Source organism: Haemorhous mexicanus, chromosome 3, assembly GCF_027477595.1.
Source record: "Haemorhous mexicanus isolate bHaeMex1 chromosome 3, bHaeMex1.pri, whole genome shotgun sequence".
NCBI classification, from domain to species: domain Eukaryota; kingdom Metazoa; phylum Chordata; class Aves; order Passeriformes; family Fringillidae; genus Haemorhous; species Haemorhous mexicanus.
The window spans coordinates 36214076-36358254 of NC_082343.1; positions in this window are offsets into that span (position 1 = coordinate 36214076).

Consider the following 144179-nt stretch of genomic DNA (forward strand, 5'->3'; position numbering starts at 1 on the left):
ATGACATTCCCTTGGGCTTTCTCACTGGTCATCAGACAGGGGAGATCAATGTCTGCCTTTCCTCTTGCTATTGTGAGGAAGTTGCTGACTGCAGAGGTCTCCTCTCAGCCTCCTCTTCTCCAGGCTGAACGAGGCAAGTGATCTCAGCCTCTCCTCATATGGCTTCCCCTCAAGGCCCTTCACCCTCCTCATGGCCCTCCCTTTGTACACTCTCTAAGAGATTTATGTCTTTCTTGTAGTGTGTCACCCAAAACTGCCCCCACCACTCGAGGTGAGGCTGCCCCAGTGCAGTGCAGAGCAGAGCAGCACAATGCCCTCCCTTGCCTGGCTGGTGATGCTGTGCCTGATGCTCCCCAGGACAGGGTTGGCCCTCCTGGCTGCCAGGGCACTTCTGGCTCATTTAGATGTGTGGAACAAAGCAATATGTTTTGCAATGTGTTTTACAGGGGACTTCACTAAACAGATATCTACTGTCAGTAGATGCACACTTGTCTAACATCACCTTGCTGAGGCATTGCATTTGTTTCTCTCCATGCACACCTCTGTGGTTCATATCCACTACATTGGACAGAGAGAATTTGTAACCAAAATCCAGGATGTGGCTGGAGCACTGCAACATCAGGGGATCTAGCAGATCTACCAGCAGGTCTTGCCTGAGTTGTGAGGGAAACCCTGCTTGGAAGAAGACTCATCTACAAGAACTAGTGTAGATAGAGAGATGCTAAGACCTTGGTGCTGTGCTATCAAGGGTCTGCCGTTTTAGGTTTTGCATCTTTGCTTCTATTTAATCTTCTTGACCTTCTTTTCCTTGTTTCTTAAAGCACAGGCTGCCTGCAGGAATGTGCTGTTAGGAAAGTGCTTAGTGAATGTGAGGCATTAATGTGCTCTCTATTGCCTCAAACTGGGACAAAGCAAACCCTTTTATCTGCATATTCCTTTAATGAAATCTGGCATATATCCAGGAGCTGTACTAAAGCTTCCCAGTTCTTTTCTTTGCATTGCTACATCCATACCCCATATCAATGTCCCCTGCTCTCCCCTTGATTACTGCATTACTGCCCACACTTTTCCTTTTTTCTTCTATGTCCTTCCTCTACCTACAAAACCCCCAAATTATCCTCAGCCAAAATTGTGATGCTGTGGGGATTAAGTATTAAATTTAAAGGAAGCACCCTTTTCACTGTTGGAGTAGTTACAGAAGGGGGGGAAAAAGGGTTCTGATCTTTTAACCAATATGAAGCATGATATGGTAAACCAGTCATGTCACACAACACAGATGCTTCCAGCAGAGAAAGAAATTTCAGTTACTGCATAATTCTACCTATTTTGCAGCAGCCATTTTGTTGACCCACGAGTGTCTTAGTTTTAGGAAAAAAGTGCCCAAAGATGCTTGATGCATGGATTGCATGGCAAAGCACTTGGCACTAGCCATAGAGCCCATTATTCTTCTTCACCCTGTTCTGAGATCTGCAAACACCATTCTGGCAAATGAGGTCACTACATAATTTCTCAGCTGGACCAATGTGCAATATTTTCATTGATAGAGGACACACCTAATGAGCTTCAGTGTCCAGAGCAAGGACTATCTACTGGAGTGTCCCTGCAGTGATCAACTCCTTTCAGTAGCACTGCCTTGAGAACAAAATGCTATATGCAACCCAAGGGAGCAATAAGAAGGGAATGAAAAAAAGAGAGATGAAAAAAAAGAAAGATAAAACCATGGTAGAGTTGGCATAGGCACAGCTGAGGGAGATAATGAAAGTGTAAAGAGACTCTCTGGAAAGCATGGTGGATAACATGACAGAACATTCTAAAACAGCCTATATGAACCTCTTTTGTTTTATTTGAGTTTAAGGTTTTAACTGGCAAATTATCATCTCTGTTTAATAATATTTCTTACTAGTCACAGTCGTGTGCTTAATCCTTCTCTCTTCTACTGTTCATGGAATTTAATTTGGCATCCTCATTGTTATTTATTAAAAATTCATTGAAAAATATCTTTGCATTCATGGGTTCCAGTCTTGAGTGATTCATTAAAATGGCTGCCTTCACTAATTCATTAAACAATTCATTAAAATGCCTGCATTCACTGAACATTCAGATGCTTTATTTTAATCTCCAAATGTACAGAATTTAAAAATCTCCCAACAGAGTACACTAAAATCCCCACAAGAAGCATGATAAAAGTTTCATAACATTGCACCCAACCCTTAATGCATGTTAATCACAAATCTGATATGGAAAGTTGTCACATTGTTTACAGGTGGTCTGTGTGGAATACATTCCTTGTTTTATTCCTACCATTAAGTGTCGTATCTCGGAGTAAACTCTTCACTGAGTTAGGGAAACTTCCCTGTCCAACCACCCAGGAGCCACTCTGGCAGTCACTCTTGCACCAGCTGGGCTGGGACAGAATCCTTTCACAGCTTCACCCTCCACACTCACACAGCCAGAGCAGGTTTCCTTACTGGCTTGACCCCAGGTTTCTCATAGCAGAGCCTCAAATGTCCAGGAGCTTACAATAATTTAATCACAGTGCAAAAGCTAAATATCTAAATAACAAAATAACAACAGATCTGGGTTCCTCTGAGGAGGGACCCCTAACAGGAAAATGCCTGCACTTTTATCCTCTTGCACTCTAAGCATGGAAAAGTCTGGGAGTTATCAGCTCCTGCTGTGTCTCTCAGTGTCTGGTCACCTGCCACAGGTGCCTGAGCCCTTTGCTCTGTAAAGGGTTGGCAGTTCCTGCTCTCTTTCTTTGGGCTTGGGCTGGGGCTCCTGCCCTCCCCCAGAGCTCAACCTGCAGCTTGCACACCAAACTCCTGCACTGAATGTATTCCTTGACAGCTGGGCTACCAGTCCAGCCATCTGCACACTTCCATCTTTAATCTCAGAAAAGTAGAGCCAGCATCAGCAAAGACCTGCTGTAAGAGCCAGGGTCCTGTTCACAACCTTTTCCTTTCCACCTCATATGTCCTTACCTCCTATGGTCTGAAGTTAGTGCATCCCTTGTTTGCAGTGCACACTAGAAATTTGCTCACCTGGGGTTTTCATATGCTGCCTCTGAAGGGCCAGTAGAGCAGATGTGCTAAGACATGAGATTGGCACTGCTTGGCCTCTGAAATGCTTTGTCTTCCGGACAGCCTCCCAGGACGTGTAATATGCAAAATGCCAGATGTAAATTCAAGATGGGAACAGCACAGTGGCAGAGCAAGAGGGCTTTGAAGGCTTGACTGCATAAGGGAGGGCTGATTTCAAAATGCCCAGTGCTGTGTGGGTGCAAATGACTTCAAGTGGCAAAATGTGAACTCTGGGCAATGTGGCATGCACCATGCATGGAACTGTTCTTGTGACTCACTCAGAGGTTTGGAAAGCTGGACCATGGTTCAATTATAAACATGGGCTAAGAATGGAGATGTCTTCTCCAGTTGAGTGCCTGCATGATTTACAGTTGTGGTCTCAATGAGACTCCTCTGTAATATCTTGTATAAATATTAGTTTTTGCAAACATAGGGATTATTACGACCAGAAACCATCTGGTCAGCTCTAAATTTCTTTGCTTAGGAGTGGTAGTAATGGAACACATCATCTGAAGGGCTGTGGCTCTTACAGGAAGAAATACAGGTGTGAGGTGTGAAGACTTGGCTTTCAATGTCTGTCTCTTCCTTTGTCTGCATTTGTTATCTACTGGGATGCTATGGAGCCTTCAAAAGGTAAAGTCCTACAGTATGATGACCAAAATATTTGGGCTAGAAAGTTTGATTTGAAGGAATGTAAAAGGGTAGATTCACAGGAGAAACAAATAGACAGGATAAGAAAAGTCCATGTTCTGAGAAATGACCAGAGTTAACACAGGCCTGTGGTGTGTGAAGGAACATCTGATTGTATTTCATTCCTTAGTGAAATAAGAACAGTTCTAAATTTTGGAGGAAAGAATCTTCCATGATATCAAATAGACCTAAGTCACAGAAATAATGAATATCCTTTGATTCAGACCACAAGAGCACAAATCAAAGTGTAAAAAAATGTTTGTTTTGTTACTGTTTGGGGTTGGTTTTTTTTGCAAAAATATATATAAAATTTACCACTTACTTTGCATATTTATGTACTATGACTTTGCATGACAACTGCAGAAATCATTAGTTTAACTGGTTAATGGTCATTATTCTCATGTATCACTGAAAAATATGTGCAGTGAACTATAATTATTTTTCAAAAATATGAAGTCTATAACTGCTTAACAAACCTTTCAAGGTACTATTCCTGGTGTGTGTTTCCATGGAGAATAAAATTCTTCCCAGTTGTAGTCTTAAAAACACATCAGCCTCTCAGCATTGGAAGAAAAGTGTTATATTCTGACTTCTTCAAGCTTCTCCAAGTAAGTATGAAGCCGTGTCCTTTCTGGGAAGCCTGGTGACAAATTAATCCCACTGGATAGAATTGAGCAATGTTTTTGAATAGGCAGTTCATCAGAAATGTGATTTGGAGAATACTGAAATGATTTGTGACAAATCGAGCCATAATTTCAGAATAAAAAAAAAAAAAAAAGAAAAAAAGAGACAGGAGAGAGGAAAGAAGAGCTGGAAAAGTTGAAAAATAAACCACAAATTTTAGTTCTGAGACTGATCAACATGTCAGGGAAAAAAGAATATAAAAGAAACCTCACAAGCAAGAACTAAAGAAGCCTAAATGATGCAGTTCAGCCTAATGAAATTTCTTGTTTTTTCTCAGTCAAAAACAGAAAATTCAGACATTCCTGTAGCCCTGCTCCCAAGGGGCCTGGAAGCAAGCAGAGTCTTGAGGTAGTCTGTTCCCCTGCACAGCCAGTCTGTCCCATGTGCTGGGTAAAAATTGCAGAGCTGTAGTAACACCTTCAAACACCACCTCCTTTTAGCTTCACCTCTCTCACCTAGGATTACACATGTGACTTTTCTTTGCAGCAGAACAAACAGCAGCATTCCCACTCCTGTCTTTCCCAAAAGCTGTTCCAGAGGTTGTCAAACCCTATGTGTTCAGAGGGGTTCTAACCCTATGTCTTCGGGGTCAGAAGGCTGATCTAATCAGTGCTACCACCTCTATGGAACTGGACCTATGGAAAATCACACACTGGACTCTCTGTAATCCAGACCCTGGAAATAGATTTTGTTACAGATTTAAAAAGGCTTTATGCCACAAAGCAACTGAAACAACTCATTGTGCAAACCTGCAAGTGAGTAGTTATTTTGGTAAATATGTGATTTTGTAGATTTCTCTACATAGTTAACTGTTGTCTATTCAGCAATCTGGCATGTGCTTGCATAATTGACTGTAGAAACTACTTTTAACATTTTGGTGGCTGCTCCCTTTGGTGTTTTGAAGCATGCAAATAGACTCATTCATCCAACCCTCTTCTGTGACAGATTTGGCAGAAACTAGTTCTCACTTCCCCCATCTTTTTACGGGCAGTATCTCCTTTATGCTAAAAAAAAGTCACATTTATAATATACTTTCATTTTTATAGGGTAGCCTATTTGCAGCATGAATAATTCCCTGTTCTGCAGATTGGCAGCATTTTATGGTTTCACATTCAGTTCCCCACAACTGCCCATGTTGAATGTGATGGTATGGGATGTCCTGGGTTCAGACTCCTCTCTCTCTGCAATTTGTCTATTTAATTTGACAGACCATTGTATATATTGTACTTGGCAGTACTATGAATAATTTCCTGGCGGCTGAATTCTCTTCTGACAACATTTTGCAATTCAACCAAAATTTATGCCCACCAGAAGGCTGATATAAAAAAATATCTTGCTGATGACCACATGCTATTAAGGGTTCCTGCTTTCACAGGTTGTCTACTTCAGGTTATTGTTTATTCTGTGTCTGCCTGGAAGCTTATTTGTGAAAAACAGCCCATTCAGTTTTTTTACATAAATATAAGGTTCAGGTTTACTTTAGAAAATAGTTGATTTCAGAACTAAACAGAGCTAATGAGAGCTAAAAAGCCCCCTAATAAATTACATTTTTACGAACATTTCAGATCCTGAATTTGAATGTGAGGCTGCTTGTGTATAGCGATATATTGCATACTAATTTCCTCCAGGTATGCCCTTAGAGGGATAATAAATCTAGTTTTTCAATCCATCCAGAACTTTACTTTAAGTGCCTGCAATTTTTCATCTTGATGGCAGTGGGTATAATCTAAAGCCCAGTGAAGTCAACAGGAGTCTTTTCATCAAGTGTTTGGAATATGGGCCAAGGATTCATCTTGCTATTTTTTTAAGGCAACGTATTCATGTGACAGCTAAGCAAGTCCACCATGAGCATTTTGGTCAAGGTCCTTACTGAAAACCAGATTGCTGTTATGACAGCATAATAGCTTGTTTTTGCTTGAGGAGGACAATACAATACATACAGCGTGCCTTTGGAGTGAAGTCAAGGTTGCTCTTCTGTAGACACAAATTTCTCCACGACCTCTTGAGTTTTTTGTGAGTGTATGAAATGGGTGTCAAGCAGTAGGTGAGAAATAACACCTCTAGCTGCCCTGCAGTCTCACAGGCTTTTTCTGCTGTGGAAATTGTTGGTCCTTATAAGGGACATCATACAGAAGACATGTTGAAAGGACAGGGAATATTTAGTGAAAATTTTCTTTAGGAAAATCTTCCTAACATCTTATTGAAATACAGTTATATATATAAATATATATATAATACTGGTTATGGAAACCAGTTTTTTGGATGCTGTATAAAAGGGTTGGCCTTAATATGGTTGTCATTTGACAGAAATTCTTTGTTTGTTAGTTGTCAGCTGCTCTGGGCAAAGAATATATGGTATTTCACAGACTTCCAAAGTGAAATGCTGGATGAACAGTGTCAAACTGAGACAGGACAATTACATAAAAACTGTGGCAGAACTCCACAGGGAAGAAAAAATAATTACTAATTCACCTAGACCATGTTCATATCCCTCTCTGTAGGGACTGCTAGACATCATGCAATCTTATTATAAGTGCCTAAAGCAACAGATTTAAACAGCTTCTGCAGCTTCACAATGTTCCTTCATTTATCAGTTTAATTTAATCCTGTAGTGTCTAGTTAATTCTTGCTGTAGCATCTAGCATCTTCTTGCTTCCCTGGCTACCTCTTTGTTCCAGCACATGCATTTGCCAGGTTTTGATCTGCAGCTGATATTTATTTAGCAAGGAAAACAACTTTGAGATTATGATCCTTTAGACTATCCACACTCTTGTTCTCTTAACAGCTGGATTTTATCACTTGATCCCATATTCTTTCCCTGTCTCTGCCCTTGACCTTGTCCTTTCTCTGCCTTCTCAAATGGCTTGTGGCTTGTGTTATAACTAAGCAAGAGAAAGCTGCTCTCCATGACTTGATGCCTTCAAATCAGGATCTACCTAAAATCAAGTGCTATCCAGGTAGCACTATATTATACAGCCTGATTTTTAGATTTGATGCAGAAATTTTTGTGGAAGTTTTTTCCTAATGTTATAAGAGAAAAGGCAGAACAATCATGGTTCCTTGGAAAAACAGCAAACTTTAGTACAAATATTAAAATTATCAACTGAGTACAGTAACTTGGGTTCTAGAAAGACCTTCAAGAGCCTGATGCTGTTACTACTCATGCTCTCCTAAAACAAAGAACCCTGTTGCTTTTTCAGACTTCATACTGAGCTTTATTCCCTCCACAAGAGCTCAGACTCTGTCATGTAACCATTTTCATTGTCCAAATTTATTTGTCATAAGCGATCACGAGATAGAAGAGACATTATCTAGGTTTGAAAATATTTTTCTTTGACATTGTAACCACTAGGAGTTCCAGACTGAATTTTCAAAAAGGGCTGATCGTATCTCAGCTTGCCTGGCTTCCTAGCTGCCATCAGAGGGGTTTTGTGCCAGTTGGCTTTGAGACTTGTTCTATCATAACTTAGCATGAGCACATTTATTTTTCCACTGAGACATGTTGATGTTTTGAAGTTTCATGAGGACAACAGCAACCACCTCTGCTTCCCTGGCAGACAACACATGCCCAGCAGGTGCCCAGATCCTGAAACATGTAGGATGGCTAGAGAGCAATTCAGGAACTTTCTACATGTCAGAGAAGAGTAGTACTGGGTGAGTTAGCCATTTCAGCCAGATGCTTTTTAGAGGGGTCTTTACATGTTTACTGGCTTGTGTGACTTTTCTTGCCACAAGAAAATGGATTCCACATTCTTTTGTTACCTCAAAACACTTTAATTCCTTTCATCCCAAAGTATACTCTGATATGCAGAGCACTTTACATATAATAATTTATCTATAATTACATATTACTCTGTGGTTTTATTGATTTGGATTTCTATCTGGCATCCTGCAGCACTTTTGGCTGCTGGTTTCCCCGACCTAACACTCACTGGTGCCCTTTATCAAGGACCATTGGGTTTCCCTGACTTTCAGGATATTTTACAGTAACTGTTAGCTTTGTTATCCTCAGGTCATCTATATTTTGTGGGACTTCCTCCTTTCACTGACTGTATGTTTTGCTAAAGCTTTTGTATTTCTTTAGCCTTTTGAAGTTCTTTCTGCACATTACTTCCTGTTGTTTCTCTAGCTTACTGCTGCAGGAATTGTAACATCATTGTAATCACTGAGCAGTTTTTATGTTTTATGTTTATTCTCTTTTCCTCTTTTCTATTAATTTTGGAGAGAAAGAGTTAAATATTCATTTCTCTTTCGCCTTTGGCAAGGGCCACATCTTTTCAGCATTGATTCTGCAGATGACATTTTGCATTTTGCATGTCCAATCATCCTCTTCATGAACTGAGCTTTGTCTTTGGGATGATAGAAGAGAAGCAACCATGTCAGTCTGCTAATTAAGTTAAGGGCAAGTGTCTGTAATAGCTGGCTTATGTACCATGTTGTTCTGCATCTTATTTTGCTCCAGGGATATTCCTTATTCAGACAGTCAGAGTATGTGAATCAATAAGGACTCTACCTTTTAAAATATATACTATACAAGAAAACATTTTGTGTAGTTGTAGGTAGATTAAAAAGCAGCATGATACAAATGGAGCAAAAGAGATTCTGTAGGATCTAATGTGATTTTGCAGCCACCTAACTAATCATATGAAATAAAAATGTGTCATGCACAGTTTGGGTATTTTGCCAAGTTTTCAGCCTGGTACAACATCTTTGAATCCAAGGAATGTGACATAGGATAGGGTGAGAGTTTCTAGAATGCCAGGGCCTTTTCATGGTAACAGCCAGTGTTTTTGTTTACACCTTGTGGTAGCTTGTTCCTAGACTGAGTTTTCTGAGATATTGCATGTACCCTGTGCATAGCAGCAGAGTAGCAGCTGACTAGCAGCTAAGAGGCAATGAGGTGCTCATTTCTAGGGTAAGATGCAGAATTCTAGCACAGAACTGTCCCCCCTTACTCCTTCTTTTACCAGTTTTCCTCCAGCTTTTACCACTCCTGTTTACTCAGAGAAGCTCTCTTGCTTTCCAACTGATTTGGAAAAAAGAAATACACAGAGAGGAATGTGATTACAGTAAGTATAGCTCATCAGGATTGATGGGGTGAGAACTGACCACCCAGTGAAAAGGCCACTGCCTTTTCTTAGTTATACAATATCCCATGATAACTAGAAGCGTTTTCTGAGTATCTCAAGGGTCTGAGGTATCCTGTCTTTTAGAATTCTTTTTTTCATTTGTTTTCAAATTTTCTTTTCCTCCACCTCTGTGGAGAAAAAAAAAACAAAGTTAGAGAGATCTTTGCTTTTCATGGGGTTGGAACTGGGACATATTAACATGCTTTTTACCCACTCCCAACATTTCTGTCATTCTTTCCACAAGTCCAGCACTTTCTTTGCTTTTCAGAATCATTCAAACTGAAGCTACTTGATGGTAGATGTTTTCATACTTAAGGGCTTAAAAATAGAAGCTATTTAATGAATCCAATATGCTCAAAGAGCAAGCATTATATTTTCTGATACCCTTAAGGGAAGTTTACTAACTCTGTGTTAGAACACCACTTGTAAATAACCACACCCTTTGCTTAGCTCAGAGTAGTTCACTTTTTCGTCAAAAAATTTTCATGTAGTCGTGAAGGGATTTCTATTTACTTTCAGAGGTCCTTTTGAAAGACTTATTGCCAGTTTATGCCCATATCCTATTCGCGTTGAAAACTTAGTCACATGAGTCACAGCAACCACATAACCAGATATAAAGAACTGCCTGATAGGGTGTTGTGTCTGACATGTGTCTGAGCCTGAAAAAGCAAGGTGACCCATAATGCTGAGAAAAGGAAACATGAAAAGGAGTCCAATGGGAGCTGTGTTTGCTGAGTTAAGGGCCTTGGAAATAAAGTGCTGCTGGACATCACCATGAGCTTGAGAGTCAGAGCTCAGAAGAAATAAGTGTAATTTAAACATTCAAGAGCTGATGTTAAACTAAATCCAGCTGTGTGTTGAAGTCAATTTGAAATTAAGGTGCGGAGATTTTCAGTTCCAAAAGTTCCAAGAGGGAAGTTGATGTAGTAAAAACATTGAAACTAGATGGAAACTTCTTTAAGACCTACTGTTCAAAATGAAAACTTTTGCTCAATGCAAGATGTATCGAACTGATTACTGTATTTTCAATTTAACAGCAAAGTGAGGTTGTATAAATCCTTTTCAGTGTTATCTGGGATGCTTTCAAAGCATAGCAAATAGCATATTTGCCTAAAGTAAAAATATATCCTTTCCAGCAGAATACACTGAAAATCAGTTGCTTATTGCTCTCATAATAAGATTTGTGTCCCTGGCCCAAACACCCTGCTCAGAGAAGTGTTGACAGCAATACCATCTGGTAAAAGTTCTTAAAAGTTAGCAGCACAGAGTCTGCTTTTGTCTGCAATTAACCCTGATGCAGAAGACTCAAGCAAAGTCCCAGTTATTTTCATATTTCCTCAAAAAGTTAGCTTTAAAATAAGAGAACCAATCATTTATTCAGCAAATTAATTTAACAAACTGCTGTATAAATCAGGGCATGTACAACAGGATATGAGGTCAGCCAGGCTTGAAGCCTACATGGAGATGTTCCTGTGTGTATAGGAGCCCCAAAGTGTCTTGTAAACATAAGCTATGTTTATAGGCTTACCCAGTGACTTAACACTCAGCTAGATTGAAACTTACTGGGAAGATAGTTAGTTGTCCATATAAAAATCAAAATAAACAAAACCAATAGCTGGCATTGACTAGATAATTGCAAAGCTAAGCTTATGTAATGTCCTATCTAATATCCTTATACCCATATCTTCCCTGTCATTTCTGAAATATGTAAGTCTGAGTAGGCAATAAAAACTCTTTTTTTTTTTCAAAATTTGGAAAAAAAGTCTGTTTATGGTAAATTGAGCCTATTACTGTGAAAAGCAAAAGATATTAACAATGTGAAAATTAAACAACCATACCATTTATAAAATAAGTATGTAATAAACCAAAACTCATAATAATTAATCCTGAACATATTTATCCCAATTAAATTTGATTATATGCTACATTCAGTATGCATGACTTTTTGAATTTGAAAGAGTATTTCTATAATAAACCAAAACATAACATTAGAATCTTTCATCCAGATATAAGATGCTGCTAACAATCAATCCAAACCTGCCCTACTTAGATGCTGTAAGTTTATTAAACAAAGTGTGTTCACCCATGGGAGTACTGGGAAAGAGGTTTTCTATTTAAAATATCTTTAGTTTTTAATTTTTCATCTCTATTTGTGCCTTAGATTAATAAGAATGTATACATAGTCAGCTGCAGAGTTTCAGCCAGTAATTTCTTTGTGTAGTGGACAGTTTTCCTGTAATTAAAAAAATCCTGTGATGATACCCCACATGTCTCACCCAGAGCTGAATGATGCTGGACTGCAGGCATGTGAAGAAGGAATTGGTGCTCAGCTCTTTAGTCTGCATTGATATAACCTCAGAGCAAGTATCTCCATGATCATGGGCACCACTGATCCTTAGAAAATATTAGTTTGATGATAAAATAATTATAGCCCAGAGACAGTTCCCCTGATGCACTTTTCTAACTGTGAATGAAGACCACTCCTAGACAAAGGTTGCATCCAGATATCATGTTTAATAGACAGCTGTTAACCAACCTATTTTCTGAGTACCCAGTGGCACTGAATTCTTGAAAATTTATCTTACTTGAAATGGCATTTTCTTTTGTTGGTTTTAAATTTTCTGCCTAAAAAATTTGTTGTGTAACCTCAGTCCTCAGAACTATTCTAAATTATTCCTGTTTCCTTTCCTATCACCCTACCATGTATAAATTGCAATGACTCTCTTTGTCAAGAATTTGTTTTTTGTGGGAAAATTTGCCCTATAGTCATCAATATTGTTATAATTGTTTACCTCTCTAGTTTTACTGTCTTACATAACTGCAATCAGTAAACAAGATATGAGTACATGACAGTGTTTTGCTGTGCAACACTGATGCTTTCTCTTTTATTTTTCCATTATTTTCTATAATTTCAGAAACAGCTTTTCTTATACCTTCTCCTTTAATTTCATGGTTTTCCTGCTTTTAATTTAAACATATTTCAAAATTAATATATTGGTCTCTTTCATCACGGAGCAGCCTGTTGTTGGAGTTACTGGCTAGGAGTGATTGTTGACCCAGGATGTGACACTGGGAATAAAACAAAGTATGTGGAGAAGGGAGTGGTTTGTAATCCTTACCAGAGGTGAAATACAGCTGGACCACCCCATTATTTGCAAACAACATGTGTTAGGAAAAAAGAAATAACAGCCAGGGAGTGGCTTTAGTTATGACAAACTTTAGTGCCTTATAGAAATGAAAGAAGCCAATTGAAACACTGAACTCTGGTGTGCTTCATAAATTAAGTAAGAATGACACATGTTCAAAGAGTCGACCAAAGATGAAGATTTGAAGAGGTATTGATGGATCTGAGGTGGAAAATCAGGTTTTTTCTTACCCAGCTAGAGGTCCCTGAAATAAAAGGTCAGATAATGTCTATGACTGTGGTCAAACCACAAAAAACATTTGTGGAAAATAAGGACTGTTAATTTCTTACAAAACAACTCAAAGATTCTGCAAAAAGGCAAATCACTATTCAGAGTGATTCATATGGAGTAGGGATGATAATCTTGCACAGAAGTTAAAATATTTCGGTGAAAGAGCCAGTAACAGGAAGTTGGCAGCCCCAATAGGCAGCACATGAACATGTGCATCCTGCAGCAAACAACACCCATCACTGTAATGGATGGTTTTTGGAAGAAGATGGAAGTGTCGTGGATTTTATCATGTTGCCAGGGGTTGCAAGTACCAGCAGAATATGAAGAGATACCAAGGACAAAGAGGATGACTAGAGAGCCATTAGCTCAGAGCTGTTCTTCATTGCAGTAATGGCCAAGGTAGCAGCAGAAGATGAATGAACTGTCAGCCTGAAAATAAATGGGACACTTTTTTATTTTAAGTTGGACACAGGTGCTCAAGCCAAGGTGGTACCCGGAACAGTGGTATTAGCTCTGCAAAAAAAAAACAAACCAAACCAAACCACAACAAAACACAAAACCTCTTGACATCCCAAAGACAAAATAAAAGTGGGTGAAGCTAGGGCTTATGGCACTAAATGGGTATTTGCTGAGGGCACTTGTGTATTTAACACTGAGAATGGTTGGAAAGGTGCATGGACCACAGTAGTACCTCAGAAAAAAATGCATATATTTAAATCTGTGACCTCCAGTGCTCTCAAAAGGGAGGGTGCAAATGTTTGGACAGTAAACAATGTCTTTGCAGGGGATGGTGGACTAGATGATCTTTAAAGGTTACTTCTGATCCACTCAGTGATTCTATGATTCTGTGATTGTATGTCAAAAGACCAATGCAACTGCATTCTATCCACCTTCCAGAAGTGAGAAAGACAGAGCTAGGTTGCAAAAGTCTTGTCACTCCATAGCCTTGGTGAAAGTTTGTGCCACCCCAAGTCAAATACTCAAAGATTGAAATTCACATTCTTGGAGTCCCCAGAGGCCAAAGGAAAAAAAAAAGAAAGGGGGAAAAAAAAAAAGAAAGGAGAAAAAAAAGGATGACTGCCTCCAAGATAAGATATTGAAGGGAAAATGTATTAAATATTTTTTCTACAACAGTTCTCATGTGGAGAAGATTACTATAGCATGGTGAGTTCATCATCAAAATAAAGCAGTACTAACAAAAATGGATAGACTCTATAAAATTTGCTAGATTATCAACATGGTAGCAGAATTGTGTTTATTTCTCTTTTACTTGTCTACATTAACATGTAGGAAGGGACTGCTGTTGTCACACTGGGAAACTGGAGACACAGCTACTGCTGCCCATTCATTTATAAAACATGTGGTCAAACAGGAAAGAAAGTTGATTAGTTAGTAAACAGGTCTGTGCTGCTTTTATGAAGATCAGTATCTTTGAACCCTCAACAACCAAACTGGCCCTGATGAAGTGCAGGAGGGGCAGGCTGCAGAGTGTAGCTCAAAGGAAGCAGGACATAGTCCAGGGATGCTATCAGTGTGGTGTTTACAAAAGACTCATACATGTTTACTAAATACATTAATTCAATAATCAGCAATAAGAGTGAGTAGCCTCTGGGCAAATATCAATTTCTTGAAGATGAATCCAACAGCAAAGATATACATAGAAAGATCTTACATATACAGAGTTTGTATTTGTTGCTTATCTTAACAAAATTATATATGCTTCCGAATTATAAATATACTTAAATGTACTTATTTAAATATCAATAACAAGATTATGTGAGCATGGTGGTGATAACACCAAAGTTGTGCATTTAATCTCTGCGTGGGCTATTCACTTAGAATGTGGACCTGATGATCCTTGTGGGTCCCTTTCAGATAGGAATATTCTGTGATTCTGAGTGTAATATATGTTTATCTGAATACCATTCATGATTTTATATTGCTTAACATTATTGCTAAATATTTATCTATATCTATATCTATACCTAGCTATATATCCATATATATATATATATATATATATATATATATATATATATATATATATGGAATTTAACTGTAGATATTTTTGTAGATTTATAAAGGAATTAAGAACCAAAGTGTGACAGTGTTTGCAGGGTCTTAGGATGAGGGAAGAGATGAGAATCTTGACTCCATGTTTCAGAAGGCTTGATTTATTATTTTATAATATATATTATATTAAAACTATACTAAAAGAATAGAATAAAGGATTTCATCAGAAGGCTAAGCTAAGACTAGAAAAGGAATGAATAACAAAGGCTTGTGTCTGACTGAGACAGTCTGGACAGCTGGACTGTGGTTGGCCATTAATTAGAAACAACCACATGAGACCAATCCCAGATCCACCTGTTGCATTCCACAGCAGCAGATAACCATTGTTTACATTTTGTTCCTGAGGCCTCTCAGCTTCTCAGGAGGAAAAAATCCTAAGGAAAGGATTTTTCATAAAACATGTCAGTGACACTAAAGAAATGAAAAAGTTTAGAATGGAGAAGAAAAGGGTTTTGGGAAAGAAAGGGGCATCAGTAAGATGTAAAAACTCAATTAATATGTTCTCTGAGAGCTTAAAACCAGGCTGCCCAATTTTTTGAATTAGAACCCAAGCCAGCAATCTCAGAGGTTTCCTGTTTTTGCAGCAATAAGAAAAGGGGACAAAAGGACACCATATTTAAATCTGCAAGTGATTTAGGAAAAACGGTGATTCTCCAAACCTGTCAATTACATATGCTAACAGACATGTATTAAGGCATTAATTGATCTCAATCACTGTTTAAATTGTGATAATGCCCACTTGCAAGTACTTCATACTTACTTTATACACTCTAGAATAAAAATTATACTTCATGTTTTCTGGTCAGATCTAGAGGTAAAGAAGCACCAGACCCTATTTCTAGTATCTACATAAGTATGGTTTCTGCCCTTCTGAAATTCGCTGCACTGCACATTGCATGCTGAGATCAGATGACTGAAGGTGATAATCAGATGAACCCAGGTGATAATGATGAATATATAAAGAAGCTCATGGTCCCCTGTTTAGTCACTTATTGAGACAGTGCTACACACTTCTTGATAGAGACAGAAAAATAAATCATGTTGACAGACAATTATTTCTGCACTTTTTTTCTTTGGCTGCTGTGCATATTAAGACACTGCTAATATGTAGGATTACAATTCAAGTTTGCAAATGAATTCATTACCAATCATTTAATCTTTAGAATTAGCTATATGATGATTACCTAACCAATGTTGCATAGTATAAATGGCTAGACTTTAAAGAAATATTTGATTATTTATTTATTTTATTTACCAGACTAATTGCTTAATAAAAACATAACCTGGATAAAAAGGTAGAAATTTGGGCTAAAGTTATGAAAGATATCAAATAATTTCAGATGTATAACTCCAGCTAGATTTGCAGAAGATAACTACATTTGCATAACTGACTGGCTTGAAAGTCACACTCTGGAACACATAAAGGGTCAATGTTCAGTATACAAATATGCATTATAATATATCTGGGTCGGTATGAAATTATGGAAAAGGAGTCAGAAAAGTTTATATTAATTATGGCTACTTTTTGTACTTATCAAAAAAAGATATGTGTCATCCAAAGAGTGGGAAATTTGAATAAATTTTAAATTTCTCTCTATATATTTCAGGATTCATGATGAGCAAATTATAGGTCAATATATTAAAAGTACCAGCAGTCACTGAGGATATGCAGGATTTTTTTTTCTGAAATAGCAGTGACAAATTAAGCAGGCAGACAAAAGAAGAAAGTGCAGCAATAAGCAGAAGCTTTACAGCAGAACAGAGCGAGTCAGTGATTGCAAGTATAACATTGTTTTCTTTATCATAATATGCTTTCTTTCATGTTATTATAATAAAATGACTCTTCACCATTGCCCTAATTAGGAGTACATGTTCATTCCCAGAATCATAAGCAAGTTTTTTCATTAGTCTTTTTAAAGCATATATGAGCAGTTTCAAACTCAAGGAAAATAAAAACTATAACATTTCTTCACATGAAACTAAAGTGTGAGCATGATTTAACTATTGGCATTGTTCCAAACATTTTTTCATTTCAGAGAAGGAAGACAACCCTTTCTGCCTATAACTCTGTAGATAGCTTATTTGTTATAAGATTTATGCATTAGTATTGAAATGTACTTGGTCCAGTCAGTGCTATAAATCATTCCCAGACAACTTTTAAGTACATTTTTAAATGCCCATGAAAAATAAGTTTTTCCATCAATAAGAGGGCTCAGTTCTGCAGCCCTTGCTGAGAAGGGTCATTTCAGCAAAGTCACAATAAAGTGCTGAAGGATCCAGTTCAATAGACTAATTGACACAGTCTCAATTCTCACCAGGTCTGTCAAGTAGGAGTAAATAAAATTTCTTGCAGCAGACTTGTCTGGAGACAGAAAGATAAACTCCTTTGACCTTAATGAGGAGTAACTCTGGGATCTGTGAAACTGTGTCTTCTTTGTCTTCTGCTGCTGCAAGGGACTGCGAGGCTGGGGCGCCTGGGAGCCAGCACTTGACTGCTGTTCTTCCTCACCTGCTGGCAGAACAAGGCACATCGACTACTTTTTAGGCTCCATGTCTGAAATTTTTTGCTTCATGAGTTTTGTAAACGAGTTCCCAGATAAGATGCTTACTGAGCCACACTTGCCAATTGTCGGGGCAGAAGATACCTGCAGGTATAGAAGAAAGAAGTACACACTCTGTACTGGTCTATTATTTTTCCAAGTCTCAGGAAAATGAGGGAAAGCCTTCATCATAAATTATTGTTTTTATTGAGCTTCTAATATCTCAAGGTGCTCTTCAAACACAGAGCCCACTCTGTGCAGGGCAGGTGTAGGCAAGTAAGATGGGGCAGATTCACTGTGAGGTGTCCTGTAAGCACACTCAAATGCTGAGGCAAAGCCTCTTACAGCAGGGTTGCTCTATCACCATCAGAGCATGCTCCATGCCTTCCTGGATATAGAGCATCCCAACAGAAGTCCCATAACACCAACAGCCTCAACTATGAGGGATATTTTGACTATGCAGTGTGAGGAAACTGTTGTAATTATTCAGTTACCATTATTCATAAAATAGGTAGCAGGTAATCCAGGAGGAATTGGAGAAGTTAAAAGTTTAATCTGTTTAGTGTCCCATTTTACCTCTAATGAAATAACTAATAACTAATAACTAATGAAACTGTAGTGAGACTACCTTTTAGCATTTAAAACTGGGTTTTCCAATGAAAGCAAAAAATAGAGAACAAGATATACTAAAAATGAAATCTCTTACCCCATTTCTGTCTTTTTGCATGTTTTCCAAAGCCTCCTAGTAATGACACTGAAAAAATGATCAAGACTGGTCAGAATAAAATGACTGCAGACCCATATTATATTGGTTTTTTTTCATTTAGGTCTGAAAAATGTAACATGTTTGTGAAACTAGATATTTTTAAAAAGTGGTCAGGAATAGAAGTAAAAACCCTGACAAACCATCTAACTGCAGTGTTTTCATGAGGAAAAAAAAAAAAAAAAACAAAACTGTGGAGCCTTTGATGAGATCCAGAGTTGTCAGTCCTGCTGCATACCCAGAGGGACAGATCATATGTCCACATCTTAAAGACCAAATTTCCATGTACCATTGTGCTGATGCAGTCCTCAAGACACAAATATATTGCTGTGATCTATTAACTCTGCTGAAGGTACCAAAGGAACAAATATTCCTGCTTGAAATGATGCTTTACAGGAGGCAAGGGAAAGAAAAAATAAAAGCCAGAAACTAAATGTAAAACAATGGAAGTAAAAATGCAACAGAATGTCTGAAAGCACTGCCATCAAAACACAAAAAATACATGAACAATGCAGATTTTTTAAATTGGGGATCTTTTAAAAACTTCTCAGGTAGGAGATGGAGATCAAATTACTTAATCAAACCACAGCCAAGAAACAGATTTTTGATTGAATTCCCCAGGACTTCCCAACAGTGTGAAAGTAAAGGAAGGATAGATCACAATGCAATTCTTAATTTCTCAGAACAAGTATCTTCTGGAGTATGAGCTCAAGCAAAATGTGCTTTCATGAACTAAACCAACCAATTGTTTTTTCATTATAAATGGAGGAATTCATCACATTGACTGTGTTAGAGACACCCTTTGTACAGTGTACAAATTCTGCAACTTGCTTTGGTCTGTTCACACAAAAGTGTTCTTTTCTTTTTTTTGGAAAACTTCAAGGGCATGGACTCTACAGGCTCCTCCAACGTAGACTACTATTGGTCTAAGGAAGATATTCCTTCTTTCCACAACTAGAAATTTCTTCTCATGTTTAATGTTCCCTCCAGCTTTCTGAACATGAGGTTTGTACCTCATTGCTCAGAAACTTCTGATACTTGAAGCCAGCAGATAGATCTCTTTTGTGTGAATTCCAAAAACCCTTCAGTCTAATGGAGCCAGGATAGGAACTGTGGAAGTCTATTCAAGATAACAAATGTCAGCACACATTTCTTCTCCTCTGCATCCTCAATTTCATTTGAAATTAACTCAGACACTTCCAAGAGGGTAAGAATTTTTCCAGGTGGCCTTTTCAATAAAGCACACCTTTTCTCTTTCCTTTCTCAGTGGATTCCTTCATTTCTCACTGGGGCCCCAATTAAGCCTCAGGAAGAAAAAAGTGTGTGCTTGCTGTTTTGACTCATCCAAGCTTCTCATGTTTCTGAAAGACCTTCCTGGTTCATACAGTATCTTATAAATGAGATATACAGTGTTTCTTAAACCCAGCACTAGTACTTGGTTTCTTGCTTTACACTTTCTCAGCTTTCTTCTACCTTCTTACTAGTCTGTTATAATACAAGTGAGCTAGCTGTCTGAAGGATAAATCTGAGGGATAAGGCATCTCAGATCTGAGGCAATAGCAATTCAATGTCATTCATCAAAGAGTTTTCCCACTGTACTAGGTTGGGGTTACAAAAACTAATGCTGACCCCACACTGACCATACCTACAGTGATGTAAATGTAGCTCTTTGGTATTCACAGAAAACAAGTGAAGATGCAAAGGTAACTGCTACCAGACTCACCCATCCCCTCTGCCTCAGTCATGTCATCATAGCAGACTGTCAGGCATGATTTGCCCTTTGTAAATCCATTCTAATCATGCCCAATCATTCTTGTCCTGAATATGTGTGGAAATATTTCTCGGAATCTTTTTTCTTTCACCTTCCATAGACCTGGATGAGGCTGACTAGCCTGTAATTCCCTCGTTCCTCCTTCTTTCTTGTTTTGAAGATACTAGTGATATTTGCTTCCTTCCAGTCCTAGGAAACATCTCCTGCCTGCTGGGATCTTTCAAAGATACTCATGAGTAGCCTTGCCTTGACATCCACCAACTCTGTATGTACTACCCCAGGTTCCATGGTCTGTCCAATCTCTTTAAGTGTTCTCTAATATGATCTTCCTCTGCCAAAAGTAAGTCCAGCTCCAAACTTTTCCACTGGAAAAGTGACCTGGAATTTTCAGGGACCTGGAATTCCTGATGATAGATCTTACCAGTACAGACTAAAACTTTCCAGAACCCATCCCTGCACTCTCAGACAATGCCTATATATTCCCCTTAGATGACCTGACCCTGCAGAACATCTTTTGTGTGCTTTCTTTCATGTGGCAGTTTAGCCAGGAGCTCCTTCCTCATTCATTCAGGCCTTTGATTTTTGCTCATCAGAATGGAGCATCCTTGAGCTTAGAGGAGGTGATCCTTGGTAAACAATCATCTCACCTATGCCCCTTCTCTTCCAGGACTGTCTCCCACAGGAGTCTTCCAAGCAGGTCCCTAAGTGGACTAGGTCTGCTTATCCTGTTAGTGTTGTTTTGCTATTTTCCTTGTTCTTTTCCCTCAGGATCCTGATTTCCTCCATCCCATGATCACTACGGCCACAGCGACCCCCAAGTCTTCATAGCAGCAAATGATTTTTCCTTGTTTATAGGCATTAGGTCCAGCAGGGCACCTGCACTCACTGACTTCTTGATCACCTCTGTTAAGATGCTGTTGCCAATGTGCTCAGAAACCTCCTAGCAGTTAATAAGGCAGCTGGAGCTCCCCATGAAGATGAAGGCCCAAGAACATGAAGCCTTCAGTTGTCTGTAAAAGGCTTCATCTATTTCTTCCTGATCAGGGTGTCTTTAAGAGAAACCCACAGCAATGTCACTCATGCTGTCTTCCTTCTAATTCCAACCCATGATCTACCACCAGGCTCACTGTCTGTTCTTAAGCAGAGCTCCAGACAGTTCTGCTGCTCTCTCCTACAAAGGGAAAATGTCCCTCCTGCCTTCCAATCATGTCCTTCCTAATTCTCTTTGATCAGTTCACACTGACATCAAATCTGATAGATAATGAGGTCACTTAGACTGCTTACACTGCTAGGAGAGGGCCAGGTATAATATAAAAATACATGTTTTGAACACAGATGTGCCTGTCTTTAGGGAAAATTGCTCACTTTTTACTGCTGAAGAAATCTTCTAATTGCTACTAGGGAACAATTCCAGAGACTTTTAGGAATGATGTTTAGTACTATATCAGGATTCAGATTATGTAGCATAAGGAGGCATTAAAAAGTCAAGCAAATTTCTAAACATATCTGGATGAGAAAGCTCATATTACACAAGTTAGAGAGGGCAACAATGCAAATTAAAGCAATCCCAAATCAATATTTCTTCACTGTGGAATTCATTACCAAGGTAAAACATATGGCTGGAATTTAAACGAAGACCTTCGAAATGTTATCAGTGATAGTAGAAGATGTTCTTGGCAAGTGTAACACTAATTATACACAGAAAGCTATTTAACTGATCTTTACAATGATAATGATTAGTATATAAGCCATTTTCAAATACAAACCATTTCCAAGATCAGATTGTTGGCCATGATCCTTGCCATTAGCTTAGGAGATTTAGCTTTGGATTTAGTTCCTTTCCCTGCTAATTAGCCATGTTTGTGGCACTGAGTAAATCACCTAATTTCTTTTCTGCTATGATGAAAAGTCCTCATTCTTCCTCTGCTTTGGTCACAGGCTATTGACAGTGGGGAAAATGTCTTATTAGGTGAAAAAACTCTTGCAGATCAGTGCAGTCATGATCAGGTCAGAGAACTCTCACTCTGCAGTAATCAAAATGCATCTGCTATTTTGATTGTCCATCAAAATAGGGAATCCCTACTGGGTCACTGAAACAATATTTTTTTCCAAACTGGGTAATATAAACATTTGTGATAAAATGGTGCCTTGGAAAAATAATTAATATTCCTAATAACAATCAGACACAAAACCTTAATGAGTCATTATATATATTATATAAAAGTTTTTATCAATAATTTAAATCATTTGGAGATATATGACTGTAGCAGGTTTTGTTCATCCTTCTCCTTTCAGTGAAGTGCTCCTCACTGCAAGCTCCTCACTGAATATCATATGTCTATCAGTTGTCTGATGCATGAGGAACCCTGGGCTCATACAAAATCATACTCTACAATTTATGTAGGCATTTATTTTTAGAAATAGACAATAATTACCTTTGCTGGATGACTCTCTAGGACTAAGTAAAAAGGGGGAAAATTACCCATGAAAAAGTAAAGCATTTATCTTTTGAAATGATGGCCCACTTTTGATCTCTTCGTTGTCCAACCAGTATAAAGAGAGATGGACCCAGTTACCTCCCAATAATAAAATTTTCTTCTCATTTTGTATACAAGAACTCTAAGGGAAAGCTAATCCGAATTCTGTATTACATATTTTAACTTAAAGTGTGTCTGCTCAGAGCTTTTAAGAGTTTAAACTTAAATTAGCTTTAAATTCAAAGAAAATTATCCAAATTAACTAAAGCTATGAAGTCAATCTATGTGAAAGAAAACCCCTAGGTAAATTGCCCTGCCAAATCCCAGCAGGCCACTTCTAAGTAGGCAATCTGAACACACAACAGCAAAGCCAAAGACCAAAAAAGTCTCTCGCATATAAACAATCAGTATGGTGTTTTGGAAGCTCAAAGAAGACTCTGTGTCAGAGGCGAGTCCTTGATGCACAATTTCCATTGGGAGAAACTGGATTTAAGCAGAGTTGACATACTACTTTTAGAAGGAAACAAAGGGCACTTTTCCAAGTCTATGATTATTCTGAATTAGATCTGTAAAGAGCCTAGGGAATAAAGAGGGCATTTCCATTCACATATACAGATGGGCTAATTCACATTTTAGATCATTAAAGCCATTAGAGTTTCAAGTCCAACATTCAGATCTCAGAAACTCAGCTGCTGTGTAACTTCAAAACACCTCAGGCACCTCTTGGGCTTTTTTTTTTTTTTTGCAAAGTTCATCTAGTTCTGGGAATTCTTGGAAGCTTCTTATCCTTACTAGTGCAGAGTGTCTCCATAGCTCCTCCATGTGACTTCTCTGTTTGGATCACCAATTTAATGGGTTATTTACCTGCCTTTGTCTGTTATAGTCCATTCTTGGAAGATATCTTATGGAGAGAGTCAACACAAAACGTTTGGTGATGGATTCCCTACCACTACCAGTCACAGAACACCATTCTCTCAAACATTAAAGTTCCACTTCTTGTCATATTCATATGAGATGAAAAATACCAACTGACAGTGTCTGAGCCTCAGATCCCCCCTTCATTCTGGTCAATATTGTTAATATTGGTCGATATTACTCAGCTTCCGTGTAAAGAGAGGTGTTCCCTCCCTCTCTTTCTTTTCACTTCCTTTCTGCTCTCTGAATAAGTAACTATATCAAGTGAACTGGAAGACGTGAGAGGCTGCAAGCATGCCCTACTCACTCCTTATACCCTGAGGCAGTCTGAAGGCTCTCCACACATTGTGATGAGAGAGCTGGAAATGAACCTGCATGTCCTGCAAGAGCTCCATGAGTGCCTTGCTGACAAGCTGTGTGTGAGGTCCCCAGGACTAGGTGAGAGATGATAATCTGACTCCATGTTCTCAGAAGGCTGATTTATTTTTTTATGATATATGATATGATATGATATGATATAACGCTATATTAAAACTATACTAAAGAAAAAGAAGGATATAGACAGAAGGCTTAACAAGAATGAATAATAAAAACTCATGACTGACTCCTCAGAGTCCGACACAGCGGATGGTGATTGGCCATTAAGTAAAAACAATTCACATGAAACCAATCATCATGCACCTGTTGGTAAACAAGCTCCAGACCACATTCCAAAGCAGCAAAACACAGGAGAAAAGAATCAGAAAATTATTGTTTTCATATCTCTCAGCTTCCCAGGAGAAGAAATCCTGGAGAAGGGATTTTTCAGAAAATATCATGGTGACAGCTGCGCAGAAGGAGAGAGGGAAATCCTACAGCTTGCTTTGTATTTTGGCATGGGCACCTTGCTCCAACAGAGATTTGGGGGCTGTGAATCCCAAGTAGAGTCATTCCTGAGGGGAGTGGTGTGGTTCTTCACCTTTGCTATTGTCCCTCTCTGTCACAGCTTTAGTGAGGGACCTGCTGCAGCAAATACCCTTTCTGCAATGCATGGGTACTGTAGGAGTGTTTTGCCAGATGCCAAAGCGCCGGAGAGCTAAGTGCCTAAGGGTGAGGGCTGCCAGTCTTATCTCAGAGGGGGGCCTAAAGCATTTCCTCTTTTGACCTACACAATGCCAGGGAAAGGGGCAGGCAGAGCAGTCCCCAGGGACGGGGTGAGCACTCCTTTACAAGGACAGCCTGCCTAATCATGTGTGAAATGGCTACATCCTGACCCCCGGCTCATTAACTCCTTTTACAGACGTGTTGACATGGAATCCCTCATTCCCAGAACATCACCAGCCACTTAATGCAGCGCATGCTAACCAGGCCCAGCCCTCAGCTTTTTCAGATCAGCACAGATGGGTGTTTTAATTTTCATTTGCAATCTGTTTCTCTAGTCTTATTTAAGGCAGGGAAGGAAGCAATCTGCAAACTGCCCCTTGACAGGCTTGCTGCATGTTTTGCTGAAGGTACAAGGCTAGCCTATAATTTGCTGCTGATTTTTGTACTAACACCCAGATTCCTTGGATTATTTTGGTGGATAAAATAAATCATCTACAAACACATACGTCAACAGAATGACATTCTAGGGGGAATTCAGGATGAGAACTGTAACTTATTCATTATACCTAGACTTGCACCATTTGGAACAACATGGATTAGATCTGTCTGTCTGTGGAACAAAATCAGGAACAAATGCAACGTAGAAACAAAATATTTTTTTCTCAGCTTTCCATTTTGAATGGGCAAGATAATATCATTAAAATGGAGGGGAGAAAAGGGGAAACGGAAGGGATGAAAACCAGAGCTCTTTAATTTTATGTTTTCCTTCCTTGATCTTTCTTTCGTCCTAATAGGATTAAAAACTGATCTGTTTTGCAAAGAAGAACCCATCACTTGTGGAAAACATGTGGCAGGCCTGTCTAGCATGACAGCAGGTTTTCAGTATTTTCAGCACCTGTGTAAAGGTATTAATGATTCATGGTTTAAATGATTCACTGTAAAAATATGGTACAGTCTGTCAGCTTATTTTGTGATGAGTTGATATCACAGCAGAGTTGGTTTTATGAATTGACAGTGAACTGACAACTCAATTTGAAAATAAATACCTCTGAAATTCATCTACTGCTTCATTTCAGAAAATCAGTTGGTTAGTAACTCTGTGCATATCTGAACTCTGACATCACTGAATTGGAGATTAGCATCAATTTCTTATTTTCTCTTCAAAGCTGCACATTTACTTTCCTAAAGAAGTCACCTGCTTGGTGCGTCTGTGGAAAGAAATGGTTAATTCCTACCATTACCAGCTATTTTTAGTTTTAAATAAGTTATGTGAACTTTCCAAATATCCCTTTACCTCATTCCAATGCTTCTGGCTACACAGATGGACCCTTTCAGAATTCAAGAAGCAACAGCTTGCATCAATCACTTTTTCTGCCTCTCCTTGTGGGATTTCTTGAATTCACTATTACTTTGCCCTTCTTACGCCTTTCTTCCATGTGACATGCTGCATGACAAACATACAGGTCACTTACTACATGACCTTCACCACATTTTGGTAGCTTAAAAAAAAAACCCAACAAAAAACCCCCACCTAAATAACTAAATAAAATAAATTTCAGACAATAAAAAAATCCCATAATATTACAATATTAGAAAGGCTGATAAAAATTATTGCAGAAAGATTTAAGTATTAACTTTTAAGGACCAAGAAATGAATAAGTTTAATTATCGATGTGTCTTGAAAACTTTAGATATGCACATCTCAGTTCTCTAAAAAAACAACAAAAATATTTAAATATACATGAGTACTTGCACAATGCAAGAAGCCCCACTAAAATTACAGGAACAAATTTCCTGCATCAACATTTGCCGTCCTGGGGCCCAGGTATGCCTGTGATCAGAAAACAGAGACAGTAGTTTGTGGCAGGGGAATCAGTGTGGCCAAATTCCAGGGCAAAAATGAAGAAAACCCTAAGTAATATATAAGAGAGTTTATAATAAAATCCTCTTTACTCAGTAGTCTTTGTTTTTAAAAATTAATCTCTTGGAATAATTGTTATTTTGTAAAAAAAATATAAGAGGTACTGTAATGAAGTGAATATGCAATGGTAAAAGTGGAGTGGTCTCAGTGCCCTTTCTTCTGGAGGCAGAGAGCTACACGTTGCATAAAAGAGTTCAGTCATCACAACAGAACATTTTCTTAACTCAGCTGATAATTGCACAAAAGAGGTGAATCCCATATTCCCTCCAAATCAACGGATGGTTTTTAATTGAACTCATTAAAGCTGAGATCTCATACCAAGAGTAAAAATCTGCTGGATAGTGTTTCTCCCAAAACTGAAGACTGTGATTTTGTTTTAAGTATGACTGCTCCTCTCGAGGACCCCAAACCAGCCAAACCACCTTCAAAAGTGGTGAATCAAACTGGGGAGACTTTCAGACAAATAATTTGGGGGCTAGAAGTGAGCTCAGGTTTTTAAAACTACTTCATAAATGGTATAAAAAAGGAACAAAAACCTGAAGAAAACACTTCCAAATATTTGTTAGGGAACAGTATTCCACTGACAGGCAAAGTCAGTAGAAAGAGTTTATTCTTTCTACTGTTTTTCCATATCCAGATTCTAAGGGTCATGCATAATTGTTTTCTGCATTGCACCACGATAATTTACTATAAATTTCAACTGCATCAAAAGGCACAATCAATGAAGACAAATTGTTACACATTACTGTAGTTTCTGGTAAAAAAACTAGAACATGAAATAATGCAATTGAAAACCTCTATCCTAAAAAGCCTGCATTACATGAAAAACAACTTCTATTAGGCTGTAGCTTGAATCAAAATTCTAGGCTCAATTTCCTTGTGCATTGCAAAATGCTCTATTTACATCTTTGGACTGTTGCAAAAATGTTGTTATAAAATTATTATTAAACTCCACTTTTAAAATGCTCATCACCCTGTTAAACTGAAACTAATTTTCCCTAAGAATCTATAAAGCATTTCTCATTTCCTAAATTCTATCTTCCTGCCAAACCTTAACTTTTTACCACAGTTTGCTAAGGATGAGCACAAATTGGGTCAGTGTTTCCTTGGTTTTGTTTATTTGTTTGCTTTTTAAATGAAGGGGGGAATAGATTTTCCCCTAAGAGTGGTCTTAAAAGTCAACAAGTTAAGGCATTCATCTTTGCATGGTAACTTTTTTGTCCTCTTTGGACAAATTGACTTTCATCTTGATAGATGAAATTTTTGGGAAGTTTAAAGTGCGAGGATGCAGACAATTTTATTTATAGCTGTTTAAAATATATTTCTCACTTTCAAATATTTTGCATGCAATGCAAGCTATCCAAGGTTTTCTGTAATTCAGGTGTATGTATTTTATATTTCACATTCTCTTGCCTATGCATCTTGCCAAGGCAATGTGAAAACTTTGCTCTCTGGTGTTTGATGTCATGTTTTCTGTGTGGTGATTCTTTGACATTTTGCAGCAAATAGCAGTGAGATGACAGCTGGGCTTTAAAGTGAACTAAAATCTCTGCTGCCAGAGTTTGAGAGGCATTGTTCTCTGTTGTGCCACCTTTTTGTTCTGACTTGGTGAACAAATGAACTCTGAGCTTCATGTAATTGTATTAGAAATGCTGAATATCTAAAATCAAATATAATTTTTTTTGTTCTTTTTGAAAAACAAAGCCTTGAATAGGTTCCATTATTTCTGAATTGGTGTGTTCTCTCAGCCTCATGCACAATGCCCTTAATTCATGCCGTTTCTGCCATGTTAGTCAGTAACTTTTAAGTATAATAAGGCAACTCTTACACCCTCTCCCCACCAATTAAAAAACAGGACAACTATTTTTTTCTCGTAAGACAATTATTCCCTCCATGTTTCACATAAAAATTGGGCCATAAATTGTTTTGAAAATGCACAGGCAGAAGGCATGACTTCGGAATCACTTTGAAATAAAATGGGCAGTAAGCATTTCCACTCTTTGGATATTCAAGTTTTACAAGAAGGTTAAAATAAAGTGGGTTTTTTAAATTAAAATTGCTTGAAGTCTAAGAAGAAGTGCCAGGAAATCATACTCTGCTGTCTATGTCTTTGGACACTGTGATCCGTAATCATCTACACTGCAGGATTGATTATTTACTTATCAAAGTCACAATTATACAGATTGAGTGGTGTTGGTAGTGTGAATTCATCAGTGCCCTAGTGTCCTCACCTATTTGTCCTCATATAAACCTGGCAGGTTGCTAGTGCGGCCTTCATGATTTCTCTCTCTTGCTCCCTCCCCTCCTTCAAATGGGAGCAGTCAGATATATGTATTTTATACCCATTTCCATTCTCTCTCCCATGAAGTTTCTCCCTGCTTAGCCTGCCTTGTGTTTGATGTCAGTGCTGAGGGGACTGCAGCAGGCAGTGGCTGGGCAGGGCTGCAGGGACTGGGCACTGCCCTGCTGTGACAGCACCGGGGCATGGACTGATGGGGGCTGGGAGAAGGGACAGTGGGACACGGCAGGCTGGGAAGGGGCTCTGCTGCTGGTCTCTTTGTGCTCTCAGGGCACTTCATCACACACTCACCATATTATACTGAGGTATGATATATATACACCTCATATAGACTCAGGTGTTACCAAAACAGCAGCTCAAAACATGCAAAGCTAGTCTGGTTTCCCCTTGCAAAGGTAGTCTGGTTTTCCCTCCAGTCCCATGACATTTGAGTCTTCTCCTTGGATCTCATGGAGAACTTGTTTGCACAAAGTAGCACTGGCCTGAAAATGGGATTTCTGTCCAACAGAATTTCTGTCCTCCACAATGAGGTTAGCAACACCTTAATATTTCCAGGGACAGTTAATAAACTGAGTGATTGGAAAGCACCAGTGTGCTTGCTGTTGTAAGGCATTGTCATATAGATGATGTTTAAAATAAGACTAAAAATGGAAATTTTAGTTTTATTTTTTTATTTAAAATTTTAAATTTTAAAACTAAAATTGTAAAGTTATTTATGAAAAGATCAAACTGAATCCCAAATTCAAAAGAAATAACATTTTTGTCATCTGAAATCAAGACAGCCGAAGCATTCTCAGAAGAGTTCTGGAGAACTCTTTACAGGGAAAAAATTCCAAGTGTTTAACATATTTTAGTTTTGATGAAGCTGCATTCTCTGATGCAAAAACACTGGTATCCTGATGATGGAGAGGTGAGTAATGTGACTGACACCTGGGTACAATCACAAGGTATAGGTGATGAAATTCAACCATCTCAAAGCAGGTGTTTAATGTCTGAAGAAAATCCTGGATCCACAGGAGTTTGGGAGAGTTTTGCCACTGTTTTGCCACCCTCCCAAAAGTGGGAGGGTTTCACCTCTTAAGCAAAGCTTCAGCTTTCTCTCCACACTTTATGGGCTGGAAATAAACAGAAAGTTTCCTAACTTATTTTTCTGGGCTTTGAACAAGACTCAGAATCACCTAATGATGACCGACAAGCATGATATCCCAAATGGGGGACACATACATTTGAGGCACAACGTTGTGAATAATAAATAACTGAGTCACAATTTGGAGCAAAAATTTCATGCCTGAGTCCTCGATTCTGTATTTAGAAATAGTCACAAACCTTCTACTTGCTGCTGAAATATCACAAATAATGATATTTTAGATGAAAGAGCAGCTCTGAAACTTTATTTTACCAAAGGAATAGAAAAGCTGTCTTCTCTAGCCTCAAGGGAAAAAAACAAGGAATAAAAAGAAAGTGCTCACAAAGACAGAAGTGAACAAGAGAAAGACAAGACCCTCTGGTTTTTTACAATTTTTTGACCATGGTTTGATGCAGTGGTAACAGAGGGTTCTTCCTCTCAGCAGTGCCAGAATCTCCTGGTACCTAAAGTTAATGAAAACACAATTCAAAAGACAGTCCTGAGGTCAAAATTTGTTATATGCCTTTTTTCTCTTTAGCACTGCCAGTAGCTGCACAAAGGTTTCCCAGAAGTCATTAGTATTTCAGCATTCAATTTTTATAAGACAAAATAGAGTAAAAGTTCACAGACAAATTCTGCCTGTAACTTATGATCAGTTGAAATACAGCTTTCATTAACATGAAATTGATTAAGTTGTGTTACTAATACCTAGGGCCAGGCAAAATACATTTAACAATTAATTTATTTAAAAAATGTGATTAAGTTATTCCAATTCTTTACAAATCCATTGTTTTCCTGAAAACACTGAAATATTAAAATAAAATCCCTAAATAATACTAGTAAACCTGATTGGCAAACAGGTGATAGAAGGACTTTTGATGAAAGGTGGATTGGATGGATTGGATTTTTTCATGTATCAAGAGGTGAAATGAAAAAATACTACCTGGGAGATCTTCACCATGCAAACATGGTCCTTTTTTTCTCTTTTAAATGCCTCATAAATTGTGCAAGCAAATTATTCAAAGACAATAAACTCTTTTTGTACCAGTGGAATTTAAGGGAAGATGATGTTAAAATCATATTTGTATTGAATATGTGATGAGCCTCCTCAAATCTTCCAACAGAAAAATTCAGAGCTCCCAAGATAGGCAACTGGGAACAGAACACAGTTATATACTAAATGTATTAAAGAAAAACCCCAAATGAAGAAACAAAAAACTCCAAACCCATATCCTCTTTTTAATTCATAGTCTTCGGAATATGATTCCTTTTAACTGCTTAAAAGCAACTGTTATTGTAAGATCTCCTTTCAGGTTAAGGACCAGATCTCCAAAAAATGACTGTGTTTATATATTTTAGTTTTTTATTTCAGCCAGACAAACAAGTAATAATCAATATTCATGTGGGTCAAGGCCATTTCACTCCCCCCTTCCTCTCACACCCTGCAAATATTTTGTTTTCACTGCTGAAGTGTTTTCCACACAATTTTTTGTTGTCTACAAAGTGTTCAGTTTGATTTGCCTTGAGAGTTAATTTGCCTGAATTTGAGTAAGAAGTTCAAAGGATGAACCTTGACTATGCAATTCAAAGCAGATAAGAATATTTATTTATGAGTCATTTCTGTTCATAGAGAGAGATGAAGGTCTTGAAGGAGAGTTTGTTTTAAACTCTCAATTACAGCATCTTCTGCAGTGGAAGAAGATGATATTTGCTGCACTTTTTCCCACTGTCTCTTCAAGTGATATTTCCAATATTACAGAAGCATTAAGTCCATGGCCAGCTCCCAGGTAGGGTTAATGGGAGCAGCAGCACTGATCCCAAGTGGCCAAGCAAAGGTAGTGGGACCCTTTCTGTGCACAACCACTTGAAGAACTGTTCGCCACGGACAACACAACCATTAGCTCTGGCCATCTACAACACAACCATTAGCTCTGGCCATCTACACTCTTGGCCCTCTCCCCTTTTAACAAGCACAGCCTGTTCAGCTGTTTAAATGCTGTGTACCTTTGAACACCTCTCTGCAAAGCCACCTGAAATACCTGACCAAATCCTGACTCTTGCCAGGTGAGTTCTGATTCCCAGTGGTTCCAGACACAACCTCTCCATCATCAGCTTTTTGTCACGCCCTTTTACCTGGATAAAATCTTCCAGAAACTGTACCATTTTATTATTCACTCATCATTTCTGGAAACAGGAAACTTAGTTTTATTTTTGTTGAAGAAATTCACTGTAATAATTTCAAGATACATCAAAAGATGTCTGTGGAATGGAAAATGCAGCAGTGGCTTTTCAAATTTTGTATTCCGGTCACCAGTTGTTGGTGATTCCATATTTCTATGACAAAGATAGTAAATATGTATTTGAGAAGGTTAAAGCCATTTTACTTTTGAGCTTCATTCTACTCAGCTGTGCCAAACCCATGCCTAAAAAGGCAGATGTGGCAAATCTCAAGAACAGAGGTTTGATTCACAGAGATTGAATTCAGAATTTTATATTACAGAGTGAGCAGTAAAACACAAATTTTTAGTCTTGTTCCTTATTAACCTTTCTTTGTAGCAGTGTGATTGGGGGAAAAAAAAATCTAACAAAGCTATTTAACTGTTTAAAACAACACCTCATATAAGAAGTGTCATTTTTCTTCTATGCCTCATTACCCCTGTAACAGTGCTGAATTTTATATTTAGTTTTAACTAATAAAGTTTTAGTGTTTGGTACACAAAACTGAAATAAAGCTGTAGTATTGTACTGTATAACAGTGTGTAATAGAATGGGGATTTATTCTTCCAATGAAGTAGAGGAGGTGGTACTTCCCAAAGCTATAGCAGGAGCTGTAAATTGTAGGAGGCTGTGGTCAGTTTAGTGGTAGAAAAAGCTTCATTGATTGGAGTCCTTAAATAATTTAGGTTAAAAGAGCCTTCTGAAGGTTGCTTCTGCCAGCTTCTCAAAGGAAGGTCAGCTGCAGAGTCAGACTGAGTTTTTCAGGGCAATAGTTAAACAATTTTTAAATGCTGCATCTTCCCTCATCTCCATTTTTAGACACAGCTGGATGCTGAGTTAGGTGAAGGTGTGGATTGACCCAGTGCATCTGTCCTTGCATTCTTATTCAAAGAGGTGCCATTTTCTTGGTGTTCTTAATGCAGCAGTGCTTTCCTAGGAATGGTACCTGGCTTTGCTTGCAAGTGCCTTTCCCTTTTTAAAACCAGCACAGCAAGGTTGTGCAGACTGCTTGCTCTCAGGGGGAGTCCTATCTGCAAGTCATCTTTACACACACACTTTGTGACAGGAAGCTAAAAAGCGAAGCACAAGCTTGATTGTCGTGGGGGAAGTGTCAGTAAGTGGGCTGAGGCAGTGAATTGGGAAGCATGTAGAAACATACTCAACTCTGCAGCCTATAATTAATATAATTTTGGTTTAATTTTTTAGTTTAGTTTTTGTTTTAGTTTTCAAATCTTTTTGAACATGGGAAAGGAAGAGAAGTAGTGTGAAAAGAAAACATATTTAAAATCATATATTCCAACACACTTTATAGAAATAAGGTAGTTCAGCCACAATGACTCAGGCTTTCAGACCCAGCATTAATTGTACATAATCTGAGACTGCATGAGAAAGCCTCCAGACATGGCCATACACTGCCAATCAAACAGAAATGCTTACAGGTATCAATGATAGCTCAGCGGCTGATAGACACAGGAATGTGATGTATCTGCCATGAGACCTGCTACCCCCATGAAGAGAAAGCTGACAGACTTCTGTATCACTCATATTCAGGAGTCTGTGAATGCTAGAACTGCTTATCAGGCAGTGCACATCAAAAACACTCTGGGAAGATTGGGTAATTCTTTCTGGAAGGAAGATATAGAGACTGAGAGACAGCAGAGGATGACATGAGCACTAATATAAACATTGTACTGGAACTTTTTAAAATTCAAAATCTCATATACAGAACTCATACCCTTGAATCTCTTTCAATTCTGATTCACCAATGAGCTGCATGAAGTAATAAGAGGGAATGACTTATATTAAACTCTGACGTCTAACACTGTAATTCTATCAGTCTTAAACTCAGGGTTGTGCAGCGTCAGTAGCTGGAGTTCCTCATCCATATTTGGGAATTTTCATCAGAAACTGGAATGTTAACATCTGTACCTCTGCAGGCTTTTTATGATTGGATGAGAGTGGACTCTCCTCTATAAAAAGAAAGATATTAAAAGTTGTATCTGGAGTGGTTTTGAAAGATGCAATATTTTGATAGATGGATTTCAATGTGAGAGAAGTGCTTCCTAGTAGTTGAAGGGAACACATATGAAGAAATAGTATTTTAATTTTTGTTGAACAGTAAAAGAGCTTCAACCTGTGTACATTCTGAAACTGATGGGGAAAATACTAGGTTGAATGGTCTGGGAAGAACTCCGACCAAATGACTTTTACAGAATGTGGTATCCAGAGATTGGATCCTCAATACTTAAGTTATCTAAAGTCAAACTCAACCTCCCCCCCAAATCTGAAAACCTCTAGGAAGAAGTCTGGCAGACTTTCCATCTATAATTGCTTTGAGCTTTGGACACCTAATCTCCATCTTCCAGAGCCACAGAGCCCAAAAGCAAGCAGAGGCTCTTTCATGCTTACCTTGATTCTGCACAACACAAAAGGCCCTTTGTAAGAAGACACTGTAGAGCACTACATATCCTAAGGCACCCAGGAGCTGCTAAAGCAGTAAAATGTCAACTTTTAAAATTCAAGAGGAGATTTCTCTTCAGGCCACCCCTATCTCCATAGTAACAGTAATTCAGCAAAACACATTTTCATAAACTAGAGAGTATCTTGTGGCAGAATTCTTTACTTTCAAACTCCCTCTAACTGCATTGTTTACAGGAATCAGAATAATCAAAGTACTTTCAGCATTCCTTAAAATCACAGGCATTTCCCTCAACTGAAAGGGACATTGTGAGGACAGGGCTGAGGGAATGACATGTTCTTCTACTTGCTCAAGACATACTTTGTGCTTGACACATCTGTATTTATTTTAGGCAAAGATGTGGCAGTCTAGATGGCTTTTCCTCTTCTTTATCCCAGAGATAAAGGTTCTTTAGCTGAAATTTTACCAGCAGAAGAACACTGATTAAACAGACAGCATTACCAGAATCTAAACCAGAGATCCTCATTTGAGCTGTAACCACTTAGCTAGGAACAGTTTATTTTGGATTTAGCACTGAGAAGTAAGTATTTTAGGCTTTCAGCTGATCTAGGAGATCTTTGCACGTATAAAGTGACCTATGTGGACATTGCTGAATCTGTTCTGAAAGAAACAAAATGAATTACTTGTTTAGAAGTCAATCTGGCATAGTGTGAAAAGTGAATTACACACTGTTCAGGCTCTGTGATTTATTGTCATGACAGGATATATATATATATTTTTAAATTTCCATATTTATCTAATGGTAATTATACAGAAAAAATATTCTTAGCATTGCCTTTACATCATCCTGAACATGGCATCTCTCTTTATACATGACAGCAGGAAAAAGATGCCATTAGTATGCAGGTATCTTTATTTCCTACTGGAAACATTGACAGTAAACACAATTAAACACAATTAAAGAAGAAATAAAAAAGGTAAGTTTCCAAAAATATCACTTCTACTTGGAAAGCAAACAAAGGAGAAAGGACCATCTCTTTGACTAATTACTAAATTCAGCCAAAGCAGCATCTTGTGCAGCACAACTGAAGAAGCTGGAAAAATCCCAGATGTATGTGCAGTGTTTAATTACATGGTAACTCCAGTAGCTTCATTAACACAGCTGTGTCAATACTGGGGGGAAAGTTGGGAGAAATATCTTTTGGCAAGGACAGTCTTTTGGAAAACTCTGTGAATCTTTTAATAGTTAGATGGAAATCATATGCTAGGTTTAAAAAAGGTGAAGTAATATTTTAAAATAATTCCTCTTTAAACACACAAAACATCTTGAAAACACTACAACATCATATTCAAGGTGTGAAAAGTGGTTACTTAGATTTTTGAAGGAGCTATGGCATCAATTTGTCAATAGTTAAAATTGTTATGTTTTAATGCATTTTTAATTGCTGGGATTGAACTTGATATCAGAGATGGTAAAATGAGACAAAATCTTGGGTTTGAAAGTGTGCAGGCACATTCATTCCTCTTATTGGTAAAGCCGCTCCTCTCTTCCCCTCCAAAATAAAATATGTGTCAGAAATGGGAGCAAACTCTGTCTGCCCAAACTATTTGTCTGTGTCTTATTTCGTCACTACCTGCTGCTGCCATGGACAAAGAGTAAAATGTAAATAGCAAAATCTACCTGTAAATAAAATTTATCAGTGTTGTGGTTAGTCCTACTTTAGAGAGCATGAGCACCCATTCTGTGCTCTACACCTTTATGAGAGCATATATCATAAAAGCAAGGGGAATCCCTGCCAGACTGGTTTCCAATGGATGTGCTGGCCAGCACAGTAGAGGCAACATCCAGGGGTTTGGCTTCTTTTCAACAAGTCTCTCAGCAATTAACTGGATTGCAAGGCCAAAGCCAGAGCCCTCTAGGAAGAGCTCTGCAAGTTTCCTGAGTCCTCTTCCTTCTCCATGTGGATTTTATCAGGGATGAAAATGTCACAGCTCTTTGAAAATCTTTTCCCAAATACCCTAAGTGACTGTAAACTGCAAGTTTACAAGAGGTGTGTTACATTCCTCATCAATAGGAACAATACCACTCTTTTGGCACAGATCTTTCTCCATACTAATTTTGACCAGGTGGGTAAAGGTAGTCAGCTGCAATTACTCAGCTCTCAGAACTCATGGTTTTTTATGATTACCTGAGTTTAAAGTGTTTGAAAGGGCTGGGCAGAATATATCTAACTTGAGAAAAACTTGTTGGATTCCAGGAAGGTCAGACTCGTTTAAAGCATTTCTTTCTTCCTTCTTTCAGGTATGAGAAAATGTAAATGATGTAAGGCATAGGGAAAAAAAACACAACAAAGCACACCAACAAAGCCCAAGTGTACAAGATTCTGAAATACTGTGGAGGGAGGAGATTGGCTTGGCCATCTGAGAGATACATTTTAATACCATGTCTACTCCGTCATTAGGGAAATTATTTCAAGGACAGTAAAGGCTAGAGATTACTCAAGGGGTAACGTCTTTAAACGGAGAGAAGGCAGGTTTAGATTAGATATTAGGAGAAAATAATTTACTGTGATGGTGGTAAGGCACTGGAACAGAGAGGCTCCCCTATCCCTGCAAGTGCTCACGGCCAAGCTGGATGGGCCTTGGAGCAACCTGCTCTAGCTAGAAGTTGTCTCTGACCACAGCAAGGGGGTTGGAACTGGATCATCTTTAATATTCCTTCCAGCCCAAACCATTCTATCACTCTGTGATTTTGCAACTGACTTGTTATTCCTGTGGCCATGGTAACCCTTGTTTCATCCTGATCAAAATGAATCATCTCCGTTACCTGATGCTCGATGAACATGTGCTCCCAATGAACATGGATGGGCAGAGCACAGGTGTGCACACTGCAACTCAAACCACAGTCCAAAGAAAGCCTGGAAAGAGCAGCGTCCATCACAGCCTTACTTCCACTAGGCTAGAAATAGTACAGAATAAAAACAAAAATGCCAATTTTCAGTAAAACACGGTAGATTATGAATTTTGATGGAAACTGATAAAACGGAAGAAAATCAAAGAATCCCTAGAAAAGTGTGGGATTCAAAATACTTCATTCTCTGCCTTGCCCTGTTGATTAAGTGCAGCTGGTCCTACTAGTAGGGGCTGGAAATTTCATCAGCTCTTTTTAATTTTTCACACACTGTACATTGAGCCCAAGCCCCTGGCCATTATTGCAGCAGAAGTCCAAGGAGAAAATGTCTAGAAGACAGGAGTTTAAGCAGTGCTGCCTTGCTAGCTCTCTTCCTTTTCTGCCTGAAGACTTCAACCACGACAGCTTTAATGTCTGCATATGAAAGTCAGCATACAGTATTTACAGAGTGGTCATTTCTACTTAGTCTCCCAGTCTTCATTTTTGTTCAGTTAAGAGCTTGGACCTGCAAACAAAACATTTCTTTGGACCTTCATTTTTTACCTTGTCTTTTCAAAGTACAGAGGGGTAATAATTCCTCTGATTTTAAGAGTCAGTAATTGTCCAGAAAAAAAAGAAACATTAAAAAGTAAATAATAAAATTTAAACGTATTACAATAATTGTTCCAGACATAAACATCACTTTATTCATTTTTAACTCTCAGTTGTTTTTTACTTCCAATGTTGATCACTAGAAACACTCAGATAAGGCTGTCCAAATGCATTGGTGGCAAATAATGGCACTGCAATTTAATACTTCCAACTTATTAAACAACTATTAAAACTACTTATGTAACTATTTTATCTATTCATAGATGACAGCAAGTCATGTCATAACATTTCCCTTAAAAGCAGAAAGCATTGTTAATGCATAAAAATACTATGTTAGGAACAATAGTCATTATTTTAATTATCTTAATTATAACAATTGAAATCTCAGAGTTATTCCTTGGAAAATTTCTCTTTGTTTATATTATGCAATCCTTTCAGAATAGCCATTATTTGGAACACAAATTGATCTAAAAATATTAAAAAGAATCCTAATTGTATGACATATTTCAACACTGTCTCACTTCTAACAGGAATAAAAAAATTTCTTCTCTTTGTTCAGGATCACTTGAGAATCTCATTTTAAGTGATCACCATTCATTCCCTCCTCCTAGAGTAAAAATGTAGTCCATCTCACTGGAAAATAAAGAAATTAGTGCCTAGGATAAAAACAAGGCGACACTTAGGACTTTCATTTCCTATATTGAAGAAATAAGGAAATAGTATAGTGAGAACAGGAATATTTCATTTTCCAGCAAGAAGTGTGATATAAGCCTGAACCTTTTTTGGTGGGACAGGCATTAATGACCTCTATGAAAGCAAATAGAGATTAAGGGTGCTGTTTTTACGAGATAAAAGGGAAAGGCATTGGTTAAAGAGATAACAAGGTATTTCACTACTCATAGTTATTTACTAAAATACTTCACACGAGCTTAAAATGTATAAAACAGGGACTCATCAGATTTAAGTAGACTATTTGTTTTAAAGCAATAATTAATTAGCCTTCACTAGAAGATATTGTAACCCCAAATCAGGCTTTGTTCAGCATGTAAACTACAAGAAGTATCCCAGATTTCAGCTGCAGCCTATTTCTCAAATGCTTGTCTCTCTTTGAAGTACCTGCAGCTGGAGATGAAGCAGCTCTCAAAAGAGAGAAACAGGATGTTTGAAAACAAATAGTCTTTACATGCAGTTTATTTAGCATCTCAGGCAGCAGAGGTCACCCAGTTTTAAGCAGATTTAAAAGGCATTTTTAAAAACTAATAAAATTAGGCATTTTTGTTACTTTAAAGGCAAGAGGTACTATGAGAAATGTGAAACCTCCAAGTGATTTTTACCCTTTTGTTTGTGTTTTTTGGAGTCATTCTCACTGCAAGTTTCCTAGCTGGTAGGTGTTAATATACACCCTTTCCTAAAATGTATATTTGCAACCCAAATTACATTTACCTCTTTCCAGTGGAGGATGAGAAGAGGAAATGAACATAGCATTCTTGGGTATAAGTCTTAATCAGAAATAAGAAGTCATAGGAATAAAAATTAGAAGGGGAAAAAGCTACTAATCTTTTCCCAAACTGCTCAAATGCTTAGGACTCAAATTTTTCACTCTATCACATTTTGTCTATAAAAATAACGGCTTGTTTCCAGTAGGACTACTACAGAACAGATCCCTCAATACTGTGAGGAAAAGTGACAGCAGAATTGGAATGACTGCTTATTTTGCTTTGTATTACCTTTTGTACACATTCTCCCTTAGCTGTAATGGGAAGTCACAGGTGTGACTTGTAATGGGATGCGGAGGGATGTCCCCACATGATGTTTCTGCAGTTCCAGGAGTGAGACCTGAACATGGCCTGTGCAGTTTACCAGTCCCTTCCCTGTGGGCAACTGTGAACCACTTTTCCAGTGTTACATTGCCCATGCATGTGTGAGCAGAGCTCATCAAGCAGCAGTCCACTGAACTGTATTTAGATGGGAGCTATCCTTCTCTCTGTCTACATGCCCTACATTTATGTGACAATACCAAATACCTTTTTATTTACCCATTATATTAGCAGTGGATTAATTCCAGCACTGCTCATATGCACAGTTGAGACAAAGTTAGACTCAGAGGTACATTTTATTAGCAGAACTGCAGAAGCCACAGCAGGCAAGCCACCTATGGCTTTTAAAGCTGGTCCCACTACCAGAAGAGTTGAGGACTCCAGATTACACCATTATGGTGATTTTAAAGGACTATTTTCTTATTATAGAGGGCAGCCTAAAACTGGGGGGCAGCGACAAAACACTTTATCAGCAGCACTAAAGTGTAGCTTGCAAGGGCTTCAGTTGGGAATGAACTTGATGGGAGAGCACTCAATTTTCAAAGGCATCATATTGTTAATGGAAGTAAAAGTCTTGGGGATAAGCAGAGAGGTAATAGGAGGCACGATGTGCTGACTCTTCAATATCAGCATTTGCAATGTGACTTGCAGTTTGTTCTAAAGAACAGCTTTTAAAATCTTCAGGACAGTGCAGAGAGGAGTTCTGCATAAACAATCTTTCTCATTTCTGAATATAAGTGATGCCTTTGAGAGAGAATAAAGGCAGAAATGATCCACAAGAGTTTGGTTTGGTACATATCAGCCTGAACTGTCAATTTCAGACTAAGTGTGGAAATGATCATAAAATCTTGCAGGTGGGACATTGGCTGGACTAAAAACAAGCAGGTAACCTCACAGAAATGAGAGGCAGATGATATCTGGCTGCATGAAATATCACAAGTTTATTCATATACTCTTTTAGCAGACAGAGAGCCCCATTATGCTGCACGCCTTCTATTTCCAGCAGATTTATTTATTTATTTGTTTATTTATACCTAAGGAAAGGTATAAATAAATACCTCTGTTGCATGCCATATGTGTTTGGGTGGCTGCTTCATAATTTTCCCAAGGTCCAGATCTGAAGTCCAGGTTTAAGACAGGTTAACACCACGTTTGGTGTTCTTAGGGGACACTTTTTAAATTCAGCCTTCCAAGACCAAATCCTCAAACAAAAAACCTCTTTGCCACACTGCGTGACACCCTGGGGTAGATGGACCAAGTCCTGTGTGAACCTGTGGTCCTGACTACCCTCTCCAGTGCAATCAAGATGCCCCTCCCAGGAGCCCTCTGCCTCTTGCATGACAGTGTGGTCATTTCTACTTACAGTAGAAATGACTGTAACTAGAAATGTGCCCTGGGTATGCCTGTGTCCAGACTTGTTCTTCAGCTCTTGACAGCAGTTTCCAGAGGTAAATCTCAGCCTTCATCTGAGGATGGCCCAGCCTTTCTGCTGCAGGGTGGTAGCTATCCATGAAGAAATTTCTATGGCCTATGTTGCAGCCAGCCTAAACCCCTAGAGTGGATCCCTACTTAGGGTTGCCCCAGGGATATATGTCAACTCCTCTGAAATTATGGTCCTTCCTCTACCACAAAAACATCCATTCCCTAGCAAAATAAACTGCAGCAGCTGGTTGTTTTCTTCAGTGGGTGTGTTGTGGCTTAAAACCAGCTGGAAATTAAGCTCCAAGCAACCACTTCCCTTCCCTCCACCCTTTCAAGGGAGAAAGGGTGAGATTATGGCCGAGATTCAGAAAAAAAATTACCAGTAATAAAACAAAGAAAACAAGCAATAACAGCAACAATACTAATAACAAGTGTATGAAAGAGAGTGATAATATGTAAAAAATGCTCATGAAAGTCTGACCAACCCTATGTTACCATGGCCAGTGACATGTGTCTTTCTGAGACAAAGGAGAAAATAGTGGTTATCATTGCAGAAATGTCCCGGGGCATCTCGCTGGTCAGAGTGACCCTGAGGAAAGTTGGACAGTCCCTTTTCCCAGCCCGGTGCTTGAAGAAGGAGTCAGGGCTCTTCATTTCTCGGTCTCAATGTTGTTTATTGTTTCTTATCTATAAAATTCTTTCTCCTGTCCTGCCGAGGTCTGCTCAGCAAGACAGTCAGAGGCACTCTGCCTGCCCCCGGGGTGGTGTTATGTCTTTATACTAAAAACTACATAAACAATGTTCACAATTACTTTCCAATATATATCACCTGTGTTAGACAGTGAGCTTCTACTCTAAACCAATCTAAAAGTGCCAACATCACAGCAGAAGATGGAGGCCAAGAAGAAGGAGAGATGCCCAGATCCCTCCACCTTGCCCCTTGAACCCCCATTCTAAAAACCCCAAAATCTACTTTTTCACCTTGTGATAAATTTACTATCCTTCTACTTAATTTGTTGTGTCTTGCAGATCTTCATCTAAGGTTGGTAACTTGCTCCATGGGTCATAATCAAAACCACAGGCATTTTGGGCTCTGTGCTGGGGTCTCTGAGACTCCTGGCAGGGGTCTTGGCTGCTCAGGGCAGCCAGAGGGATGTCCTGGGTCCTGACACAGACAGTGCTTTTATTTTTGTCCTGAACCTGAAGCAATGATGAACAAACCCTCTGAGATGGAGTGCTCTGTCCACATGGCCTGTTCTGCACCAATCACCCCTCGCCCCATCCCTACCACCCCAACACCACTGTTCAGCACTTTGCTACCTTGGAAAAAGGAAAAAAATGGTTGTGCTTCTGTGCTGTGTCCATTTTTCCTCCCCCAAAGCCACGTCTCCTAGTGCTGATGAGAGTGGTACAGAAGAACAAACCTGGATGCTCACGCATGGCTCCAGGCTCTGCTGCCCTCATGGCAACTGAGAGGAAATGGACTCTCCTGGCCAAAACCAGGACAGGGTGACATTGAGTGAATCAGTCCTAGCATTGCTCACCATGCATCCACAGCTGCTCCCCAGTGCTGCAAAGGGCTGTGGGGAATGTGCAGAAGCTCTTTGTTAGTAGTCAAGACAATGTCAGGAAACAATGAGGTCACTCATGAGTCTCAATAACAGCACATCACTTCTCTCACGTGGCTTTTTCCTCACTTCTTGTCAAATAATAATTGTGCTAGCTATTTCTGAGTGTCTGTATCTAGTCTCCTAAGGTCGAGGGCCTTGGGAATGGTTGACATGAAGGCAGTTATAAATTTTTAAACAAAAACCCTAAATATTTTTGAATTGCAACCAGTTTTCTGAGCTGGCAGAACAAAGTTTCCACAGCACAAGAGAATACGTGCTGTTCATCTATATTCATTTAAAATGGATTTATGGTATGTTATCCTTGTCACAATGGCTCCCATTTATAATGGCTCCCACTGCTCATGCTACTCACCAAAATACTTATGTAGTAGATCATTGTCTTCCATTCAAGGACTTTGTATTTGAAACAGAAAATAAAAATAGTTATAAATAATTGGACTTGTGGAGATGACTTACAGCTCCACATAATGTATTGTGGCAACTCACTTTGTTTTGAGAACAAAAAAAAAAAAAATCAAGGTTTGCTTTTCAGAGACATTTGGCAGAAAATAACCCTTCATTCCCAAAACAATGGAGAGCTATAATTTTAATTTAGTTCTGTTTTACTTCTGTTTCAAAGCAGATCTCCAGAAAACAGAGTATTCCTAAAATATATTGAATATTTTCAATTGAAAATCTATGCTGGAATATTGGAAAAGTCTACATCCTATATATGCAGACTAAGTTCTCACAGCTGCACATCTCAGAAACCTCACCCAAGGCTCTCTCAGAAGCTGAATTCCACTTTGAACAAAAGGGCCAAAATAAGACCTCACTTCTGAATGTGCCCCTTAGATGCCTCATACAGCATCATGCTTGCTAACCCTCCTCAAGTGCTGCTTGTTGGCTTCCCATCAGCATTGTGTAATGCTCTCAGTGTCTACCACTTTGCCGACTTTTCGGACAGTTTTCCTTCTGAAGTTTTTTTCTTTCTATTCTCAGCCTCTCTTTATAAAGCCAGTCCTCAATGTAAAACATACTTCTCACATGCTTTCTAACTCTGTCCTAATGTTCTCCTTCAGACTCTGTGTAAATCCATGTCCAATGACATATCAAGCTTCCCATAGCAAGCAGGGTAATATCTTAACTTAGTGGTCTGTGGGGTGTTGTTGTTGTTGCTTTTAAATGCTGCACAGCAATACAGTCAGCCAGAGAGCTTGCTTAAAGTCTGAGTAAAGATTGGTGGTAGTGCTATCTTTGAGGAAGCAATTGAAAGAGAGAGAGAAAGCACTGTCCCTTTAAATGAGCTGACGAATTATTGATATAACCTAATAAACACCTGCAGACTTGAGAGAGCTATGCTGATATAGACTGTATGAATTTGGTCTAAAAAATTTTTTTTTTTGGTACATTTTTCAAAAGGCAAAATCCTTTAGGGGTTCTTTGTTCACACTGTGCTTGCAGTCGCAGATAAACAGATCTGCTTTCAGTATTTCCATCTTTCTACATGCTTCTCCTGTGAGTTTGTCCCAGCTGAAATCACTCTTGGTGGTTCAGCAACATGAAATACATCCCTTCTAGCAGAGGAAGCTCTTGCAATACTTTGCTGCAGCACAGGTAATTACCCAGGAGATGCAGGCAGGGGCTTCTCTGGCTCCTTGCTGAATTCATTGTTCATCATCTCCATATCTCACATTTAATTATTTCCATTTTGCTACCAAAGAATTGAGAAGCAGTTTTTGAGGAGTGGCTGGTTAATCAGCATGCAAGGATTGCCTGCCTCCTGCACTTTATAAGTATTGCAGACTGAGTTTATAGCGGGATCATTAGTGCAATACTGGATTACATAAAATCTAGACACTTATGGACTTTTGAGGTGCTTCACCTGTGGAAAAAAAGCTTTCATAATTACTTCATCAAGCTTTAGTTGTCTGTCTAGCCCAGACAAACTTGTGGCAATATGCCCTCTTAAATGGGCAGTTAAAACAAAGTATTTATTGAACTCCTTATGACAAGTATTTTTTAGTAAAGTGTAAGCACATTTCTACTGCCTGCCAAGACCACAGTAAGACATTGTTGTGAGGGAAGAAGAGATGAATTTTGATTTTTTTTTAATTGGTATATTATGATAATTTTATTTTTAGATTGTAATTTGTGTTTTGTCTGAAATTAGGTGTTAATTGAGGTTAGATTTTCAATACTTAAAGCTACTTAAAATGATAATTAGTTAATTTTTGCGTGTGGTAAGTGTGTAAGATGGGTAACAGGTGCCCAAATTTCACTGATTCTTTATCTAAGGGAATCTTACAAGAACAGTCAGTGTTGTGTTAGGAACTCAGCAGGATGTTTTGGTGATTGGCTAAATAAAACCCTTTTACCTCAGAGGAGGCTCCAAAAAGTGACTTTTGAAGCTCTCTGTTATCATTTATAGTTTTAGCACTGACATTCTTTCATTCACCTCAGTGACACTGGGATCTTAAAGGTGAATTTGACATTCTTTTCTTAAACAGTCCACATTCCTAGGAGGAATCAAAGCTGTATTAAATCAACCTGTTTGCCTGAACCTGATACATACCACAAAATACACTGTGAAACTCTGGCTTACTGCAGAAGGTTTTATCCAAACATATTGATCCAACTGGGGAAATCACATTAAAGAACATGGTTTGCCACATTTCTGCTCTTCTAGCTTTGGCAGTTAGTGCATTGATTTCAGCATCTTTTTATTTTGAATGCCACCAGTCATTAAAAAAAAAAAAAAAAAAAGCGAGTTTTTAGTTGGCCTGATTAAAATCAGGGTTAGTCAGAAGTGATTTCTGAACATCTGTGTCATACTAGGGGCAAACAAAAAGATATTTATCCCTAAGTGATACCTAGCAAAGTCCTGGAGTAGGACTTGGCTGATTGATTGATTGATTGATTGATTATTTGATTTAAACGTCTTCCTCACCCCTTAAGAAGTGAAGGTTTTCAGAATGCTGAAGAGAGAAGAAAATGAAAGAGCTGTCTGGAATGTGGTTATAGCTATGATTACCAGTATGTATGATAAACTTCTTTTCCTGATACTTTAACAAGATTTATTTAGTTAAAGAATAATAATTTATTATCAAGTTTGACTCATTTAACACCAGCATAAAAGCTAAAACCCAAAACTCATAACCAACACTTATAAATTTGCTTATTTGAGGAATTTTGATATACAGTCATATTAAAAACAGAATTTCAGTTTATAATACAAAGTATTCATGTTTTCTTATAAACAAGAGAGAAATACATCTTATTATTATCAAACATCAAATGTAGTGAAAGTCTTTCAATTTTTATTAAAAAGAAATGAAAGAAACAAAACTATAGTGGTGCATCCTCCCCACTGGAAGCTGTAGTATGACCTTGGAAATGCCTCAGCCCTGATGAACAGCACCTGGGCTGAGCAGAAATGGTGTCTGTTCCCAGGAACTGGTGCTGTCTAACAAGCTCCTGTTTTGGTGTTTGAATTCTTTTTTAATGAACAACCTTGGAGACTGTTTTTTGCCTGAATAACAGTGCGAGCAGGACAATGTTTTTATTCTCAAACTTTCAAAAGAAGTTGCTGGCCTGAAGTGTGCTCAGGGTGAAACACTGTTATGACTAAAGCCCAGTCTCTTGCAATCCTGTTAACAGGGGCCCAAAGTGAGACCCTTTGAGCTCTCCTGGAGGGCAGGACCAGCAAAGCCCCTCCCAGTGGGGCCCCCCAAAGCCAGCAGCTCTCAGGTTTGCTGGATTCAGAGACGGCCAAACAGCCACAGATCCTGGTCTGACAGCCCCATTCCTCAAGGCTCTACCCTTTGCCTGCTGAGAAGCTGCAAATACACCAAAAATGAGTATTTCAGTACCTTTGAGGGGAACTTTTCACAGGTACCTTGTAGATACTCTGTACCTGTGTGTATGAAAGTGTGCATATGCTATGGGAAATGTACTAGGAATGCTGCTCTCCTACATTCTTAATTACTTCAGATTCCTAAGTCAGACCTGCAAGAAAGTAACTCTAGTGGTGTTGTAAATCCTATATGAATCTGTTGCTAAATTGTTAAACATAAGTTATAAATTGAGTAAATCAAATGCTGATAAGTTAAGGTGCTGTTAAATTGAAGTTAAGTGCTGTTGGGCCTTTGTTTTGGTTTGGATGGACTGACTGGATTTTTGCTTGCTTTTCCTCAGTGTGCCTTAACCATCTAGTAAGAGAGTGAACCTTGCCAATGAACTTCCTGGTGCTGTTGCTTTTATATCAGACCTTTGCTGGTGATTCTTTAAGAGATCTTAAAACACTCATTCATGACATAAATAAATCTTCCTTAGTCTTTGAAAAGCTAAAAGCAAAGCTGAGAAGTTCTTTAGACAGCTTTTTCATGTAATAAGTAATATTGGCTATGTCTGGCTTTAGAATTACTCTTCTTTCTTGGTATGTAATTGGGTACTGCAGATTGAAGCAGTATATTGCCTGCAAGGAGAGAAAAAAAACCAACAAAACAAACAAAACCAAACAACCCACAAAACTAACAAAAAAACAAACCAGAAATTCCATAATGACTTCTCTTTCCTTCAAGAAATTGTTCACAACAGAATGAGGTTGTCTTCCACAATATTTTCTTGGGACCTTTTCCCTCTTCCATGAAATTTTTTGAAGACTTTTCTACACCTACAGATTTAAACTTTACAAAATCAGAGCCTGGGACTTGCACAAAACAATTACAAAACTTGTAAAACACAAGCTGGCTGACAGATCTTCTTCAAGTAGAGACACCAGCAGATCAGAGAGAATTCCTTTTCCCTCCATTGAAATGACCACAGGAAGAAGTTCCATAAAATCAGTAGAGGCAGGAACCAACACCTGACACAAGGTTTCCAGACCTACTAGAGTGTACATCTTGAATTGTTATACAGCAGAAAAGTCAATAATCTTCTGTCTGACCTGTGATTAAATTGAAGCTGTAGAAGGTGGATTGTAGATTTGTGATGTAATCTGTGGAGAAAAGGAGAAAAACACTGAAAATAGTAGGAAAGGTGAGAAGGGAAACAGGGCAATAGGAGTATATATAGGAGAATATAAGAAGTAAGTGCTATTGCTTTAGAACATCACTAAAATATTAAATCTGCATCCACAGAGGGAAAAATAAAAAGCTCACAATAACTGGGCAAGACACCACACACTTTTAATTTGCCTCTCCAGTCACATCCCTCCTGTCCTTTCAGAAGTGAAAAAGAGCCACAGCATGCTTCGGGGTTGGTGAAGGCATATTAATAACACTCAGTACTCAGTAACTAAATAATGCCTCCTGTGCAGATGTGATTTTAGACCTACTTTTCACGTTTAAATGTGAAGACAAATGTTGCCTTCAGTTGCCAGACAAGATCCCATAGCAAACAAATATTTGACTTTGTCTAAAACTCTTTGATGAAAACAGACTCTAAGAAAGCACAAATGTAATAAATACACCTCTAATACAGTCATAAAGGATATTTTATTATTTGCTGAAAAGAAGTTTTAATTTTATTATTTGCAAAGCAAGCCAGAGGAGAATGGATTTACTGCTATAGTCCAAGAGCCGAGATGACACAACAGGGTCTTAGTAAGGTCTCCTTGATGATCTCTGATGTTCCTTCTGGAGAAACATCTCTCACTGACCCCTCAGGGAATTTGATCATTCTAAATTAAGCTTTGTTTGGATGCTTTAGGGTTGCTAATATGCAACCTCCTTATGCAAATAACCTCCTCATCAAGCTTCCCAGTACATTACTTTCTTGGTTTTAGCACTGAACTTTGGCATTACAATTGTCTCAATTCCCCTTTAAAGCTTCACCTTGCCCACCAAGATTGTAATATTTGTAGATCGCATTTGTGGCAGCTTCTGTCCCATCTATATTTTATTATAATCTTTCTATATTTTCGGGTTTTTTAAAATTCATTACACAGAAACCCACTGCACACCTACTTCTCTAGTTAAACTGTCCCATATAATGGCCTAAGCAAAGAAAAAGCAAAGTCATGCAGAGCTCTTAGAAAACTGTTGGCCTGACCAATGAAGGTTGTACTAATTGTCTGCTCCATGGCCAGCCAATGAGAATTCCTTCTGAGTGATGAGGAAAGCACTAACAGAGGGTCTTCCTGGATGCAGCATTTGTCCTGTCTGAAGTGGGACACAGTACACCTTTAGAACCTCTGCAGGTTCTCTGCCAGATTTGTGTTAATTTGCTGCACTTTTAATTGAGAGAAATTTCAGGGCCCTTGCAAACCAATGCTTTGCTTACTTCTGCCAGGTGGATAGTCTATGAATTTGAGAGTTGTGCAGGAGAACAGAATTAGGTGGCATTAAAGTGCACAGCTGTAAGCCATGAAAGGCTGCTTGCGGTGCTGGAAGGACCTTCTGCTAAAATAGAGACAAATAGAAGCTTCAATCCTTTGGAAACCCAGGCCTTCTGTTTGTATAGTACTGCTACACATCTTTCATACTACACTCTTTCTTTAGTATATATCCAGCTGTTTTATTTCACAAAAAAAAAAAAAAATCTCATAATGTAGTCTGCCTCTATATTACTTCTAAATCTAACTTGGTATCTCATGCAGCTTTATTCATAAAGCTAATAAAGTGTTTTCTATTGCCAAAGACACACAGTACTAAACATTTCCCTGAAAATTCTGTTTTAAACTAATCAAAAATCTCCTTTACCATTCTTTAATGGACAATAAGAAACATCTTATTGTGTTATATATATATCAATTTTTTTAGAATTATGAATTAACATTATATTAGTCAAATGATGTCTTCTGCTGGTTAGGAAGGTGTAAGATGGGAAATGGCAGAATTAAATTTGGCTGACAGGCCTTGGTGCATGCGTTCTCAGATGCTTTGTAATTACATGCAGAGCTGATACTTTGCCCACAGTATCTCTGCCTTAGCCAGTGGCACAGGTGCTTACACCTGTGCTAGGGGTTGCAAGGTCCAATGTCAGTCTCATCCTTCCAAACACCTCATTTCTGCCTGTTCTCTGGTTCTTCTTAAAACTGTCTCATCCTCTGCAGTTCCACCTATCCTCCCTCCCTTCCCGCCTTCATGGCAGCTTTATTTCTCCTTCCTGCACTGCAGAATTATTGCCAGGTTGTTGGCATGTGTTCCTGACCCATTTCAGTCTACAGCTGTCAGAACTGACTATTTCTTATCAGCTGCAGATGCTACAGTCAATTTAGACTTTACATTATGCATTATGAATGTGTAGATATGTGAAAATCTACATCTTTCAGTACAGAAATCTTTACAATGCTTAGAATTTACTTATGATTTCCTCCTTATGAACACCAAAAGAAATAGAAAACAAATACTGTTTCTTCACAAAATATGAAGCCCTTGATGAAAAGCCTTTAGAACTATGTACTGGAACACAACAGTTATCAAATTTTGCTTCATTTTATTTAAAATTGACCAAATAACAAGTTGTTCTTGTAATGTTATTCTCAGAAACAACTGAATAGTTTTATCTGAAGTATTTATTAAAAAGTACGATAACTCAGCTTGGAGTGACAGGGGGAGAGTTTGGCAAAATCAGGAGTATCTAATAGTGGAAAGAAGAGCCTCATAGCAAGTTATACCAACTCTGCAACTTCTATTATATTTTCTTATAATCATATATATGCTGAATGCACCCCAAGTGTTCTGAAAACATCAAAAATTTAGCAGCAGTTGTTGCAAAATAGTAAAATGTATATAAAAAAATATTGGAGGCCACTCTCAGAACTGTTTAAAATTCTCTCTGCCATTCAGTTATTTAGAAATGTTGGTTTTGTTATTGTTGTTATGAACATGCTGGGAAAAAATTCCAAACTAATCTTGCCATGGAGTGATTATTGCTTTATACTCATAACATTTGGAAAGCCTGTCATGCAAAGTATTGAATGCATACGTGAATGATGATAGTTTTGTGGGTTTTTTCTCCAGCATGAATGAGAGACTGTAAATCTGGTCAGTCATGTATTTGTGCCATGCACATTTTTTAATTATATGAAAAATAACTGTAACTTAAATCATAAGGTAGTGTTAGTGATTCACTTCAGCTGATAGACACAGCTCTTACAATTGTTACTGCTCTGTTGCAGCAGTAACAATTTAAATGCATATTGCTCTGCTCATGAGTCTGCTCCAAAAGCAGTAGGCAGTGGAAAAGAAAAACTGAATAAATGAACAGTGAGAAAAGAAACAATTTAATTTTTTTTTTTAACAGTAGCTATGAGTTCCCCAGGCAGCCGATTTGACAGTATGCACTAAGAAGTAAAAGAATTTACAACAGCTCAGACCTGAGCACCTAATCAATAAGACAGCAAACAAGTCCAAGGTAGCTGACTGCAGTACATACCACCCACCTGTGTGTACAATATATGATCTAAATTTAGTACAGCACATTGCAGTCAGCTGGCTACCACAATCTTTTGCCCTACATAATCACTCAGCTGTTGCTGTGTGTTCTCTGTTTATTGGTATAGCCCACTTTAATTGGACTTGTTTTCAGTTTTTGTGCAAGCTGCTGAGAGAAAATATTTCCAGCAGTGGAAAAGGAGAATTAGTTATACACCCTCCCACTACTACTTGGAGGTGTCTTCAAGGACAGATGTGGGCTGGGGATCATTTGGGGTCCTGCAAGAAAAGTTCATCTGATTTCCTCTGGAGTTGCATTAGTGGTATAATGGCATGAAGGAAACCAACTAGCTCCAGACCTTCAAGATAAGGTACCTCAGGCAGCTGAAGAAATACCATGTCTGTGCCTTGTATGGAAGACATAATGAACGCATACTCCTCGCTTTTTTCCATCCTAAACTTTTCTATAGATTTAGGATGCATTAATTGATTCTTTTACAGTCTTTACAGTCCTGAGTAAAGCTGACATGAGATGAGATGATGTGCATAATCCTGCAGCTATCAATGGTGTTAAGTGTGAGCCTAAGTGCTGCACCAAGTTGAATAAAGTTCTTGGCTCTGCTGCTGCAAAGAGGCAGTGATCTGTATAACCAGAGATGGCTTCAAATATCAAAATGGTAACATTTTTATAATCTCCCAAAAAACACTGTCAGTTTATCAACATAAGGAACACCCCCTGACACTTCTGGCCTGGCTTTTGTGATAGTGCTGTGTCTCTCACTAAGATGCCACCCCTTTCGTCACCATGCTTTACTTCACCTAAACAGCAAGTCCAATCTTCCTGCATCCACGAAATTCAGCTTTTGAGCTTGTACTGCTCATCTATTGCTCCCAACCTCCCTGTTGTTTAGCTGCTGATGTAGCAGCTATTCCAAAGCCCAGCCTACTAAGTGGACAGTTTGAATCTGGTCACAGTGCCATTTCACTTTATTCTTTAACCCTGAAGGTATAAGTCAATTACACTTCTTTGGTGGGAAAAAAATCAGACCTCATTTCCTTTTTCTGAAATCTTAATATTAGACCTAATATTTCAATGTGTTAAACCTATGGTCTTAGATTTAATGCCTTTTTAGCTAAATATTCCCAAAAGCTCTTATTTCCAGCTGTGTGTGAAATTAATATCCAAAGCATAAAGAACAATATAGCTGAGCCAATCTCTTAGTTACAATGGAGAAAAGTTAATCACAATAAATGAAGAAATTATTTACAGTAAACGGTGCCTCTCAGAAAAGGAATTGGGAGTGTATATGTTAACAAATAATAAAACACAAGTCAGAAGTACCACAGGAGACCCAATATATTAAGACAGCTAATTTACAGTCCCCCATCTCCACTCCATATAAGATTAATTAAACCACTAAATAACTCCATAACAAATTAATATTTTCTAAAATTAATGCTTGGGGTGGCTAACAGAAGTTTGGATAAAGTTTATGTGCACAATTCTAAAATTTAACAGATCTAGTTGAAATAAGGGATCTCTGTACATCAATAATGTGCTTTAACTTTAGAAAGTAGTTGCTTTTTTATTGATGACTTTTAATAACCAGTTCTCAGAGCCTCTTACCTTGACAGTGGTCTTGAAGTTATTTTTCTGTTGCATCATTTTTTTATAAGAAATTTAAATTACTTAAAAATATCCATTTCTAATGAGGAAAACAAAGTCATCAATTTATTTATTGATCTCCTCTTCTAACTAAACAGGCATTTGTAAAATACAATCTGACACAGCTGTCAAATTATAAGTGTTTGCTATTATACAGCAATTATTCAAACAAGATTAGATGCAAATGTATTCTGTTGAAAATTATTCATTGATCCTGCCTGCAAGGCATAAAGACAAGCATGTGTGCAATATGCATGTCTTTGTGCCTTACAGGCAGGATCAGTGCTGCTCAGCCTGAGCAAAAAGCTGTCACCACAGCAGGATCACCTGGAAGGGGAGAGAAAGGGTCTCCTGTACATAGTTTTTGTCCAAATTTGGGCAGAGAAGCTGGACAATTGTTAGGATACAATGATTCACATGCTAGCTTGCAGATGGACTACAAATATTCATGACCTCTGACTCCCTGCAGAGATTTTCTAAATAGTGAGACTGCACATGGCTTTTTGGAGGTACTGTTTAGGATTGTTATCTCAAATAGCTGCTTTGTTGCTCTTCCCCCTCCAAAGAGGAAACGAGGAGACTTTTCACATGGCTGCTATATTTTGAAATTGAGAGCTGAAACAGTGTAAGCTTGGGGTTGAAGGCAGAAAACATCTTATTGTTGAAATCTTCTAGCAGTGTAGTCTTTCCTTCACACCTGGTCCTAAACCATATTTCAAGACTCCTGTATAATTTGACATTTTGATGCAAGAAAAACAGACCCAAAAGCACTTTCTCTTACAACTTTCTGTCGTAGCCTTCTGTTAGTGAGAGGGAAGAGAAATTCAAGACCTTTCATTAGCTTCTCACTCTGTTCCTTCTAGAAGTCTGATCTACAATAATTTAAATAGGATGATATTCAGATACTTGGCACAAGCTGAGTGTGTAGCCATGCATACTGCTCACCAAACAACTGTGCATATGAGAGATATCTTAGGGAGGAGATAAAAAGAGTTGACTGTGGAAGATGGTTTTTTTTGCTAATTCCTTCTTGGTGCTGTCACAACAGAGCAAAGAGACTGCATTTGTCTCAGCACAGATTGCAGAGTCTTGCTGTGTCTTGACAATACCAAGTTGAAGAAAGTTGTAATGCAATATAAAAATAATGCTCTTGTGCTCAGTATTGCAAATCTCCTTAGAAATCATCTGACAAAAAAAAGAGAAAAATTATGACAGACCCGAAGGGAAAAAAAGTTTATATGGTTGACATTTAGTTTAAATGAAATCAGAGAAAGAAAAGAAGTCAAGCAAAAATTCAACACATTTCTCACAGGTTGAGACTACATTTTGAAATCAATACTAAGCATGGATGATAATAAACCATCTGGCCACCTGCATTTAACAAACAATTTTAACAGTTGACACATCCGTGACTTTTCTTTACTAAAGCCCAAGACAGTAATTGGAGCCACACCTCAAGATTTCTGTGCTTTCTTTGCAAGGTTACAAAAAGCACCTCTATAATCCTCCTTTTAGATAAAGAATGAATCTGAGCAATTCAAATGCCTAAGCCTTATGAGGTGGGATAAAATATTGGAAAAACGTGGAGGAAAATTCTGATCTCCTATGTACTGAACATGTACTGAAGTCTTAACCTTTATATTTTCTGAAGGTGCTGGAAAAAAACATTTTATCTACTCATTCTCTTACATGCAGTTCTCTAACTTAAGACAACTGTTTATTTACACCTCCCCAGTAAGCATTCAATTAAAAACCATAGCTGGGGTTTGGAAATCTGGGCAGCTTCTGTATCAGGACAGTGACCTAAAAACTTTCACATTTGCCCTGTTTTTCAAATGGCTTCATAGAGTTTGAATCAAAGATCAAATGTGAGCATCAGATCTATATATGTGGGCACAGAGGATAGATTTTCATAAATTTTACCATACCAAAAATACTTTAAAAAAAATGTTGTGGTAATCCTTAATATGTATTGTGATATATAGTAAGTAAGATGAAAACTCATAATGTCTGTTGAAAGACAGTGTATGTAAGCAGCAAAAAAAAATTACATGACAAAATAAATTAAGAGGAAAATTCCATATTTTCTTTCCCTTTTTCTCTTTTGTACATTTTCTTGTTTCTGAATTTCCCTTTGATCTAGATTATTTGACTTCAGAATATTTTTAAGGTTATTATATTTATTAAACTTGATGTTTAAAACCAGAAAACCAGCACATATTATTGTAAATTGATGCTGAAGTATAACAGATGTTATATTCCTTATATACCATTTCAATTGCAGGGACATATTTTTTTTAAATCTAGTTATTTTATTGTACATATAAAGAGGGAGGTGTAGAAGAGCTTTGATCACTGTACCAAGTTTAAAGGCAGGATGCAGAATAACACATATATGTTGCAATATGTAGTCTTTTGCTCTTTGCTGAGAGCAATCCCCTTTGCTCTTTGCTGAGAGCAAATCTTTATTTTTGTAATACTACAAATAGCCTTTATACACCTGAACCTACCAAAAGAGTAGACCCTGCTGTCAGTCACCCAGATCAGCTTTTTCCCCTCTAGGTGCCTCATTCATCTCTAACAGTTTTCATCTCTTTTGAGGCAAGTTGTGTGTTACCACACTAAGCTGATTTAGGCTATAAACTCCCTGGGCCAGTGATTGCTAGAATTCATGCAGCTTGGCCTAAAGGGCTTTGGCACATTGGGATCTCAACCTAGCTACAGTTTTCAGGGTGATCAGTGTTACCATTCAATCATTACAATTATTATTTCTCCTTAGATACTCTAGAGGGAGTTTGGAATTTCCCAATGTCCCTCCTGTAGAGCAAATATTAACTTGTCTTGCCAGGTTGTTTCACTTCCTATCTGGCACCTCTGCAAGTTAATGGAGGTCAGAATTGCTTGTGGAGCCAAAGTGAAGAGGGATCCCTGCAGAGGGGTGTGGTGGTAGGTTGGGATATCAGAATGGACAGCTGGGAGGTGTTTAAGGCAATCACTTAAGAGTTTCTGAAAAGTGCAAGGAATGAACAAGCAGTGGGTGAATGGTAATACTGTGGCTCAGCTAAACTCAATCTTCTCTCCTTTCCCTTTTCAGTATAACCACTCCTAAGAGACCTGGAAAGCTGTTCATATCCCAGTTTCTCTAGGAAAGCAGGTCTAGCTCTAGGCAAGCAGTATGTAACATTGCTTTCTGTAATAAAGCTATCAGTACTAGAATGCTTGGATCCTTGTAGCGTATCTTGAATTCCACTCAGTACAAAGAGAAAGGATTCATTTGCATGTCAGACTTCCTTTAGCAGGGAAATATTTGTGCTGCATCTTTAACAAATACTGACCCTTTCTGAGTGAAATGGGATAATATAGCTGTAGCCTTCCATTTTTATTGTGTTTAGGGGTTGATTACTAACATAACAGTTCTATGAATCTATCTAGGCATACTTAGTAGGACAATGTTTTTGTGGAGGATTTTTATTTGTGTGACTTTCTTAAGGTAGAAAGTCCTGTACTCTTGTGAGCATCCGTCTTCGTTAAAAAGAAGAAAACAATCCAAGCCTCTCACAAGTCCTGTGGGAAGACTGGACCAAACACATTTCACTTAAAATCCAAGAGAATTTAACAATAATTTCTAATTGCTATTGCTTATTGATGACTTCAAGTCAGTTCTTAAGAATTTTGAAGATCTGGCTCACATGCTTTTGTGTTGCCATTACTACCTATTTGTCAAATTTGCATCCTTGATAAATTAAAATTCCTGGGCCTGGTCCTATTACAGGTAATGGCAAGTATCCCATTTTCCTTCTACTGTATGCCTGCATGTAAATTAGGTCATGATGCCTTGCTTATGGTTAATGCTAAAAAATTAAAGGGTGATCATGGTGGGTAAGGTGAATACCAAAAACATATTAATGCTGGAAGTCTGTTCAACGCTGCAATCTAACAGGAGGGGTAGGCAGAGCCTTTGGAAATGTTTCAGGTGCATTTGCAAAACACTTTCTGATATCAGCAGTGGTGGAGGAGGAGTGTTCACAAAACCCAGTAAACCTTCATGCTAGTATCTTCTAATATAAATCTAATTTTTTCTCAAAGTATCAACAAGTTCCTCTATAATACATCAGTTGCTTGAGGTTTTTTGTTCAAGCATTTTAAAGCACTGGCTAGCTTCTGTTCTTGAAGGGATTGGATGTTTAACACTAGACAGTTTTACTTAAAACAAGTATTTTTATACTTATTATTTGATATGGCTTACAGTGTTTAAAATAACTGTTCCAATTTTTTTTTTACAATATTTCTTATCCTTTTCCTTCAGCTATTTAAGGATGCATTCAAGATTTGATCTAGTCCCATACCCTTAGGTATTTAACCTAATCAATGTCTGTACTTATATGCATTTGGAGTCACTGTATTAATAAGGGAGGCAATGAAGCACATCTACCTGTCTGAGGGTGAGACTGAAAAACTAAACTGCTTATGTTCATTCTTCATTAGACATAGAATTCAATATTTTAGTCCTTTTTTGCCCTTCACTGGTCCTTTTGTCTTTTCCAACACATGGGCCACCTTGCTGACTCATCTGTGTAGCTACTGTTTACTGCTGTGTATTCTGCTCCTAATTGCCATTTCCCAAACTTCAGTAATAATGTGTAATGAGCAAGGAATAACTTCATTAATTTAGATTAACCAAAGTCCAGATCAATTAGAAGACTGTAACAAGACTGTAAGACTCTCTTGTTCTTCCATCACCCATGACTAGCACTGAACAACAGAAAAGACCACGCTGCTGTTTTCAAGGCAAGGGTGGTCCTTTATGGTTTATATAACTGCTTGAATTGAGTGATCATCTTTGTGCCCACTTCACAGTAACCTCACTTCACCACCCACCCTGTTACTCCTCTCCAGGGCTAGCATGTTAATAATTCCCTTCTCCCCAAGAACAAATCTCTTGTAATTTAACTTCAGATGCTCTCTGGGTGAATGTTACAGCAAAAACAGTGAAGGGCCCTGCTGAAGTCTTGCTGCATTCCAGAAATGAGCTTTACTCCCCACATTTTACATATTTTGTAAATGGCATAAAGGACAGTGAAGGATTTATATAAATATGATTTGAAATCTCCAGGAAGGGAGACAGAGGAGTTAGAAATGAAATTTAAAGAAAATCTGATGGTAGTTATTGATAAAGCAATTCTACCTGAATTTTGAACTTTGTGGCTGCACAGAGTCCACTAGCCTGTTGTATGATGCTACCTGGGAAAAACTTCTTGCTCAAAATGCAAGGCTGAGCAAGTCATAAAAGTTTGCATGAGTGGAATGAGGAAAAAGATCAAGACAGGTTTGTTTTTTCTTTTACTTCTAACAGAAATGATATGGTTATACTGTAGCTGGAGATGTATCTGGCAGATCAGATTTCAGATACTGGCATAAACTGTGAGTCTTGCAGCAACAAAGTCCAGATGTACAGATCCCAGTCCTAATTTGCCTCCTTCTCATGTCTCTGAGCCGTATTCAGAACAGGAGACTTAACGATCCCTTTGAGAGGTGGATACACTACTTTTTCAGAAACTTTTATGTGCCCAAGCTCCCTTTCAGCTCGCAAATAAAAAAATCATGATGCATTTAGTAATAAATTGAATGTTCTATATCTTCTCAGTTTTTAAATAGTAGGTAAATATTGCAAATAAATTATTATTTTTAATGTAGATAGACCTAAACAGTTTGGCATAAAAAATGGTGAAATAATATATGTCATTCAGAACAGAATACAAATTTAACAGCAGAAACCCACATAAAATAGATGTGGCTGATAAAGATATTCTAATGGTTACATCTATGGAAAACATGTCCTTGATATGATCCCACTGTTTGGGATCTAAGCACCCTGGAAGTGGTATCATCAGTCCAGCTCCAGGACTTGGGGAGCAATATGAACCTGATCCACGTTTTTTTAAATGCAGAAACACGAGCCTCTGCAGAGCCATGCAGTACATTGTGTCCATGAGGCAATGCTGCACTAGTGCATGTTTGACTACATTTGCAAATTTCTCCCTGCAAAGATGGCTGGCTAGCATGGCACTCAGGGATGTAGTTGGCATTCCCAGCTGGGATACATCCCTGCTCACACTGCACTTCTCTGGGACTGTCCATTTAAAAACGGGGATGCGCAGTCCCAGAGAAACTACAGAAAATTGATAATTGATAAATTACATCACTACATTGGACAGGGAACTGTTTTCTTGTCCATTAAAATCTATGACAGGATTTTTCAAGCTTTATTTGTAGAACTGCTGACTGTAATTTTCGAAACATTAGAAAATTTATTTCCTTCTCTGTATTTTTAATTTTTTCTCTCCAGTCTTTTAACTTAACTGACTTGTAAACTGTATGCAGTCTTATATGTTCCTTAATGAAAAACACTGTGTTTAAATCAATGTAGTAATGCTTCCTCCTCCACCAAAGTGAACTTGCCAATTTTTTTGGCTCTAAAATTCTCATTTTATTAAGACTGCATTTTGTATCAACTGGAAAGTTTTGATCTCACTTAAAGTACCATCATTAATTTCAACAGAAGACCATTGCTGTTAAATCAGTGTTTAATCCCTCATAAATGTGTTACATCATAATATTTTATTGCATATACATATGCAATATTTTGTGGGATTTTTCCTAGAGGAAAGATATTAAGTATTCAGTAAGTATATGTAGTCTGAAGTTTGACAGGCAGCCCTATTCCTTGCTTTCAGTGAATACTGGAACATTGCTGCAAGCCACAAACAATTTTGGAGAGCTTGGCATAGAAGCATTGCATGCATTATCTTGACCCCAGCTCATTTGCTTTTTTTACCTTCTGCAGCATCAAAGATAATTTGGACCTGTTTGTAGAAACCTGGGGAACAAATTCACTATCTGTGAAGCCTGAAGTTCTGGGTGAACTAATCATAAATACTAGAGAGAAAGCTACTAGATCATAAAGTTGTAGAATGTCCTGACATTCATCCTGACGAGGATCATTGAGTCCAGCTCCTGGCCCTGCACAGGACACCCCAAGGATCACACCATGTGCCTGAGAGCCTTGTCCAAACATGTCTTGAACTCTGCCAGGCTGGTGACCACTTCCCTGCTTAGCCTGTCCCAGGGCCCAGCCATTCTCTGGGTGAAAAACCTTTCCCTAATATCCAACCTAACTGATTCCCCTGACTCAGCTTCATGCCATTCCCTGAATCCTGTCACTGGTCGTGGCAGAGAAGACATCAGTGCCTGCCCTCCATGTCCATTTGTGAGGAAGCTGTAGGCTGTGATGAGGTCTCCCCTCAGGCTCCTCTTCAGGCTGAACAAACAAAACTGACTTCAGACTCTCCTCATATGACCTCCTCTAGGGCTTTCACTATCTTGGTGAAGGAATATGGAAGAAAAGAGGGAAAAGGAAAGAAATCAGATCTTTTGGAAGATGAATAAAGTACAGTATGATATTTCTGAATGTCGATTTTAAATTTCACAGTCAACAAAATCAAAACCTAACAAAAGTCTGTTGTTATGTACAGAAACAAAGCTCCTTAAAGACATAGAATGGCTAAGGGTAAGCACATGTTTAAGTATTTTGCTGAGCAATTGCAATTTGCCTTCCAAACATCTTTCCAAGGCTAATTACAAGACTGAAAAAAAGGAGCTTTTCTCCTTGCAATGAATGCTGGGCTTGGAGGGTGGGGAGGCGATTTTTATTTTTATTGTAATTTTTAATATTATTACTACTACTATTGTTATTGAGAGTTATGGAAGCTAACCATTGATATCACATCCCTGAGCCCAAGGCCTATATAGCTATTCAGTAGATCAGCACAAAACTCAAGTGTAAAGACTGTAAAAATGTTGGCATTCAAGAGGTGGCAGCACTTTACATCCATTTTGCTTGGATAGGAACAAAAAAAGAGCAACAGACACTTGAGTCATTTGTGTCTCGTAATATCTCCTCATCTATGCTTTAATATTAAGAAGCCACATTAGGAAATGACAATTTTGTTAATGCAAGAAGAAAGACAATTAGTTTGAAAAAAATATGAGCCTTTTAAAATGATTACAGAGTGGAAATTACATGTGCATTATCAAAGATTAGCAAAAAATTCCTAAGAACAGGAATAGTTTAAGTGCAAGTTCAGAATAGGAAATAGGTATAGAAACATTTCCTGTGGGTGGCTGTGCTAAAATGAACTATAATATTATTGTCTAAACTTTTTTGTATTCAGTAATTTGCCACTATTGATGCCAGCAATTTACTAAGTGCATGGAGGGGGAAGAATTAAAAAAGAAGATTTAATTAAGGAATTCCTTAGAAACACAACAAGCCTCAGACACCTCATACTTAAAATGTGCAAGTTAATAGGAGACTTGCAGCTTTCAAATTCATAATTATGTCCCACAGTTAATTGTTTGGCACAATTATGCCTCCAAACAGTGTTCTGTTACCAAGAGAGATCTTGGAAAAGTCAGGAAAATCAGGAGGGCTTACTTGCCAAATAACATTTGCTCAAATCTTAAAAATAAGCAAACAAACAAACAAAACCAGTTTGAAATAACTTTCACTGCAAAAGTCCTTGTTCACTTTTCTGGCCATTTTTTTTCTGGGACTGGGGGATTGCAGAAAAGAAGAGATTGCTGGTGAGGAAGATTTAAACATCCCAGAAGAGGTTGGACAAGAAGGTAGCTTCTTTAAAAAATTCTTACTTTGTTTCTCAGACACTTGCAAGAAAAAATGTTATTAAAGAGATCCCCAAGAGCTGAGGCACTGCTAAAAATTCATTTCATCCAGCCCTCTGGAAACCATTTGTTTCAACATTCAAATCTCAGGCCTGTATGTTGCTTACAGTACTTTGCATGAATATTGACATTATGAAAGTTTATCATTAAGTCATTCTCAGAGGGACAGAGAAATCTCTCTTCTCTCTTTCCAAAATCTCACTTCACACTTTTTGGTGCACAAGCCTGGCATGGTTGCACTGCACATGCTCCAGTCTCAGACACTCACAGGCAGTGTCTTAGTCAATGGCATTAGTAAACAAAGGCATTTCAGCCAAAGATTAAAATTAAATAATATGAGTTGGCCCTGCTAGGAATTATCTCCAATGGCCATTTAGGTTCAGCCTTTTGAACTTCTAGCAGATAAATATTTTCCAGGATATGTTGAGACCTATTAAGACAGCTGTTTCATGTAACTCAGTGCAACTAAACTACCTCGCCCAACAGCATGTACAGTTGTCATTGAAATAAAAAAAGCTGCTTCTCATATAATGCTGTAAAGGCATTACTAAAGTCATAGTTGGAGTCTGATTGTCTTAAACAGTTTATTAGTGTTGAGACTTTTTTAACACTGATGAAGGGGAATGAAGAAAATCAGGACAAAGAATAAAGAGACCCTGTTTAGAAAATTCAAATTTCCATCCACACATATACACAAAAAGATGAAAAAGAATGTTCCCTGTGGTTTACTGAAGAATTTATAGGAAGAAGTACTAGTACAACAAAACTTTCAAGATAGACACATTCATCTCAATATTTGAGATATTTCAGAAAAAGAAATCAGTGTTGTTGAGAAGAGCCATGTTGTGGTAATTAAACTTCCCAGGATAACAGGAAGACCATGAAGTAACTTGACGGATTAAGCTAATACTCCATCTAGTACAGGATTTGTTTTCTGACGTTGGCAGAAGCTTGACATTTTCTGCTATCCATCCTTTTCATTCCCTAGGATGTACTACTGCTGAATTACGGATATTGGAGGTCACATTCCCGCTTGTTTCCTAGTACATATTATTTGAAATTCTAACCTGATGAAACCATCTGCTATTCTCAATCTCCTGTGGTGAAAAGTTCCCAAAGTTTACCACCCATTGTGTAAAGTATTTTTAAATATTTCAAACTGTTTTCAGTACCATCCAAAGTCCCCAGGTGTTTGTATTGTAGGAATTGGTGAACCGTGGATCTGCATTCTGCTTACCATTACCTGCATGATTTGCTTGGTCATGCCTTCCCTCAGTCTTCTCTGCTCCAAACTAAGTAGTCAAAATTTTCTAATCTTTTTTTCCCAACACACCTCCTCCTGTATGCCTGGGATTATTTCCATGTTTTCTAGTACCTCTTACATCTCTCTTGAGATGCAGAGATCAGAACTGCACAGACTCAAGGTGTGACTGTATGACAGAGGGGCAGCATCTTTGTTTTCCCAGCACTCTCAATCTTTTGTTTTCTATAATGGAGATATAGAATATAATTTACTGTAATTTTACCACACAATTAGAGAAAAGATTGTCATCTTGTCTCAAAAGCCACTGCTGAATTATCTTCTTAAATGAGTACCTAAACTTCTTAATTCAAAACCAAAAATGGCATATCAAGGGAAATTCCACACACCAGATGCAGAACAGTTCTTTGGGGTCTAAACTGTTTTTTCTCTTCATGCTGCTTGAATAAATAGGTTTTGTACAAAGTGCGAGTATAAAGCAGATAAAATTTAAAAAAATCTTCCTGAGCCTAGAGGCAGGCTGTGGCTTAGCTTTGTAGCCAATCACAGGTTCTGCTGGCAGCAACCATGCTGGAACGATGGCCAGGGGCTGTTACACACACTCCTTACAGGATGGCTTTCGTACATGAAATCACACGCTACCGGCTCAAAACGTCTCTAACAACACATTCACCCTCAAATCAAATCAAGTCACAAGCCAGCAGACAACGATACCAATCTTTAGCCTGTAGGAATGTGTTGCAGCTATGCTTTTTCAAGGAGCGAACGCACAGCCAGATAACTACCTCATTTTGAATGGAGAATAAAAGGAAAAACAGATTAGAAAAAAAGGAAAAAATAAAAGGGAAATAAAAGGGGGAGACGGGGAAAAGAACAGACGGAAGAGAGGGAGCTGAGCTTTTGATGTGATTATCACATTTTGGCAAACTTTCCTGGAAATGTGAGTGAAGAACCATTCGTCATCTCAATACTGGCCAGGTGAAAATGCAGTTGCTGTGCTCAAGCACAGACTCGTTTCCTCACATTTCTTCAAGGTGAGCTGAAAGAGAAAAACAGACAGAATTAGGATTTACCTGATTCATTCCAGCCAGGCAGGGAGGAAGCTGTGCCGCTGTTACCCTCTGATATGGAGTAACTTTGAGCTTTCCCCTCATGGATATTCTAGAGGCATTTGTGCTTCCCCAAGACCCAACGTGTTCTAGGATGGAGGGGAGAAGGAGGAATAGGGTTGCTCTGTCCCCACAGCCCCACTGCAAGACATAAACCATCTGTGAAGCATTTATCCATCTCCAAAAGTGTGGGAAAACAGAAAATATACTGGTTACTATTTTCTCATCCTTGTTATGTAGCCTAGTTAAAAGGAAGGTGCATGTCTAATTGATCTTACTGGAGCAGAGGTTACACAGATAAAATTGCTTGTTTCTAGGTGTGCCAACACCATCTGCGTGTTAATATTTTAATCTCCAATTTTCCTAAGAGAAGGATGTGCAGAGTGGTATCTCATCTCCCACAGACTCAAATCCTCTCCTACATTGATGCTCTGCCTTCATGCCCTCCCCAAAAATTAATGTTTCTCTCAATGCCTATTGAGAGACATATTAATACCTGGGCATGAATACCTATTGATAAATATAGCTAACAATGTTAAATTCACAAATGGCAGAAGCAATGAGTTTTATTTTACTAGTGACCTAAGGGCCTTGCTCATCACCCAGGGAAGATAGATAAAAGAGTAGTGCTGAGCAGAACAAAGACAAATACAAAGGAAATTTGAAGAAATCCAAATATTAGTACTATCAGCGCGCCTCATTATTTCAAAACGGGGGAAAAAAGCATATTAATTTCCCAAAATTCTCTCCTCATTTGTTGCCACATAAGCTGTACTGCTGCATGGTGCTAACTAACCATATGGCTATGGTCACAGTAAAGTTTCCTTACCAGCACCTTCAGTCCCATCAGAATGCATCTTCTCAAAAAATAATTTGATTTCATTAATGTGTTCCATTCTATAATTATATGTTTACTTACAGTAACTTGGGTGAACGAGGGTGATTTCTAACAGAATAATGATACTTGCATCTTTTGAATATCAATGAAATTAAAAAAAAAGAAGTTTAGAATTCAGATAGTAATTAAAAGTCTAATTATGTGGTTGCTGTTTCTCTACACTAGATAGTTTTCTGGCAGTATATAGCCTGTGAATAATAGGGGCATAAATAAGGAAATTAGCTGTTTTTAAAATCAAATCTTTTCTTTATCTGTGGTGGTGCATCCTCCCCCCACTTCTTCTCGAGCTGCACAATGATCTCAGAAATGCTTGTAAGGCCTCAGCCTTGATGAACAGTGCCTGGGCTAAGCTCCTCCTGAGCTTATCAGAAACACTGCTCCCAGGAACTTGTGCTGCCTAACAAGCTCCTTCTTTTTAATGAACAGCCTTGGAAACTTACTTTTCCTGCCTGCATAGCGACTCAAGCGGAACAATATGTTTGTTATTGAACTTTAAAAGAAAGTTACTGACCTCAATTGTGGGCAGGATGGAAAACTGCTGTGACTAAAGGCAACTTCTTAGAACCCTGTTGTGTTGGGTCTGCGTGGCCAGGTGGCCTCTGCATCGCCGTGTTCTTCCACGCGCTGCAGGGCACAGCTGCCGCACCGGGTCTGCACCCCAGGCTGCAGAGCAATCCTGGCTCCGGCGCCTGGGGCACCTCCTCTCCCTCCTTCTCCCCTGGCTGCAGAGTGTCTGCAGAGTGTTCCTCTCACTCGTTCTCACCCTGCTCTTCTCTGGCCACTATTACATCTGCCCTATTACTTTATTTTTACCTTCTTAAATGTGTTATCACAGTGGCATTGCCACCCTTCTGACCGGCTGGGTCTGACCAGCAGCCGTCTCCCTCGGGGCCTGCTGGCATTGGCCCTGCTGGATGTGCAGGAAGTTTCCAGCAGTTTCTCACAGAAGCCACCCCTGTAGCCTCTCAGCTGTCAAAACCTGGCCGTGCAAGCCAAACACACCCATAACAGCGGTCCTGAGTGGGACCCTTTGAGCTCTCCTGGTCCACAGCAGGCTGCAACCAAGTATACACGTGTTCTATAGAATCTTTTGTTAAATTGTTGTTGTTAAATGCTTAGGCCTAAAACATTGGTTGGTTCTGGGGCTAAGTTTGGCAAGGGGGGGTCCCCTCTGAACCTTGTGATTCTAAGGGAGGATCTTCTTTTATTCCTTCAATCCTTACCTTTTCCCATCCTTACCCTTTTCCATGCCCAGCATCTACATAAGTAATTTATAAAAGATTTTAGTTTCAGTTTGATTGTTCTTAGGTTTTAGCTTGATTTTTCCTTTGTGTGCATTTGTAGACTCAACCTTGCCAAACAACTTTATATTAAATCTGCTTATGCCAATAGCTTTACCAGTGACTCTTTAAGCAATCTTACTACACTCATTTGAGACAGTGTCCTACCAGATATGTTTCCAAAGAGAGTTTCATTCAAGTGTCATTCAATGGACATCATTCAAAATGACAGGAAATACAAGACATAGATCTAAACTCTGAACTTTTATAAAATAGAAGAGAAAAAAGCAAGTGAAAATCACTGCTGAATATTTTTAAAGCCCTTATTTCACGTTTGGGAAAAGTATTTCTTTAACCTGCATCTGGTGTTTTTCCAGCCTCCTAGCACTAATTTGGGCTAATCAGCATCACTGTGGGCCTCATCTCAGAACTGCCCTTTGGTTTCCTATCCAGAGAACTACAGGAAGGAGAACTGTGGGGTCACCTTGCTTTGTTAATTCTACTTGTTATATATGCTTGCTCTTGGGCATCATTTTTTAGCATATATGTGCTCTCTTAAGTACTTTTTTATGGGTAGAAAAGGCCATGTCACCACTTTTTCAGACCCCTGGTAAATGATTCTCTTGTGAATGAAACTATACAGTATTTTCATAATATAAATATTGTGTCTAATATTTCTATGCAGCTTCTAGACTAATTAAAAATTAAATTGTCACAACAAGGAATTCCATGCAGTTCCAGTGGCTACTTGCCTTGTTTTCCATGCATGGTTTCTACCTCACATTATTTCTGAAGTTCTAGAGAAGCAACAGAATAAGTATCTTCAGCTTACAGATATGCTCCTTTGACATCCTTCAAAGTTTTAACAAGATGCATTTAAATGTGTTTACAGCAAAAACTATAATTAGGAATTAATTTTCTAACTTATTTTTCAGATTTCATATGTCTGAATTTCTTTTCCCTGGGGAAAGGAAAAAGCCCACACAAAACCAACAAAACACTGATAATTGTATTAATTATAAGGAATTTAATAACATAGATAAGGATAATTGCTCAGTTTGTTATTTATCATGCAATTAAGATGGGGATAGACAAAGAAATACACTTACATATGCGTGTGCTCCCAAAAGATAGAAAATGTATATTATTTTAAAATTGATCTAGGAAAACAGAAAGAATCTTTTGCCTTGGAGAATGAATTAGACAGAGCTTCTGAGGGTGTAACCATACCACCAAACAAACAACTCCCATTATGGTTTGTCCAAGAAACATAAAGGAACAAGAAAAGACATCAGCAGCAGGAAAGCATTCATAGGACTATGATGTCTGTACATACATCTTCTGAATCTTGCAAAGCTAGCTGCAGTTTGCAGATCCAGGAAATGTGACTCTTGACGCAGATTGTATTATTAAGAATGCAGAAGGAGGGTTTGGGAGCATTACAGAAATCCAGGGCAATGAAAATATGCATAAAGTATTAGCATGAAAGAGTTTGAAGGCAGAAACAGAATTCAGGCACCAGGAAGGCATTCGGAGCTTGACACATTGGCAGAATGGGTCAGTAAAACAGTCCACATGAGAGGAAAACTGCAGCAGCTAATCAGCAAGACATGTACAATGCCTTGAAGGTTAGAAGAAAACCATGGCATTTTCTGTGAAAAGGAGGTACCTGAAACACGAAGTGAATTAAAGGGAGGGGCATTTATCAACACGACTGGTAAGAAGGAATTAGACAAATGGGAATGTGTATGGACAGGAAAAGAATTTATGGCACAAGTTTTAGGTTCCATTAATTAATTAATGGACTATTGGATTTAGAAGCTGCTTGTCACAAACAATATATTTAAGATCAAGCGACTGAAGCACACTCAGGACAGTGATTTCAAAGGCTTTTTGGACCAAGATCTACTGAGGTGCAATGTAGTGCAAAGAAAAACACAATCTGTGGACTGGAAAGTTCTGAAAGATTTAAGAGTCCTCACCACGTGGGATTCCACACTCATTTTAATCCAAGACAAATTTTTCATCCCTCTTCTTACCTTCAGTTTTAAATAATTCAGCAGATGCAGACTGATTTTATAGCATTTAATTGCACTCTCCAGGGGTGGGATACAGCACAGAATACAAGGTTTTCTCTGTGCTGGTTGTTTTCTTGTTGCTTCTGGCCCTTGAAGAAAGAAATGTGGACAAAGGATCCCTAACCATAGGATCCATGCTGTAGACTAGGAGTCAAAGATCCCTCAGCAGCTTGGCAATTGCAGTTGGGGCTTGGCAAGGAAATCTGACTGACCCCTGATCCTGCTGAGAGCCATTGCATCATGGTATCTTCCCTCACCCCTGGCACCTGTGCAGTCCACTGGCTTTGGCACTGTTTTTATTCCATTTATTGTGGGAACAGGCATCATCACACTGGGGTAAGAAATTTATTCAGATGCATTTGCATCCACTGTTGATTTCTTAATAAAAGATTGAACTAAAAAAGAAATTTTTACTATTAAAAAAAATAATTAAAAAAACCCATTCACTCCTCTTTGCTACCTGTTTCAAAACAGACCAGAAGCCAGCACCATCCCTCTGTCATTCCTCAACTAAGCACTTGGATGGCCCTGCAGTTGTATCCCAGCAGCACAAACAAGTTTCCCTTTGAGTGTACTCTGAGGAAGCTGCAGGCTATTCTTGCTCTAAGAAACCAGAAAGACTTCCACCTTTAAATCCAGTTCACAGGAAATTTAGATGTAGACACTGAGCCAGCACTGGTGTGGTGTCTCAAAGTTGCTGTTTTCAGATACAAGCACTGACATCAAGAACTCTGATTTAGAAGGAATCAAGTTTAACATATTTTTTAGAGCAGGTTTTTTACTTTATACTCACAGAGTGATGACTGAAAATAATGCCTGGACAGATGCTGAGGACTCCATTTCAAACAAGACACTGAAATTTAAGGACAAGAGCAGTCACTGCAAACAATTTCTCCCAGCACTCTCAAAGAGTGATTTAGAATACAAAAAAACATTAGCTTGCCTAAAGTCCCCCTTATTTCATTTACTTTACTACCATGTCTTCCCCAGGGCTCCCACTGCCTGGATTCCTCCCTCTCTTTTAAAGAGATAGCATACATCTCTGTAGCTGTTCTTGTACAACCACCTCTGTCACTGCTGTGGTGCAACGTTTTCAGAGGCTCTCCACCACAGCCCTGATTTGGGAGAATATCTGATTTTCAGTTCATTTTTTGCAATTGTTCTTTATATATTCACTTGCCCCAGTTTATGTTTTGATGAAAAACTTTCTCAGCTTGAATCAGGAGATTGGTAGATTGCACTGAACTGGCTAAGCAGGGGATAAACCTGCTTAACCAGGACTGTTTTTCAGCGTCCCAAAATAGACCAATTCAAAATCAATTTAGGCAGATAACTACAAGGTTTCAATGAAGCAGAGCACAAATAAGGATACACACTAATCATTCTAATTTAAGGCTAAATTTTTCGGTGGTTGTTAAATGCTTTATTTTGTCAAAATACAGGCATGAAGATTATTATATTAGCCTACTTGAAAGAACTGAAATCCATAATTCCCTAATTAACCCTTTGCTAGTTTTGTTTTGTGCATCAGATCCAAGAAACTCTTTGCTTGCCACACATCTATGATATAATCGATATCATATACATGTACTCTCTGTGGAAAGGATGCTGTAATGGTTATGAAGAAAAAAATGGGGTTTTTGAGATTACAAGTGACAAAAGATATGGGGAGAAGTGTGAGGGACATATACTGCTGGAGGAAGAAACTAAGCTCCTGAGTGGGATACTGTCTGTTATGGAGAGTGTAAAACAGCATACTGTAATCAGTAAAAACAAATGGAGTAATTACAAAATTCATCTTAGGGGTAATGCATAATTTTGCATCATTGCTGGTATCCTAATATATCAACATATTTCTGATTACATGTTACATGTCTCAATTTGAAGAAGAAGGAAAAGGAAGAGAAAAAGACTTCTTTGTATAAAGTAAATTGTGTAATGTCTCTGACACTTAAGATTCAGGTACTAGATAGCAGACACTCATGGTTCTCCCCTTGTAATGTGAAATAGTGCGACTAAGGAAACTGGCTGATGTCATTCTGAGAAGATCAGCTTATTTTGGAACAAGAACATCTGGGCTTTTTCCAGTTTACATGATATCACCATGAACATGACATGAATATAGCTTATAGCACTTACACATTTTCATATAACTGTAAAGTTATTGATTAAAGATAGAAAACTTTAGTTCTTGAGATACAAAGGATAAATCTGATCTATTGTAAGTAACAGGACTTTTTTTAAGAAAAAAAAAAACAAACATGGATATAAATAATTTTCATGGATTTATAGTTGCCTAAAACTTGTAAGAAGAGCATTCTATTTTACCTATCTATTTAAATTTGTTTCCCAAACACTGGAAGAGTGATATTTCACCATCTGCCACTGAGTAGCTCATATCAAAGCCTCGTTCATCATCCTTAGCCTGTTACATTGCAAGAATTTATAGAGCAACAGCATCAGCAGAAACCAGAATTCCTTTCAAAACACAGGGAAAATGTCACATATCTTCAGTAAGTCATACTTTTCATAGAAAGGACTTTGATTAAATGTGACATTGCTGTATAAGAGATGATCCAGACTTTGGGTCTGGTCAATATGTCCAGCAGATGGTTTCCAGTGATTCCACTGGGTTTTCAGCAGGTGGCTGCCAGGAGACCCTCCACAGCTGAATTGTACCAGAGTACTGCATTCAGCTCTCCTTAAAGTTCTTAACCCACTCAATGCCCTTCAACTACTTCATGAAAAATACCTAACAGTGTCATCTGCAAAGGCTAAAAATCAATAAATTAGGTCACAGACTGCCTGAAACTCTCTTTTGTGCACAAAGTGCAAGCTTGACTCTGCAGCACTTTGCTTTGCTGCCAGCTGTATGGGTGCAGATAGTTTGGATGGGCTCCAAGCAATAGGCTAAAAGCTGCAACATGCTTTCAGTGACTGAGTAGGAAAACACAACAGACACAGGCTCATCATTGCTTTATCAGCTGGTATGGCACCTTCTCAGTCCAACAACACTCTTTGCAAGGGATCTTCTGCATCATACTTTGTGTGATAATTTTTCCAGATTTTCAGCTCATATTTCAATGAATCTGAAATCACTGTGAGATACAAGACATCTTTTGACAAATATAATTGTGACAATACATTTCTCTTGGCAGTACACACGATACATTTAACTTATCTCTGTAGGTGAGTAATAATAAACACCAAGATAATATTTTTATGATTTTGATTACCTGTTGCTTTTATTTTTTCCTAATATACCTGTTTACCTGAAAGCTGAGAATTTGAGGAATTGGACTTTTATGAAAAATAACAGCCTCAATCTATCATGAGCCTGCTTTTTAATTTGAAATGTAATCTGAGTGAGAACTGTGCTGATCTCCATCTTGTACCTGAGATGATCCCCACTGAACTCTGCAGAACTGTAGTCAGTCAGTGCAGGACACAGCATTTCAGTGAACCTCTAAGAACTGGTATTGTAGCCCAGGCAAAGCAATCTTAAGATATTGACACAGGTGTGCTTCTAGGTGGAGAGCTAGAAATGAGAGGGAGATCATCTGAGAGTTCCTTGTTTAAGGTGTTAAGGTGTAAAATGTTTTACTCTTCTTAGAATAACCAGGGAGAAAAGCTAGGCACTAAAAAACCTTTGCAAATCTGGACCTCAGTGCCTTTTAGCAATGCTGTTTGAAATGGATGGATAGGGGTGGAAAAGACCACAACAAGAAGCAGAGTCTCAGGTGGTTTAAATGATCAATGCAAAACTGCTATCAATTCATTTACACTGAAAGAAAATCTGATTCTTTGAACATGAACTGAATGTTTCATTGAACAGAATAATAAAGAAAGAGCTACTGAAGGGGGTGTTAGAAAAACCCCCAATATATCTGTTGACATGTAGCACACATTTCATTTTAAAAAACCCAAATGTTATAGCATTGGTTGCCCTCACGAACTGCTTCCAAATCAAATATATATAAAATTTATATATAGATATATGTATATACATATACACTAAAAATCTGTCATTTTTAAAGTATAACTCTTTATCTTCTTGTATTCTGTATAAGATGCTTAAAATTTAAAAGTACTTCTCAAAGAAACATAAAAAGGTATTTTTTTTTGTCTATGGAAAGCTTCAAATAGCTTCAAAAAACTGGTGAAACAGTAAACTATTATTTGTCATCCAATCAACATGTTAAGAAAACAGTAGAAATTATATTGGATCAGGAAGCAGTCATTATGTCTGTGAAAAGAAAATAAAAAAAAAACCACCAACACAACCATCATAGGATCTGATTGCATTGTTCCCTCTTTTCTGCACAAAAATAACAGCCTCAATTCTACCACACAACCGAATGTATGTTTTCTGGTTTTTTCAAATGTAATGAATTGAAATAACCATTTTGTTAGCCTGAGTTAACACCCAAAAACCTATTTCAATGACAGCCCTATGATTAAATTGTAAATGAGTGGTTGAACAGTTCACAGCAACTGTCTGGGAAAGGGTGATCTTCAGTAATTACTTTTTTATTCCCTACAGGACCATATGTGTACAGGACCATTCCTGGTCTAGAGGGAATGTAACATCCTGCAGACTACACCAATTTTAAAATGAGCTAAGTTATAGTAGATAATTCAGCAGGCATGCTGTAGAAGTGAGATTTGCACAGCAAATTATTTTGTGAATTGATTTTTTTTTTTGGTCATAGCACTTTCATTAACAATTAGCACACAATTCTTTCATCCACCATCCCTTACATTAGCACTGCCCTGGTTTTCTGAGGAAGTTGTATATTTTTTCACAGAGATGGTGGGGACTTGATTTAAAAGCTACTAAATTCAACAAGATTATTAACTGAGCTCACAGAATTACACCAGGAACTGAATGTCCTACCCCAAATTGGGGTAGGGACATTATGATGTAAAGATATGTTTCATATATATGCTCACATTTATATATAAAATTATGCTAAATCACCATGCGAATAAGAAAGTTCCTAGACTACCTTTAGCATTTATTTATCAGTCATATATCCCAATGAGCTAGATCCATAGATGTTTTGAAAAAGGCTGAGTTCTTTGCCTTTGTTGGATTAACTGTCCCTGTAATGTGAGATGAAATTCCATCCTAACTTAACAAGAATTATGAGTTAAAACTCAGGTCCAAAATTAAGTATAAATCAAGCTGATAGACAAAGTCATAGATAACTCTCACAAGAATTGCAGTTTTCTGACATAAGTAACTCTAAATTTTTATTAGTAAACCTGAGAACTGTCCTGAAAGAAATATTAGGCTCATCTCTAACTTTTATGTTGTTGACTATCACTTGTGTTCAGCTGTTTCTCTCTATCTCAAATATATATCAGCTTTGAATAGGTGAGTGAAACTCACTCATAGTCATAAAAAAGAAAAATAAGTTATTTATGTTCCTCTTGAAGTCAGCTTTAAGGGCAAGAATATTTTTTTTTTCTTTGTGTTGCAGGCTCAGGCACAACAACCTTCTCAGCTTCTCTAATTAATCTTGCCCCAGTTCCTGACTGCACAGGTGATGAGACTCTCCACTTGTCACCTAAGAAATACAGTTTCTGTAATAGAGGAAGGTTTCTGTCTGTGAGAGACTTAAAACCTCTATTAAAAGGTTTAAAAAGTTCTGGAGACCTTGCCCATATAATTGAAGAATATTGTGACTTTGAAGTTCTGAAGTATAAACTACTAAAACTTGTTTGGTTTGCAGTTTTATTGTTCTTTTTGTTGTTTTGGGGGTGTGTTTTTATTTTTTTATCAAGTTTCCATTTCAAACCAAAGTAACAACAGCTACTTGATAAAAAATTTTCTTACATATGCCAGACAGTCATTTACCTGCATTATTTGGTTTCTCAGTTTGCAAACTGTCCAGCTTCCTAGAAAAAGAAAACCACATTCTTGTTAACTAACTAAAATGCTTGCATTACTAGATAATTGTTGTTTTTCCCATAGCAACCAGAGGAAATGCTCTTTTGGGGGAATACCAGAAGATTTGCTACTATTATGGTGAAAAGAGAACATGTGAGGATTCACACTCAGCCAGGTGAGTAGACAATGAAGGTGAAATAAGCCTTTGTGACATTTTGCCAGTATTGATAGGATGTTTTCATTTATCTTCCACCTACCCAGTTCATTAGGAATTGATTTCCAGCAGGCACCACTTGAGAAAGCAGTCTGAATTGCCCACAGCTGGAGTGAGCAGAATTGCTGGTGTTTGTTACGCGCAGACCGTAAGGTCAGCGTCTTTATTCCCTCGCCCCTCGCCTTGATCAGAGACAGCAGCCCCGTCTGACTGAGCCCCTGAAGAGCTGTCACTGACAGGGCTGTGCTGCGTGGTGACAGCTGCCAATGACACTGACCACAGCTGCAGCCCTCAAATGCCTGCTTCTTCCTCCCACTTCCAGCTGTGCCCCCTCCTACCTCCGATGTCATTTTCCATGTTTGCTCCAGATTGCTGCCTCTTTGTTTCTGTCACCCTGGGGCAGGGGGCTGAGGGTTCTGGAATATCACTAGTGACTGCCTGGCTTGGCTCTCTGCCTTGGCCTTCTGCTCCACCACTGCTTGGCAACTCTTTTTTGCTAGCTGGACTCCTGCATGCACAGTCAGAGCCAAACCAGCAGGAAGTGGAAGTAGTTGTTCTCAGTTAGATTTTGAAGTCTGGGAGTTTGAAAACAGAGTTTTTGAGGACAATCAGGATAATGTGAGGATAATTGAGGAAACTTAGCTGGAACCAGAGGATGAAGCCCAAGATTGTCAAGAGCAGCTCTATAACTGATCTGAATGTGTCTACTGTGTAGAAGACCTGAAATTTGCTTGGATGTTTATGAAGACATCATGCTGCTGCCTATCCTAACAGATTCAGCAGGGTATGGGCTGTTCTTGTGCCCTGAAGAAAACGACAGAACACAGCTGTGCTCCTGCAGCTGAGCTCTTTATCCTTTCCTGCCACAGCCCCAGGACAAGGTGGCCTTCTATATTCAGCCGGCTGGGAGAAACGCCTGGGTCAGACTTGGAGCCCAGAAAATTCCTTGGCATCACCAAAACTATGGCAGGGCTCAAGTCTATTGGATGCAGGATCAACAGTCACATATCAGACCTGAGTGTGTGTCCTGTCCATATTTAGTGTATTGATAGGTGTGTAGTCAGTAATTCAGGAATAGGTGCCCTGACCCTGTGACCTTGGGGTAAGGCTTGGAAATTTCTTAGGATACTAAAGGTTGGAAGAGTGCTCAATTTTTTTTCTTTTTTTTTTTTTTTTTTCTGTGCCACAGGACAGACCATATCTGAACCTGGCATATTAGCTCTCTGAAACAAGACCTTGACATCCTCCTAAAAGGCATAGAAAGTGGAATCTCAAGAATCCTTCTATCTCATAATTTCTAAACTCTTAACCATTCTTGTTGCCTTCTTTGTTTAAGTGGTATAAATCCTTCTCAAGTTGCAACACCAAAAATTCTCTGCAGAAATCCAGCTGAAGTCTTAACAAATCTGAGTAAAGAACAATTATTATGAGTGGTTTTTATATACCACATTCCTATTTATGCATTCAAGTAGATTTCTTGCCTTTCTCACAAGTATAACAATATTGATTCCTATTTAGCTTCCTGTTCAGTCCCTTAGATCTTTCTCTGCAGAGCTGACACCCCACCAGTTAATCCCTGACCTGTTTTTTGCCTGGCATATTATTCTTTTCCAGGTAAGGAGTCTCTCTCTTGACCATATTTAGTACTATATAGATTTTTTCAAACCAAATTATCAAGATAACTTTGAATTTTTTTTTTTTTTTTAATCCAGAGAGGTTCTTAAAAATGCACACAAAAAGTGTTTATCAATGAATCATTGCTAAAATCAAGAGGTATTGAGTGTGGAACTACAGGAAAGATTGGGTTTGTTAAATGTTTACCATTGTTAATACAGATAATAAAAAGCAGGTGATAGAAGCACCACTTTTGACCTGATCCTACCTAAATATCCATACAGAACACATTTTCTAAATTGCTCACAATAACATCCCATGCTGTTCTCTTGTCCATGAGCCCTTATATTCTGCTTTCAGTTCATATTAGATCTGTTCAATATGGTTTGTGCACCAATCCATGTTGGTTTTTGTTCATTTCCCTATTCTTCTTTTCAGTATTTCTAATTGGTCAGTTGGATTGTTTATTCCAAAACTTTTGGATGCCATTAAAATTAAACTTGTTTATATGCATTATTCTCCAGCTTTTCCTTTGCTTATGCTGTTTTCCTTGTGGGCAGAAAGATACCAAATAAACAATTGTATTTTCTACCACAGAATAAGACTGATCAATTGAAACACTCATCAAGTATAAGAATTAATTTAAATTTAATGAAAATCTAACGGGTGAATCATCTAACCCTGTTCAGTTGGGATTAAACACAGACAACAGTTGAAGTAAAAACAAACAGTAAGGGTGGGTGTTTCTTTGTCTTCAGAAATTCCCAAATATGGAACAGAAATCAAAACTGTGCCTTCTGCATGTGACTGACATAGATGATTTACAAGAGAATGATGTTGTAAACCAAAACCTATTTTGCTTTGGCAAAAGCAATAATTCAAAGTATCTTAAGAAATTACCTGAATTTCATGACTTAAAGTTAAGTGATGAAATAACATGAAAAAAACAGTCAAAAGATGCAAAACCAGGAATTAAAAATTGGGTCAGATTTTCCGGACACACAGGAGAATAGATTGAAGGTACAGGCATTTTAGAACTGACAACACTACGTTTGAAAAGTTACATAAAAACAAAAGCAAGCAGAAGCAATAGGAAGAGATTCTCATCCTGTTACTCTAGGAAGAGAATTAAATGTGCTATTTAGAAGATAACAATGTTCTTAATGAAAAGCCTGAGTTTAAGATTCTATGGAGAAAATAGCAATAAACCTGACAGAATAATGCCCCACTGGCTCACAAAGCGTGCCCAAAGGAACACTGACCAAGCTAACTGAAATTAAGGCAGCCATTAAACACTTTTTTCAGTCTTATGTGTTACTCCCAGATAAACAGAGCTCATATCAATGACATCAACTGCAAATTAAAGGTTTGGGGTTGTGTTGAATTGCATTTATTTTTTTAATTCTCCCGTTGACCCCTATTTATTTTAGATTCCAGGAAAGACAAATCTCCAGGGCTAGATGGATATCAGATCCATTTCATTAGGGCAGTTAAAAGGTAATTGCTCTGTTTCTGACTTTCATTTAAAAATTAAATTTAAAAAATACTATTAAACCCACATTATGACATTTACATATTTTATATAAAAATATCTGACCTACTGATGAGAGTTATCTGCACTACCTCTTGCAGTGACAGAAAAATATCACAAAAGTAACATGTCCTGTTCTCCAAGAATTCCCTGGGCCTAAATTCTTTATAGAAGTATTTTTAATGAAAAAAACACAGATTAAATAAAAAAAGTATTGCCTAATACAAAAAAAAAAAAAAAGAATGGGAAAAAAACAACTCCAAATTTAAAAAGCAGAACAATTCTGTATTTAAAATTAGTTTAAAATAAAACCAAGATGGGATTATGCTCTGGTCATTGGTGTATTTTCCCTCTACATGGCTCTGACTGCAGTGGAGAAGCAGCATCATCTGTGGGTCACTCTGGAACCTAACCTGCTCTCTATGACTAAGCTTGAGGAGCAGTCAGGCAGCTGCTTTCAGAAACCCTATATGCTCATCTGCTTGGCCAAGAACTGAACCTCAAAGCAGCCTTCTCTTTTCACATTGCAGGATTTTTTTCAGCCTTCTCTTTTCCCTTTCAGGATCCTTTCACAAGACAGCCAAGAGAAGTCTGAAATGAAGAGAACAGGAGAGTAGTCATGATTAGTTCTTCAAACTTCTTTTTCCTCCTGACTGAAATCACTTCAGCTTTTTCAAGGCTGACATTCAGTGTTCAGTAGCTTCTTTTTCACTCCATTTAAGAGAGAAAAGAAAACAACCTACCACGTATTTTTCTGGTGGCATGTATGGCTTTGTAATGGATTTCCACTAAGGGTCTCAGAGCATGAGAACAGAAGAGACCTCTATGAAAATTCCAAGGCTCAGTTTTCTGAAAGATGGGGAACCTCATTTCTGCACAGAATTTCTGCTCTCACCTGTATTAGTTTCAAGGAATAAGGACCTTGAATAAAAACCTAAGAGGAAGCAGAGAGAGTAGAAAGATGTAAGCAGGTAGTTACAAGTGTGCTGCTGCCACAGGCTGGAGTAGATTTGTTTGTTAAAATGCTGGAAGTGAGTGGTGGTGCATGGGCAACATTAATCCCAGAACCAGCACCATGTAAGAAAATTCTCTCTTGAAATATAGCAGATTGAGATTAATATTTTCAAGTTGTACCACAGTGCAGATTTTGGGTTTCTGGTAAGACCTCAGAATACTCTGCCTTGGTTTATTCAGATGATTTTACTCATTTTGCTTAGAAGAAGAATCCGAATGCTCCTAAATCTGGTTGTTCCTCATCCAGGGGTATTGGGTCTGGTGGAGATTGAGATAATTTTCCCCTCCACAGCCTGCACAGAGCTGTGCTTTGCAGTGGCAGTTGCAAAGGTGTTGGTAACACACTCCAGTGTTTGGGCTACTGCTGAGAAGTGCTGGCACAGCACCAGCAATGTCTCTCCAACATTCCATCCCTGCCAAGGGCCTGGGAGTGGGTGACAGCTAGGACAGGTGACCTGAACTGACCAAAGGGATATCCTATACTCTATGACTCCTGCTTGGATTTGAAAGCTAAGGAAGGGAGGAGAAAGGGGTTGCATTCATTACTTAGAATGTTTGCTTTCCACTACATGTATTGAAGACCTGTTTCCTCGAAAGTAGGCGGACATTACTTGCTGATGGGAAATAGAGAATAAAATCTTTGGTATTTTTCCTTTGCTTGTGTGTGTGCAGCCTTTCACTTTTGCTATAGTACACTGCCTTATCTCAGCTTACAAGTTGTTCTCCATCTGATTTTTTCTCCCTTTTCAGCTGAGAAGGGGGACTGTAGAGCAGCTTTGTGGGTCTGGGGGGCTTGGCAGGCAGCTTGGTGTCCAGAGAAGGTCAACCCCCCTCAGCAGGAGACAGTCCTTTTTCTCAAATATCTGTACGTGAGAATATGCCTGAAATGCACCAGATAAAATTTTGGCAACTCTCCTTCCTTTGCACCCCGAAACCTCTTTCCTCCATCTCCAGGGCAAACAGCAAATGAGCAGCACAGATGAGAAAGGTCAAGTTCTCCTCTCACTGCACTGCATCATGTGAATCTGACTGCAACACCAAACAAGGAGATGGAGATGGCTCTTGCTGAAGAAACATGCTTCCTAGAAATTACTGAGGTTCATGAAATAAGAAGTCTAATCTGCTCAGCAGATCTCTGAATAGCACTTTATAAACTGAACTGAACGGAGACAGATGATAAAAATAGTGTCCTATGTAGGTTTCTGTAAAGAAAATTATTTATATGTAAAGCTATTATTTTTGCACTTTGTTGGAAATGGATTTCCTGCTCTGACAATGAAATGTAAATGGACTTCTGTATATTCTTTTTGGTTTAGAATTGTGTTAGTATAATTGCTTTGGCTCATGCACTTAAAATGTGTATATAGATTGAATTGAGCTCTTATTTTATTAAGATATTTTGTTAAAAGAATCTGGAGCAAATATTAATTTTTTAAAGCAATAAATTGCCATTTAAAAAAAGATATTTAAAGAAGGTTAAAGAAGAGGGTTTTTAGCCTGCTTCAAAATCATACCCTTAGTTGACTTAGATAGCCCAAGTATGATCACTGAAATTTTATGGGTGTAACTATAGTCAGAATTTTGTCTCTCATTTCCTTGTCTGCCATGCATATGTTTCGCATTTCTGTTAGCCTGGATAACAAACACAGACTTCTGAGTTTCATATTCTTATTTGTTGATTTAGTCAAAAAATTTGGTGCTCACATTGCAAGAAAATTTTCCTCTTAATTATCTTTCCAACATAATATCTAAAAGAAAAAAATAATTCTGTTGTTCTAAATTCCATTAAGGGCTAAATTTATCCAAATAGTTAACCAGAACTGACCTTATGTTTCCATTCAATGTTTAAAAACGCTCTTAGAAATGTTTATATTTATGATTCACTTGCTCTCTTAATTGTACATCTTAGACTTCTCCATGTTTTAATTCTTGCTTCAATATTGAAATTAAAAGGAGAGGTTAGCACAGCCTTACTAACTAGTGATTTCCTGAGGGAAAAAACCCAACAGACCTCACTGTATAAATGCTGTTGTAATGCCTATCAGTAGCAATTTAGCATTTTAAAAATTCTATTGGAACAATCCTTCAGAGAAAATCAGGGGGACTTGAGTGTCTGCCAGTCAGTTTTTCACAAGGGCATTAACTGCTGTTAAGAACACACACGGTTTGTTGCATTTTCATCTGACCACCTTTGAGGGTATGTTGCCTTCATATAATCCACATCCCATTATGGGTTTACAGCCAAAATAATTTCCTCTGAATTTGAAAAAAATCCTACCCAAAGCACCATCAACAAACCCCCCCCGTTTGACACCCTTCTTTCTTTTTCTTCCAGGGAATCCTCCTCCAGGAACTTACCTCACCCATCTTTACTCAATGTTGCTTCCATTTTGTGTGGTTGCACTCCTGCTCTCTTGTTTCCCCTCCCAATCACCCAGCCCCTGCAGGTATTTGCTTCCATTGCCTGGGGTTGGCAAGAGGCTGAGCTGGGTGTATTCATGTAGTCTTTGCAGTAAACATCAAAATAAGCTTATCCTTTTGGCCTCCAAATAAGACTTTATTTTCTTGTTCTTTCAAACAATTTTTTTCAAATAAGATGCTGGCAGATTCTTTTATTTTCCATTTGGCTCTTGGTTGGCACATACTTATTTTTAGTAGATGAATTTAGTTTTGCACTCAAAAACTGGGAAGCTTCAAGCTCAATGAGATCTGGTGTGTAACTCTGTTCCAAAAAAGTCCTGTTGGGTTTTATTTCCCCTCACAAAAATTTTCCTCTCATCTACCAGCAGGATAGAAGCTGGACTATGTCAGACTCAGTTGCTAGTGATGAATAGGAAACAATGATGAGAAGACAGGAGGAGAAATAATTCTCCACAGAGATCATAATAAAGAGTTTGACTGGCTTGAAAATCTGATTGGCAGTCAAAGCACGTGCCAAGCATATGTACCACAAATTCATGCTGGTAATCATCAGCTTAAACTTGCTGGGACAAAGCTCCATATTGTGCACCAGATACAACTAGTACCCATCCCTGGACTAGCTGTAAGTCAAACACTTCCAGATAATTTCTTGTGGCAAAAGCTAAATACTTGAAAACTCAAGACAAATAAATGGAATTCACTGGACCCAAAGCACAAGAAATGTAATTGTACAGAAATGAGCAAAGAATCTGTACAGAAAATGTCTCCTGTCCTGAAGTTCCAGAGCAAACTGGAATATAACAACCAGTCCCCTCACTTTTGTGCCCAGTGACAGGTCTTGAGGAAATGACATGAAGCTGAGTCAGAGGATTCAGGATGGATATCAGGAGAAGGTTCTTCACCCTGAGGGTTGGGCACTGGAACAGCTGCCCAGGGAAGTGGTCAGAGCACCAGCCTGACAGAGTTCAAGAGGTGTTTGGACAACATACTCAGGTACATGGTGTGATCCTTGGGGTGGGTGTCCTGTGCTGGGCCAGGAGCTGGACTCTATGATCCTTGTGGGTCCCTTCCAACAAATCATATCCTAGGATTCTATGATTTTATAACATCTCTAATTTTTCAGGGAGATGTTGCAAGCAGCCATGGAGTCTGTTTTTCCTCACAAATGCCTTTGCTAGGTGAACCTGGGGTTTTCACATATTTGTGGTGGCACAAAGGTGTTGTGATGTACTGCTATCTCATTATAGCAGACAAGCCTCTAAAGGACATATCCCTGCTGGAAAGGAAGATTTGCAATCTGGTTTTAAGATTCATCTAGGAATGTAATGAAACACAGTGGTCATCACTTTGGTAGCTTTTTATATATGTTTAAGCTGGAACAAGCAAATGAATAGTACATTTTTTGTGTGTTTTAAAACTAATTAATAATACACTAAGTACAAATATCATCAAGGATATAAATTCAATAAAGAAATTAGAGAAAAGGAAACACATTCTGCAGAGAAAATATTAATTTCATTCTCTTGGTACAGGACAAATAAATGAAGAATACTGGGGCGTATGTTAGATTTGTACCATCTGGATTTTTCTGATTATTAAAATACTTGAATGTTGAAATGTATGAAATTTTGTTTAGCTTTTATCAGGCTGATATGTACTTGGCAGAAATCTGTTGTGTCACTTCGAGGAAACAAGCAGTTTTCCAAAAATAAAAATATATATTCCATTCTCAGAGTCATTTTACTTTTGTGTGTATGTGTATAAATTTATTCACTTGTTAGAAACTTAGGCTTTGAAATATGATATTAGAAGCATCAATATTAACTTCTCTACTAATTCTCCTGTACAAGGAGAGAAAGGCCTGTCTCCTTTCAGATTTCTGGTTTTTAATGATGCATTGGATCAGCTTCTGGTTTGCTAAAATTTTTATTCTATCATGCAAGAATCAGCATCAACTCCTTTTTGTTCAGTACAGTACCGACAGAAATACAAGGTTTGCAAGGGAGGATTAGACACTGCAGTATCCAGCACTTAGATATTAAAAATTTTGCCCCCTGTCTGCTCAGGGGTATTTGCAACCCCAGATTTGACATCCCATCTGTTTCTTGGAGAGCCATGTGGGGTTGTAGAAGCACACACACAAGCCAACAAGCTGGCTGCAGAATTAGGTGGCGCTAGTCTTTTGGGACCCAGGACATTCCTCTGGCTGCCCGGGTGACCCAAGACCCCGGCAAAGGGGCTCAGACAACTTAGCATGGAGTCAAAAACACCCATGCCTTCGATTTTAGCCAATGGAAAAAATTACCAACTTCGTGTGAAGATTTAAAAGCCACAAGAGTTTGAGTAGAATGATAGTTAATTTGTCACAGGGTGAAAAAGTAGAATTTCGGGATTTAGAATGGGGGTGATGGAGAAATCTGGGCATGTCCTGTCCTTCTTCTTCTTGTCCTCCATCTTCTGCTGTGATGGTGACACTTTTTGATTGGTTTAGAATAGAGACAGACTGTCTAACATACGTGATAGGTATTGGAAAATTATTGTAAATAAAGTACATGTAGTTCTTAGTATAAAAAGTTAGCACCGCCCCAAGGGAGGTCAGTGTGCCACAACCCGACCTGCCAGACAGATCTCAGCAGGTCAGAGAAAGAATGTAATAGATAAGGGAAAATAAACAACCTTGAAAAGCAGAACCGACGAATCTCGACTTCTTCTTCGGTCGCGGGGCTGGGAAAAAAGACTTTCTAATACCTCAGGAGTCATCTCAACCACAGAAACACGAGACTGGTCCATAGGAAATTGGAGAAGAACAGAGACTCATGTACTGTTTTTCATGTTAGACTGGATGGAAATATACCTCTCTTACAATCATGATCTCCTTCTTGGACTGAAGTGTCTGAGCCAATCTTAATTGTTTTTTATCCCAGAAAAAGGAGAAAGAATAGTGGCTGTTGAACTCCTTGCCTCAAGCACAAGTTTAAAGATTCATTAAGTAGAGACACACTGAGAATGTTTCAGAAACACAATGACCTGAAGGTCATGTTAACATGGGATACTCAGATGCACATCCATTCTTCAGTGAACACAGAAATACATTAACAAAAAGGAGAAAGAGGAGAGATGAAACCTACCCATTCCACAACTTCTCAGCAAGGGAAACTTCCTGAGGTGTGAAGTTTCCTTGTTCAGGTCCCAGTTGCCTACGGGGCAAAGGGTAGTCCCTGAGTGACAAGCTCTGGTGTCTTTGCTCTCAGTTCTCCTCTGCTCTGCAGTGGGCTTGGTTCGATGGGCCTGGGGATGCCAGTGCCGGGGTTGGCTGCCAGGATCCGCCTCAGGTGGAGCTGCATGGAAAGTCCAAACACTCAGGGCAGGCTGAGATGGTCAAGCCTACATGTGATAAAAGCTTGAAAATGTTGCTTTGTGAAACGTAGCTCTGAGATAGCCATTGCTGCTGACAGTTTGTGTTGAGTTTTTGTGTTAATTCTCAAAGGCAAAAGTGCAGTTGTTGGAGAAAGTGCTGATGAAAAATGAGCCATTTATGCTTAAGAAGCAGTAGTGTGAAGTCTAGAAACTGAGCACCTATGATACCTGATGTTGCATTTAGGGATTAAAAATGATGTTTAGACTCTCAAACCCTGATTTCACTTAAATTTGGAGTTTTTTTAAATGAGAGTATAAATCACTTGATGTAGGTTAAGCGTGAGATTTTCAATAGTGCCCTGCACTGACTTGGAAAAAAACCCAATAAATATCATATCAAGCAACACATAGAGTAGAGTCGTTGACTTTTCTGAAAATCCCTGTCTTCAGCAAATTTCAGAGCACTGATTTTGCTAACACTCCTCATTTCTGTGCTAACAACCACACCTGGAAGATAAATAAAAATTCCTCCTTTTTTGTTATGTGAAGTATGCATATTTAAATATGCTCTTTCTTCCAGTTTTCACGTAACTGGAAGTCTGACTCAGGAAGTTCTCATCACATTAAACATTAAAAATTATTACTGATCCAATGACCATTACCGTGAGAATATATATCATTAATTATGAAAATCCATCTGCCTTCAGGGTCCTGAGCTGTTACACTTATCAGTGTTGCCAAAAAAAGGTGAAAGTAAAGATTCTCATAGGAACAGTGGACCAGGGTTTGGAATTATAGATTAGAAAATCCAATAAAAGTCAGAGAAGCTGATAACACTGGGCATATAAATTGGAGAGATTAATTCAGTTATGAGAATACAGGTCATTATGGATCTTCTTCCAGTAGAGTAAATAAACAATATTTACTGTTGTTTTTCAATTGAGAGGGAGATCTGCAATCTTTAAGAGGTTAAAAGCTAAAGACTAGCATGATAACGGGGTAGAAATGCCTGTATTTCCTGCACTCATCTTTTAGGCTTTTGTTTGTGCGATGAGAGGATGAAAAATAAATCAATCCATGTTTCATTATGATATTGAAATTGGCAAATAAGTTATTCCTAAAAATAGACTGATAAACCCTGAGAATTCAGTCTGCAGGACAGAAGACATGCTGCCTGCAGCAGCTCATGGAGGGAAACATCATGGAGTTCAGTACAAATAAGGTGGCTAAATCTAATCCACAAGCTGGAGCCAGATGGAGCCAGTTCAGGCTGCACAAAGGGTGAGTCTAAGAAAATGCACGGATCATCAAAGGCCAAATCATTCAATTTTTAAAAGCAATACATGAGAACAAAAAATCCCATCACATATAAATGGGCTGAGAATTTTTTCATAGTCTTAGAGACTGGACAGTTTCCAATTGTTTCTGCTGGGGTAGGACCTTCTCCATTGCCCCTTGGGTATAGAAGTTACTTCAGCTACTTGCCTAAGTACTACTACTTTTTTGTATATTGCACTATCTATAGTATATTCTGCAATCACATATTTTAATTTCATCTAGGGTTTTTTCAGCCACTGGAAATCCTCAGATTTGAAATCCTCATATCTGAAAGAGAGGCCAATTTTAACACATTATTTGCCTGAGCTTAGACAACTCTGGAAAATATTTTAGAGCCATTCAGAATAAGAAGGAGCTCCTTTTCCTAGGTTTGTGTAGAAACCAAGACTACCTAACCAACCGAACAAACATCCCAACAAAAAGATGACTTGAGTCCCCAGGTGCAGGAGCATTTTTGTCACCAACAGTCCAGTTGACAAGTTTGTACTGGTGTGGGCCTTTTATTACATAAAAGAGGGATTGAATATAATTCTTTAATGTGACTCCAAATAGTGAGTATTTCCAACCGGTCTTGCAACATCAGCTTAGAAAAATGAGCAGTCAGTAGTTTTGGGTGATCAAGTTCACAATTTTTCAATTCTTGTGCTGGCAATGTTGCATCCTAGCAGTTCCCAAGACAAAAGGGTTTATACACATTTCTCCTTTCACATACACATGATAATACACTCAGGAGCTCCACAATAGCAAAGTGAGAGATTTTTCCCTGATAGTCCTGAAGTCAGCTTAGCTTGAACTGTGGAAACTCTCCAACCTGAATTCACAGTTTATTTCCATTATGTTTTGTGGCCTTGGATTTTATTCAGTCCCTGGCTGAATTAGCTCCTTTTATAAAAAAAAGCACTCTTGGTTAATTGTTTAAATAAGTGAAGAGCCACTAGAGCACACAGAATGCATGGAAGTTATTTTTCCCAAATCTCCCTGAAGAAGATGACTCAGAGGATAAGCAAGTGCTACAAGCCTGCATGTGTGAAGATGGCTAGCAGGAGCCTTTGTATCAACAGAAATAACTTCTGCACAGAACCAAAGAAAAGGCCCAAGCTGGAGGACCGGAATGTTCTATGAGATGCCCATCCACCTTCCCTGTCATGTTCCTGACTAGGTGTTACTTTCTAAAATCTAATAATACCATCAAGGCAATTAATGAAGTAGGTTCTTAAATTATTTTTTTTTAAATAGCAAATTGCTTTTTTGGGCAGATGAAAATTATTACTTTTGTTTTTAATTCAAAACCAGCTCAGGTGAGCTGTCCTGCTGCTGCTCTTTGATTCATTTTTTTTCTGAAGGACTGCAAAGACCAGAAGATAAGCAGGATGTATAGTGAGGAGAGACCTAACAGCAGAACACCACAGAGACAAAACATAATTACAGGAGCTTGATCCTGAAGGCACAGAAATCAATTGCCTGTAGAATCTTGCCTGTCAATCTACTTCTAGTGCCAAAGCTGTGCTGTGTAGGTATGTCACACGCATGAAATTTGCCATTTCTGAAATCAAAACCTTCAGTGTTTTATTTGTACATAAGATCCTTATTGGTCTTTCATAGCATTCCAGTGCAGGCTTTTGATTGATATTTTTAAAAGCTTTGTTTTGAAATTTTAAGAGACCTTCAAATTGGACCTCTGTAAAATGAACTGAGTATTACTACTCTAATTCCCTGTAATGGCCAGATGACAGTTGAATATCCACTTGACGATATCACAGAATAGAACTCATTTTGTTCCTCTGTGCAATTTATTTGATTTTCAAAGTCATTAAAATGTATCTGATAATAAAAGATGTATTCTCTATTGTAGATGCAATCATATTGTTTGACATTAATACAAGCCTGTTTGAAAACAGCCGTTTCCATAGGAACAGTTTTTCCAAATAAATTTTACATGGGAAAGTATGTCATAAATAATTGGCTCTGCCCTGAGGGAACTGCTAAACACCCAAAGAAAATGCATGGATAGAGAAAGGAAAATAAAAAGCTATGAGAAATGCATGTAATGATGGTAAACTTGGAAAAGTACATTTTTTTTTCTATCTGGGATTCTTTTCAAATTTAAAAAATAGGAATGTCCCTTGGTTTAGGAACACTGCTGATATAGAGTAGGAGTTCATATTTTACCTTTTGGGATCTTAGTTGCATTCAAGTCATACTCCATGAAAACCTCCTTAAGTTATATTGCAGGTGTACCTTGGGTTTAGTTTATCCATTTATATTGCACACTGTCTCTTCAACTAAAAAGAGTTTACACATGCTTGCAGCACTTTTTTAGAATGTAAATTTTAAAATGTGTAAATCATATGTAACATCTTACAGAAAGGATAAACATTGTATTATAGCATTTCCTTAGATTACAATATCTCAGGAAACATGTACTTGCATGCAATAAATAACTACACTCCCTGGAGAACACAATATAATGGACATTTTCACAGTCTAAAACTTTCCTAGGGAAGAAAATGCAGTTTTTTCTTTTTAAACCAAGGAGAGATCAATGGACAATTACCAAAGCTGGAGAAATGCAGGTGTTTGGTAATACCTTTAATATAAGAGGGGCCTCCCACCTCAGCAAGCAGGTGTTGGCTGCTGCTCAAGGGTAGGGACGAAAAGAAAGAGCCTCAGGCATCTGTTTCAAGTGATTCTTCAGGAGCTGTGACTTAGGTTACTTAAATTTACTTGTCTGAATGAAGTTAGGTGATATTTCTTCTCTTCAGTAACAGTCTTACCTGAGTCATAGTTTCCAAACTGTAAGACTCTGGGCGTGTGTTTAAATAACTGTTTGCTTTGAATTATACTTTAGTTCTCGTTTGTTTTTGACAGTTAATTATTAGCTTGGTCTGGAAGCCTCAGCAGTGATGGCCAAGGCAAAGACCTGCCAGCTTGACTGAAGGCTCTGGAGAGGCTCCAGATCCAGCTGACTTCCATGGAAAAATGTTTTAATTTCCTGATCTTTTGTCCTCTGCCATGACCTCATGGTGGACAATTCAAGAGTATCTCTTTGGAAAGGTGTGCATCTTGAAGAAAATCCTGTCTGGAGTAAAGAGCATCTCCATTAAATGTTAAATGATTAAATTAAAACGGAGTTTTCTGTTTCTCAGTAATGAGCTAAATTAGGTAATGAATAATTGAGAGGAAGATTAAACAGGAACAAAAAAACACCATTTACCACAATATCCTTCAGACGTCACTGACAGGGAAATGACTTATATAGTGCTACCACTTACAATAGTGGGCCAACTTGTTGTGCTGTCCGACTAGGTAAAAGAAATTGTCAGCTCAGTGAAAATATACAACTAGAGTGTAAAGAATCTTAAGTGATCTGTTACATCTTCCTGATTTATTTGTTTTAATATCAATGAGTAATGACATAAGAAAATGACATGAGTTATGGAGGATCTGTACTAATGCAACTCAGGCCTCCAATTATATTCTTTTTCATTTCGAAAGTGAACACATTTGGTTAGACAAAGCTCTAAAAGAGTTCTATCCAGTACAAAGATAAATTGTGCTATCCAGTAAAGATCTCGTCTCCAAGTTTCTCTTTCAGTGCCTTTTTGCACTGGACTTGTGCAAGTCCAGATGGACTTCATTTGACTTGCAGTGATTTGGACCACACAAGGATTAGTTTTGCATCTGCCCATAGTTGTCAACGCCTTTTGGTGGAAAATATCCAGACAAATGACAGCATAGACTGGAGAAACAGGACACAAGGTGTGTGACCATACCCTTGGACCCTTGATGGAACATGTAACACAATCAATGATTGTTGAACTCAGAATGGAATTTGCATCGGTTCAAACACACCTTTAATTTCTTGCATTCTCACCCCTTCACTGTGACATTAAACAAAGAGTCAGGATTTTTTTTTTTTTTTTGCAAACATTGAATTGTTTGCAAGCCTACATACCCATACAAACAGAATAAAAACTTAATTAAATGCCATGACTGGTTTTATTTGTACCAGGGATATACAACACCGTCTCCAGAGAACAACACTAGAATGCACATAAGAGTCCACGTGTGGTTTTCTGGAACTGTGCTATGGTTCTTTCTTACATGTATTTAATTTCAAAGAGAAGGATTAGTTTTAAGGGGCTAATATCTGCCCATGGATGTGCCATTATCATGGTAGTCCTCCTCTAGATGTATGTGGGTTAGGTAGCACTTTCATAGGTAGAGATAAAGCATGCATGGTCTACTCAAAACAAGGCAGAAAGATGGTGCTTACAGCTACAGGGTGCTTACAGGGTGCCCACATTTTAGCACTGTAGAATCAGATCCACCACTAGAACCGTGCTGGCCTGTGAAAGCAAGGAGATGTCTTGGTACCACATGATCATAATGAACAGAAGAAGCAGCACTATCACCTGTAATCTGATACAACACAGCACAAACCGAGCACAAACTCTTATGGAGATTCTATTATTATCTTTCCGGAAGATGGGTTGGGAAATTGCTATCTCATCAGCAATTCTGGAGAAAGTGTAACTGAGATGGAATTTAAAGCAGACAATTTGGTTCTGTCCCAAAACACAGAATTGCTGATAGGAAACAATAACAGTTACTAAAAAATGCTACTTGAATGAGAACAATAACATTTCCTCTGCAGGAAATTGTCTTAGGAGTGGAAAATACCTAAGTAGTAAATGACAAAACCCAAAAGTGCGTAAAAAAGTTGTTTCTGTCAGGGAAACATTCCATAATCAAGACAGACAGCATTCTCATAGCTGCTAATGAACCGGTGTATTGTGTGAACACCTAATGAAGGTGCAGACCTGAATTTGCTCTTTTTGAAACAAAACTTATAAAGTAAGCTGTACAGTCTTTGTTTCTATTTGCCCTTTTCTTGATTTCCTTCTTCAAAACATTTTTCTTTTTTCTCTGAAATCAGAACACTTTCACGTCCAGAATGGGTACTGCTACTCCCAAATATGATTAATTAATTCTGTCACTTAAACAATAACTGCAACATTCAGAAAAAGCAATATATCCTGCTTCTCCCATTTAACTGTTCCTGTTCCTAAACCACTTGTGAGTCACACTCTTTTCCTCCCCCAGAAATATGATTAAATAATAATAGTCATGCTTTAGGGTTTTCTTTTCATTTGCCTTCTGGTTCCTTGGACTCACTTCACACAAGAAGCTTTTTTGCTCTATAACCACAAAAGTTAAAAACTTCAGTTAAAATTGAAAAATAGATTTACCATTAGATCTTGATTCCAGGAGCTGTGACTGTGTGAACTATTTTGAAGTTGTGAAATTGCAAGAAAACCACAAGACTGGGCAACACTGCAATTCCTCCATGAGGATGCTTTTGTTTTATGGTTAGTTTCCTCACTGTGGGGCTTAGAGTGTAGAACAGGGAATGGCAGAGAAAGCTTTCTCCTCTCATGGCTGGGAAACAGTAAAAGGTGCCAGGCAGGTAGATCTGAGTCCTTGCCCTCTCATTCCTCCATTCATGGATGACAAGAATTGTTCCCGGGGTACCTCCTGCCCAGAGGTGGTGAAGTTGAAGAGTTCAAGGAGATGGAAGGGGCAGTGACGTTTTAAAATGTGAGGGGAAATGAATTTCAGGTTTCTTGTCCCTGGAGGAGAGAGGCAAGAGGAGAGGGGCAATCTAAGGTGAATGCCCTGCATCTTGACCACCCCAGGGACTAGCAAAGGTCCCACAGCAGCCTTGTGCTTCAGAGTTACACAGCAGCCCTCAGACATGGTCTAGTACCTGCTGGAGAAGAGCCTCTTCCTCTGGCAGCTCATGAGGTGCAGCAGGCTCTTTCTGTAAGAATGCTGTTTTAAAGCCTATGTCTAAAAAAGGGACTCAGAAGGTTCTTTTTTATTTGTCTTCTTTTGAAAGAATGAGAAGTCCAATTCATTTTCCATGGCATATTGGTAAAGAGGAAGAATATCCATAAAAAATATGACCTAACCTTTGTTTGCATTTTAAAATAAAGCATCTAGGCTGAAAGCATGCAAAACAGAAAGGCTGAGAGAATAATTTTTGGATTTTCTTTTCTTTAACAATACCTTAGCTCAATTGACCAGTAGTAATGATGTATTATAGAGGTGGATATATTCTATAATAGGTGAAAATATAGAGCTTCACTTCCTATACTTTTCCTATTTCCTGCTAGACTAAGTTATTTCATCATCTTATTTGCATTCAAGGATAAAGTTGAGCTTCTTCTCAGTGAGAAAGGACAGGCTGCATGCTCTTCATAACTATTTAAATTCTTTTTGGCTGGAAATTTCAATTATATACTATAACTTCAACAACTATACAGAAATATTCTCTAGTTTAATTTTGCCTGCCAAAAGTCCAGATGTTTATATTTAAACACCATTTAACAGAGGTTTTTCTCCATAATATTATAATTAGGCACATTCTTGAATTCCTTTTTATCACTGTGGTATGTGTAAGAAAAAGGAAAAACAGTGTACATGTTTTTGATGGTACTGTAACTTTCTAGTGACACTACAGGGAATAAAACAACTACAGAAAGATATAAAACCAGAAACTGAAAAAAAATAATCTGGTACTCTAATCTCTGTCTAGATTGGAGATGAGTGAATTTGAGAATGAAGAATAAATTCACCTAAAGAAGTGGCTTCATAATTATAATTTTTTTGTGAATTTGAGGAAGCTTTTGCTCTTCCAGAATGGGAAGTGGAATGTGTTGGAGGAAAAGCATGAGACGATATCTTCTGTTTGGACTCCTTCTAAAAGAATAATTTATATTATTTTTATTTCCAAATAATATTTAGTTTTAAAGTCAAGTACTTTAATATAATGTTTTAAGGGCTTACATGATTGTGAACTGAAACAGTTAGTGGTTCTGGTTAAGGGCTTCCATTCCATATGAGCTTTCCCAAACTAATTTTTTTAATTAAAATAATGTGGAGATGGGTGGGGATTTGACCAACAAGTCAAAAAAGCCTGTTAATTTCTCACATCTGGACATAAGTCAATAAAAGTGCTTCCAATGGTATTTTAAATATAATTTCTATATAAATTTGTTTATGCACTGTTATAGGGGTTAAAGACATGAGGGCAGGCTATTTGCTCAAGGGTCTGAGATCTGGTCCTAGCTGGATGGCTAGTAGGGTGGGGCTGGTTTTGCCCCACACCTGGCCCCCATTGTAAGGTGCACCTTTTGCCAGACTTCTATAAAGATTCAGAGATTTGTTCCTTCCTAGATCAGCTTCTTATACTGTTCCACCTTCAGTAATTTTTAATTAAATTTTTAATTTGTCAAAGTTAAGTGACAATACAGTGAATTTCCCAATTAAACAAAACTTATTTAAGGTGAGATCATACAGTAAAGGAAATCACAACAACATTTTATTTGCCTCTGTTCCCTTGGGGCTGGAGGCAGCTGCAGGATCTCAAATGGTTTTGACTTTCAAGGAAATGACAACTGCCCTTGATGCACTAAAAAGCAGGGGAGCAGGTGGCAATGCAATCACCCTGGATGGTTTTACAAGGCGTGCTTGTGTGACTGGTTCACGATCCTAATTCTCTAGGTCAGCATCAAGGAGGAAAAGTGGCTTCTCTCCATCGCCGCCAGGCTGTCATCACATTATAGCCTAAGTGGTGGAAGGAGGTCAACAGCTAATAAATCTTGTGAGCAGACTCACCCCTTTCAGATTGCAGTCCCTTTAGAGATCCCTGCTGTCTTTTTCCCTTTTCTTATTTTACCCCAGTGAACCTTCACATCCTCCGAAGCATTTAGCTTTTCCTGGCCTCTGACAAATCAAAAACACTAAGCTTTGGGTAGGGACTTTCTACTGCTGCCAGTAAGTCTTTCAAAGAACCAGAGCAAGTATGTTGCCAGATTTTGATTTTTCATATGAGCTCTGAGATAAAGGTTCAGATTAAAGACAGAGCCGTGCAATAACATGAACTTTCTGAAGGGCATTTTTCCTCTGTATCTTTGATTCAATTATTGAAATGCTACTACATTAAGAAAAAGATGTCATTTAGCTGTCTTTGTGCTTTAGAGGTAGTTGTAAAACAGCTGTATTACAGACTATCTTATTGTATTGATGGATATTTTCATTTTATCAGATTCCCCAATAACTCTGCTGAGACTCAGCAGAAAAGCAGCCTGTGACCGTCACTTTATCCATTTTCCTCCTGTGCAGAAGAAATGATGAGGCAAGTGCAAATGAGAGGTTCCAATGGGATAATTAGGACAGAAGTATTTGGGAAATATGAATCCTGAGTTTTTTTATGTCTTGAAGTATTTCCTAGCAATGCTTTATCTTTAATAGTTGCTCAGGTCTCGTGCTGTCATGCTTGAGGGTTGCGATTCCACTTTGCTATTTGTACTGCAGAGGCAGTATGAGGCCAATTCCTGCTCCAGAGCACAGGCAGAGACCCTGGCACAGCTAGACTGAGTGGTGACAGCACAAGGAACCACTGTTTTTCCCTTTAATGTCTGTAACTAAGTGACATTCATGTATTATAGGTACAGTATTGCTGCCTTTCAGAGACTGTGATGACAGGACAGAACAGGACGTTTGTGTTTCTGACACAGCCTTGCAAGAAAGAGATATCTGAGAGGCTGGAGACAAGATTGCTGCATCGGCTAGGGCAATGTCATGTACTACACACAAACACTCTGGGCTGACTTAAGAAGCCATTACAGAAGGGAAGAAGTCATTACAGAAAGGAAATGTATTGAATGTATATTTTTCATTTTAGTTTTCTAAATCCCATACTTTCCTATATTTCTTATTGTTCATGGAGAACAGAGCCTTTATTATTTGTTGTAGCTTGAAAATTGGTAAGGTTATACTTGCTTTCAGAATAAACATGCTTCTAAGCCAAAAATGAAGATACCTCAGACCCAACTTCTGATGGTCTCAGGCAGCAGCTATAGCTGGCACAAGGCACTGTGGGCAGAGAGGAAAGCACAGTGCCTGTGTCATTGATCAGCCCAGGTCAGCCCAACTGTGGAAGCACTGCATTTCTTACAATGGTAGATTAATAAAGGCAGTGCTTCTGCTCCGGTAGTTTGATGTTGTGTCTACAAAAAATTAATAAAGCAAGTGAAAGTTAACATTTATTCCATTTACTACTCTATTGGAAGAAAAAACTCTTCTCTATCCAATGTCACATACATTTTTTGGCCCATTTCTTAAAAGAATATAAACATTGGAAAGCATTTAAGCCCGATTATTTTATAATATTTTTGAAGCTTCCTCCAGTTTATCATCATAGAAAAAAATATCTGTGTCTGCAAGGCCCAGTCAAAGATCTCCCACCAAGACCCTTGGAGCTGACCCCATTAGTGTCTTCCACTATGTATTAAAAGGAATAGCTTTCAGGACACTGACAGAATTTCAACTCTTAAAAGGATTGAAATGAGTTGAGTCACCAGGTTCTGAAAGTCAGAGTCTGCACTGATTCTGTGTTTCCTGCCATCCTGGCAGAACAATGTCTGGGCAAGCTGGTCACTGCTGCTCAAGAAGTGCAGATTTAGCTGTCTCAGGGGTAACCTCTGCCTTAGCAGACTAGTCCAGCAGGCTGTGTAGCTCTTTGCTGTGAATCATCTTTTCCCCAATTAAACATTCAGGAGGCAGAAACTTCCCAGGCAGCTTAGTCATTGGTATCTGACCCATTTACACAGGACTGTAGAGGATGCAAACAGCAGAAATGAAGGGCCCCAGGGATGCCTTCAGTATCTGTTTGTCACCCTCATCCTGCGGCCACCAGCTGAAAAGCAATAAGTGTGGGAGGCAGAGAAGCTGCTTGGTCTAGAGCTTGGCAGAGGAGGCAGGAAGAACATCAGAGGGACATGGAGAAGGAAGGGCAGAGTAAAATCAGTGGTGCTTCACAGCATAAGTTATGAAGGTAGTCTTTCACACTAATTATGCTATATCTGAAGACTAGCAGGGCTTGCTGGTGTTTTTGGAGATCAGTTCACCTCTCCTTTACCCCAGGCTGTTTTCAAAAAAAACCCTTGTTCAGAGTTACAGGGTTATTATAACTTCCTACTGCAACAAATCTCAAGTGGGTGCTGCAAGGTCGAGGCAGAAGAGCCCCTAGGGAGGCAGGCCTAGGGGAGGAGAAGTGAGGACAGGAGACTAGAGTGAACAGTCTGTAACCTAACATATGCCTTGACATTTCAAGTCCCATCAGTTTGTCTGTATGCAAGGTAGTGAAGTTTTATAGGTGTGCAGTGACCATTTGGTGGGTGATAGATTATGACAATATTACCAATTCCCTTGCTGAAAAGCCATATGGAGAAAAGAGAAGTAAATGTTTTTGTTTTGCATGTATACACTCTCTTTCTTATGTTGTTCTTTATTGGAATTTAAATATCAGGAAATTTTATGCTAACCCTGTCTGTACAGCCTGTATAATTCCTTGCTAAAGGTTTTGGCAAATTCACTGCTGGTTTATAAATCCCTAACTCTGGGATGAAATCTGCCTTATCTTGGAGAAGATGGTGAAAGAAACAAAGGCTGTAACTTCAGAAGCTGTAGGCAGAGCACTGTGCAAGACTGCCTTAGGATATTGCAGATGAAGAACAAGCAATGACAACAGCAATTTTCAGTATAACCAGCCTCAGGGACTCCAAAATGAGTGTGTCTGCTGCTTAAGTAGGATTGTCTTTGCCTAGGACAAGGATTAGCTGAGCTCTCTAGAGACAGAAAGACTGACTTCAGATGTTTCCAACCAGTTTGGCTGTTTCAGGGCCTGTGTTCATCTCAGCCCCATTGCTTTCAGCATTCCCCGGCTGCAGCAGTAGTGTAGCTCTTCCCTGATTCAGTAAGTCTGTGCATGTGTGATGCTTGCATAAGTGCTTGTTTGAATCCCAAGTCAGGTCTATCAGAATATACCTGATGTGCCTCCGGATTCAAGAGCATAACCCCAGATAAAGAGTTGAATGCACAAATGATCTCCTTACTTGCATTACATGTAGGCATAGGTAGATGACAGAATAGTTTCTCTCAGAAACTATCCTGGTGCTTTTAGATAGTCCATGATTTTGTTACTTGGAACTACATATCACCAAATACTCAGAATTCTTTAAAAAATGTGCCGATTAAATGACAATTGACTGCAGAGGCAACTGAAATCATCCTCAGTACCCTTTCTATTCTGCTTCATGCTTTATAAAATGCTCCCATGGCATGGTTCAGACCCTGGAGGGATGTGATGGATATGACAAGTAGCTCCTTGTGAACAATGGTTCAGGTAGAGTCGAGAGCTCTGAATCTATTGCCTTTCAGGGTCACTGAGCTACAAGTTGTATGGAAAACACCTTGTTCACTGTACCTCTGGAATTATAATAGGAATTTACAGAGGTGGAAAAGTTATATACAAATCAAACAGATAGGGTGTCTAATTATTAAACCTCTTGCTGAACAGAAAATAAAATGAACATCAGAAATTGGAAGTTCTTTTTACTACTAAAAGCATATGGTTCTTTGAATCACTGCTGGCAGAGGCAGCATTAGAAAACCTGTAGATAGACAAAAAAACAAAAAACTACAAACAAAAAAAAGAAGAGTCTGTATTTTCTTTGATTTATGTGCTTCATGGTCCATAGAGGACACAGCACTGTCTCCAGAACCATCAGCCGTATTTCTTAATTCCCATCCCGTGCGGCAGGATAAGGAAGAGTCAGTCAAAAGTGAGCAGGGGAAAATGATAACCAGAACATATTTTTAGCCATGAACAGGGCATGGTTTACCACCAAGGATCACTGGTATAAGGGGTATCATTCTCTGCACAGTCACTGATAGAGTGCATTTACTGGGCTGAAGCAGTGCTTAACACACACCATCAATACTGTTCAGGTAGCAGAGCAGGGCTCCAGCAGCTGTTCTGCATTTTTCTGCCTGAATCATAGGACCAAGAAGGTAGCTGGCCATCTCCACTCTTGTGTTGTGAGAGTATGTCTCATCTTTTTAAATGATTAAGTTTCAGTTCACCACGCTTAATTTTAGGCAGCTAAATAACATACCTTACAGTCTCCATATAATTGTAGTCTCTGGGTCACTTTTTGGGGTGCTTCAAAACTGGATGACCTTTGATAAAATCTGTCCTGCCCTAGTGATGACAGAAAAAGAGTAGTCACAGTGTAAATCTTTATTTTAGATCCCTTACGGCAAAATTTCTGCTCTGTTCTTCTTTGGGACACCACCCTGCCAAAAGTTTCTCTGATATCCTACTGCTCTTACTTTCTTACTCTTAAAAGAGCAGATCCTCTGTCTGAAGTCCTGCACTCTCAAAGATAGTAGAAAAGTTACAATATCACTTTGAAGAAAGATGTATTCTCCATCCAAGGTCAAAAAGATCTTTGATCATAATTATTATTATGGCCATTCAGAAAAACTTATTTTGACACACCACACGAGAAGGTTTGCAGTCTGTGCTTGCCTTATTCCTAAGGAAACCCAAGGTGTTGTTTCACCAAATCAGCTGTAACACAGTATGAGCATCTCAGCTTAGTTAAAGCAACCTCATCTCACAGGCCAAATGGCTTGAGGCAGAACACAGACAATCTTTTGCAAGTATTTTTTTATGCAACATTATGTACAACACAAGAAAAAAAATCTTTATTGGACTGGTTTTTTTCTTCTAGTGTGACATATTTTTATTTGAAAAGCATTAAAATATTCCCATTGCAATATTCTGAGAGCAGGCAATGCAATTAATGTTGTAGCTATGCCTCCAAACAGGGAAGAAAATACTTTTTTTTATAGAACAGTGTAAATATATATTGTGAGCAAGGTAAAATTATATCAGTATATTTTGGGGGAATTCAATACTAATCCCATCTGAACTTGATGTTTTACTGAAATGAGATCATCAATTACTGCCTGTGTTTCCTCATGAGGTAATGTTTTATTTAAATTGTTTCTGATTTCTTCTGACAGTTTAGACAAATGTAATTTTCATAAAAAGGACTTTAACTGCTTTCAGTTTTTTCCTCAGTATATAATTTCTAATAGAATTTTTGAGGCATTCTCTGGTCTCTATTGATGATTCTCTATTTTTATCTCTTTCTGATGTGGATGAATGCATAATATGGTACCTCAAACCTTTACTTTGTTAAGCTGTGATTAAACTTAGTATTAACCACCTAGATTGTGACAAATTCAGGAAGTCTTTTTAGACACTTCTATATATCTGTGCATTTATCTCTGCCCAGATTCTTCCTTCACTACTCTGCCAAGGAAAACAAATTACTGCTTTGTTTCCCAAGTCTAGAAGTAAAGGATAGCTCTAGCAGTTATCATCACCAAACTCCTCAATGCTTGCAAAGTAAGTTGAACATCCCCTTGGAGTCACTTTCTCTGATACCCAAGCTTGGATAGTGCCCACAAGCCCTGTGGTACCTTCCAAAGAGCAAAGATTTCTGTGCTGGAGTAAGAAAAATCTTCATCATCCTCATCATCATCAATCATCATCACCATTATTATCACAAATTTGGTTTTCTAATGAGAAAAAGTGATTGAAATGCTGGAATTTCTATGCTGAAAGCCACATAAAGGAAGACTCAGGACAAGTATGGTTAACATTGTTTTCCTGTCAGCATAAAAATGTCACTTCAACAGCAAATTTTATCAGTGTGAGAATAAAAAACCTATGAGTGAATGAAAGAAATTGCCTTCCAATAGCTTATGTTCCAGTAAAGTCCAGAATTCAGGACTATTAAAGGCATATTTATCATGCACTTTATGCACAGCTGAAACCACTGTCCCAACATACTGCAGTACAGTTGAATAAACTTTCACTGGAGAGGACTCTGGGATGATAGGAACTAAGGAAAATGATAGAATTATATGAATAAAAAACCTGGTATCATCTCTGAACTTCTCTCCTGATAGAAAAGCAAGAAGACAAGAGAAAAAAAAAAAAAAAAGGAAGGTAGTTGAAATAAAAGTAACATAGACTGGTGATACAGATAATCTCTTTATGATCAAATGGATTCTGGCACCCATTGAATCTTTTAGTTACAATGAAAGTCACTTCGTGAAGCTTCAACACCCTGATTCACAGTGGGATAGACATTGATCTTCAACAATTTTCTTAGATGCTAGCTGGAACGAGGGCTGCAACATAGTCTCATGACATGCCCTCTACAGTTCCCAAAATTTGCTGCCATTCACATACTTCTGTATCATTTTTCTTGTACTAAAAAACTCCCTTTCACAAAATAGCCTTGGTGTTGCTGTTGCTCTTCTGATCCACTTCTCCTATCTGCATATATAGCAAAAGTCAGGAATAAAAACTACACCAATCAGTTCTTCTCAGTCTAGGAGGAAAACAGAAACACAAATTACTATCTCTGAAATTGCTAGGCAGAGACCAGTGTCACTTTTTTAACCATTTCTGTTTTTCTAGACTTTGCAGCTCTGTAACTGTAGGAGAGAAACACTTGGTAAAGAAGCAGAATATACATTGATTTTTACCTACTACTCTCTGTCCATCACTCATTCACACAGCTACCAAATTACCAATCAGTTCTCTGCATCCTGGCAGAGAATTGCATCATGAGTTCTCTGCATCATGAGTTCTCCACCAGACACCCTAGGGATAGACTTTTATTCACTGATGCCTGAATAAACTGAAGACATTTATTGCCATTTTTGAGGCTTGAAAGAGAATTTTTAGAGGACCCTCAGACTAATGGTGTTACTGCCAGGAGATCTCCCGGTCTCAAAAGTCAGTTTTATCACAACTGACTTTTATTCCTCATCAGGAAGGAACTTGGAGGAGGCAATGAAGAAAGTAGATGGATATAACCCTTGTGGAAGCATAAAGGGGAGAAATGTTTGGCACCGGGCACCAAGGGCTGGCCAGGATAGAGTGCTGGTGTGGGTAGGCAAGCACAGACCCTCTGAAGCTGGCATGTGAGCAGAGCTGGGTCTGGGCAGATCTCGAGGACTTCCAGGACAGGCCTTGCAGGTGTCACACAAGGGTTCAGTGCGCTGTCACGTTCAACCAGTACAACTCTGTACACATTTCCCCAGGAGATCAAATCATCTCAAAATCAGCATAATGCACCAGGTCTTGGGATTTTTTTCCAGACCTGTTTGACTTTATCAAATGCTAATGGAGATAGCTGTTATTATACATGATGGCTACTGCAGTAATGCTGCCTTTATCCTCATCTCCCCCCTTCCACTCTGAAAGATTTGGGAAGGTCCATTCAGCAGGTCACAGGAGAGTTTAGGAAATGAAGAATGAAGTGAGCATTAAGGACTGATCCTCTAAGAGCCGCTGCCATATCTAAGAGGAGATGTTTCCTGGTTTAGAGATCCTCTGCACATCCTACATTTGTTTTCTAACTTGGACTTAATTATAACCAATATCAAAATTGATTTTTTAGTGACAAATTGAATTACAGTGTAATAAGTCTCTGTCACTGAAACTGTCTCACTCTCTTACTCTCTTCTTGTTTTGTCAACCAACATTTTGTTGGTGAAGTACACATGCAAAGATTTATAAACACAATAAGCACATTTAAATACTCACAGATGTCAGAAAACATGGAAACAAGTTCCCGTGCTGGCTCAGCAAACCAGATATGTTTAAACACCCACAGATGTCAGTGTGTTACAACAAGTCCTCATGTTATATCAGCAAATAAAACTGAAAGAGTTGCTTTGACACGAATGTTTCCATATAATTAGTGCCTCTGTCATGCTTCCAATAACTCCTCAAGCAGGAAAGCCACCACGCACAAGCTCCACTTATCAATCCACTGCTGGCTTCTCTCTTAACTTTACTATGACTTCTCAGATATGTTTGGACCAAAATGGATATTGGCTTATTAAGGAAGGTTTCTAAATTAGCTCCAAACATTCTTCCAATGATAGTTGTCATTACTGACGCTATTCATCTAGGGAATTTATTCAACTTGACAGTAGAGCAACTTACCTCATGGTCTTCAGGAGTAACCAATTATTAGTAATGCCCAATTAGTTAATCCAGATGTGGTTTTAGCAAGCTAAAATTAAGGTGACAGAAAAATACACAAATTTACATAAAATGTGTTATGGATGTCGAGATAGTTGTGAGAGCACATAGCCAGCATATACAAAAGAGGAAATTCAATGTCTTTCAGCTCATGGATGTGTGAATGGAGCCATCAAGAAATCATGAGTGAGTTTATAGTGTATGTGGACAGGGAGGGCAAAGACACAAGAAGAGCACTAGATGTTAATTGGAAGTTAAATTAATCACACCTTTTATCCCTGGAGGTATTTAAAAGATGCAAAGACATGGCCCTTAGGGACACAGTTCAGTGATGGATTTGGCAGTCCTGGATTACCAGCTGGACTCAATGATATTTAAAGTCTTTTCCAACCTAAATTATCCAGATTTTATGAAATGTACATAGACATGTTGTTTAGCTTTTCTGCAATATAAATAAATTATAAGATTGATGTTTTACACATTAATTTCAAAATATTAAAAAATGTTTTTCATCTGAGGATTATCAACATCTTGAATGAACAAATCAAACCAATATATTCTACTACCAAGTAGAGCTTCAGTGGTTTCCTAATGAATATGTAATTTCTACTTTAACATTTTTATTAGGCATAAGTCATCATTTTTTCATATCCATAAACACAGCGGACCATGCATGAAATTACTGCTTTTCAAGAGAGTAAGTTGTGTTTCCTGTTGTCGAGACTTGTAAACTATTGCTAAACTGCTGTGTGGTTTCCACTAACAAGGTTCTTTGGGATAGCTTTTCTCTTCTGTTGTTCAGAAACATGTAGCATTGACAGAGCCACAGTTTTTTATAACTCATATGTTTATCTAACAAAATTGCACTAATAGTGTAATCTAGCCTGGAGGAACTTAGATGGTCCAGTTCAACAGTTTTCTTCCTTATTAAGAAATCTGAAAAAAATTGGAATATTGTCTCTTCCACAATATGTGGAAGCTTAAAATTTCTTCCTGAGATTTTGAAAACTTTACAGAGCAGTTTATCAGAATAAAACTGATGTATTTGTTTAGTTTTAGTAAAATTTTATTACTAATTCTGTGCAATTCATGTGCTGAAAATAAATTTACTGCATTTGAATGAGTCAAAAGAAGAAAGTATTTGTAATGACATGAACAGCTTGATTGCAGGTTGTCTTCTATGATAGGTTGGAGTCCAAAGTTAGCCTAAATATTATTTCTGAGTTAATTATTTTCATTTACTCAGAATACAACAAATCCCCCATTAACAGGGGCAGTAATTTAGCAAGGAAGATTGTCATCTGAAACACAGATAATAAGCTCTGGGAGACTGACCATGATTGTTGAAGGTGATCTAAAGAAATTTGAAAATTATCTGTGTAAAAGGATACACCCACAAACTGGACCTGTAAAACCAGACTTTACTATCAGTATTGACAGAAGAGTAGAATTTTTTATTATGTTGTGCCTGTAATAATAGATTATAACACTAATTTCCAAGGATTGTGAATTGAGCCTGTGAAGACCCATCAGTATAATTTCCTCTACTTGGCCTTAAACAGGTACCTATTCGCTTATTTGGGCTTCCTTGTGAGTCACCTGATTGCTCAGGAAGGATGTACAGAAAAGCAGTTCAAGAAATTATACATTTTGGCAGAAAGTAAAGGAATCCAGCAAAAAAACTCAAACATTTTTGGCTGGATATTATCCTTGTAAATGCCCTATGTACATGCAGGCATTGTGGTGTTCTGAAGGAGCCAGAGACAGGCTCCTGATGTGTAAGTAGTCAGCCAATATCCACTGTCAGAGAACATTGCATTTCACAAGTGGGAAAGACTCCCAAATCCAAATAACGAGACAACCTGAAGGGGTAAGAACTGAATTCAAAATCAAAGAGGATCCCTGGAAAGGCAAATATTTGCTTGAATATTTTGCCAATTTTGTTTTCTTTAAAACAAAACTTTTTCATGCTAGTAAACACATATGACTGAGAAATAGCTGTTAACTAGAACATGAAATGGCTCTCATAATGAGGGTATTGTCCAACTCCTTAGATTATATCACCACACTAAGTAAATAATGCTTCAGGCTGGCTGATGAAACCCATAGAATACAGGGAATGAATCATGGCAAATCTCAGTTTTGGAATTATAATAAAAAACGTGAAAAGCCCTAATCATTTTACATGCTTTTATTTGTACGGATGCTGGTGCTAGGTCCACCAGTGTTCACTATTTCTACAATATAATACAGCAGGCCTACTAGATGTTGAAAAATATATAGAGTATGAAATTTAAATATTTTAAAAAGTGTAGCAACATGGTCATGACAGCTATTTTTTTGTCCTTTTTTTTTTTTTTTTCTATTCTGGCTAAAGTAAAATTGTATGATCTTATCTATATTTTATGTAGGGTTTTGACACATAATTCCCAGGACTCTGTGCAAACATAGATTGCATAACAAGACTAGCTAGAGGGTTATACTGCTATACTGCACTCCCCAGGTATTTGGAACATTTTAATATGATAATTGTATTGTCTTTTGTTTGGTTAGTGCATTTTAGATTGTTAATTTTTATTTTTGCAGCTCTGTGTGTGTGTGTGTGTATCTGTGCTTGCAGTTATTTCCTGGTTCTAGTAACATTAAAATAAGTTCCTCTATTTCTCACAGCATTTTTGGTGGAAGGGTCAAAATAAGTACTTTTACTAATTTTGAAAAGTTTCCCATCCATAAGAAAGCAAGTGGGCTTGAAACTGCATACCACCAGCTCAGAGTGCAAGGCCATCTGAAAAGGTTGTCTGAAATCCCTTCAGCCAGAAAAACTGACATAGGTTAACACTGTGTGCATAGCAGTTATGATTTAAATCTTTCCCCAAGATGTATTATTGATTTTTTTTGAAAGTACTAATAAAAGGCACAATGCCTGGTTTGCCTGCCTTTATTCCACTGACAATAGTGTTGTTCTCCAGAGCAATAGCTTGTGAGCACATTGGTAAGCACAGTAAGTATCCATAATTGTCAGATCACTTCATGCCATCAGCAGGCACTGAAGGTAATTAATATTTAATCATTCATTAGGATCACACAGAGCCAAAAAAGACTTGTTTTAAAAGTATTGGCACAAAGCCTATGGAAAGCTGTTTGGCTCTGTGGAAAACAGCTTACAAATCTAGTCAAGAAGTTGCAGGGGTGCCATTATAGAACACTTTATATCTTTATATGTGCACATTCTGTTAGGAGCATCTAGTCTGCAGCACAATAAGCCATCACACTAATAAAACCAAAGATCTATGGGACTGATTATGGAGCATATCCCAGAAAGGAATCAAACCTCAATTTGAAGCTTGTACTGGCTGTTACCAGAATTTATCCTTCCTGTTTAAGTTTACAGTTTCAGTCTTTATAAACTGATGTCTATGCATGGGATGTAAAACACTTATAACTTCCCATTTTTACACACCAGAAGCCAAGTCCATTGAAAACATGATAAACAGAGATCTGCACATCTTGGTGGGCTGCCAGTGACTGAGTTGCTGCAAATAAGAACATTGAAGGTAAGGTTTTCCCCAACATACAATCCCTTTAGTGATATTCCTTGTGTCCTTGCAGAAGATCTCTGATGCTGGAAGCCCACTGAGAGCATTATGAAAAATTTCCCACAACCCACACTCATGAGACTGCTAAGGTGCATATGTGAAAAATGCATCAGTCAAGGAAATGCCATGGCAAAACAATATGATTCCAAGCATGGACTGCCTCTGTGACCATGTCTTTAGGAAGGGAGCATGCAGAAAGATTCTGACCTGGACCAGAGATGTGGACTGCAGCTGTGTTGCATGCTTATGCCCCTGTAGAGTGGAAATGCAAGCTCATTTACACAACAGAGCACACACACATGCTTACTTTGAAAACAGAGCCATTGACTATGCCTATTCCATATTTCTATCATATTTGTATTTTAGACTGGCTTGACCTTTATTCTATGATTGTCAATGATATTATATTTGGCTTCTCAGTGCTAGGAGCCCAGTGCAGAGCTGTGCCTTTGTGCTTTACTATTAACATTGTGGTAAATCATCACTGACACTTAAAGGGCATAGGGATGCATGCATGTGGGAGGTCAGATTCATAATTTTTTCAGAGTGCATTTCCAGATTGGGAAAAGTCATACTTGGTTTTAATTTTCTGGAGTGAAGAATAAATTAAAATTTGGGTTCAAAATTATTTGGGTTCCTAAAATGAGAGCAGTTGTAATTGATGGAATTTCTGTATGGTGACTGTGTGATTACAGGGGATAAAGTAGTTGTCAGCTGAAATGTTACTGTCATTGCTATTAAGAACATCTCCATGAACACTATTTATCATGCCCTGTATTGCCTGGAGAATGGACCCAGTCTAAGTGTGTGCATCCATTATACCTAGTCCCAAGGCAAGTGAAGTTTGAAGCCTAGCACCCATTTCAGGAGCGGATGAATCACCTAAGATTTTATGTGTGACTGTATTTCCACTGCAACCTCTCCGTCTCATTAAATGTAAGATGTAGCAGAGTTTGAACTTTGCAGAATGGAGTATGGGCAAACCAGTCAGATTTGCCCATACTGATGCTTCCCTTTTGCTTTTATTTCAATGTAGCTAATATTTAAAGTCAGTTTTCATGAGACAAATTGTGTTCAGGAATTTGACATTCAGTCAGCAGAATACAGAACCCTAATGAGAGAGCTGACTCCCTACCTTAGTGTGCTGCTCTTATTGAGGGAAAGGGCGTCACAGCAGGAAGCAATCTCAGCCTTTTTTAAAATTTTGCATTTTTTGAAGCTGTAAAATGTCTAACAACTTGTTCTCTTCTTCTACTGAGTCTTGTCTGGCTTTTGTCTATGAGTTTAGAGTTCATCACTTTTGCTCACTAATTGCTTTCAGGCATCATGCAGTTGCGCAGTCTCCAAAGTTACCTAAGCCACTTTCTCTTTGCCCCTGGATGGCTTCTAATTTCTTTTCACCTATTTGTGTAATCAAATTGAAACTGATTTACCACTTCATTCTCAGAAATGCTGCATTCCTGTGGTCATCAAAAGCTGGTTCCCACTTGCATCTTTTTTCTTTCTCATATCCCCCAGGTCCATTCTGTGACATAAATTAAGTTCATTACTAAATGGATAGCAAGTAGTTATTTAGCTACATGATTCTCACTAAGATCCTCCACCTGGAGCTGGAAAACCGTATACATTGGAGCTTATGTAGGGATCCAGCTATGAGGGGCAGTCATCATGCAAGAAAACTAACTGCAGAATCTGAACTACAGCCAAACTTGCTTAGAAAAACAGAAGATTTTGAAGGCAGGAAGAGGAAAGGAGCAGGGCAGATCAGGTGTACTTCTGTTAGAAAAATATTCCCATATAAAGGCTCTGAAATTGCTTTAATTTACATGAGTGTTGCATATGTCACTCAAACTTGTAGGCTTTAAGGGAATAAATGCCAGCAGCTAGACACAGCACAAAGAAAATACAAAATTACTTTTTCTACTCTGAGTATGGTTGCTTTTAACTCCTAACTTTACTTAATATTATGACAACTTCACACATCATGTGTTTCTATTTGCTTCAGTGTAGAGATATTACTTTTAGATAGTAAATAGTAAGCACTGAAATCAAATTTGATTTACACAGGGAGCATGAGAATGCCTCTTCTGGACTAAATATGGACTAAATACGATCTACATAAAAATATGGACTAAAGCACAGTTGTTTAGCAGAGCCACACCTTGTTTCACAGCCAAGTCAGTTACTCCTCCATCTGCACCTCACACCTTGCTAGTTTGGTGCTATTTAATCTGGTAAAGGGGGGTGGTGGTTTAGCTCCCACTGCCAGGCAACATGCTGACCTCTAATTGTGCTGAATAGAAGTGCCAACACAGTAGTCTGCTGTAGGGCTCAGGAAGTCCTCATGAACCTCTAATGAGGAGCTGAGGTTGTTCAGCCTGGAAAACTGGAGGCTGAAAGCAGACCTCATCACTCTCCACAACTATCAGAAAGCAGGTTGTAGTCAGTGGATGTCAGCCTTTTCTGCCAGGTACCGAGTGACAGAATAAGAGGAAATGTCCTTAAGTTGCACCAGGGGAGATTCAGATTTAATATCAGGAAAAATTTCTTTATGGAGAGGATTGTGAAGCATTGGAACAGTCTGCCCAGGGGAGATGTGAAGTCACCATTCCTGGAAATGCTCGGAAAACGTGTGGATACAGCACTAGAGCACGTGGTTTAATGGTGAACATGGTGGTGGTGCTAAATTGATGGTTGGACTTGAAAATCTTGAAGGTCTTTTTCAACCTTAACACTTCTAAAAACCAGCTGCTATTAGTGGACCTTTACAGGGTTTTTTCTGCCATCCCTATTGCAATTCTACTTTTGTTTAGGTTAAATTTCTCTCCATAGATTCCTTTTGCTCACCAAAAATTAGCTTTTCCCCCCTTATGTATTCGAAGAGATTATATCTCCTTTATCAGTTTTGTACTATTTCAATGGGCATTTTTCCTTAGGAAAGCAAATTAATCCTCTAAAATCTTAGCATTTACAGTGAAAAACATGGCCACCCAATCATTTACAAAATGGAAATTTACAAGGGCTCTTCAGAGGATGCCAAGTTACTAAAAGTGCACTTCACAGGGGGTCCTATGATCGCTGGAGCAGGCTACTAAAAGGAAGCACTGTGCAAATAATTCAGGGACTGAAAGAGGAATCTTAAGAGAAGTCTTCCAATTTACAGCCAAGAAATATTTGCTCTTCAAAGACATTTCTTAGCAATTTTTATCTCATAAGCTCCAGGATCCCAAAAAGTGTAAAAAAATTTTAAAAAATAAATTCAACATGAAATGTACTAGTGAATTTTTTTACTCTCTCTTTTGTAGTCAGTACAATTGGTTAAAAAAATACTTAGCAGACCTAGAATATACTTGAAGATCATAGAGTTCACACAATTTTCTTTAAAAAAATATGTTGAATTACATGGGTTTTTTCCAAAGAGCTTACACTTAGAAGCGCATTTATGAAAACAAGACAGTTCTACCTCATTTTCAATCTTGTTCTAATTAGAATAAGAAGTTGGCAAAATTATGGTCTAAATATTCTAGTCATGTTTAGGAAAGATAACTTAGAAATAATGGTATGTATATTTCTCCTTCTCTCCTGCAACACACTTAAAAAAACTTTCTATTCAAGGCACAGAAATATTGTCTTTAATTACTGACACCAGTATTATCTGTTCCGACAGAGGGAATTTGGTGGTTAGAGATCATGGCACATATATTTCTCCTAATTCCCCATCAAAATATTAAAAAAAAAAAAAAAAATCCAGTCCTGGGATCATTACTCTTATGTTGAAATATTCTGAATCCTAAGTGTAGTGATTAATGGTTGAGAAATCTGCAAACCAAAAAGCTACACTGGAGGAAGCCAAAAGGCATTTCACTCCCAGAAGGCAATCAATAGATGGCAAAAATACTGTTGGTTTGTAAGGTAATGTTTAACTGGTAGTGATGTCACAGAGCTGGGTAAATGGTAGAACTGCAATAATGGTCCCTAGACCCCACATCTCAGCCTGATTAAACCTGAGTCACAGACTAATGAAGAGGCATTTATACTTTCTGTCTGTGCCATAAATAACTATACATCATTAAAGCCATCTACTAAGGAGTCAGAAGATGTTGCCTTACCAGCACAAACACATTTTAGAGATATTTAGAGATGTTTTTTCTTAAATGACACATTAAAACTCACACAGAGGAACTACTCAAGTCTGTCACTAGTGTTTCTTCTGGGAAACTATCATGCACACTGCAAAGAACAAAGTTCTTCAAACACAGAAGTTTAGCAGAACATATGTTCTTTTAGTAAATGGCACACTTTTAAGTAGGTAGAAAACTCAACAGTAAACATGACCTTTGACTAAAAAGAACCTTTCAAGTTTGGCTGGGTTTATTTCGTTTTGTTTTTTTTTTTTTTTTGGAAAATTGGCAAAGAGATGATTACACTGCACCCTATTGGACACATTATTCTTGGGTTATACTTAGTTATAAGCCACAGATAGCCTTTTCACTCATAGGAAAAGCAGCTGGGTTTTAAACTATTTCCATACAAGAATTAGCTTCAAATTTCCTGAGGTTTAGAATAGGGATTTGCACTAAAAGCCCTCCACAAAGGCTTTACTGCTCCACTACTGCAGTATTTGCAGTGGCCATGAACAAAATATGTCTAGCAAACTCCAGAACCTATACTTAGCTAGTTTCATTCACTCCACTTTCATCTATGTAAAACTTTGAAGCTAATACTGATTCTTGGAAAAGCTTCATTATTTATCTCAAACTATTTTTAATAAATTTAAATATTCTTAATAACTTACAGATTCAATGAAGAGGCACAACTATGGTTAAAAAAACACCCCAGTGATTATTAAGCAAGAATATAAATATTCATTGGTTTATAAGTAGCTACTATATACTTTACACAAATATTTCCAAACATGAGTGCCATTAATAGAATTTTGTTTGCAGCCAAGCAACTAAAACAAAAAAGTTGACTTCCATGAATGATTACAAATTTAATTCCATAATATTATTAATAGAAATTTTCTTTGTTTATATGTAAAGAAATATTATTTTAATATCTTTAATCTCAGAAAGGTAGACTTCTAAAACACAGCTCTACTTTTTTACTGTATTTTATATTTAGTGCAATTTTTCCTAATTTAGTACTCCTAAGCAAATATCCTTGAAAGAGCCAATCTGAACTTGTCGATATAGCAAAGAAATGTACTATCATTACTTTTAGGCAGAGGCTTATTCCTGAACAGCTTTTCCATGGAGAGTAGACCAAAACCACTGAGACTGTATCTGTCAGTCATTGTGACTCTTGGAGCAACAGGGGCAGAAGAAGGAGAGTTTCCCCTGATGAAGCTGTTTGTAAAATACAGGTGAGGTTGAGACTGATTTTTGAGGTGGTCACTGGAGAAATCAGAAGTGTGTAATTCATGGAGAATTTTATGAGCATAAACCACAAATTGGTTATGACAGAAAGTCCCTGACTTAAAATATAACTTGAGGAGTAGCAGACACACAGTACCCTGCCTGCCTGTCTTGCACACATCTAGACTGCGCATCAGAAAGGGACCAGGGACAGAACAATTACAGTTTTAACGTGATTTGTGCCCATCAGCCACTTTGAATAAGTTGCTTCCATCAAACTAAGTACTGCACCAGAAGTATTTATCTCCAGAAGTGGTATAGATGTTTGCTGTGTTCCTCGTGTGTCCAGGAACAAGTCTCCATGGACCACCCACAAACCTGTCAGACAAGAAAGGAATATCTGCAGGAGGACACAATATCTGCCTTCTGTGTACAGAGCCTGGCCCTCCTGGGTGTCATTAGCCTTCACACCAAGCTACTCTAAGGAGAGGAGGGTTTCCAGTATTATTTGGCATTTAATGGACCTATATTGACATGCCAACAATGAATGCCAAGAAGGCATTCCAACACATGCACATCCTCTATAATTCAGAGCTGTTTACCTTAAACTTTTACAAAGGGAACTGGCACGATTGATGAATAGGAGACCAAGTCTGCATGCTACCTGATGTAAGAATTAGATGTCTGCTGGGAACAGTGTCTTCAAGACAGGGAGATGAAAGCCTTCAAATTACTTCCCTAAAAAAGGTAGTTGGGATTTACATCACAGGGATTTACAAAAAGAGGAGATTATAAGGAGATACAAAATCAACGATGAGAGAAGAAATTAGGAAAAGACAGCTTCTCAGAGTATCAAACAGGCTTTTAAAATTAACTCACAATAAAAAAAGTTAATGTTATTAAATCTCCGTGTTTCTGTCACACAAAATTTGGTGAGAGCTTTGATATCTGACACAGACTTCTAGTTCTTTCTAGAAACTGGTCAAGAATTATTATTACAGTTCCAATAGCTTGTTTGAATTCCAGCTTCCATAGTGCTTACCTAAGAAATGCTATTGCTGTCAGATCTTGGTTTCAACCATTATCTAGATTGTAAAAACATGTTGGAATTGGAACACTGTCTTAATAGATCACTTTACTTGACCTATCAGGCAAGAGCAAAAAACTGCCAAGGCAAGATCACAGCTGAACTCAATGAAAAAAACCTGAAATCAAGGAAGACAATGAAACTTATTTTCACAATGTCTTCTGCCTTGGTAGCAAAGCCAGTAAATAGCTTTCCGACAAGGTGCCACCAATAGTTATAGAAAAATGCCAAATTCTTGCTTGAACAGAGTGTCAGAGATCTTAGATTAACTGAGCAATGTTTTCCCTCCCACTCATATAAATTGGTTTCATATGTATTAGAGAGATTGGCATAGTTCTGACACCACACATAGGGATCTGTCTCAGACCAGAAGAGATCAGAAATCCTTCTTGTAAAAGGGAAGAGCCAAAGGCAGTGCTATATTCCAGCAGTGAATGCACTGTTAGTATTAGAACATACTTTCCACTAAAGTGTCCTGTAGTACAAAGATCAAAGATCCTTGACCAAAGAAATTTCTATCATTCACTGTTGTCCGTAAGAACCTCTCAGGTGAAAAAATTCTACTCCCACTGGGTCAAAATTTGCCTGCAAGAACTGAGCATTGTACTTTGCATAGAATCAGCCAGCAGGTTTGTTTTATGATGGGGAAGAGCATCAGACTAACTGGAAAGGGTCATAGCTAACAGCTCAGCTGAGGCAGGTAGAATTATAAGGGCAAAATCATTAGACACACTAAGCAAAAAAAAATAGCCAGTAATAATAATTCCCAACATTAGTATCAATTTACTGAACACACTATTCTGGAAAACCCCTAGGATTACTGCTACTAGTTATGATATCACATTACCCAGCTCATTTCAATATGCACAAAGCAAGACACATATCATCTGCCGCTTGTTTTTTCTTCCCAACCAAAAAAGGGATAACAAATCTCCTGAAGGAACAGGTGGAATTGATGATGCAAGCCACTGCTTATGAAAAAGGGTCACATTGCAAACGAGAAGGTCACAGAAAACAATTTGAAACGTGGAACGCAATTTTATGGTTGCTGAATTTATATTATTTATAAATTAGCACAGCAACCTGTTGCATCTGGGATGATATCCAAAAATAATTCAAACAGAAACAGGCCTTGTGGATGAAAGCAAAAAGTACAAAAAACAAAGAATAAAGCAGAAAATTATTTTTAAAAGGTCAAAGTATGTGTTTGTGTGTGTATAGCAAACAACATACAAAGTCTTGTTGTAATTTCCTTGTAAATGCAAAACACTGCACTTCAGCTATACCCATACTAAATATTTGCTAATTTCATTACAATTTTGGCAGTGTTGTTGTGTTGTACTAGAAGGAAAAATCAATACATTGTGCATAGCATTTTCTTATCTGTTGGGAGCAGAAGCATGCTGTTTTGGAGCTGTGGAATCTGTTCCTGCCAGCTTAAAATGGTATACGCTGTAAATGTAGGGTTAAGCCATTTTATAAAACCTGGTGCTTTCTATTTGTGCTATAGAAAACAGATCACATTTAACAAACTTTGTTCTCATTATGGACTATTGCTGGAGCTGAGATAATGGGTTTCCCTTTCTTTCAAAGTTTGTGATACAGAATGACAGCATAAAAAAAAAAAAAACAAACCCTGCCTTTGGTGCTGATGAACCCCATGATTTTCCAGGTTGTTTTAAGTTCAGAATCAAGCTTTTCCTTTTGTGCTAAACCTGAAAGTCTGTAGGTACCTCACAGTCTCAGGTAATCAAGTTTGGTCAGCTCTGGATGGCACAGTGATAACAGATTATGTGTGACATTCCTCTATGGAGCAAAAAAAGGGCCAGATGGAGTGTTCTAGAATTTCAGCCAATCTTGCCCTATTTCCAAAAAGCACCTGACAATAGCAAATCAAATTTAACACTGGCGGTGAAAGTCAGTGGACTTATTAATCGTGACTGATGTTCAAGAAAAAATTTGTATAGACAAATGCCAACACATTTAATTGAATAACACTGACTCCTGGACCAGAAAGCCAACTCTTGCAAGTGGGTTTTTTTTCTGCTTAAAAAACTGGAATATGACAGTCTTTTTTGAAACAAATGATAACTTAAAGTTAGTGCAGAATACAATCAGATACATTAGAAGTTTTTCATTCTATTTTATGATCTGGATAAAAAAAGAGAATTATATTAATATTGGGGGATGCTATGCACATGTTGCAGAAAATGGTAGATAATATCAGTGCTGTTTCTGCTGATTTTGTCTTTCATTTCTTCCCATGACAAGATACCCATGAACTCTGGTTGATAATTGCAAGGCCGGTACAGAATAGACTGAAAAGAAAATGCTTGAAAATATATTTTCTGTTCTATGAAAAAAGAAAGCTATTTTGGATTACTCACATCAACAGTTACATTTTGATCTTGTATTTGTGCCAGCAATCTGACCAGTGACACTCTGCTGTTGGTACCCATCAATGCCGTTACAGACTCACAGAATCTCTCCTTTTCTTCTTTTCTTTTCTTCTCCTCTTTTCTTTTCTTTTCTTTTCTTCTCCTTTTTCTTTTCTTTTCTTTTCTTTTCTTTTCTTTTCTTTTCTTTTCTTTTCTTTTCTTTTCTTTTCTTTTCTTTTCTTTTCTTTTCTTTTCTTTTCTTTTCTTTTCTTTTCTTTTCTTTTCTTTTCTTTTCTTTTCTTTTCTTTTCTTTTTTTTCCTTTCTATTCTTTTCTTTTCTTTTCCCCAAACTAAAACAAACTCAAGAAATGCCCAGCTGACTGCTAATAGAAGGAAGTCAGGCCTCAGTGGGGTGTATCTAGAAGACAGTGTTATGATAGGAGAGCCCTGAAAAACACAGCTATTATCAGTTAGGTAGCTTGGAAAATGCCTGTGCTTTTGGAGACCAACAGCTGCCCCATGCGAGGGTCCAGCTGCCTTCTCCTCACACTCTCAGAAGCTACTACATGAGACATTATATTTCGCAGATGTGGGCTCCAATATCACATCCACAAGCTCAAACTGGTTCCATAGAACTTGGGAAAGGAAATAAAAATGAACATTAAAGTTTCCTTTGCAGCCCAAGGAAACTGATGCTTACAGGTCCCTGAGCTGTAAGCATCAGCAGAGAGATGCTACCTGGCTGTTATTCAGCTTCTTACAGCTCTTCCTAGCTATCAGATGTTCCTGAGATACAAGATACAAAAAAACCGCCAAAAAACCCAAAAAAAAAACCCCAAAACAAAAGAAAACCAAAAAAACCCCCCAAAAATAAATTAAAAAAGAAAAATCTGAGTGTATGCTTTAACACAGCAACAAAGAAACCCATTTCCTCATAGTCCTTCTCCTTTTCTGTTTTCTGGAAATGAGAGGAGTTACTGACCCCTTTCCCCCATCAACTACAAAAGAAAGTGAGCGTCACTTGTTCTTTCATTTTTGTAGTGAAGCAAACCTGGCTAGAAGAGGAAAACATCATCCTGGGGACAGAGCTTTTTCACCCCTGCAAGGTGCGATCCCGGTGCTTGCAGGAAGACCTATTGGCAGCTTCCTTCATCAGCACTTGCCCTGGCATTTTAACACTCCTTTCATCCCTCTGCTTTCCTCAAACAGCTTCATTTTGGTGAGTCTTCCCATGACTACTGGTTCCACCCAACTGCAGCTCAAAGATAAGATGGCTTTTCAGACAGAAGCATAAAATACAGGGAATTAAGGGAGACTGAAATTTCTTTTTAGCTTTGACTGATGGGTGAGAGGCTTTCCTGAGCTTGTAGAGGAGAATAGGAAAATAAAAAATTGAAATTTTACAGTACCAATATTTAGAGACATAGCACACTGTAAAACACTGATTTTTTAAAAAAAAAAAACAAAACTGGCCATCTTCAGCCAGGAAAACTAGGATGAGTAACTGAAACTCCCCAAACTCTTCAAGTTACTGCTTTTTGGCCTACTGAGCCACAAGACTTTTTCTTTTCATCCAAGTTCTCTAGCAATAATATCTGAACAATAGCATTCAGTCTTATTGAAACACTTTATCTTGTATTATAGAGCTTGTTTCCTCATTAAGGCCATTTCTTCCTGGTGCTGGTAACCACATAAACCTAACAAACTCATTTACATAAAGATGTGATGCTGCTATTCTCTCGCATCCACTTCTATCCAGAGAAAAAAAAAATCCTCACTGTGACAATTTCAGAGCTGTTTAAATGCCGAAGGAGAATAACCAGTAACTTAAGTCAATGTTCTTATTGTCTTTTAATAAAAGCTATCAGAAAAGGCTGGTTTTGGTAAAATAAGAGCAGCTAGAAAGACAAGAAATGACAGCTAGGACATGGCTGGATAGTCTGTTTTCATTGATTTTACCTGCGTGGTCAACTGGGAAAGTTGTTAAACTTGTTGGGAAAGTTGCCACAAAATATTGAGAAAAGGAGAAGGAATTTACAAAGGGCTCCTGTTTTCATTTTGCAAGACTTCACTTTACTACAGCAAGGAGCAATACATAGAATTGGCATGATACTAGTCTGGAAAGAAGGAGACAGTAATTGGCAGTGGCAACTTTTGAAAGGAAAGATCCTAACTACAGTATAAATTGTATTTTTTGATGCTTAGATGCTTAACTAGATCAGCATCCTGTGTCAATCATGAGACTGCTGATTGTTCTCAAAATACAGACCAAGATTAATAACCCAAGCTATTATTCTTGTTCTAGACTGAAAAAAACATGTTGCAAAAAGCTCACATAGTACATTACACGTAGACAACGCTGCACAGGTAAATGATGCAGGTGATGCAGTCAGGGTACAGACCATCAGTAACAAACATGAGGAAGAATGGGAAGTGATCGCAACAGAAGCAAAGATCCCAGAGAAATTTCAAAGAGTCAGTGGATAAATAAATGTATCTGAAAAGAGAGAGTATAGGTTTCTCTGGATCTATTCCTTGGTCCTGAATCCCAGCTTTCAAATCATAAATCCTACATGTGCATGGAAGGAGCTGGATCTCTTAAGAGGACACATGAAGAAGCCTTTGAGCTGCCTAGCAAGATCAACAAAGTTATTTACCTAATAATGCTAAATTCAAGTATTATTTAAATTTATTTTTCTCCTCTGGAACTTAATACCTAGTCAGAGTAATTTCTGTCCCACTGGATGTCAGAGCATTCTCCTGACAGAAGGTAGTTCTCCATTTTAAAAAAAAGTGTAAGAATATTTTATTCAGAAAGGAGGTAGTAGAGGTTAATACTTCAACACTTAGTGTTTTAACATTCAGCTGACTGGGAGACTTGATCTTCCCAGCTTAACATTTTGACAGCCACTCTTTCCTATCTAGCACACTCAAAATACAGCTGTCTAAGGCTGGGCTGAGCCTTTCTCTCGTCTTGTCAATGCTGAGATTCTGGACAGACATCATTGCAAGAGCCGCAGGCACACAAAACAGGCAGCCTTCTGGAATCCTTTTTTCTTGTCTGTTTTCACAACACAATTTATTTTTCTTTCTAAAACTAGTGAATGTTTCAACAGGACAGCTGAGACACGCTCTTGGTAGCTATCCAAGCCTGTCAGTGCTTTAGGTGAAGACTGTCCCCACTCAGACAGATTTGGGCTAGTTCTGCACTGGGTTGCAAGGTAGTATTATATGGTCATCATGGAAATATCTGAGCAAATGTTTCCAGATTTGGACCCTGTCTGGAAAATGACCAAGTTTTTAGCTGATCTAGTGAAATAAAAGCAGAGTGTATCCATCCTATGCACATCTGGATAAGATTAACTGTTTTTCTAAACAGCTAACTTGGAGCAGTAACATGGAAAACTAGCAGGTTTACAATGAAATATTTCTGTGGGCTGAGCCCTGTTTGATATAGTGACCCACTGTAAAGTACAAACTAATTTCACAATTTATTGGTAAGTTTTATCCTCACTTTTCTTATGGATAAATAAGCACTATAATAATGTAAGTGATTCTAAAAGGCAAGCCCAGTATCTAGATCAAAAAAGAAATAAGGATCATTTTGGTTGTATCCTTAAGAGATCTGTCCATAAAATTCCTGACTGATGTCTCTCTTTATCAGATATTCTGAAGACAATATGAAATGGGAAAGTAATAGATAGAGAATACATAGATATAGAATAGTTTTAGATTAGAAATGAATGACAGGAGAATTATGAGCATGTCCAAAATGCTGGTAAACACTGGTGAGTTCCTTAAACAATTGCTTTTAGCAGTGAGATGTTTATAATAATATATCAAGTCAAAACACATTCAAAAATTGTGACTCCAGGAAGGATAGAGCATAAGGCAGTTTCCATGATCTGAGTGCCCAGTAAAAAAGATGTTCTCTGGAGTTGCAGATGATGCATGCAGCAGTTTAACTGGACAAAGATATAAACTGGTTTTTGGAGCAGATAACACACCGAGCTGCTGGATAAGGACTATCAAGCATGGGGAGGCAGAGTGCCCCAAACCTAGCTCCCAGTTTCTGAGATGAGCAAGCACTTTTGTATAATCATGAAATGCTTCATAAAGACCTTCATGAAAGGTAGGTATAATGATGCATTTCCCCCCCTACTTAATTAAGAAAATTTATATGTAAATGAAACTGAAAAATGGGCCAAAATTGGAAGAAAGAGGAGGGTAAAAAATTTTCTGAGCAGGAAAATGACATTTTAAATGTAGCATAGAACACTTTGCTAGGCAGTAAGTCTATATGACAGTCTATATTACAGTGTACTAAGTTACTCCTGACTATGGGCTGTCTGCAGAGGAGGCCACAGTTTCACACTCGAGTGTTCCTCATCTCAGAGTCTGCTGTTTAAGCTGCATGTCTTCTTTTATGAAAATATCTATTGACAGGCTGAACCTTCAGGCATTTCTTATCCTGTGTTCATGTGAGCTCCCTCAGCAGACCAGCCCAGTTGTCTACGATCTCACGCTGTCTTCCCATGGTGTCAGCCCTGCATGTGACAGGGAGCCCTGTGACTCTGGTGCAGCAAGACTGCAGTGTTTGGGGTGGACAATCCACCTTGGCAGGCATAGCAATAGCCAAGGTATCTGTAATGCAGGTATTCCAGAATCTGCTTTTATGCTTTGGTGTGTCTAAAGGTGGACAGACACTTTGCTTGCATATGCTTCTGGGAGCTGTGCATGCAAAGCAGGTCTGGACTTGAGGCAGTCTGAAATTTATGTTCGTAAAGCAAAGCTAACAGGGGTGAAAAAAGAGTGATTGTCCCTCTCCTGAAGTCAATGTTTCCTCGTTATCACGGAGATATAGACATGGCAGGATGTCTGAGAGTCCAGACAAGGAATCTTACTTTGATGCTAAACCTTTCAGTGAATACAAAAATTTTTAACCTCTCTTTTTTCATCTAAAATTTTCTAATGCTCAATGAACCTGCAACTATGGTTGGTCACTAAATTATGGTCTCCAACAAAATACTGAAGTCCTGGAATTTTTTTTTCACCTCATGGGTTCCACATTATGGTTAAAATTATTTGAAATCAGATTGATTAAGTTCCTCCATCTGTGTGTTCCAAATGATTGACTGCAGTGTGAAAGTGTCAGAACTCACAAGAGAAACAAAATTGCAGACAAGAGCTTCTAGCAGATGTCACTTCAAGAAGAGTCACCAATCTCCAAAACAATGGGAAATAAATTATTTCCTGAGCCAGCCAAATACACAACACATTGATTGAAGAGACCTTATCTAGAACAACAATCGATACTCACTGTGAAATAAGTACAATATTAAGACTAACTTCAATTTCCCTTCCACAGAAAATTAAATCTTAAAGACTTTAATATAAACAGGTGAATGGCAGATGAAAGCAACAAAGCATTTCACAGGACTGTTTAAGATCACCTTTTTTTTAAGGATTATTTGGTTTTTAGCACTGTGCTTCCCTTAGCATCACTGTTAACTCTTGCCTTAATATCCCACTGTTTTCCCTGTAGAGCTTTCTGAGCCAATCCAGCCATTCCCTCTTGGCTGGCTGGGATAGTGTTTTCCAATGTGTAATTTCTGTTCCTTTTTTTCTCCTTCATTCTAGTTAAGACTAATATGCCACTTTAACTAACATTCTGGCCCATGGCTTTCTCTATAGTCATTTCTTAGTCTCTTAGGTTTTATTTATGGTTGAACTATTTTTTTTTAAGACACAAAATGGTTAGGGGAAATACCAGAACAGCTTCCACTACAAACACAAACTGTTAGCACAAGTGTTTTTGCACTTTGGTAAGCCTTCTGTTTCAAATAACTCCCCAGAAAAACCAAGGATCATGGAGATGAAGAATCAGACTATGCTTATCCTAAAAACTATAAGTTTTTAGGATAAGCAGAGTTGAAAAGTATCAGGTATATGTGCTGAGCAGGGGCAATTTTGTTTTAGTGTGTTTGAAGTTTATTTCCATGTCTAACCATCATTATTAATCAGAAAAGGAAACACTATAGGAACTAAAGTCATCAGGACTTTTGCATGTGTAACTGCTGATATCCAGAAAAAATAAAAAGACCTGCTTTAAATTTTGTGCTGTTTTGTAAATATTTAGAGGGCAAATCCAACCATGTGTAGATGATCTAAGTGGGTTACATTACAGCATAAATATGAAAAACCTTGCTAGAACTCTTCACTGATTGAACTTTTGTTAGTTCATTCAAAATATGAAATGTTTTCATATTTTAAACAACACTAAAGGACACACATACACACACACATAAATGTATATATATGTGTATAGCACAGATTGGCAGTTGTTTGGAGAAGCAGACTGCCACGGGCATAAGGATATGCATAATTCCTGCCAGAGCACTGGAAGCCAAGGTCTGGCCGCTGCTGCTGGAGCCAAAGGCAAAGCAGGGGCATGTGGGACAGTGCCTGCTGCTGCAGGACTTCTGCCTACAGCCAAGTCCATTCTGACTTCCCTCAGCTCGCATCTGGTCCCCTGTGCTACACCTCTCCTGTAGCAGGAGGCAGAGCCAGGGACCTCAGTAAAGCCTGGTGTGCTCCTTGGCACAGCTCCATAAGTCCCCTTTAGGATCTGGCAACTCCATCAGAGTCTGTTACCTCAGTGCCTGCAGCTCCTGGATTGCCTTGCAGATTCAGCTGGACTGTCACAGCACTAAAATCCTTCCACAATTCCATTTCTCTGGTGAGCTGTGACCCTTTCAAATTATAGTCAGTCATTTGGAGCACACAGATGGAAGGAAATTTAACCAAATTTATTTTCAGGAATGCAGACCATAAAGGTACTCTCCATTAGGAAGGAAGTTTCAGAGTTTCAAGCTCTCATTTTGTAATAAATGGCACCATAATCTAGTGACAAGCCATTGAAAATGATATTCCAGCTCTCTCCCTCCTTCCTGACTCTCTTCTTCCTAAGGCAGGATTTGCCCAGTCACAGTCCAAACAAAAAGCTTCATTACAGGGAGATGAAAAATTCAACTCCCCTACATTTCTGGGAAGTCTTGCATCATCACTAATTCCAATTGTCCCAACACACATTTTGGTATTAAAGGCAAATGACTGCCAGTGACAAAACTGATCATATTTTATGAATAAGCCATCCCCTAAAACAAAACATGGAGCAGAAGAAACATCTGTGTTTTATTTCTATTAAAAGCCCCTCTATTTAACACGTGAGCTGTTTGATGAAGCATGTCCTATACAAATACTTTGGGAATTATATTTTAGGGGATTTAGTTTCTTGGAAATAACTTTTCTGAATGAGAATAAGAAATTCAAATCAGGTAACATCTCAGCTTCACAGCTGAGACCTGCTTTCTCATGCTTGATAGATTTCCGTGACTTCAGCTGCACTGTTGTGTTATGCAGTTTCACTTGGCATCCTTTCTTCTCCAGAGTAAAACCTTGTTCTTTCAGCACAAATCACCTGCTACAATGTGGAGGAAGCCTTGGGAGAGCCTGGCCACTGTAGTGCTCTACAGGACACTTGCCCCTTTCCTGAAGATGCAAAGCAAGACAGGGAAGGAAGAAGAAGCAGACAGGCAGAAGAGCTGAGTTAAACAACTTGACAGAAAGCACTGCAGGTGCTGCCATGGGTTTTAGAAGAGTGTTTTCCTATCCTGTGATACATTTCCATGCACCAGCAGGTGCACTGACTGAGGTTTTGCTGTGTTCTCTACAAGCAACATGAAGAAAACAAACAGGGAACAAAACTTAGAGGGTGTTTCTGGGGAGGGTGAACAGAGGTTATGCCCAAGGCCAGGAAAGACAGGGTGAGGATTATATCTGGACTGGCTGGAATAAGGAGCCATGAGGCATATACAGAGGAGGTACAGTATAGTAGCCTGGGTGTCAGTTCCACAGTTTAGGATACTCATGCAGCCCAAAAAAAGTGGGGTTAGCCTTCCTGGAGGGAGGAGCTGCTAAGAGGGAAAGTGAGAAAAATGAAGATTTTCCATCTGGATGGTGTTAGAAGCAAGTGGATACGTCAGAGGAAGGTTGGGGAGCTAGCAGGAACAATCAAATCTTTACATACTTACAGGCTTTATACCTAGAAAAAAAATAAAGTTTTTAATTCTTGGTTTGTAAAGGTGCTCTTTGCTTTTCTCTCAAAGAGCAGCTCCTTACTTCTCCTCCCTTTTTTCCCTATACTCCCTAAAGCCCTGTGGTTTGCTGTCCCTCAAGGCACTGGCTAAGCCTCAAAGACAGGCAATCTAATGCAAAAAAAAAAAAAAAAAAAAAAAAAAAAAAAAAAAAAAAAAAAAAGTAAATGAAAAGAACAACAGATAAAGGCCAAAGGCTTTTAAATGAGCTATTTTTAAATAAGCTATTTTTCATGATGTTTTTCTGTCATGTGTAATAAAGTCAGCTGCATTCCTTGTCACCTGGATGCATTCCAAGGAAATGCAAATTGTCACTACAAATAGAATAACTGGGCAAGAAAATAATATTTTCAGGCCTCTTCCTCTTGGGATGTTTCATTCAGTTATTTCTTGATGTGTTCACTTTCAGGAAGGTGTATAAAAATTCGCCTTGCTCATCTCAGTATGATATATAGCATTGAGAGGACATGGGAGAACCACTTGGAAACTGTGCTTCTAAAACACTATCAGGTACTTTATTATAGCTGGTGGATTTTAGCTCAAGAAGAAGCTGAGGGATAGCATTTGTTGGGCTGGGACACAGAGCAGGCTTGGCCCTTCCAGGCAGACAATACATTCAGGTCCAATTTCTGACTCTGGTCCATCCTTGCATGTGATTCTGAACAAGGCACTGCTTTTCATGAGCACTCTTTTCATTATCCCTGCCTTTGGGAGCAAACACAAGTTGAGAGATAATCTACCTGCAGCCACATATAGGGCTGAGGTCTGTGGGTCCTCAGATCTATCGGGACCTTCTTGACATGGTCATAGCACAAAATATTAGATCACATTAAAACAGTAATTAATCTAACAACTGAACAAGTTGGCATTGCACCTATTGGACAAAGCTCTGGGTTTATGAACTTGAATTGTAAATGTGTTTTCTTATGCAGCTGAGAAGCTGGATTCTTGAAGTTCTGTCTGTGCTTCAGATGAAAAATTTTCACCTGTCTGTGCTTACTCTGCATTCTGCTGTGACCACACATTGCTGTGTTCTGAGGCATTTCTGAGGTTCTTTGTAGTTTGTACCAGCCCAAGCCATGGAAAATTAAGCCTGTTCAGTGTCCATAACCACAGAACAGCAGAACAAAAGAGGACACTTGTCATTACAAAGCTCACAGCTTGAGAGCACAGAGTGGTACAGGCATCATCTAGGGCAGTCCACAGTCAGTATGGGTCAAGGTAGGCAATGACCTCTGTTCACCTCATCTCTGGGAAAGACAAGCTGTCCAACAGCATCCACTTCAAAATGGGTTGCTGGTGTCAAAGGATGGATGCCAGGACCAGACTCTTTAGTTGCCCTCCCCTGCCTAGAAACTTACCCTTTCATGAAACCAGGAAGAAGATTTTTTGAGGAGTTTTCTTCTGTGGTCTCTATTTTATTTTCAAATGCTGTCATATATATATACACCACTCAGCCTCAAATAAACCACCAGTGGTCTTGCAAAGGTTAACAAGGTCACTGTTTGATAGCACAGCCCCTTTACTACTTTTGCCATCCTAGACTTAATCTCTTGTTAAATCAAGAAACCCAGAAACCCTCAAGGCACAGTGGACAAATGCTAGAAGATCCAAATGCCTGTGAGTCACTTGAGTGAATTGCTGGGTTGACTCTCAGGAGAGAGACCTGACATTTTCCACAAATCAGATGTGAGAATGGGGAGAGGCGTGTGCCTGCTATGAAAGCAGAGGTCAAGGGCTCTATATTTTAGCATGAAACATATCAAGCTAATAGCAGCAACAGTGTTTCCTCTCTACTATTTCCTCTTTCCACTTGCAGCACACAAAACACAGAAGCTAATATAATCATCCTTGCCCTGCTTTAACCCTTTATTTAATGCTCATGGGTAGAACAGCAGTCAGGTTACAGACTCTCCAGACACTCTGGCAAGCTACCAGGATAATTCAAGTCAGATTCACTGAAGAATCATCTTAGGCATAAACCAGGAACCAAAGACTGCACCATTTTTCACCAGGAGGACAAGGAAGCCACTGTACTGGAATTTATAAACTACAAAACTAGCCGGTTTCTGGAACTTGATGACATTGAGATATGCAACTTGTAAAAACAGCACCAATAGTTTAAAGAATAATAGAACCAGAAAAATTAGAGGATTGCAGACCATGAAATGTTTTGGTAAATTTTGGTTTATGCAATAAACCAAAAAAGCTTTTGATGTCATCACAGGCTATGATGAAGACATCAATCAAACATGAGAGAGAAAAATGAGTTTGTATAAATGTGGTAGACAAAAATTAAATACAAATGCAGAAAAATAATATCAGAATTCTTTTGGTAACATATTTGAATGGCTTATTATCCTGAAAAATCAATTTTTTCCCATTATTTAAAATTTATCTCACCAATGTCAACTTTCAACCATAAGCTGTTGCATTTTGCTATTAGATAAAATACAGTTTGGGGTTTTTTTCCTCATCATTTTGAATAACAGTATTGCATGAAAGCCTCTGTCAGAGAATTACCTGAGATGTAGACTTCCCTGACAGAGTGACAGAAATGTTATTAAAAGCAAGGATCTTCATTTTAAACTTGACATAAATGATTTTGTAAACTGTCAGTGAAGACAACTAATAACTCTGAAAGGTCCTTCAGAAGGGCAGCAGTGATGAAATCAAACCCTGTGGAAACCTTGTTAAGAAGAACAAGCTCCTATGGATCTAGATAGGGGGTTAATTATGCTTCAGACCTGATCCTGCTGCACATCCTCCTCAGCAGGAGCCAATGCCCTGGATGCAGCCAGAGACAGCAGACTCTCACTAGCTAGCTGTCAATCTGAAGTTCCTAAAGTTCCTGTGGTATGGACACTGTCCCTGTTCTTCGTCTGTGTGGCTGTTAGGGGATAGCCTAAGCTCTAGGGGAGCCCAGGCACATCAAGGCAAGCATCAGTTCAGAGCTGGAGTAGAAGGCCAGTCAAGAGATGTTTGATAGTTGTTCATCTTTGAATGTATTTAAAATATGGAGACTTTGCAGTCTCAGATAAAAGATACAGGTCATCAGTGCCAATTCACCATGACTTGTGGTCTTGTTTCTGTTTCAATTTCCTAGAGACAGCCATACATTACTTTCTTCAGCAAGGCTTAAAAGAAACGCATTTCCCAGGGGAAGTAAAAGGGGAAGAAAAAAAAAAGTTGATATTCCATATCCATCATTATTTGTCATTTATCCATGCCAAGATGAACAGGTTAACACTCACAGAGCAAATGGCACCTGATGGGAGAGGATTGGAGGCAGATCATCTCTCACTGGCTCAGGCTGGGCTCCAGTGCCAGCACGCCACAACAGGTGCAGGCTATAACTGCACCCCAGAGAGCAAAGTGAATCACATTTTACACCACCTTGAGTGTGTTGTCAATCTTTGTCCATCCCTCTCTGTCCCCAGGTTGTTGCTCGATTAATTAATCTATGTAAAAATGATATCAGGCAATAAACAGATCTGAAGTGATAGCCTAAGGAGACATCCTGTACACTCCTGTGCATTCTCTGCTTCCACCATCTATTAAAATGGAAAATATCTCTTCCTTCCAGCAAGTATAACACTGAATAGTTATAGTTCCAACTGAATGGGGACCAATATTTTTCTAGAATGGATCATAAAGAAGATATGGATTGAATTTTCAACTAGAATGTGACTCAACCTTCATTTTTGTCAAAAGATCTGTGCAGCAGAAAATGTATTTCCCTAATTTTTTTTAAATCCATGATTAACAACAAGTCTGAGGCACGATGACAAATAGGGTTTCAAATGCCCAACTACCACATTCATAGAAAATGCCATTTATGTGCAGGACCAGTGGTGCAGCTGTCGAACTCTGAGAGTCACTTACATGCAAATGGCACTTGTGCTTCAAAGCCTGGACATCCATTTGGCATTTGCTGCTCCATAAAGTAATCCAGCATAACTTAGCTGCTCTCAAGGTATACTAAGGTATCATTTCTCAGACCATTAACATCTTGTGGACCTGGAAGAATACTATTTTAAGTCTTCTCAAGGTTTACATAAGGCTTACTTATGTTTTAGTTAAGTTTAAACTCAGCTTACTTGTTCAGTTTAGTTTAAGTTACTCCCTATTCTTCTACACAGAGAAATTATCATTATTTCCTTTCCATCCTCTCACTCTGAATCTCAAGTCCAATAGCCAAGCAATAATAAAGACATTCTGAAGTAGTCAGTGATAAATCTGCATAACAGAAATACATGATGTAGGAAATAGATGCTATTTCTCTAATTTGGGGTGCTTAATATTGGATACTGCAGAAGATAAAGCTGTATGCCTCAGAGCATAAAGTCATGAAGCCTTAACGCTCCTAATCTTGTTAAGATTAATTAATTTGTGTCAGACTGTTTTTATTACCATCATGGCTCAGGAATGGTACTCCCCAATTCAGTGCCTTCACTGAGATCCTCCCCTTCCTGCTCTTCCCACTCTGGCAGGATGGAATTGAGAACTGGAGGCACAAAAGGTGAAAATCACGGGCTGAGATAAAAAAAAAATATTGGAAACAGCAGTGAGACAAGAAAATGAACAGTTACAGGAAAAAAATTATTGACAAAAGGCATAAGGCAAAGGAACAATTTATGGAAAGCCAAATATTGACTGGCTCTTCTGCACAGTTGCTTTCTCCCCCTTACTCCCCCCTTCCTCCTGGAACTGAGAGGTGGCCCTTAGCCACACCTGCTCAGAACAGGTTAGGCTTACATGTCTTGTCAGTAAAATGACAAATTCCTGAACAGTGTGAAAACTAAATTCACAGTGAAGATTCTTGTTATAGTTTTATTTGTTTCCCAGACTTTGTAAATGAGAGCAGAAAATATCCAAAATTTTCAAACCTAGAACTACAAAAAAGAAAAAAACTCCTCACATGCTTAGAAAATGTAGGTTATGAACCAATTCCTACCAGTAAAAGCACGAATGCCATAAAAGCTGACTACAGTTACGGTCAAAGTTGAGGATTCACTGAGCTACAGTGAAGAGAGTTAAAATTAAATCATTAGGAGGTCAAATATTTCAGAAAAAAAATTACAATTGAAGTTTCACCATCCTTAAACTAACCCAAACTGAGACTAATTTCCGTGCTCTTTTAAGGCCAAGCGTACTTTAGATACTGTTTTAGATTTTTCAGGAAAGAGGATTTTTAAATTGGTGTCAATTTGATACCTGCACGAGTAAGAAATGCTTCCAATTTAAGAAGACAGTATATAATTTATATAGTAGCCCTTGTAGATCATATTGTACCATATCATATCAATCATTTCATATCATCATATCATATCAATCATATCATATCACATCATATCTTACATTCATTCCATAAATTCTCCTGATCTTCTAAGCATCCTAAACCAAGGTTTCTAAGCTGATCTTAGCTTGCAAGGAAATTAGGACTCACACATCTGATAAATACTTTGCCACCAATTTGCCCACTTGCTTTTAGTTTTGAGCTAAGGCTCCGAGCAATTAATTTGTTATGAGGCAACATCAGCACCTGCATAGATTTGCAAAAATATTCCAGAGCAAAATAGACATCTGAAATGACAGCATTGAAAATTCTAGGATTTTATCAGGTGTCTGTGGGAAAACAAAACAAAACAACCCAACAAAAATGAGGGAAAAAAAGAGTACATGACTTAAAAATAGGGGTAAAAGGTACAGGCCACCGACAGCAAGGTTATAGGTGAGAAGACTGATGCAATGAAAAGGGAGGAGAGCAGGTCTACTGTGCAATATTCCTCTGTGTGCAAGCTTAGACAAGTTATGTTTTCAAAATGAATTCAATAAACACGGGCAAAGTTATTTCAATCAGCAGTGTTTCTAAGTGAATACATTTATGTAATTGTATGAAAGCAAGACATTGAAAGCAGAAAGCCTAGGAATAAAAAAAAGTAACAGAGTTACAGTGTGATTGAAGTGCAACAGCAAATTACAGTGTTATTTTATTTTCAACTTTAGTGGAAACACAAAAAATATGTTGAAAGAAAAAAAAGCTTTTATAGAGAGATGTGACATCTAGTAATATGGTATGTATTAATTAATACTTTGATGTATGACAATGGGTACACTATATGAGCAAAGAAATTATAGTTCCATTAATTTAATATTCATATTAAATAAAATTATGGAGACTATATAAAAGTAAAATCATGTTCTGTAATGATGACAAAGATCTCTTATCAGCCTATGTAAATTATGCTGAAAATCATAGTTGTAGATGATAAACTAAAGATTTATGCAAAAGTGGCAGATACCACCACTTCTAGTGAAATTGAAGGATGTGAGAATGAACTCCCTAAGAATTTGAGAACAACCATATTTTCCCTTCATTTTTTTTTCATCATATTAAGTAAGATTATAGAAAATCATCGTGTTTATAACTTCTCCTGCGCTAATCAAGATAGACTACAGAGATTTTAATCAAGTTGTAGTTCAACATTTCTCTTCTAAAGTGATGCATTTCTGTTTAATTTCTATCATAACTTACATCTGTATCCATGTTCTCATCTCAACTTTTCTGCCTTTATGCCTGGTGTGTAACAGGGATGTCCACTGCTGAGTTCCAGAGGCTGGGGCACCCAGCCAGAGGTAGAAAGGTTTCTCTGCACACTTTCTGGCTGCCATTCCCAGTAACCAAAGGGTAGTTCTTAAGTATTTTCTTGGGTCTAGGTCATTTATGGAAGCTTAACCCTTACCAAGAAATTACAAATTACACCCTCTAAGGAGCTTTGGCTCACTGGGGCCTAGGGAGCTCTCATTTTCATTGTAATAGGGATTTTCCCAAGTACAGCCTCAGGATATGACCCTGCGCTTCTGTTCTTCATTCAAAATTCCCTGTGTAATGTCTTTATTTTATTAACTCTAACAAAGGATATTTTTGTCCCTCTGTTGAGAAACTGAGAAGAGAATCTTGAGAAGTGCCTTTCATTTACTTACCTATTTCAGCTGAAGAGACTAGTGCAGATTGGATGACTCAGTCAAGTATTAGATTAAACACTTTTGATTTTCTTTGCTTCATTTTTTCTTTAGTTGTTGCATTTAAAAAATAATAAGTGGAACATAACCAATCAGAAAACTCCATCCATTCCTGAATCTGATGGACAAAGGATTGGACAAAAAAGTGGAAATGCAATCAGAATTACTTGAAATGTCATGGACTTAAAAATAAAAAACACTGGGATAATTCCCAGTCTGGATCAAAAGTCAAAGCAAACTAGCTCTTTAGTGGATCTCACTGTGATACTTTGACTGCTCTTTGTAGGACTGAAAGGTCTAGCAAAGAACTATTTCGTATCAGCTCTGTTATGTATAATCCTCTTTTTCTTTTTCTTTTTTTTTTTTTTCATTCTTCTTCCTTTGATTGATTCTACAGCACCAAGGGTAAGAGTCACGACTCTGAAACCCTGAAATTCAAAGTGTTGGAGAGTCCTTCCTGTTGGATGAGCACAGTAACTAAAGAGCTCACAGTATGGCAGTGGAGCATAAGACCCAGAAGGATGTGGTGATAAAAGCAACTACAGTCTAGGGCACTGTGGCATCAAAGAGACAAATCAAGGGCCCTGAATTAGATGCCTGTAGCCTTGTGATTAAAGTAGGCTTACAGAGCACAGCAAGCATGGAGCCTAATCGCTTGTATTGGTTGGGGAAATTTAACCCAGGTCTCCCACCAGCTGAGAGAACATTTTATTTTTTTTTTCTATGCTCAGTTCTGTGAAGGAAGTGTTCCAGTCTTCTGGATACATAGAGGCACCTGCAGGATGCCTTGAGAGAGATGTCAAATTCTAGGCATAAGAGTGGAAAAGGAGGCTATGGAGTCTGCTTTCCATGAAGAATTTTTTACTTTGTTTCCTAATTCTAAGTGCTTGCCTGCTAATTTTGGAATCTAAAGATTTTTATTATGACACACCTGCCTCATCCATTGCATTGCACTGGGATCTGTGTCTCCAGCATCTGCATGGGCAACATAAAGGCAGAGGGCAAGGGTGGGAGGAGAAGAAAAAGGCAAGCAGGAATTAAAAAACTATCTGATGCAACTCTGATCTTCCATGCATGCCTGTTCTTGCCACTATGTCTAGTTCTTAGCCCTATTCTTTCAAAACTGAAAGAGAAGATAAGCCTTATGCTTAAAAACCAGCCAAATAAAGGGATCTAAATGCTCCCTGTGAGACTGCCAGCACTGCACAGGCTGTACTTCATTCACAAAGGAGGATTTTGCTTATCTCTCTCTTGTTGGCTCTGTCCTGTGTATCCTAAAAAGTTCATCACAAAGAGAACAGGGAGCAAAATGAGTGATGTCCAGAAACTGCAGGGATTGGTTCCATAATCATACTGTTCTTGTATCCAGTTACAATTTCATGTGAAATGCACACAAAGTCCATTTTCAGGAAGCAGAGTTTGCTACATTTCAGTCAATTTCAAAAATACTGCTCTCCCTTTTCAAGCAAAGCTTTAAATTTTATCGCTTTGTCCTGAAATCCCTGCTAAACCCAAATGTTTAAGGTCAACCAATCTGCTCTTCTATCTCACATACTTTGCCAGCTTTTTTGCATAAACACTGCCTAAATGTAGGTTCTTTTCCTTAGAAGGAAATGAAAATTTACACACACACACCCCTCCTCTTCAATCTGCCTTTCCCTTGTAATTAGCTTTTTTGCTTGGCCACTTTCCTGGGAAATGGAAGATGTATTTAAAGCATCTCCGAAATCTTGAGAGAAATCCTCTAATTGTAAATTCACAGCCCAAAGTGGTGATGCTGCTGCCTCCTCCAGGGACTGCTGATGCACAGAGCTGTGTCTGTCTGTATGCTGGGTTTGTGAGGCAGCAGTCTACATGGGTGTTTTCTCTGAGAAGCTGCTGGAAGCTTCCCCTGTGTCCAGCAGAGCCAATGCCAGCAAGCTCAAGGTGGACCTGCTGATGGCCAAGGCTCAGCTCATCATCAGCACTGGAAGCACCTCTGGGATAACAGAGTTAAGAATGGAGATGAAAACCCCTGCACAATGGCAGCCAGAGAGCATATGGGTGAGAATATACAAGAGAAAGAGTCCTGCCGACACCGAGGTCAGTGAAAAGGGACGGGGAGGAATTGCTTCAGGCACTTGAGCAGAGATTCCCCTGCAGCCCAAGGTGAGGCAGACTCCTGTCCCTCTGCAGCCCATAAAGGTCCACTGTAGAAGAGATATCCACTGGCAGCCCATGGAGGACCCCACTCTGGAACATGTGGATGCCCAAAGAAGACTCTGACCCTGTGGGAAGACTGTGCTGGAGCAGACTCCTGGCTGGACCTGTGGACCTCTGGAGAGTGGTGTCCGCTGTGGGGCAGGTGTTCTGGCAGGACTTGTGACTCCATTGGGGAAATCACACTGGAGCAGTCTGTTTCTGAAAGACTGCACACCATTTAAGGGACACTCATGTGGCAGAGACCCAGTGCTGGAGCAGGGGAAGAGTGTGAAGAGTCCTCTGCCTGAGGAGAGAGCGGCTCAGACAATGTGGGATGAAGTGAACACAATCCCCATCACCATTCTGCTGCACTGCTGAGCAGGGAGGAGGCAGGGAACCCAGAAGTTAAATTGAGCCCAGGAGGAAGAGAGGGGTTGGGGGAAGGTGTTTTTATGGTTTGGTTTTATTTCTCATTGTCCTCCTCTGATGTGTTTGGTAACAAATTAAACCAAGTCCCTCAAATTGAGTCTGTTTTGCCCCTAATGGTAGCTGGTGAGTGATCTCTCACTGTCCTTCTCTCAAAGAACAACCCCTTTGTTATATTTCCTCTCCCCCACCCTCTGAAGAGGAGAGTGGTCACATGGCATCCAGCCAAGATCAACACACCACAGCCTACCAGAGCAGACCCTAAGCTGATAATTTTTTTATGATTCTGAAGGCTGAAGTTTTAGATTTAAGCATATAGATCTCACTAAAGTCCTACCTAAAGCAGCTTAATCTTTTGGGATCTCAAGCAGAGGGCACTAAATATACAAACCATGTAGCTGACATTTGCCTTGGGAGTAAGTGAAAAGCATAAGACAAAGGAAGCTTGAAATAATGCCAGCTACCTGCTTTGAACATTAAGATAAAGGAAATGCAAGTGTCACTTTTTGAGCTTTTATGTTTTATTTAAAAGTTTTTAAATTATTGGACCAAAAAATGGGGGGGAAAGTAAACGTATATGTATGCCCAGAGTCTAAATCAGAGGTGCTTAATAACTGCTGTCTACAACTTGTAGAGTTAGTATGTTTAAAAGATAACTAGATGCACAATTGCACTGAATTAAATGTGCTTGTAGAGATCTAAATAGAGGTGCCTTTGTCAGCATTTGCACCTTCTTAACAATTCAGCTGTTACTTCAATTACTTTTGATTGTTGCCTGTTTAGACACAGGACAGGACTGTTTGCTCTAAATGTTATATTCCCTATCAGTCACTATCATTATGGAGCCCTGAATGATGAAAGAATCCATGGAATACTATAAAGGAAAAGTAATAATGAATATAGAAGGTCAGTATAAGCCACTCGGCTTCCCAGGAGCTTCCCAGCAGCTAAAAACCAACATGCTCATTAAGCCTCTGGGTTATAAGTTCCCTGTTTCTTCAAAGTAAACACAATAATTACCAAGCACATATTTCTACCCCAGTCATGCCTCAGCCAAGGCTAGTAGGTAAGGCTGGAGTGAACTCATTCACTTCACTAAGTCTGTTTCTGGACCCCCCAGAGAGCATCCCCCCAGTTCACTGCAGTGGTGATCAGAGGACCACCCTTTTAGGTACAAACCATTTAGACAGCACATAGCCAGAAGAAATCAAGAGCTAGGGAAAGCCAGCCTACTGCCATAGTGAACAGGTGTTTGATAAAAAATGTCAGTCACACTAAAATAAAATCAGGGCCAAAGAGGGAAACATGGATAAAGGTAATGGAGTAGAAAATAATACCACAGTTATAATAGGGCTTTTGTACTCAGGTGGAATATTGTGTCCACTTTTGGACTATAATAGCATGACAGGTTCATGGGCAGGAAAATGGAATGCTGAGGAAAATACTTCTGTACAAGAAGTAAGTAATTTTAGAAAATAGTCATTTTAGGTAAGAGTCGAGTTACATGGGCACATTGCAAGTAGGACTGAACAGCTTGTTTTTCTTTATCCTACCTGGAGAACAGCTCTGGAATTTTCTGCATTGTCTGAAGGCTCTGCACTGAGAGGAAATACTTGCTTTCACACAATGCTTAAATTAACTCCTCGTTGAAAAGTGGCAGCATGCCCAAGGGGTTTATAACCCTCAAAGTACCTGTTGATATGGCTAATGAGAAACACCATTGTTGCTGAACATAGTTTCACCAAAAAAAAAACCAAAATAAACCCCATGCTCCAAGGAAGAAAACAGGGACTAACAAGCAGAAGACAGAGAGAAACACCCTTAACCATGTACGGACAATAATTAGAATTCAATTTTTACAACTCTGAGGAACAGTTTACTAATCTGTATAGAGCAGTGCTCCAAGCTCCTATATAAAGATGATCTGTGTTGTAAAGGGCTTTCTATTTAAAGAAAGTACATCAGCAGATAATGAGCCTTCAAGATATCAGAATACCCCTTAAACTCCCAGATCTAATGCACAATTAGGGTGCAGCTGTGCTTGAGCAAGGGCCTTACCCTACTCACAAGATGGAAAAAGCTCTGGTTCTGGAACGAGGAAATTATGTTCTGATCAGTTCCTTTGCATTACCAGCATTTGCACTGGCTTCAGGTCAACAGTATTTGCAGAACTACATTTGTCTAAAAGGGATTTAGAGAAAGCTGTGGTTGGTTGGGGTGTTTTTTAAATATTGCTGTCATGTTTTTTCAGCTCTGCCAAGTCTCAGCTAGGGGAATTAGCCAGGCAATTTGGCATAAGGAAGCAAGTGGACCAAGTTGTGCCTAAAACTTGTCTCCCAAAAGTTGCCAAGCCACCATTGCAAATGATAATGGGTTTTTTTGCAGATGCTCAATAGTTGTAAAAGACATAAAAGAAAATGACATCTGGTCATTTTTCAAAAGGCTCATTTCCTATAAATAAAAAATTATAATATCTCTTTTTTTATTTTTATTTTTCAATGTCTTCTTACAATGTCATGTGTCGAAGATTTTTAATTATGATTAGTTTGTAATAAAAGGGCCAAGTTGCTTTTCTGAGCGCATAAAAACTAACAAAGTCTTTAGCAACAGCTTAAGCTTAAAACTAAAGTAATTTTAGAGGTGTAATACATGTTCTATGTTTAGAAACAAAATTTTCAGCACAAAGTAATATTCCACATTCCAGAGATCAAAGTACTTCAAGACATTTTTTAAGCTAGACATTTCATTGCTAGGGACTGCAATCTGTTCATTGTTCATTGCTCTTTGAAATTCTGAGCAAAGTAATTCCTAAAAGATCATAGAATCATAGAATGGTTTGTGTTAGAAGGCACCATAAATGATCATCTTGCCCAGCCAAGTGAAAATACTGTCCCTGCATACAGTGCTGGAGTAGCCCTTAATGACACCTCTGACTTCATTCTCACAAGAGTGCTTATTCTCTCCAGGGCAGTGTTCTGGGCAGTCCCAAAGTCATGTATTTAGATATGTCTATGGCAGGATTTGCTTGCCCATCAGACTGCTCTTTTCCACATACAGACTCATTTATTACTGTGGAGACAAGGTTCCTGTATGTATTCCCATGGTTTTGGAGTGAACTTCTCAACAGTTTTCTCCTGAAAGAGACAATGAGCAACTTTTACACAAAAAGAACATCTTTTTAAAAGAAAAGGTCTTTGGAGAAACTTAAAATTAATAATTAGTATGTTAAAAGTACTGATGCTTTCTCTTTTATTTCTTCTGCTCCCCTCTGCTCAGTTTTTATTATCTTTGTGAAGAAGTGTGATATGAAATTTTCACTTTCGAAACCTTAGGGGTTTCTTTTGCTATCTAAAATTTTTTTGATTCAATAACTCCTTGAACTTCGTTTCTAGTTACCTTCAAAGATTTTTTTACCAGGAATGAGCTGAATTTAAGGTTTGGAACTTGTCAGTATTTTCTTTGTTTCTGCATGAGGGATGAGATTCTAAAGCAATTCAATTTGTTGTCATTTGCTGGTTGCACGCTTTTCTCTGTTGTAACTTTTCTCAATTCTCTGCGTGTTTGCAGAAAGAAATGTGTACTTATTTTATTGTCACACTATGTTTAGATGGGTTTTTTCCCTCTTCACCTTTTAAAAATAGATTGGCCAGATTAATTTTCTTCAATGTTTTCTCAGCATGTGAATGAGACTAAAACTCTAAATTGTTTTTCATTTATATTAACATTTTCTTTTCTCTCTCAATGAGCGTGCTTCAGTCTCTGAAACTAATCTCCTGTATTTTCATTTCCTTTGTACTTCATTCCATGTGCTGTTCTGGTAGCCCCTCCATTGTTTCAGAATAAGACAAAAGTTTCTCACAACAGTATAAATCAGATAAAGATTTCCATTGCTTGCTGAAGGGTGATTATCAGAGGTCAGTAATCTGCATGTCAGGCTCTTAAGTCTTTTATTTGCTCATTGAAATGTTGTAGTAAAACTGAAATTTCTCTAGAAGCTATATAAATGGCAGATACATTCTTTAAATGATCCATTTATCTTCCAATAAGAATATAAGGCTATACAGAGTGTCTCCTCTGAGCTGGGCACTGATTTTTCTTAGTTATGTTTATGTTTTGTTACAATTTGGTTATGAGATGAGGCTTATTTCTCCTACTTTCCTTGAAAGTGGGAAACATTTTTTTTCTCTTCATAATTCCCATCATTCAATGTTATCATTTTAACAATTGAGTGAAAATGTTCACTTTTATAGCTACTCACATTTTTACATCAGTACTCTATGTAAGGTTGTACAGTGAAGTGTATCTTAGGAACATGGGAAGATAGGAATGGAAGCTGGTTGGGCTAAATTGTTCTTTCAATCCCACATCCTTCTTCTCACAGCCCACAGATTTTAAGGAATCTTCCTTAAGGAACTAAAGTGCAAGAATATTCATAGTGGACAACTGTAAAAAACCTTACCCACAGTGAGAAGTCTGTCTTCATTAGTGAATTTTAATCTGTGACTAGAGACACAATGATTTTATAAATTACTATATTTACTGCAGAAGGAGTAGCAAAGATATTTGGGGCCACTCTGCAATCTGAGAGACGTCTGAACCATCACAGAAATGAGTCTGTTCCCCTTTCCCACATATGTACTTAAATGGTGCCAACATTGAGCTAAACCTTAAAGCTCAGTTGCAATGAGTTCACCTCCTAAATTTTGCAATTTACCCCATTTAAGGTTACATTGGTTGACTTTCAGCTTCACTGAATACTTGCTTATTCTGGTGTTAGGACAAAATTAGGAAAAGCTGTGAAAAAAAAAAATGTGCATTTTTTTCAAATGGCAATCTTTATCTTATGTAGTCTTCTCATATATTTTTAAATTCATTTCTTTCCCAAGCAAGACAATCTCAGTCTTGGCAATCTGTCATCACAGAAATTGTGTCATGCTCTTAGTAATTTTCATCACCTATTTCTACATTTTCTTTATCTCTTTTTCAAAGAGATTGACCAGGATTGAGCACATGTTGTAGCTGAGGACACACCATTGACATTAATAATACTTTCAGAAAGACAATCTGACTCATCCTTTTACATTGTAACATCTTATTTGTTGTTTTGTCAGGTTTTTCTGAACACTGCTGTACAGAACTCAATTCCACAACATTTACCATAAATTAGGAAGGCAAAATCCATTTGATTTGTTCAAGTAGGTGCTTTGGATCTGTGTGTAGACAAGACAGTATTTCATCTGTCATCATGTTGCTCATTTGACTCTCTGGCATTCCCTGCCCTTTCACTTACTTTTGGATTTATCTTTTTTTAAAAATTGTTATTTGCTTGTTCTCCTCCATTTCAGAAGCCTGCTCCATATCATTAATACTAAAACTACTCTATTTCCAGACTGCATGTTAAAGGAAATAGTCAACATGAATAGAGTTGCCTAAAAAATTTCTGATTCAGCATTGCCCATAATAAACTTGTTTTGAGTTTAATTTGTGTGGTGCAGTGTTAAAATCTGATGCTATCCAGACACCTAGCTGCATTCCAGACCATGTCAAATTGGTAAAGCTCTTGTACACCCAGAGGGACAGCCCTGGAGATATGCAAAGATACAGGTGGCAGTGCCAGCTAAAGTGTCTGCTTTTTGAGCCACTGTGAAAAGGTATTCCTGACTCACTGAAAGGTATTCCTGACTCAGGCAGGATGACACATAGGTTGTTTTTTTTTCCTGTTCAGTGCCTGTTACGGTGTTTCTTCCATGATTCATGTGCTGCAAAATTTCAGAGCTGCCATCAGAATGGTTCTCTCTCCTCAAACAGTTTTTGTGTTGTCTTTGTTTTTTTGAAAGCAATCCATTTTTATTTAAAAATTATTCTCACTGGAAGCAAAATAAAAAGAAACAAAATATCTTCCTTTGCTTCTAAAAAGAAAAAAATTGTGTGTGTGTGTGTATGAATAGATGATAGTGTGCATGTATAGAATATTTGCCATTTGTCTTATTCCTATTGATTTTTTGTTTAAATGAAAGAGCTAATTTTTTTATGGTAGGGAAAATTGATGTTAAGGTTTTTTGCTATACACCATGGAATGCTCTTAACAAAACCTGACAACATTCTGAGATTCTAGAAAATGTATTTTTGTCACTTTTGGGTGTCTGAGGTTAGATTATTTCTACATACTGTTAACTATCCATCCTCAGGGTAGTTCTGCTGTTGGCTTTGACATCTCACTCTTGTAACTGCAATTCTGAATCAACATCTTACCCCTTTTGGGGTTGGTTTGACATATAGGATGATTTCTGCAGCCCAACCCAGAAGTTAGTCTTCAGTCATGTGTGTTCTTGGGTGCTATAAATTAGCATCCAATTTTGACATCCATATTTGCAAAAAGAGAAAAAACCCTGTAAATGGAACAAATTCTCCCTTTGCACTGAGTAGATTTTATTAAATATAATGTTAGTCATGCAGTAAATTTACAATTCCAAATTCCATGTAGGGAGTAGTGAATTTTATATAGCAGATTGAATGAAATAAGAATAATGTCTACACTGATAAATAATCCTAATTACCTTTCTATTGCCACCTTCAAACAAGGTTAAAAATAGCATCCTAAAAATGGTCTAGACTGTGAAAGCATTTTCTGCACTTGAATTCCTAAGACACACATTGAATTTTCTAGGGCTGAAGTTGGTGTAGATCATCCAGTCTTACAGTCTTGGACATAAACCACCGACATGCTGACAGAACTTAGAGTTACCCTACAAAGTTATAAGCTGGTTAATGATTTTTAACCAAAAAAATCTATAGCTTCTTAGAGAGCTTCCAAGATCTAGATTTCCTTCATTTTCTCTGACAACGTTTCATGATCAAAATAAAATCAGCCTTTAAAATGAAGAAGCAATGGTGACAAGAAATATATCTTAAATTGAGAAATGACATTTAGAAGAGAAAAGTCAGGATTTACTTTCACTTTTGGTTAAATCATTTAAGATTTTTTCTTCTCTATTTTTTTCATTCTCTTTGCTTTTAAGAACTACTGAAAAATACAAAATAGGACCCAAAGATGAGACAAGAATGACTGATAGATACCAGAACTCCTAATCCCTTCTATCTGTTATTTTTAAGAGCCGAGGAAGAGAAGGGAGGTCTTGTACTTGTACTTTTGTGATGTCATTTCAGAACCAACTCCATGGGTGCTTCTCAGTTTCATTTTGCCACAAGTTCTACCAGCAATCAGAGCAGCATTGCTGGTGCTCCAAGCTATCAGATGCTACGGATATCACATAAGTGTCCTTTTGTTGACTATGTAAATATATCTGTAGCCCAGATATGAAGAATACAAGCTCTTTTTATCTCAGTTTTAAGGATAACCAAGTGTTAAATGTGAAAACTCATCTGATTTTTTTCAGTCAGAGTTAAAATTCAAGTGAAAGAATTAACCTATCTGCCTCTGCACTCCACAGGGATTTTTTATTATTCAGATTTATTCATTAGACGACTTGCTAGTCGTGCTTGTTGTATTTGTTTTCATTAAATGTCTGGCATTATATGTCTTCCTACTGCATTGCTAACTAAAAAATAAAAGATCTTAGTGCTGTGATATAAAATTCATATATCCTGACCAATACAAGTAGTATATTTTTTCAATAGAAAATAAAGGGAGCAAACAATAGCAGACAAATATAAATTTTAAAAAGAAAAAAAACACTGAAGATTTTTGTGGTCACCGAAGTGTAAATTTCTTCTTATGGTAACACATATGCTGTCCATGCATCATGATTTTTATTTTGAAATACTAAAATTATTTTCTTTTCATTCATTAAACACATTGACAAAACCCACAGTTGATTCAAAGAGATATAAAGGTATTCTTGTTGTTTCATAGGCAACAGAATAAATACACTTCCCACTATAATGCAAAAGCCATCTACTCAATACTTCTATGAACCCATTTAAAAAATAGTGGAAAACAGTTGTTAGTGAAAATAAGTCCTCTGGCTGTTGTTCCTTCACCATGAATCTTGTTCTCAAAAAATCACTTGAAGTGTTGGTGTTCATTTCATTTGGACTAAGTTCTGCCTGGCAGGGTGACTCTGCTGTACCAAGGTCACAGCCTTCTCCTGGGCTGGCTGCAGTGGTCTGTCAATCCATGTGCTCAGGTGACCCTTCTTTTGGCTGGGGTTAATCCTTAACTAAATACCTGGGCTCGGACCTTGCAGATTTTGGGTATGGCTGCTGTATAGCATACGTAGGGCTCCACAGCTCCTTTCCAGCCAGCTCTACATCTCTTTTCCTGCAGGGCTGGAGGCTGGTCTGAGTAACAGGTGTCCCTCTGCAAAGTTTTGGTAAATGAATTTCAAACCTCCTTTAATTGCCCTATGTGCTGTCCCCAACACTTTGTGCTCAACACAGCCACCTTCAGCAAAGGAAGGCAAGATTTGCTGGAAGCAATACAGACACAAAGCTCCAGCTCCCAGGAACAACCATTTCAATGCTATCAGCCATTTCTAGGGTCGCCTAGAAACGTCACAGCTGGAGTCTCTGTCTTATCATGTCTCATCCTGGACTCCAAGGACCAGAGACACTGACACGAAACAATAAATTATAATAATCATATTTATGTGACAGTGATATCTCTGGTGATACCTGACTCGCTCAGCCTAGGATGTTCAGCAATTTCTGTAGATATTTAACCCTGCATCATCACATCTTTCTCCTTTCAGATTTTATCCCTCCACAGCCTCAGTGTCAGGCTGTCAGTGTAGCTACATCTCCCCAATCAATCATAGCTGAGGCTTGAACTCCAGTCAGTGCACTTAAATAACAATTCTTGCTCAGCAAATACAAGTGGGCCAAGTTTGAAAGTGCTGTTCAGGAAGAAGAGCCGTATCAAGGTGAAGCTGCTTAATCCTCATTAACTTCCCAGCAATCTAGGAGTTTGTGGCCAAAAAGCTTAGGTCAAACCCTTTCTAAACAGCTTGGTAAAAACACAGTCATGTGTGGAGAACTCAGCTCCCAGATGTAGCCCCGACAGCCCTGCAGCCGGGCCACTGCCTGGCCAGGCAGGACTGGCTGAGTTGGTGTTACCCTGCACCTCCTCTTCATACACTGGGGTTGAAACACTCTAAACTGGATGTGAGTCTGCCTTTGGTACTCATATTTTCCTAACCCTTTGCTCTGTGCTTTCTTTATGTCTACTTCCTCACTGGTGAGAGATATGTCAGGGCAGGGCTGTCCATAGACTTTAAACTGCTTTTCCAGGACAATGGTGGCAGTAATGAATCAAGCAGTATTAATGAAGAGCAGTGAAGTGGCACTCAGCCACCATCCCCCCACCAAACCCAACCCAGAGCAACCATTAATGATAAAAGAAGTCTGTGCCCCTCTCCTCCACACACAGAGAGCTCATGTCACAGGAAGCATCAGACAGCCCTCCTCAGGGCACTCTGTACAGCTTTAGTCTTTCTGACATGTACCCAGCAGATCAAAGGTCAGAGAAAAATCAAATCTCTGTCAGTTACTCCCTAAGCAAATATTCACAGCAGTCATTGTCACCTATTTTGGTTCAGTAACATGAGTGCAGCAAGGCCAGTTAAAATCAGCACCTTCCTTTAAAAACTTTAAATAAAATAAAATAAGAAGCACAAAATAATTTAAAATTCAATAATGATAACTGTTTGTCTCCTCAAAATGAAATTTTTAGTGCATTTATATGGTTAAGTGAAAAGAAATCATCCCTGGATTCTCTAGGCATTTTTGTCAGAGTGGTCAGATATTTTGGAAAATTAATTCAGGTTATTTTGTCACTCTTTTTTTTCTACTTTAACAGGTCTGAGGGAAATTCTCATATTAGTGATTACAGCAATTGCAGTCTGCTATGCAAGAGACATTTATTCTAGTCACAGACTGAGCTATTTTTTTTTCTAGAAAATTTTACACATGAAAATATGAGCTTGCATAAATTCCAGGCCAACCCAAGTTACTGTTCATTTGAGTCATTTGAATTATTGCCAGCTTTTGAACAAAGAACTCACAAACCAAAGTCCAGGCTGAGGAAGAAACTCACACACAGGCCATGGCCATTTTGCTGTGGAGCTAATGCAAATCAGGGCCCAAGATATTTCCTGAGAGGAGGGGAACAAATTTCCATCATAGAGTATCCAGTGGTGTTGAGGTGTCTCAAATCCGGAGCCAGGAGGTTTTGCTGCTGGAGCCTATGCCTAGCATGAGCATTAATTCCTAAAGAGCATAAATATTTCCTTTGAATTTATTGATCAGGTGTCACCAGAGAGCATGATGTAGGTCTCAAAGGCTTGTATTGTAGCTCAAATTCAGTCGCTCATACTGGCACTCTTGGCAAAGTGTGCAATTATTGATATTTATCTGTACTTTATAAAACAAACTACATAATTTTCAAAAAATCGCTGCAGTTTGTAAAAGTATATCCATTAGTACAGCCCAAATTTGAATGACAGACCACATCTGTAAACTCAGCTCTTCCCTACTAATTAAAATGTTTCTTCAAATATCATCTGAAGGTTTTATATGAGGGAAGAGGGTCATTACATCCCAGAAGGGAGGATATACTCGACCTGCCAAGACACTCAGAGAGAATCTCTATATATTAATACTGTATGTATGCTTGGTCTGTGCTTTTTACCAGAGATAATCAGGAAGAAGGTGGTGAGGTGAATAAGAATAAGGTTCTCAGAGGGCCAGGAAGGAGCAAGGAGAGAGGACCCCTGGCAGTCAGTGCAAAATGCAAATTGCTACTAGAAAACACAAAGTGTAAGCAAAGAAAGGGAAAATTAGATACCAATGTCTGATGTGAGAAAAAAAGAAGATGCCTTAGGGGCTTCCATTCAGCATAACCAAAACAAGAAAAGGTGGTGACACAACTCAGAAGCATACAGGAGGACAGGTACCCAAGCACAGGAGCCTAAGAGGAAAGGATGGAAAACAAAATAAAAAATTGAACAGGAAGATGGAAACTGAAAATCAAAAAAAAAAAAAAAAACCCTACAAAAAAAACCCCTAAAAAAACCCCCAAACCAAACCCCAAAAGCAAACAAAAACACCAAAAACCCCCAGAAGTGTGTGAATCACAAGGGAGAAGGAAGAAAGTAAAAATAATGGAGACAAATGGCCAATCAGCAGAATCATGAATCGCCAGACCTGTAAACCACTGCAGTACCACACCTGTCAGGTGATTGCACAGTGAGTGGGCATCTCAATGAAAGTACTGGCAGGAGATCAGTATGCCAAAGGAGCCAGGTTCATCTTTTACATGACTGCAGTGAACTTGCTGGATTTGTGCTTGGGTTGAAAAGAGCCCCAGGAGATGAGTTGCTCAGGAGACTTCAGATCAATTAGCAAAAGGGTGGATAATTGATATGGCAGTTAATAAATGGGAATTTTATGGTAATAACAATGATCTCTAGCTAATTAAATCATCTGTATGGCAGCAAATCAAGAGCAGCAGATGACTGTAGCAAACCACAATGGATTGTCTTAGAATGAAATATAAGAAAATTATATTCCTTTCAAATTCTATTAGCCACAAACAATTAAAATGACCCCAGATAGAAAATGGACACAGATGTTTAAAATAAATTAAATGGCAAAGTAATTAAAAGCAAGTGGATGCAGCAGTAGTCAGGTTATCAAAAGTGACAGACAGGACAAATGATCTAATATGAAATTTGAATGGTTCACAAGAAAGGGGAAGTTGGAAGGGATGTGGGTCAGCCCATCACAGCAGACACATCCCAGGCCCTACAGATTCCTCTGCCAAGAGCTGTGGCAAACATAACTTTGTTACCACAGCCACCACCTGAGGTGGGTGCCAGAGGTACCCAGGTGAGTGTGCAAAGTGCCTTTGGTAGTATTTGGCACAGAAGGATTGCCAGGGCAAGTGATAGGGCTGGCAAGGGTCTGGAATCGTTTTGCAGCTCCCTCTGCAATGCTGCCATTCAGCCTGGGTGCTGGGTACCACCACTGGCAACCTAAAATTATTTCTGGAAGGCTGGGAAAAACACTGGTCTCCTCCCTCCCCCCTTCACTGAATGACACTACTTCTAGGGCAGCTTTAACAACTGTTGTTCCCAGTTAATGCTTTTACTAAGAAAATTTTCTGAGATCCTCTACTCTCCCAAAGCAGTGAACAATGAACACATATGGATAAATTCTTATGTAAATCATGTGTGTCCCCAGAGAAGCTCCCATGTACCAGTTTTCAG